We start from the raw sequence: 142,586 nt of genomic DNA, 5'->3' as shown, positions 1-142,586 counted from the left end.
TGTGTAGATACATTTGTGTTAGGTGTTGGCTTACTTGAGGTATAAGACTTAAAATGGACTTCCTAGAAGGAAGAAAATCTGGCATCGGACTTACCTACCTTTTCTTTCTGTTTGCTGGTATTAAGTGGAGCGCTGAGGAAATGTTATGTGTCTCATGGCTCACCCTTGAATTATAATGAGTTTATATCATAGTTTTATCTTCGTCTCGTTCATAATTTCTTGTTCCATTTCTCTTTCAACAGTGTCTCAGTACACTGAGTATATACCTAATAAAATGAGAGGATTTAGTTCATCAAACAGATTAGCATAGTTTTCAAAAACTTTAACCTCTAGATGTCAGTTTAATTAACATGTTTTATATATTCGTCAAGCAGATTCTTTAATAAAACATTTGTGATTGATCACTTCTCCAGTTGATGTAAATTTAAATGGCCATTTCATTTCTTGGATTTGTCTTTGTAAAGCTGATAATTGAAATAAGCATGGGAGTGCTGGTCAGTAGACTGGTGAACTTGTGAGTTTAGTTTACTCTTCTGCTGGAAGGAGGAAAGTGATCTTATTTTTGTGGAGAATCCATCACTGCAGTCTCCCCACTGTTACTTTAACAACAGTCAAGTTTATGTTTTTCTAGCATTCGTCTAAGATCGCCACATTTCTGTCATTTTCTGGTGCCTTTTAACACTGCTGTGCTTTTTTTTAGCACTACTTAAACCAGAGCTACAAATATGATCGCTCTTTCTTTTCTTGTTACTAGTCACTGATGCATCTGTTTCCCAAAGACTCCGTGAAAGTGAATGCTGTTCATAACGCTTTCTCCTCGGTAGTCGCATGTACGAGGGACTGCTAAGGTGAGGCACTTAAGTCCCCTGGTGTATCTCACATGGCTGTGTCTTCAGAGGATTGAGCATTTTCTCAATGCTCCGTGAGTTCTTACTGACAGGGTGATAGTATCTCTGTGCCTGGCTTTCCAAGTCCCTGCTACTGAAATTGCAGAAGTTTCTTCTACTAGCGTTTTGCAGGTCGTTTGGGTTGAATGTTTAGGTCCAGTGGCTGTTGCGAGCTTGTGCCTTTTTGTCCTTTCCCTTCTTTTTAAGTAAAAACCAGGCATTCTAGGGAGTGAAAGGTCCCTGGAATAAGGTCGCAGTTTATCTTTCCGTCATGGGGGTAGGGTGGAGTGTAAGTCTGGGGAGCTGGTTGGGAGAATGGGGTGGTTTGAGGCAGCAGGAGAGTCAGAGGAGTGGCGGCGGCTGCTGATGAGACCTGACAGTCCGTGGTGAGGGTAGGACGATGGGTGGGGCAGGCAGTGTGCTTAGAACAAGCTTTGTTAGGCGTGAGTCTTAGTTTGGTCAGATGTATGGCAGACTATCATTTGGATTCTGCAGCTTGACAGATAAGCAAAGGAGCCCTCATTAAATATTCTTCACGTAGACTTTTGTTTGCTTTTTTATTTTTTTATTTGCAAGATTGGTGGTTTCTAGGCTTTCATTCTTGTCCTAGAAATATATAATTTTACAATATTGCCTGTCCTAGGCTTTCTGCTAGACAACTGGAAAGGTGCAGAGTGTTATGATTTCTGATTCATATGGTTCTGGATAAACTTATGGCAGCTGGACTTAAAGTGTGATCTGTGGACCTCAGGGGCTCTGTGATGTTAGAACTATTTTTGTAGTAATACTGAGATGCTATTTGCCTTAAATTTTTTCTTTTTTTACTGTGTTGACATATGCACAAATAAAAAGAATGGTGTGTAAAACCAGTTGGCACCTTAGCACTCAGAGTAAAAAAATAATTTTTATTTGAGGGTGTCTTTGATAAAGTAATAAAAATATTAATTTTACTAACAGTCCTGAGTGCACACATTTTTAACATTCTGTGCAGCAAGACGGGAATGTACATAAAGTGCTTCTACCGCGTACCCCGAGACATGATGAGTCTCTAGCTAAAGCACTTAAGCAATTGAGTGGCAAGTTATATTCACCGCGTTTTTCATGGAGGACATCATTTTTACTTAAAAAGGGTGGGCAGACAAACTATGATTATTCAGACTTGGGTATTTGGCAAAACATTTTTCAACAAAGTGAGCCTCTCATTTCAAAGGGGGAACAAGTGATGTTTTCTTGCTGATGATAACATTTAAGCTTTCAAGCAAAAATTGGAGGTTTTGGAAAACTTGGATCTGTCACTGTGAGCTGGACAACTTCCCAATAAATACTTAAAGACTGCTGATGAGATCAGTGGGTTTAATAAGTATGATGTTTTGAAATATGTCTGCTTCTGGAAAATCTGCATGTCAGTGGACCAGTATTTTTCAAATAAGGAATGATGATGTTATAAAATCAGGCGTGGGCTGAAGATCTGTTTAAAGTGAATAGGCCGATGAACTGGAATGTAGCAGAGTAGAAGTTTATTGATACAGTTTCAGATTCCGTATTGTGGCCAATCTTTTAAGAAACTACCATTGTTTATACAAAGTAGTGGTTGTCTTGGAAAAGCACTCATGAGATTCTGCTGCAAGGTCAACTAGTCACTTTCTCATAGAACAGTTTTGGTGTAATATCAAAGCATGAGGTAAATCCACAATTACCCCAAAAGGCTGTTCAGATACTGTTTCCGTGTCTAGCTAAATATCTGTTGAGAATAGATTTTCTTCATATTCTTCAACCAAAACAGCATATTGGAGCAGATTAAAGACTGAAGCAGATCAGAGAATCCAGCTGTCTTCTATTAAGGCAGATATTGAAGAAATTGTTAAAAATGTAGAACAATGCCACTCACTGATTTTTTTTTTTAAAGGAAAAGAATTAAAAAAAATCTGTTACTTATATTAACATGTAATTGGCTTGCATTATTTTTAAGTGAGCTTTTGTTTTAATAATTTCTCAGTTTTTAATTTCTAACATGCCAAATATCGATAGATGTAGCCCAGATAAACGAAAGGGGTCCTGAGAACCAGAATGCTCATGAATGGTGTATGGTGTTTGAACTTTCTACCCATTCTGTTTGTCTGTGCGTGTAAGTGCGTGTGAGTAATGTGTCAGTCTGGATCATTAGTTTCAAATGTTTTGTCATCAAAAATAATTTCTTTTTTGGTCTCATGGGTACATCTGGCTTTTTTATTTTAATTTTTTAAATTTTTATAATTTTGGAGAGAGAGGAAGGGGGTGTTAGAGAGAGAGAGAGAGAGACATCTATCTGTCGCTCCACCCACTCATGCATTCATTGGTTGATTCCAGCACGTGCCCTGACTGGGATTGAACCTACAACCCTGGTGCATCTGGACGGGGCCACAACTGACTGAGCTACCTGGCCGTCTGGCTTTTTAATTTAGGTTATCCTTGCCATCTTTTTTCTCTATTCACACTGCCATCAACCCAGTCGGAGCCCTTATCACTTTATTCCTGAATTACTTTAGTACTTCGGTTTTTTCTAATATGTGTTTTTCAGACTCGAGTGTTGATTGGAACTTCAGGGTTGACTTGACTTTACTTTTTACAGTATGTTCCCTGAAAATGTACAGGTTTAAACTACTTATGGTAAAACCAAGGCAACGTCACAAGTTAAACACAATCAAAGCAGCACTACGTATTTATTGATGCTATTTTGTGAAACCTGAGTAGTTAACAGTAGAGCTTATAATGGAATTGCACAGCAGCCTCGGGTCCACTTTGGGCTGACCTGGTGGTTTAGTGTGATTGGACTGAGGTTATGGGTTATGAGGTTGATCGGGGACCCATGACAGTAGCAGTACTTCTCGCTGATGGTTTAACCATGATCACTGGGCCACGATGGTGTCCTCTGGTTTTTTCCATTATCTATTGTTCCTTTCCAGACTCTGCTTTGGAAGTGGCTCACTGAGTCTAGTCTACCCTCAGGTGAGGGAGTGTCCACATACACTATGTAATTGGAGTTCCCATATGGAAGATTTGTCTCTTCCCCATTTACTTAGTTATTTAATCACATATTACATCACAGACTCACGGATACTGACTGAATTTTAATAATTCAGTTTTAATATGATACCATTGTGATTTATTTTGCTGTTCAGATTCTTCCAGCTTTGGCCATGGGAAGTTCCCTGAGGATGTGGCTCTTGCCTGTGACACATCCCCTGCCTTTCATCTTCTGAGCAGTGCCTTCCTCTCTGCTGTAGGCTGTTCTTGTGTGTTCCCCGTGCCGGCCCTAGAACCAGCCATTTCTTCAGTGCCCCGGTTCTGCGTACTGGGTGATGGTGTTTAGAGAAGAAGATACGGGGACTGGGGGCTGGGTGCGCTGCCATCGCGTCTCTGCTTCTAGGCCCTCTGTGGACAAGCCATGTGTGCGCGTGTCTGTACTCCTGGGCCCGTGTGCACAGATCTTAAAATAAGCGAGTTCACGCTGATATCTCTGACTAGTCCATGCCCACCCCTCGCTTATTTGTAAGTGGCACCCCTGTGAGAACTGTAACAGCCAGAGTACAGTGTTAACGCACGGTTTTTTTTTCCTGTAGCCCTCCTCTATGCAGTCTGCCAGAGTGTCTTAAGGTGACGCAGGGAGGCTCCTCCCCCCCTTGGTCCGCGGGGCTGTCGCGTAACGTTCTCACGTGTTGGGTTATTGTGTAGTCCACGTGCCTTCCCGAGAGCCATTGACATCAGCTTTGTTTTTATTTGCACACAGTCTACAGTTCTAAACAAATGACTATTTCCACACAAGACTGCTGTCTAACTTTTTAATGTGAACGTTGTAATTCCTGATCTTATTCTTTCGCTACTCCTGTAGCTTGTAGCCAGCGCTGTGGCACTGCCCTGTGTGCCTTCCATACGTTTGCTTCTTGTAAACCCTCTGCAAGGCAGGTCCTCTCGTTAACCTCTCCCAGGAGGGGAGGGAGGCACAGGGATGTTTAGGGACTTGGCCAAGCCCACGAACTGGGGTGTGAATCCAGGGAGGCTGGGTTTGGAGTCTATGCTCTTATCTTTTGTCTAAGACTGGGTAGGGCTTAGAATTTAGTGTCGACCTGTTATTATAGTTGAACCGAGTTTGGAGGGAAGAGTGCTGCTTCCCCCACGCCCTGTCCCACATTCCCGACGGTCATCGCCAGTCATGACGGCGCTCTTCCCTCCCTGAGCTAGCCCGCTGCCAGCCTGGGGGTCACCCGGAACGAGGCCCGCCGTCTGTGAGCCCCAAGTGCAGGGCGCGGTGCGGTGGCCGCTGCTCCGCTGTTTGCCGTCCTCGCCCGCTCACCGTCGTCCCTGTGGGTCGCCTGGCGTCTACTCCATTTCCTCTGTCGCCAGAAGCCACGGGTCTGCAGGTTCCCTTTGTGTTGTCTCTGTATCTTAAACCACACAATCTGTTTACTATTAATTTACTTTGGATTTTAATGTAAAAATAAACAAAATTGTGAAATGAGACTAACAGATGCCCTCAAAGAATTTTAAACAACATACAAGCAGTATTGAAGACTGGTGATTTTCAGAACAGGCAATTTTATGACAGTCTCGTTGTGTTGCAAAAAGACATTTTAGGCAGAAAGGACATGGAGCATCTTGCAGGTGTATGCGTATATCTTGTAGGGTTCTGATCTGACCTCATTTAGCGTGGTGTTGAGTGAGGAGTCAAAGTGAGTGCTGTGGGTTCACTTGGGGAGGCTAAGTAGTGTGTGTAGTTCGTTACTTAGTTTTCTTCTGATCAGTAGAAATGGGGCTTGGCAACACGGACTGAGGTTGTTTGGCGAATCCTTTAGGAATGGAATGAAGAGCCCTTACAGCGAGGCATCAGGGGCACTGAAAAATGCGCAGGGAGCTTTAAAAAGATCCCTCGGTCATTGGCAGCTTCGTAAGGAGGGGCAGGAATGCCGTCCCAGGAAAAGGCCCTCATGAGCGGACCAGGGCTGGCCTGTCAGAGACGGTGGCTGGTTCTTGGGGCTGTGTGGCCCCGTCCCCCGGGAGTGTGTCTTGGCCACATCACTGGGGTTGTAGACACTTGGGAGGGTGGAGGAGGCTCCTTACCTGGTGGGAGCAGAGCCGCCCACACGTGTAACTGCGGCTTCACGTGGCGCTGTGGACGACGAGAGCCTGTCTGTCCCTTCAGGCGTTGTTGTGCGTATAACCTCAGTGTCAGACTGCAGCTCAGGCCCCGTGTGTATTTGTGTGGCAGAGCACCTCAGCAGAAACAGGGCTTCCTTGGCCCACACAGCAGAATAGTTCTGGAGCTGGTTTAGCAAAGCATGCCTGCCCCTCAGATGGGGTGAGGGTCCGTTTCTCGGCTTCGGGTGCTTTCTTTCTCTGTTGTTGACTCTGTCTTCACCGGCTCTTCTCTTGGGGTTGCAAGTTGGCTTCCAGCCATTCTCTGGGCAGCCTGTTTCCAGGTTTACATCTAAGTGGAAAAAGGGGCCCTCCTGGTGACTGCAGGGAGCAGTGGGCCTTGGCCAGGCCGGCAGCCCAGGCTTCCTCCTGGGGAAGTGGGAGTCCTCAGAGACGGGATGGAGGGGAGTTCCCAGCGGGTGGCAGAACCAACCCCGCGCCCGCCCCAGTGGGACAGGGCTGGGTTAGGGGGTGTGTGGTCAGGATATCTGAGTCTGGTTTGATAAACAAAATAGATTCTAGACTGTATAATTTTTCTTCTCCCTTCTTTTTTTTTTTTGAATATCCACTGAGCCACACCAGCCAGGGCTCTTTTTTTAAATTTATATTAAAAATTTTGTTTTTATTGATTCCAGAGGGAGAGGAAGAGAAACCTTGATGTGAGAGAAAGATTCGTTGGTTGCCTCCTGCATACGCCCCAACCGGGCACTGAACCTGCAACCTAGGTATGTGCTCTTACTGGGGATCGAACCCCCAGCCTAGGTATGTATGTGCCTTGACTGGGAATCAAATCCATGACCTTTCAGTGTATGGGACGATGCTCCAACCAGCTGAGCCACACAGGCCGGGCTATAAAACGTTTCTTAATTTCATTTATTTTGTAATTTTCTAAGGCTTGACTACATTGTATTAAGGTTTCGGTGATCCCCTGCTGTAATCTGGTTTGTCCTTTGAAATAATGCATAACGATTGTTTTGGCTTCACTGTATGGTATGCAGGCAGAATCTTGTTTCAGTGACTTGAGTTATACCATAATCTGTTTTGGATAAGAGAAGATGTTTTCTTGTCCTGGGTAAAAACCATACTAGTGCTATTTATTTCACTTAAGAAACAAAACAGATCTTGTGATTGAGAAATTTAAAAATTGGGTGTATTCACAAAAACCCCCCATGGAATAGTAAGTCATTTTAATAAAGGTTTCTTTCTGATAATACATGACTATTCGGAGCTATACATTAATAATTGGCTGTGGTGTAGCGGAAAACAGAATCAGAAACCTGATTTGAGTCTGACGGGAGCCTACACTTGACGGCTTGCTGCCCAGCAGGTGCAGAACTGGCTGGGGGCGGGTGACCAGCTTTGAGGGGGTGGCGCTGTCCCTGTGGTTTGAATGGAATGGTCTTAGACAATATCGGCTTCCTTAGTAGAAAGAAATTAAGGAAGCTACAGGTTTTTCCTCAGGACTCTTGATTGGTCAGGTCCTGCCGGGGGTTTCTTGGTAATGGGGCACAGCTGGTCATTTTCCATGCTCAGGCATGGTAGCCACCTGTCCTTTTCCTACCTGTGACACAGGTGGGCTTTCTGAGCGCCTCATGATTGGTGCACATTAACAAACTTTTTTTTTTTTTGTTAACACATTGCGTACGGGTGTCGAGAATCCTCGTCATTTCTAAAAGGCATTTAAATACCCCGGTACGCAACGTGTTATATCTACTCTCTGCCAAGCACACAGCCAGGCCCTAGGATTTCATAAATGAATAAAAATGGTTCTTGCTACTTAATTAAGAGGGGTGAAGTGGAGTGAAAAACACGGAAATGTGCCGTTAGTGTTATAAATGCTGTGAGAGAGGGAGAGTTTGTGTTCTCTACAGCAGCCTTCTGATGGCACTCCTGTTCTGTTCTTCATGGGCCTGCGTGTTTCTTCCTCGACTTCCAAAGATCGGTCTGGACACTTTCAGATTGACTTCTTAGGTTGTAATTTCGGTAATTCCCCCTAAATGGGGTACTCTCTTTTTCATTTCCTCTCAGTTGGGCAGTTACGGGCTCATCCTTTGGCCTGAGACCTCCCCTCGTGCTTTGGAAGAGCTTTGTGGACTTAGAAACGTGGAGATTTACCCCGTATCTACCCTCTCCCAAGAGAGATTGCTTCCAGATTCAGTTTTGAAGGGTTCTGTTGTTGATCTCACAGCTTCTTTAGTTCCGTTAAACTTCGTCAGAAAGACCTCTGCTGTGACATCCTCTTTTGTAACGAAGGTGGAAACAGCACGGAGGTGTTCCAGAACCTTAGCCCGGGAGGGCTCTAGTACAGAAACACGGGATGCTCATTCATGACACCTCTTTACCAAGACACAACGTTTGTGCACGTTAAAGAGAGTGTGAGAGTCCCCACACTGTACGTCAGTGGGAACTGAATGCCCTGGTCCTACTGTAGGTTTTATCAGGGGTGTTGCCTCCAGGGACCAAGAATTTGTCCAGGCGGCAGGTGGGACTGGTTGTGAAATAGTTTTAAGAGCTAATGAAGCAACAGATAATTACTTTTTATCAGATTTCTTTTCTTTCCAGTTTCTAGGCCTTTGTCCTGCGGAATGTCTAAAATCATTGGCATAGTGTCCTTTGAGCTCCTCTGTTAAGTAGCAGATTCGAAAGCAGTTGCCACAAAGGTGTTTTTTAAAGGAAGCTGCAGTGGCTTCCTCCCTGGGTGTCTTTTCGCCCTCCTCACCGTCTTCCTCGCTTGCCTCTTCAGGGGTTGTGTCCTCTGGTTGGGCTCAGTCTTCCGGGTTGGAGGACTGTCGCCTTTGTCCCGCTTCCACGGCCGCAGGCAGGCCGCATGTTTAACCTCTCAGGAGGAATACTCCTTCCGACCTCTGTGACCTCATTTAACTGTTTTTATCTCAGGTTCTGAAATCTCTTCGTTCTCCTCAGCTTTTCAGTCCCCGTCTTTGGAGTCCTAACCCCCTCTGGGCCCACCTTTGTTAGCAGGGGCTGCAGGCGGCTCTCTGCCTGTGCAGCTGCATCCCCAGGGGTCCGCTCATACTCGGCCTTCCTCTCCTTCCGTCTGGGCCTTGGAGCCCCCCTCAGCCTGTAAGGCTGGGCCGTCGCCTCTCCTGCTGACCCTCTGCAGTCCGGTCTGTCCGGTCCCCTCTCCCCGCCGCATGTGTACCTCATGGTGTCATTTTTTTTAGCTTCCTTAGGTAGGATACTTGCTCCAAAAGGGCAAGTTCCATGTTCCGTTCATCTCTGGTGCTCCTGCCCGGCTGTAACCGTCATCTGTGACGTGTTTCCTTGGCCCCTCTTTCAGCCCTGCATCATCCGCACTTGGCCTTTGTCCCCATTTTGGGGGCTGAGTGCGCCCCCTGAGAGTGACCCGACCTCTGGGCTCGTGCTCTGAATCTGGTCTTCGGCGGCCATTCTGTCTGTGCCTGAGGGTTTTAGGTCAGCAGGTAGGTAAAGGAACCCGTACTCAGTGATTCAAGCCAGGATCATTCCCCCACGTGTAAATCATCACCAGGTCTCTCCTGGGGAGCCCTGCGTTCCTTCCCCCCCGACCCCGTCACCAGTGTGGTGTTGCTGCTGCTGTCTGCTCCTGTCTGGGGACTGTATCGAAGTCCAGCCTGCCCCGGCCTCACCTTGCGCTCCGTCTCCCACTCGCCCTCCTGCCCCAGCGCTGCTGTCAGCTGGCCCTTCCAAGCTGGAAACCTCCCCCCGCCCTGTGACTTAAAACACCTAGTGGCTCTCCACTGCTCTTAGAGAAAGCAAAGCAGCTCTCCCTAACGTGGCCCCTTCGCCCCATCTGCCAGAGAAACGTTCTCACCTTTGGGAGATACAGGTATGGTTTTAATCGTTTGAGAAGAAAATGTTCCAGAAGAGGACACTTACTTAGACCCCAAGTGGGGCCTCTAGGATGAATGAGGTACCTGGTGCACTAGTCCCCGCAGCTGAACGTGATTGGGTCCCAGGGCCTGAAACTGACGGTGAGGCAGACTTGCATCTGCCACATTCCTCTTTTCCCCGTGCTGGCAGAGGAGCCCTCGTGTGAGCGGACGTAGCACAGGAGGCAGAGACCCAGACGTTATCCCAGCGTTTAAGGTGGGAGTCATGGTTTAAAAGTGAGAGGGGAAGTACTTTAATTTGTACATTTATTGTTTATTGTACTGTTTCTACTTTAGTGCTGTATGTAAATTTTACTTTTTCGGATGTGTCATTTTTAATTATATTCCTCAGTTTTGTCTGTAATGTAATGGTGGAAACTTACGGTGCATGTTTTTTTCGCTCCACAGTGTGGATGTCAGATTAAGTCTGGCTTGTTATATAGTACACTTAATTCCTGTAATAGGGTCACGTTTCTGTAAGATGGCTGCTCTCTAAGAGTGGGGAATCTTTGTGAATTAAAATACGTTTTAAAAGTTGTGTTAAGTAAAACTTTATAGTCCTTTGAATGAAGTGTTTTAAGGGTTTAACTGTACAGAGCAGATGAGCATCCTTCTGCACGTGTAGAGTCCAGTCAGGTCTTATTTCTCTTGCTGGTTAGTGTGCTGGGGTTGAAACCACAAGTGATCCTGTTCGGGCTGGTTAGGTTAGCGATTTTAACGTGAAACTATTGCTTTTAGAGGAACCATGGGCCAGACTGGGAAGAAGTCCGAGAAGGGCCCCGTCTGTTGGAGGAAGCGTGTGAAATCCGAGTACATGCGGCTGCGACAGCTCAAGAGGTTCAGGCGCGCCGATGAAGTGAAGGTACCGCTGCTTTGTCTTCCGTGAAAGTGCGTGTACAGTCGAAGGTGGCTTTTCCTCCCTAAAGATAACTTTTAATTTGAAAGGGTGCATTTCCAGCCCAGGCCATGTTTACATTACAATAAATGAAGACCGGGAAGCTCAGGCTCCGACCTGACTTAACATAAACATTGTGCCATGCTCCTTAGTGACAGCAGGAAGATCTTGCTCCTCCCTGGAAGGCCCTGCCTCTTTTGTACAGCTTTGCATTGCACAGGTAGACTCGGGCCCAGATGTACAGGGTTGGCGTGGTTTTATGTTGCTAAAGTCATTGTGATTTTTTTTTTAATACAAAGTTAACAAAGGATGGAAATAATTTCCTGTTCCCCTCCCATTTGCAATAAAATAATAGGTGTGGTGTTTTTGTATTATTTAAATGTGGGAAACCACAGTTTATTTAAAAAATTTATGCGTTAGAGGGAATGTTCCTGATATTTTTGAGAAATCACTGGATTTTAACCCGCAGTAGAGATATTACAAATGTTCTAACAATGAACCATTTTTTTCTCCTGTGTTTCATTTTTTAAAAGAGTATGTTTAGTTCCAATCGTCAGAAAATTGTGGAAAGAACAGAAATCTTAAACCAAGAATGGAAACAGCGAAGGATACAGCCTGTGCACATCCTGACTTCTGTGAGCTCTTTGCGCGGGACCAGGGAGGTTGGTGAACTCACGCCTGCAGCCCTTCTCAGTCATTCTGCTTTTTGCCGGCGGGACGTTGGTTGCTTTCTGGGAGACAGTCGCTGACTTCTGGGTGTCCGTCTTCGTGCTGCCCTCTCTTTTTCCTGTGCAGCTGTTGGCTGCGGCAACAGAGCGCCAGTGTTTGACATCCTTTTCACTGTTGCTAGGCAGATTCCTAGATTTTTAAAGACTGTTGTTCAAAAAAATCTTTTTAAGTTAAACATTCTTTAACGTCCTCATCAGATCACTGTTTAGAGCAAGGCTTTCTGACTCAGTTGTCTTCTTTTCCCCGTGATGAATTAGCCGTGCTGTAAGAAATGTCTCCTTTTTGGTCATATTCATACACACAATTTTCCAGGTTTTGTTTTAAGTTCTAAGGCTCTTTTAATAAGAATTTTAAAAAATTCTCACTGAGGATGATATGTTTATTGATCTCAGAGAGAGGAAGGGAGAAAGAGAGAAACATCTATCAGTTTACCTTCCATACACACCCTGACTGGGGATCTAACTGGGAACCTCCTGGTGTTCGGGATGATGCTCCAACCAGCTGACACTTGACCAGGGCTTCTATAAGAATTTTTAAATTCAGTGTTGAGAATTGGGAATGTCCTTTGCTGTAGCATTTCTGAATGAATGAGATGTTCATTACTCCAAGAAATCCTATTCTTCAAGGAAGACAATAAATCTGTGCTCAATTGTATGATTCAGTCACACAGGAAACCAAGTGGCAACGAGATGAAAGATAGTGTGGACGTTTGAACAGTATAGAACCCTGTTAAAGCCTTCCTACTTAAGGACCTGTTTTATATGGGAAGGTGGCATAGGGTGTGCTCTGCTATCTGCGGGCTCAAGGAGAGAGCGGGAAACCAGAACATCTTAACTCAACCAGCAGTTTCAACCGCTGAGCCCCAAGGAGTTTTAAAGACGTGCAGTACCCTCCCTGGCTGGCGGCTCAGTGATTTGAGTGCTGTCCTGTGATTCCCAGTCAGGGCACAGGCCTGGGCTGCGGGCCAGGACCCTGGTTGGGGCATGTGAGAGGCAGCTGATGGATATTTCTCTCCCTCTCTTTCTTCTTCCCTTCCCCTCTCTCTAAAAAATAAAGTTAAAAAAACCCAAAAACCATGCAATACCTGACTATTTAGTCAGGGACACTGACCTCTTTTCCCTTAGATCATCAAATAAAAAAATGACAGCAGCCGGTAAAAACAAAGGCTGTCCAGTACAAATGAATCAAAATTATACCTATTTTTGTTGTCGGATCAGCAAAAAATATATTTTATGGTGTGCCGCAGAATTTTAGTAGGTTGTGTGCCATGAGATGGAAAAGCTGAACATTGCTGACCTAAACTATGGAGTTTATTCTAAAATATATTTCAGCGAGGAGCCATTTTTAATATAATCTTGGGATAATCAAGCACAACTTTGCTATTGTCAGAGACCTGTGACATACACACTGGCTTCCAAGACTCGCCAGCTCTGTCCCAGCGGCCTCGTGTGCTAGGTCTGGTCCTGGCGACAGCAGCATGGCCGTGCGGTGGCTCCTGGCTCGGGGTGCTCTTAGCTATTTATGTGTTTTGTCAGCGGACTGCCCTTTACTTGTATGAACATGTATGATATGCCACGAACCCGTCTGCACCACCTGGGACGGGTCAGGGCCTCCGTGTTGGAGGTAGTGACTTTTCGTGGGTCTGCTAATGGTGAAAGGAATTTTTTCTGTGCCAATCGGGGTGGTCTTGAACGGGTTAAGCAAGGGCTTCTAAGTAATTCTTCTGGAAGTTTTGTCTGGTGACCTTCTGGAAATTTTGAGGTGAAAGGACAAAAAAACAAAAAAACACCTTTTTTTCCCCCCTTCCTGGAGGAATAAATCTTAGAAATTTGGAGAAATGAAGTAGAAACACATGGAATACTTATTTTTGCCACCCATTACAATCTGAAAATGCTATCCGAAGCCCAATTTACATTAATAATAAAAGTTAACAGCAATAATGATTTCTGGCACTGCGCAGGGCAGTCTGCACACATCATTTTATGTAATCATTTAATTTTTTGACGGTTGTATTCCGCCTTTCTTCTCAGATGAGGAAACTGAGCCTTAGAAGAGTTAAGTCAGTTTGCTCGCTCTAATGATCTGATGTGGTCCCGGAAGAGCACACTTTGCTCAGACGCACTAAGAGATTAGTGACGTCCATCGTTCATGTACACCTTCAATGGCTCCTAACGTAATTTCCGCTTTACATTTAAGAGTACAGTATAGTCAGATGAATATCTACCAGTTGAAAATTTCTTTTGAGTTTGTCAAATGGCGATAAATGTCATTGCATGTAAAGATACCTAACTTTTTACTGTGAGTTTATGTGAAAAATTACGAGAAGAAATTAGCCTTTTAATACAACTGTTTTCTAAGCCTAGTACCCCGCGCAGGTTGAGAAGCACCATTTTCACAAAATAGGAGCGAAAGGAGGGAGGTAATCCCAGCCTCAGGATTGAGTTTTTGCCGCGTGCGGCTCTGGCCGGGGCGGGCACGTCGGTGTGAGCCGCTCCTGACAGCCGCTCTGCTTCAGATCATTTTCCTTCCACTTCCTCGTCCTTGCCTCCCTTTGGACCGTCACCCCGGACTTTCGGGAATTGGGGTGTTATACAGTTTGTGATAAGCTTTTTGGTGTTATTGCAATAAATAATAAAATCTCAGAGCTGGAAAGGACCTTAATGATCTCCGATCGCCTTACCTTCCAGATAAGAATAGATATATTCTTTTTTTCCTTCAGTTTGAGCCTTTTCAGCTATGTATTGATTGCTTTCATATGCTCTGTGGAGTCTGGAGTAGGGTTAGGAGCAGGGGATAAGTAAAAGTCAGCCTGTCTGGCAGGCTTTCCTGGTGGCAGGCGTGGCGGGGCCTGGACCGCAGTGCTGACCCGCACCTGCCGCCCGTGGCTCTCGGCATGTGGAAGTGCCGCTGGGGCACTGCTCGCGGTTGTGAGCTGACCCTGCGTAAGTCCTGTCCTGTCAGATCCTTGCAGCGTGACGGTGGGTCGAGGGCGGTTTTCAGTTTTCGACTCGCGTACTTCCTTCTCTTCCGTACTTGTGGACACACGCAGGTCTGAAGGGACTGATTCCCCCCCGGGGTATGTCAGTGATGAACGTCTGGCCACGTGAGCGCTGTAGGGGCTGACTTCAGACTGGGGACTCTGCCGTGGCGCCCAGAGCAGCGCCTGTCCTGGGTTGTTTTCTTAACGTGCTTTCAGACACTCTGGTGCCTGGTGCCTGGTGTCTGGTACCTTTGGCAGTGGTACTTACAGAATGTGTGTCTGTTTTTGTGTTTCTATTAAAAAATACTTTTGACTTGAAGATAGTGACTGTGTTTTACATTTATTTATGGATTTTTTTGTTCTTTGGTTGATCTTTAAAAGGGGCTTAAACATGTCATGAAGTGATACACACATGCCTTGTTGCCATACTGTGTGGCTGTTCCTCACAATGGTTCCTCCCTGTCTCTTCTGTAAGTCTGCACGGTGGTCGTCCTGCTCTTCAGTCCGCGTCTGGTTTTCCAGTTTTAATGAAGAAAGGGGTTTAAGAATTACCTCTGAAGTTCTTACTAGTGCGTTTCTTTTTGAACATTCATCCATTTCTTGCTTAAAAACCACAAAGCACTTTGCCCTTCATTGACTCTTCATATCGGCTTTTATTACCTATGCCTGTAAGGACTGAGGGAGGCTCGCTCAAATGATGTCCGTCTTCTGGGCAAGTGGTATGATTGGTTTTGTAATTAAAAAATGCCCTGCTAAGATGCATTTTTAGGTTCCCAGGAGAATGTAATGTTCTTGCAAGAATTCTCTGTCTTGTTTACTAATGAAGACTGAGAAATTTTCGTGTGTGTTGGAACATGGGGCTTCTTGAGAATGCTTGACATATAGGCTGCATCAGGAAGGCCTCCCAGTCCTCATGTTCAGGAAGAATCCCATGTCCTTTGGGTTTTCAGTACCTATGGGTTTGCTCTTTTTATTGATATCTGAAATGATTTTAAGTTCATCATCTATCATTTGTCATTTGTAACTTTTCTTGAGAGATTTCTATCAAAGTAACATAGAATGTGTACATTCTTTAGTATGTTCGCAATTCGGACTTATTTTTTGTTGAAGGAGAAGAACATTATCTTGTTTACATGTAAACACTTGATTCATTATTTATTGATGTGGTAGGTAATACACTTTCCTAAATTAACTTTAAATAAATTTAGTTATTGGTTACAAAGAAAAAAGTAATATTAGTATACCCAATGTATAATTTTAGTGCTCTGCTTAAGTACACTCTTACACACTAACACGCTTTCTTCCCTTTGTAAGTTGCAGGGTGACAGGACAATAGGGCTAGAGCCTCCCGGGTCCTTTGAGCAGGTTGGGAGGGAGCGAGGTCACGCGTGTCACGTCTTAAAAATAAATGGGTCTCTCTTCCAAGTGTCTGCTTGGACTTTCAGCCTGAAGATACCCATCCTTTCTGGGTTCCTGAGGAACTGGTTTTTAAGTTGCTGTCTGCTGCTGTGTGCCTCTCTTAACCATTTGTTGGTATTGGCTTGGAGACTTGAGTCCTGCATTAACGCTGCTGGTCTTTCCACCCGCGCAGCTTTTCAAATCCCTGCAGCCTTCACTTCCTTTCTGGCTTTCTTTTGGCTGAAATGGAGCATTTCTTAGATGGAGCATTTCTTAAATGACCATAAAGGAAGTGTTCCTTGTCTTCTGAAAGGAAACTAATCCACTAAAAGTATTTAATTCATTTCCAAAGGGTCGTTTAACAAAAAAGAAAGATCACTTGTAATGTTTTGAGTTTATATTTTAAACTTAACATTAGCTACCTTAAGTTTAAAGTGTAAACTCTTAAAAATGTCATGTTTATTTTGTGCAACTAATAAATAGGCAGAAGTTGCATTTAATCACCTAGGGACATTTTAAAATTTTAATTTAACTTAATTTTTTAAAAGATTTTATTTATTTATTCTTAGAGGGGAAAGAGGAAAAGAGAGAAACAGCGATTGGTTGCCTCTCGCACGACCCCAACCAGGGACCTGGCCCACAACCCAGGCATGTGTCCTGACCGGGAATTGAACTAACTACCTTTCAGTTTGTGAATTGGTGCCTAATCCACTGAGCCACACCAGTCAGGGTCATTTTTTTAACTGCTTTTAGAGGGAGAGGAAGAAAGAGAGAGTAACATTGATGGGAGAGAGAAGCATCAGTTGGTTGCCTTATGCATGCGCCCTGACTGGGGATTGGGGATCGAACCCACAGTCTAGGTATGTGCCTTGACTGGGAACTGAACCCACAACCTTTGGTTATGGGACAAAGCTCCAACCAACTGAGCCACACTGACCAGGGCAAATTGCATTTAATTGATTGTTTTTCTGCTAGAGTGCTTTGTATATAGTTTGTGTTTAGAAGTTATTGTTAAATTGACTATTACAAAGATTTTTTCCAAAAACGCAAAGCCAAATTTTGACAGGTATTTTAAAAGCAGACAGAACAAGGCAAAATCAAAAGAAATGCTTATGTGGTCTGCAGAGTTAGAAAATGCTTATTGCTGTGAAAAATAAGGAAACTTCTTTAGAACTAGAACTCCACCACAATTTATTTAGCTTGGTAACGGAGATTGACTTAGATTCACTGCTCTTTGGGTTCTGTTTTCTCACTTAGATTTTCTATGAAAGAGTATCACTTATACCATTTTAGGAGTTTTGGACAGATTTCATGAGCTACCTTGGCAGCTGATGCGGCAGTTTTATACCAGCTAACGTGAATATCTGTTGGGTCAATGAAGTTCCCGTTATCTTTCCAATTAAAAGGTCATTGCAAAAGTGATAGCTAAGAATTCAGATAAAGAAATATATAAAACTTCCCAATCCCCATAACTTTTATTCTTTGAGAGTTCTTCTATATCTGATAATGTGTTAAAAATAATGACCATATCTATTCTGTTTTGAAAAGTTACTCCCAGGTGAAGTGCCTGCCATTTGGGGCCATTGCTGTACAGTCTCTTGCAGGTCTTCAGTGTCTTTAACGACGCTCAGTGCTGGGGACCATGCGGCAGCCGTGGTTTGTGGCCCTGTTGTTAATGGACGGACACTTAGGTTTTCATTTTTTACCTCTGTAATTAGTGTTTCAGTGAATATCCTTCATATGCATCTTTGCATCTTTAGAGTAATTTTGTAGGAAAAGTTTCAAGGAAAAGAATAACTAGGTTAAGAGGACATGCGTATTTAACACTTCAATAGAGATTACCAAATTGCCTCCCAGAGTTTCACCTTCATACTCTTACCAGCTACTTATGAATGTGTCTGTTTATAGTCCCAACATCAGATATTATCATCTTTCTAATCTTTGTCAGTGTGATAAATTATTCAGCGAGGTTGCCTATCTGTTGTTCATATGTCTTATGAATTGGCTTATTATGGTCTTGGATCTTTTAAAATTCGGTTGGATTTTTTTCTGAAGATTTTAAAGGACTTCTTGTACATTATAAATATTAGCATGTGATCATGTTTAGCAGATACCGCCCTCCCGTTTTGATGTTTCTGGTATATTTTGGTTTTTCAGGAGTTTTAAATGTTTATGTAATTAAATTAGAATCTCTTCTTTTGATTTCTGTATTTCTTAAAGGCTTAGAAAGTCTTGCTCCATTTCAAGATTATAAGTTTTCTGTCCATCTTTACAGTTAGGACTCTCCATTTTTATATTTTATTATCATTTAACCCATCAGGACTTACCTTTGGCATGGTAAGTGAGTGTTTGATTTTTAAATGTTTTCTACTGAGCTGTGTAGTTGTTTCAACACCACTCCTAAATGGCCAGTGAAGGGCTGCAGAGCAGGGACAAGTGCACGTGAGCAAGGACTTGGGACATCTCCTCAGACTCGGGCTGGGCGACAGTGTTGCTTCTCTACTGCTCTGTGGCCTAGCCCTGACCCTGACCCCACTCCCACAGCCGCTCGTGGAAGCAAGCCTTCCCAGCGCTTGTGCTGCCGCGGCGTATGGGAACCAAGGACTTGCATAATACGCTTTGCTCCGTTTCTTCGTTTTTGTGGGTTTTTGTTTGTTTTTCCATGACAGCAGTGGTCCTATTTTCCACTCACTGGACTATTCTGGAATTAGGCACTTGAGTTTGCATGTAACAGATGGACGTGGCTCTGTTACTTGCTTCACGTCCTTTGTTAGTGTTTTTGTAGTTTTACCAACTTATGTTGTGTCTGACCTCCAGTATTTTGGCCAAACTGCAGATTAAAGGGAGGTGATTTACCCCAACAGTCCCCCTCGGACCCAGACTGGGTGGGTTTTGACAGTTAATATGTTTAGTAGGTGTGCATATTTATGATCTCTTCCACTCGGGGTCAGGCATTGGGAGCTGGGATGCAGGGAGAGCTTTCTTTGAGTGTCGCAGCTGCCCAAGGTGGTGCTCCAGGTGCTCTGGGTTCTGGGTTCAATGCTGCGTGCGGCTGCCCCGGCCCCGGAAGTGTGAGGGCTGCCGTTTACAGGACAACGCCTTTCTATTCTGCTTACGCAGACTCGGGGGCAGGAGCCTTGTGTTGCCGGGTAGAGGTGGTCCCCCGCCCCGGTCCGGATGGCTCTGCAACCTAAATGTTTAACCACAAAATAGCAGTAATTTACAGGCAGGAGGGCACCCCACATGCCTTCATTCCTTAGCTCCATCGCCCTGACTAGCTGCTTGTATTAAATGCAGCTGTGCCAGCCAGGATTTCTTCTTTGCGTTTCTATTTCTGACGCCCTCCTGATGGAGCCCTCATCTCTGAATCACCAGCTGCTCTGCGTCCGCCTAACCTGGCAGCGGGTCACTTACTCTTGAGCTCCTTAACTTGAGCCACACTTGATAGTTCTCTCCTTACAGCCTTTTTCCAGTACTTTCTCTGCGTAAAGGCAGCCTGAGACTCAATGCTCTACGCTTACTCCACCGGTAGGGCAAGGGGGTGGGAGACTCGCTGTGTTCTCTTCACGCGGGTCTCGAAGAGGACGAGTAGCTGCAGCAATGGCGCTCGGCTCCTCTCTGGGGTGCGCGGCCGTGGCTGCTCCCTGACCGTTCTTTCTCAGCCTCGGCTGTGAGCTGGTTCCTTACTGTGTCACTTGGAAAAGCGGAAGGGTGTTAGCGGCCGCAGTGTGTCTGGCGTGAATCAAATGGACCAGCCAGTGTCCAAGAACACTTGTAATTTGTTTACCTGACTGTGTTTCCCCTGCTGCACAAAGTTGGACTTAATCCTTCCGATGGTAAAGGTTGTTCAGAGACTGGACGGCTGTGGCGCCTGGCCTTTGGGGTGTCCCACCGTACGATGGGGAGTTACCTACCTCCTAGGGTAGTGGTGAGTTTTAAAGAAGTTAACTTGGGTAAAGTCTCTAGCACAGTGCTTGGCACATAGTAGGGTGTGTTAATTTCTTTCCCTTCCCTGCAGGCCATTCACCTGCTCTTCCCTCTACGATTTTCCATAACACAGTTTTTACTTGGAACCAGCCTTCTGCCAAGAGTCTCAGTTTGGTTGTGTACTCCTACAACTCCTATTTTTGGCTTGACTTCCCTCTCCAGCTCCCAGTGGTCCAGCCACACAGTCGCCTATTGTACCAGCTGGTTGATGTAAGTCTATCCATCCTCAGAGGAACCTGGTTACTTACCAGTAAGTTGCGTTTCTCTGAAAATGTAGCATCCTTGATAATTAATGTAGTTTTTTTCTTTATTGCTGATGATGAATCATATGGTAACTTCCTTGTGGTGCTCAGGTTGGAACTAGAATTAGAGGATTTAATTTGTTGATGCAGGTGGTCTCCTAGTGAGCCCCTGAGTGCAGGACACGTGACTCTGATCAGGTAAAACGCTGTGCAGAGCCACGAGGCCAGACCCCTCCAGTGCTCTGCGTGACGGGAGGCTTAATTATGTAAACGCAAGGATGATACATTTTCAAAGAAATAAAGTTACTGGTAAGTAACTGGGATTTTTTTTTTAAGATTTTTTTTTTTATTTTTATTATTTACTTTTAGAGAGAGGGGAAGGGAGGGAGAAAGGGAGAGAAGCTTCAATGTGTGAGAGAAACATTGATCGGTTGCCTCTCTCACACCCCCAGCCTGGGGACCCAGCCTGCAACCCAGGCACGTGCCCTGACTGGGAATCGAACTGGTGACCCTTTGGTTCACAGGCTGGTGCTCAATGCACTGAGCCATACCAGCCAGGGCAGTAACTGGGAATTTTGAGTACTTTTCCTATAAGTCAATGAATAAGAATTCCCAAAGTTGTTTTTACCAACAAATGCTTTTGCATTTGAATATTATTTCATAAATGAAAGGAATATGGTTATTAGTTAAGGTTGATAGTTAAGCAGTGGGATAGGTTTCTGGAGCTACTACGTAGATCAGGAGGAGGTCGTGTAGATCTTTAGTTTTCTAATTAGATGCTCTCTTAGCTTGAACGAGAAATTCAAAGATGAAGTTCTCCAGTAGGGAGAATCAGCAAATGCAATCCGTGCATTCCAGAAACATTTTTTGAGTGCCTACTCTTTTTTGAGACACTGTGCTGAGTATCGTTGGGAAACAGAGAGGTAAAGCCACCCTCTGCCTCTGCCGCTTCTGCCCTCCAAGAGCTTGGGGACTCTCGGGTGACTGTATCGAGATGATGGCTCCCGGGAGCAGGACAGGTGTGGGTGGGGTAGTCCTGAGGGTTTAGCCCCCGCCCCCGTGTTCTGTGTTTCTTTCAGTTCTCCTGCTCACAGGAAAGCGGAGCTGGCCTCGTACCGCAGCCCGAGCGTTCTCTCCGAGGCCAGAGCAGACAGACGAGCAAAGCCAGCCCCTCCTGCTTAGTAGTTGAGTAGAGTGTTTGGCTGTCTCACCTTAGGTGCCACCTGGGGTGTGACGTTAAAGTAGTCAAATGAGCCAAGAGTTGGGGAGGCAATCCACTCCCCTGCATACACCCTGCTCCCCCTCCTGCCCCCAGGCTTTACAGAGGGCTAGTCTCCAGAGTTAAAGTCACAGAGTTAATTATTACCCCAGCCAAATTTAAAAGAAAAGTCAAAAGCTCTTAATAGTTCTGCAAGAAATGGAAATTATTCTGTACTTAAAATCACTGGACAGTGTCTATACTTGCCCCAAAGTCAGCGGTTAAGTATTCCTACATAGGAAGGAAGGAGGGAAGCCTGGGTAGTGGCAGGACTAAGAGGAGGGTGCCGGGAGGAGGCGCGGGGTGGTGCCCACTGCACAGCTGTCAGGTGGGCAAAGCGCTCGCTGTTGGCGTCAGACTGAGGCCTCCGTCCTGGCCGGGTCGTTTACTGCCTTTCTGACTAGGCCAGTGACCACACTCCTCTGACCCTCAGTCTCTTCCTTTGTGACGCTGTGAAGCTGCAGGCTGAGGTGAGTGGTGAAGATCATGTCTACAAAGGACTTAGCACAGTGCCTGCAACGTAGTACGTGCTCAATAAATGTTGATTACTGTTATTGTTGGGTGTTGGATGGATGGATGGAGAATTGCATCCGAGACTCAAGAGTAGAACTGGGGAAGATTGCGGATTCTGGAGTATTAGTAAACTGTTCACACCTTATTTATTTGAGCTATGTATGAGCTTTCTAGTATTATTATTTTTGTCTTTGCCCTTTTGGAAAGCAAATTAATGGATTAATCACTGTCACAGTTCTTCCTAACTACTCTGTCTTGAACCTTTCCTTCCACTGAGGAAGGAATTATTTTTGTGCTGCAGTGACTGTGACTGTTGCCAGGTGACCCCCTGGCCTGATGAAGTGCTAAGGGCCAGGCATGGCCTCTGTGCCAATGATATCCACTCTGATGTCACCAAATCGAGTCCTGCTAGTTTTAAGACCTCTTAAATAAAAATTAAGTGGTTAATAATTACGTGTATATAGTGTTACTATTTGCTTTATTTTACTGCTTCAGTCCTACTGCATTTTTTTGCTCTCCTTTCATTGATTATAGATTATGAATGTATGTCCAGGGCATTCTTGAGAAGGCTCTGGAGACCTGATAATTGGCTCTGGAGACCTGATAATTGGGTAAAGGTACTCACTCTTTAAGAAGAGCTGGATTCCTAGACAGGATGGAAGCGATTGTGGTTATTTTGGCACAAATTTTTACCGTATTTCATAGAATCAAAGATGCAAAGTTTTTAACATTTTAACATCTGAAACCTCATGCATTTGAGAATGTCTGTGATGAGAAAGCATTATGTTATAGTTCAACTGGAACATTATTAGTGATGCAGAAGATATTGGTACGCCTTGAAGCTGATGTCATCGTGGATTGGATGAAATACGGTCTTTGGAGGGAACAGAGGTACCTAAACTCTGTAGAGAAGTGGTGTCACGGCAAGTGTGTGCAGGGCTCGAGTCAGACTTGCTGGGTTTCAGTTCTAGCCCGATTTGTGTGACTTTGAGCCGGTCACATCCTTTCTTTACCTTTTGTTTTCTCACCTGTAAAATGGGGGCTAAGGATGGTCCCCATCTTACGGTGTTGTAATGAGGACTAAATATGATCAGACATGATAATGATGTGTCTAAGATAGTGCCTAGCACATACAAAGGGCTTAATAACCTTAGCTGTTATTATTAGTTTAGAGATTATGCTTTGCAGAATTGATTTGAATCTCTTTTCTTGTGATTGAAACTCAGATCTATTATCCTTTAGTGTTTGTGTATCACCTGATAATTCAGAACATGACATCTGGGCTTTTTAAAAGGAAAGATAAAACTGAACCTAACAAATTTCCATATTCTTTCTAAGTAAGATTTAAGTGGCGTATTTGGTATCTATATTATTAGACCATGCAGTTGAGATGTGGAAGAAATGTCAAGCCGTTAATCTGAGGCTAATAGAAATAGAATTTTTGATTGGTAAGTGTGGGAAGGGGCGGAGGGCTTTCAACACTAGCAAAAGCGGAAGCATTTTTGTCATCCTCAGTAAAGGAGAAGGAGAAAATCCTTTCTGGGTTTTATGAACTTTTACTGCCTTAGGTAAAGACAGTAATTTTTAAATTTAAAACTTTCCTTTTTAAAATTATGTAAGTAGAAAGCATCCCTTTATGATGCGACCGCTATAGCTTCAGGTTGTCTATTCTTACGAGTCGTTTTACTCTTTCTGTTCTAGTGCTCGGTGACCAGTGACTTGGATTTCCCGGCACAAGTCATCCCATTAAAGACTCTGAATGCGGTCGCCTCAGTGCCCATAATGTATTCTTGGTCTCCCCTGCAGCAGAATTTCATGGTATGTAAATAATGTCTCCTCTGCTTATCTGAGAATCGCTTTTAAATGGCAAGATAATAGGAGTAAAAAAGCTATCAAAATGATCAGAGTAGTGTTTTGAAACCGATTTTTATGTATTTTAAGCCTTTGCAGTGTTGCTCTTTTCCTAGTCCTTTCTAGTTTTAAAATGTTCTTCAAAGGAAAAGTGTTAAGCAAAAACCATACCTGGGATTAAAAACATATTTAATAGATGAAGTTCACAGTCTTAGCCTTGAAGAGGTCAGTCTGACTTTGAGGTTTTGTTCTTTGAGAACGTATTTAAAACAGTTTTAGGCAGCATGTTATTAAATGATAATGTACACCGTGGCGTACGCCCAGGGCTGTAAAACACAAGCGTTCCCACTGCCCCACTGGCCCCACTGGCCCCACTGGCTTCTGCACTGAGGTGCTAGTAAATAGTTCTCGATAGGAGGGGGACAAAGGAGGGTGGAACTAAAGAGAAGTTTGAGTGGGCAGTTTTGACTTGTATTGTTTAATAAAAATAACAGTTTTATTACTTGATATATAAAATGGTGTTATTCTTTTCCAAGCTTTCATACAATTGGTTTATTTATTATTTTTAGCAGGAAAAGAAAAAGTTACAAGATTCTTGTAATATTTTCACATTGTTAAAATTGAGCTTAGGCTATGTATGTAAGTGAATCTAAAACACAATGTTAAGATGTTCTCAAAGATACAAGAGTTGAAGCTTTCCTTACATATAACAAATTTCACAGAACAGATACTGCAGAACAAGCATAAAAATAGTTTCGTTACCTGATATATAAAATAGTAAGGGTAATAAAATGTTGATAGAAGTCCTTGAGTATTTTAGAGAATTGCTTATATTTCCATTGTCTTTAGGAATTAAACTTTTAGAAGATTTCTCCGTGGAGGGTTACAGGCAAACTTCGGACACTCTTCTGCAGCTGCGTACATTTGTGTATTGAAGCTTCATTAAAAAGCATTTAGGTTTTTTTTTTTAAAAAGATTTTATTTATTTTGAGAGGGGAGGGGAGAGAAAGAGAGGGAGAGAAACAGCAATGTGCGAGAGAGACATCAATCAGTTGCCTCCCGCACGCCCCCGGGTGGGGACCTGGCCCGCAATCTAGGCTTGTGCTCTGACTGGGAATTGAACGAGCAACCTTTAATGGGCAACCTTTAGTTTGTGGGATGATGTCCAACTGAGCCACACCAGTCAGAGCCAAAAACATTTAGCCTAAGAATCCTATCGCAGGAGCTTAAAGGAAGTTTCATATTTTCACAGATGGAAATTCTGAAAGAATATTGTGTTTAAACTTGCCAATATATACTATTTGTGAGTCATCCGTGGGTTTTGCTGGACACTGACCGAAGCAAGTGAGGCAGACTGACTTTGTTGTGCCAGGGCATGTTTTGGGGACAAGATTATATGCATATGATTGGGAAGTCAAAATAGCCATGGTCAGTTTTGTCTTGCATCCCCCAAAACGAACTTGCTTAGCTTCAGTGGGATTAGTGCAAGAGAGAGGCAGGGCAAACTGGACTCTCCAGTTGTAGATGAGCTTGAATCTGAATAGATCAGTAAATTAAGATTTAATTTTTTTTTTATACTCTAGGTACTTTTCTGCCCAGTTTTCCTTGTCTTTGTTTGTCTAAGGTATGAACTCTGCACGTGTCCTCAGTTTGTCATAGGGAGTAGGAAAACACCCCCTTTCTTCGTGTCTTCTGACTGTCACTACAGTACCCGACAGTCCGTTGTGTCTTCCGGTCCTTTCCTGGGTGTCCCTGTCGATCCAGGTCCCAGCCTGAGGCACCTCACATTTTATTACTTAAACCTCCCCTGAAGGTATAGTTTTAAATGATTTTAGAGAGACAGGAAGGGAGAGAGATACCGACGTGAATGAGACACATGGCGGGGCTACCTCCCACAGGCGCCCCAACTGAGGGCCAACCCGGAACCTAGGCGTGTGTGTGGACCGGGAACCGGACACGCAGCCTTTTGGTGTACGAGTTGACGCTCCAGCCGGCGGATCCACCTGGCCAGGGCAGGGCCCCTCACACTTTAAGTGGGTGCCATGACCTCCTGGTTCAGGTGTTAGCTTATCCTTTCTGTTTATCAGAATTATCTTCCTAAAGTGTTATTTTTAACCAGTACAGCACCCTGCTCAAAGGCCTAAGACTGAGACCTATCCTCACTCTAAATTAGTGTTCTTAAATGTGGCCTTCAGAACCCTCTAGTCTTATCTATAATTAACTCTTTTTTTATTGTTTATTGAAAATTCTCTTCCTCCCATGACTGTCAGCTTCCTGTCCCTAGTGTTTGTAAGTGCCCCGTTCTCTCTGCCCTCTTCCTTGGCTTCTCCCAGCTAAGCCAGCACCCTCCTTCCTTCACGTCTTCCGAACCTTGGTCTAGACTGGTCCTCATTTTCCTTAGCACGAGCGATTTTCATATGTTCATCTCAGTACTGAAATATGTTTTCCGATTATAGAATGTTCTTTTTTAAAAAGCAATTTGTTTATTTTAGAGAGAGGGGAAAGGAGAAAGAGAGGGAGAGAAACATCACTGTGTGGTTGCCTCTCACTCACCCTCCAGCTGGGGACCTGACGTGCAACCCAGGCATGTGCCCTGACTGGGAATCGAACCAGTGACACTTGGCTCGCAGGCCGACGCTCAATCCACTGAGCCACAGCAGCCAGGGCTAGAATGTTCTTATGTAAATGAGTAAATTAGACTTGAATGGACCATCGATACTATTGTACAACCGTAGAATTTTATTATAGTGCATGTCAATAACTAGATCAAATGAAATTTAGAAACACTTATTTTAGTGTTTTTTAAGGTATGGTTATAGTTGATTTTGAGGAACCATATTTCATCAATTGTGAGACACTGTCATTGGAAATAGGAATGGGTAGATAAAATAATGGGAAGTTTTAATGACTGATGACATGTTAGATTAGGTCAGCTTGGTAGTTTTCCATAAATTTCTCTCTCAGTTATGCTTACTGATGAATGGGCCTCCCCACTTTAAAAATATTTTTTTTTTTAATTTTTATTTTTTTTGTAACTCTCACCTGAGGATATGCTTATTGATTATAGAGAGAGGGTAAAGGAGGGAGTAGAAAAGGGAGAGAAGCACCAGTGTAAGAAAGAAACATTGATCTAATGCCTCATGTACGCGCCCCACCCAGGGACTGGAACCTGCAAACCTCGGCTCCTGCCCTGATGGACAGCAAACTCGTAACCTTTTGGACACCCAGCTGAGCCACGCCGGCCAGGGCAAGAGAGGTGTTTCATTTATGGTTTATAGAGTTTGCTGTTTATTATTTTAGGTCTAGAGAGCTGAGTAAAGACATCTGCTTATGAAGAAAATTGTTGTATTTCAGTTATCACATTGATTTTTAAAAAATTTTAATACTTGGGATAAGGGTGCTTTCTTAAAATTATTATTTTCTAACTTCTAGGTGGAAGATGAAACTGTTTTACATAATATTCCTTATATGGGGGATGAAGTTTTAGACCAAGATGGGACTTTCATTGAAGAACTGATAAAAAATTATGATGGAAAAGTACACGGGGACAGAGGTGAGCCGTGGGCTTGTTCTTTTAGAAAAGAGGGCCAAAGAATTGAGAGAGAATTTGATTCTTTTAATCATAGATATGAAAAAAAATTTTTTTAACATTAAAATTAAGTTTTATGCTGGGCTGACCTGGCTCACAAGCCTACGATTTTCATTGTTCCCCCTATTTATACATTGAAGGACCATGCTTGCCATGTAAAGCGTAGGCATGGTTGGTTATAACATAGATTATGTCAATAACATGTACCTTAGATAGAACTGTGTGAGTATATGTAGAGTTCAAGGTTCTTCAGCAGTAAAATCAGTGAGAACTCGGGCCCTGTGTGGGTGACGTGGGCTCCAGAGGGCGCGCCGCTGTCGCGGCCCTTCCCCGCCAGGCCGGTGCAGTACCTGGGCTCCTGCGGCTGGAACCCTGGCGTTGGTGTCTTGCGTCCAGGCGAGCCTGCAGACTCGCCGGGCAGGAGGGGCTGTGTGTGATGGGAGCAGCCGCCCGCATCGTTGGTGGGTGGGAAGCTGGGTCTGCAGGAACAGTGGTCTGAGAGAGGCCGAGGCCACAGCTGGGTTCTCGTGAAAGAGGTTACAGTGGAGGCGCTGGAAACTCGGGGGAGGGATGATTGAAGAGAAAATGACAGGTGTTCCTAACTTTGCCTCTGGCCAGCCCTGGAAGGGCCCTTGTCCCTCCTCATTTTAATAGCAACGCTGCAGTGCTGAGGGGCCCGGCTATTACAGGTTAGAAAGGGCACTCGTGAACGCTTGCCATCGCCGCTGGGCCCCGTGCAGCTCTGATGCCTGACTTGGTGAATTTCAGAATGCGGGTTTATAAACGATGAGATCTTCGTGGAGCTGGTGAACGCTCTTGGCCAGTACAGTGACGACGAGGACGAGGATGACGGCGATGAGCCTGACGAGAGAGAGGAGAGACAGAAGGGCTTGGAGGGGACCCGAGAGGGTATGTCCTGTAGGCCTGTGTGCGGCCACTGCAGCGGCGCCACCAAACAGGGCGGTGCAGGTGCCCCTGAACGCTTTGTTCTTTGTTTGGGGCACATCGGGGGTAGTATAATGGCAATTAGAGTATTATTGGCAACTTTTCATTCTGCACTTGAGCATCTTTATTTCCTTTGGTGCGCAAAAGAGTTTTTGTGGTTTTGGGTTTCACTGGGCAGTCATAATCAGTCGGTAACGTTTCTGTGTACAAGTCGTGTGCTAAACATTCCATATGCACCAGCTCACTCAGTCCTCAGAATGCTCCGCAAGGGGGATCTGTTTCATGGTTGAGGAGACACGTTTAATGCAGTGAAGTGACTCATTTAAGTTGACACTCTTGGGAAGGAACAGCCCAGAGCCCTGTGACGGTGACCAGCTCTGATGGTGCCTGGGCCCATGCTTTTCACCCCCACCCCCCAAACCAGGGTCCCCGGGCAGAGTTAAGTGTTGGTGGAGACTGCGCAAAGCTAATTAAGACAGTTTAGAGGGATTTGGGTGGGGGAAGCTGCAATTTCAAAGAAGCATACTTTTTTTTTTTTTTAAATCTTTTAAGATTTTACTTATTTTTAGAGAGAGAGGGAGAGAGAGAGAGAGAGAGACACATCATGTGGTTCTCTCTCTTGGGTGTGCCCAACTGGGGACCTGGCCCACAACCCAGACATGTGCCCTGACTGGGAATTGAACAGGCAACCCTTTGGTTCACAGGCTGGCGCTTCATCCCCTGAGCCACACCAGCCAGGTCAGAAACATCCATTTTTATAACAGGCCACCTTACTTGATCATGTAGTTCTGTGCCTTCGTTTACAGATGAGGAAACAGACCCAAGTGGGTCAGTGACCAGTCAAGGTCACAAAACCAGTTAGTAGTAGAGAGCTGGGATTCGAACCCACGTTTTTCGGCCTCCAAGTCTGCGTAAACCGTTTTTTTGTTTGACCTACTATCATGCCACAGATACATGTAAAGTATGTTAGACGGGAAATGCGAAGTTGATAATTTCTTAGGAGATGAGCTTTTGTTACATAGAGTTGTGTGGAGAAAAGGAGAGATTGAAAACTTGTTTACTTTCATTCTTTTTCTTCCTTTCGTATTTCCCTACTTAGATAAAGAAAGCCGCCCACCTCGGAAATTTCCTTCTGACAAAATTTTTGAAGCCATTTCCTCAATGTTTCCAGATAAGGGCACAGCGGAAGAACTAAAGGAAAAGTAAGATTTGATCTTTTGAGGCGGTCTCAGCCTGTTTGGGGTGCCACGCACCATGAGGTTTATTGGAGGTGGAACTAATGAGGCTTATGATCCACCGGCTTCATTTGTCATGTGTTTGCCAAGACGCTTGGAGTGATGCCCATCCCTGTGGTCCTGGCCTCCAGGCCTTTGGTGTTGATAGACACGCGCAGTGCGCAGTGGTGGTCCGGGGGGAAGTTTCTCTGGACGCCTGCAGAAATCTTAGTGCCGTTGGTGTTTAGCTGTAACATAGACCATTTTTCGTGGTAGGTCTGATCCTGTCTGTGAATTTGGTCCTCGATATGTCATGCATGCCATTTAATTGGCTCTTCACGAGATGGTGGCTGTGGGCCTTTTCTTTTGTGCTGTAGGCAAGATGAATGGGAATAATACACGGACTTTGTTTCGGAGCTTTATTTTTAAAACAAGGGCTTGGGCTTCCCATTGACTTACACCAGCCTTGGTCGTGCCAGGTATAAAGAACTCACTGAGCAGCAGCTCCCAGGGGCGCTTCCTCCCGAGTGTACCCCGAACATAGACGGACCGAATGCCAAGTCTGTGCAGAGGGAGCAGAGCCTGCACTCGTTCCACACGCTCTTCTGTCGGCGATGTTTCAAGTACGACTGCTTCCTGCATCGTAAGTGCGGTTCCTGCGCGCGCTCGTTCTCTGTCTTCGCCGTGCGGTTGTCTTAGGGCAGCGGGAAAGCTGTGCTCGTTCTTTACAGCTAGAATCTGTCATTTAGTCTTTCAGTTAAGATTGCAAACTGGCCCTGGCTGGTGTGGCTCAGTGGACTGAGTGCAAGCCTGTGAACCATAAGGTCACCAGTTCAGTTCCCAGTCAGGGCACATGCCTGGGTCATGGACCAGGTCCGCAGTTGGGGGCATGTGAGAGGCAACCGATTGATGTTTCCCTCTCTGTCTCTCTCCTGCCCCGCCCCTAAAAATAAATAAATAAAATCTTTATTTAAAAAAAAAAGATTGAAAACTGTTAGCACCAGGGGCTCGTTATTTTTATTATTTTTAAAATCTGTACCTGAGTGTGTATTTACTGATTTTAGAGAGGGGCGGGGGGAGAGCGAAACACCAATATAAGAGACACACATCGATTGGTTGCTTCTCGTACGCAGCCTGACTGGGCACCGAACCCACAGCCCAGGCATGTGCCCTGACTGGGGATTGAGGCTCCACCCGACGGAGCCACCTGGCCAGGGCGGTGGCTTGTTATTTCTCAGTCTGTTGCTTGAGGGTTTCTCCAGAGTCTTCGGCATGTTTTGACTTGGACTGCTGTCTCTCACTGACGTGGGACACACACAGCCCAGGTCGGTGGTTTTTCTGTAAATGCTGACTGAGCGGTTATTTCATAATAAAACTTACTGTGAACCAGCTGAGAACCAGGGCAGTACTGCAGTATTGGTATTGGTGAACACATCTCGTTGAAGAAATTGGCTAACCAGATACCTATATATATTGTTACCTATCTAATGTTCTCTTTGGTCCTTAAAAAAACAATCCTCATTTGAACATAGGTAAGCTGCTGTGAGGATTAAGTTTGTTATTGTCTGTAAAATACTTAAAATAGTACTCGGCTTGTGCTTAGCCATTGTTATTTTAAAATGGGTCATCATTCACATGACTTAAATTTCAAAATAGTATTTAAAACTGTCCAGTGAAGTCTCCTTACCTCTTCTGTATCTTTCTGTAGTTTCTTCTGGCAAATACAAATATATTTGTTTCCTGACCATCCTATTCCAGTGGTGCCATGTTGTTCAGGCTTTTTTCTTTTTTTGATTTAAGGTTGTAGGTGTTACTCCTGTCTGGACAGCTATGTAGTTTAATGCCTTAGGAGGCACTAGAACTCACGCCCTGCCCTGCAAAGGTCAGCATTTGGGTGGTTTCAAGCCTTTCCCTGTGGCAGCACTGTAGTGACCAACCTGGGAGTGCTGTGCGTCAGTTTGAGCAAAGTTCACCTGACCCATCCTTGGTATTGGATGACCTGCCACTGGGGGTGTGTCCATTTAAAGACCTACTAGCAGAGCCCTGGCTGGGTGGCTGGAGCATTGTTCCGCAGAGGGAACGGTTGCGGGTTCGATTCCTGGTCAGGGCACGGGCCCCGGTTGTGGGTTTAGTCCCTGGTCGGGACTGAAGGCAGCCAAGGGATGTTTCTTTGTCACATCGATGATTCTCTGTGAGAACAAGGGTCCCTGGGTGCGGATGAAGCAGATGCCTGAGCACCAGCAGTGAGAATGCTTGTTTCCTTGGAGGCGTGCCCACAGAACGTGTTGGAAAGCCAATTTTCACTGCCATTGATGAGTGGGAAGTGTTTTTGTTTTGTGTGTAGTTTAATTTGCCTTTTTTTCTTCCTGTATGTTTGAGATTTGTATTTTGTTTTCTTTGAACCATTTTTATCCTCTGGCTTGTTGATCTTTTTTGAAACCTGGGAGCTCTTTGTATAGTCAGGAAATTAATTTTTTTGAGATGAATTGAAATTTTCTTTCCAGTTTGTCATTTTGTAAAATTTCCATGAGCAAAGTTGACAAAAATTTTAAGGGTAGTTGAATGTATCAGCTTGCTTTCTCTACTCCAAGATTATAAAGGGTTTCCTACATTTTTTTTTCTCAGTATGTGTTAGGCTCCATTTTTTTTTTTTTTTTTTTTTTACATTAAACTCTTGGATCCATTTGGAATTCTGATAGAATTTTGGACCCCACGACCCTCCCTACCTTTAAGGTGACTTGGTTGTCTCCATACCAGTGACGGACAAGCTCCTCCCTCACTACCATGAGATCCGCCCTTGCTGCGCTCGGGTACTAGGGTGTGTTTCTGGTCTTTGTGTTCTGGTCCCTCAGCCTGTCTGTCCAGAGGGCATTATTCACAGATCTCCTGCCATTATTTATTATTTTAATATAAAGTTTAGAGTCTTTTCGTCTAACTTAAAAGTCTAGGTGGTATGTTTATTGGAATCTCATTCAATTTATGAATTACTTAAAGGAAAATTGACATTTAAAAATAAAGATTAAGTCTAATTGACAAGATTAAGTCTCCATTTGTGTCCTTCAGTGACCTCAAATGTTCTTCATATGGCTCTTGTCTTGGATTGACCAAAAAGCTCTGTGGCTATTAATGGTTTGCCTTCTTTCCAGACTTTGGAACTTTAATTTCTTTTTCTTGCCTAACTATGTTGGCTTGTATCTTCAACACACTGTTACATAATAATGGTGCTAGTGGATAAGTGGTCTCTCGTTTTGGAAAATTATCCCTTTTCCTCCAGGTTTTGAAATTTATTAGTGCAAAGTTGATTTACATGTTCTGATTCTTTTATTTTGGTGATTATTCTTTTCTTATTATATATTTTGTTTTTGTTTTCTTTTCCTTGAGATTAAATGGTTTATATATTTTCAAAGTCTGTTTTGTGTGTTTTCCCTTTGGAATCAGCTACTCTGTTAGTTTTGCTCTCTTTTCCATTGATGAGCCTGATACTTAGGCTTTCACTCTCTCCTGTTTTGGGATGTATGTTGAACGCAGTTGTCTAGAGCACTGCTCACCTTTTCTCTTAGGTTCCAGTGTTTGGTGTTATTACTGTTAGGTTTTGAGTAATTCTAAGGACTGTTTTATGTTTTCTCCTTCACTTACTGTTTAAGGAGAATGTGTACGACTTCTGGGTACAGAGGCCTTTTCGGGTGTTCGCTGTTGCTCTATGTCCGTGCTGGGGGCCTTCCTGATGTCGCGCCTTCCTTGTTTTTCAGTCGTTAGGGGCGGCTGCTGTTTCTGTCTGAGGACAAGATTGGACGTTCCGCAGCTGTGACAGCTGCTTTTCTGTGACAGGGACTTGGGTACTTGAGTGAACCCTGAAGGGTACATGGTTCTGGTCAGTGAACGAATCCCACTTTATATTCCAAGTAACTTTTAGGCCACAATCCATTTTGTAAACTGGAAACTGATTGTTCTGCAAACTTGGAATCAGTAATTTCTGTATAAGAGACCTAGCCTAGCCCTGGCCAGTGTGGCTCAGGAGTGTCGCCTGGTAACCGAAAGGTTGTGGGTTCAATTCACGGTCAGGGCACATCCGTAGGTTGCGGGTTCCATCTGATCCGGGCGCATATGATCCCAGTGTGTGGGAGGCAGCCAGTCGGTGCGTCTGGCTCGCATTAATGTGTCTCTCCCGTCCTCTCTCTAAAAGCAATGAAAAAACGTCCTTGGGGGAAGATAAAAAAATAAGTAAAAATGTAAAAAAAAGAGTGCTCCAGCCTAAAAATTACTGTCTGGTATGCCTTTGGTAATCCATTTCTGATATGGAGGAAAGGAGGGGAGGGAGGGAGGGAAACTTCGTGTGGGAAACTTAAGTGAGTTCAGTTGCACGTGTTTACATGGGACCGAAGTAGAACTTTGAATGGAATGTTTGATAAGCTGTCTGTTCTCTGAACGACCCACAGAGGAATCCATTTTAAGCATAAACCCAGTTGTATCAGTTTGTCCTTTTTGATATTATGTGAAAGTCTGTTTGAATGTTCTTTTTGGAATATGCATTAATGTTGACTGAAGAGATTTTAACATTTTAACTGGTTAGAATTTCAAAGAGGTATTCCAAGTTTATAGTTGATGGTTGACTTTTTTTAGTATTTCAGCCATGGAATGATGAAGAAAGTGCAGACATACTGGAGTTCATATTGGGTGTGTAATTATCAGAGCGACTGAAGCGCCCCAAGCCTCAGCTTGCCTCCTCTGTGAAATGGGGACGAGGATCCTAACACCTGGGGAGTTTGTGAGGCTTCAGTGAGATGTGCCTGAAGCTGCTTTGGTGGCACGTGTGGGCTTTGAGCACAGAGTCACTGCGGCTGCTGCCACCGCTTCCCTGAGCTCTGGTGTTGGCATCGGTGTCCTGTGAGGGGCTTCTCACAGAAGCCTGATATTCCTAATACACACAAAAAAATTACATGACTTCAACTGTAAGGATATTCAGTAAGAGCTTGTTCTCAACACTAAGTTCTAATTAGAACAGACAAGAGCAGCACTTTGGGCAGAAGTTAGTGTATAAAGCTGATACTTTGCACTGGCCTGGTCATTTGTCACATGAGAACCGGCTGAAGAAGTAAGCGTCTAAGAGAAGTGGGCTGCGGTCGCGATGTGTTCCCTTTGTCCGTCCGGGCGGTGCAGGCGGCTGCGGGGGCCGGCCACACTTGCTGCCCGGCCGCTGGCTCCGTGCACTACTGCCTTTGCTCCTGTTCCCTAACCTGTGAGGTCCCACTGGGAGCAGGTGGCCGCGCACCTTTGCTCCAGCCTGACCCTCGGACTCACCAGTCGTGTGTCTGAGGCCTCCCTTGTTTGGGGAGACACTGTGAGATTTTAGGGGGCTGGCTACTCAGTCTGCTTCAGTCAAGTTTTAGTGTTGCCAGTGTAATCTCAAATACAGGTGTGGAGATTAGCTGGAATCGTATATAATTTTTGCTTCTGCTTGAAAATCTTTAGATTTTTCATTCAAGATTTTATAGGTTGCTTTTGACATTAAAGGAAACAAACACCCTCAATATCCATGTTCTCTCCTTATAAAATTTAAAGGTTTCTTGGCTAATTTTCCTGATACTGGAATTTTATCTAACCTTTTCTCTGTATATTTAGCTTGAAATATATTTAAAAAAAATCCTCATTGAGGGGGGTGGGGATGTGGGGTTCGGGGGAGAGAATCGAACCTGCAGCCTTTTTGGTGTGTGGAATGATGCCCCAGCTAACTGAGCCACCTGGCTAGGGCTTAAAAGTGGTTTTTTTAAGTATAAAGAGGAGAACGGAGAACCTCAAAATACTAAAATGCACTTTCTTTGAATCATACACAATTCAAGGCCGTTAGTCAGCATCTTGCCACAGAAATATACAAGTTAGATAAAATAACTTATGAAGGAAGTGTTTGAAAGTTGAGATTCCCAAATAATGTAACAGAAAGAGTCACATCCTGTCCCCTGGTCCGCCGATGAGGTGGGCGCGCTGCGGCGACAGCGTGGGAGGCAGGACTCAGGGCCGCCAGTGTCCAGTGTGCGAGGCGGACACCAGGCCTGTCCTGCTCAGCAGCGCACACGGCGCACACTGCTTTAGTGTGGGTGAAAGCAGACGGACGCTCAGCAAACAAGGCATGTAAGAAATATGTGTGAAAGGCCGTCTTCTCGCCACAGAACTTAAGAAGGGAAATAATGATTGATGAGGGACGGAAGAAAAAAAGACAACCAAGTTGTTTTTCAAGTAGAAGTTCAAGGCTTAAATTCTTTGCAAATATATGAGTTTTTCCCCAGAGCAAGAGCCTGACACCACATGATGAATTTAGCCATGGAGTCCGTTGTGAGCTGGTGAGGGCCCCACAACACCACGGCTGTAACTGCAGGAGGCCGAGGTCGCGTGAGCCGCAAGGGATCATGCCAGTCCCGCACGAGGGTGCGTCATTACGCAGAGTTAGGGCACACACTGAGGAACACGTTTTTGGTAAAATGTGTGTTCAGTCTGTACGCCTTCTCTAGCACATGCTGTGTTGTAGATTGCTGCTCCCGCCCTGATGCGGTGAACATTGAAGGCACACATGTATCTGCAGACAGAAACACACACACAGCTCAGGTGAGGACGTGGCCTCGGCGGCCCCGAGCTGGACCAGGGAACAGTGTGCTCATTGGAAGCCGTGACTATAGTCCCCAACACAACACAAGGCTGTAAAGGAAAAATTCATAGCCTTATAATCAAAGGTACTTCAATAAATTAAAAATACCATTCTTATACCTAGATTTCCTCAGCAGAATTTCAAACAAGAAGTTTATCATTCAGAAAACTGTATATAAAGAACTTCCTCTTCTGGAAATGTCTAGAATATTTTAATTTCCAGAATACTTTTCAAATAGGCATCTTAATATTTTTATTTATTTGTTTTAAGAGAGAGGGGAAGGGAAGGAAAAAAGAGGGAGAGAAACATCGATGTGTGAGAGATACATTGATCATTTGACTTTCACACGCCCCCAACCGGGGACCTGGCCCACAACCCAGGCACGTGCCCTGATTGGGAATTGAACCAGCAACCTTTTGGTTCTTAGGCTGGCACCCAGACCACTGAGTCACACTAGCCAGGGCAGCATCTTAATATTTTTAGTAAGTTACTGAAAATATGTGAAGCTTGCCCCGGCCGGATGGCCCAGTTGATTGGAGTGTTGTCCCGTATACCAGCGAGGTTGTGAGTTTGATTCCTGGTCAGGGCACGTGCCTAGGTTTTGGATTTGATCCCCTGTCAGGACACATACAGGAAGCAACCCTTTGATGTTTCTCTCTGTCCCGTCCTCTCTAAAATCAATAAGCATTCTTGGGTGAGGTTTTTTTTAAAAATTACTTCACCTGACAGACTGATTGCTGACTTTCAGAAATAAAAAAATTGTACAAGTCAGAATTCTCTCAAAAATAGGAAATCTGATTTCATTGTAGAGCAGGTATCAGTTTCTGTGGAGATATTAATGACTCAAATAAATAGATGCTTATGATCAGAGTGCATAGTTTATGTGCATCAGTTCTACTTGGAGGAGAAAAGTAAGCACCCAGTCAACAGTCCAGAGTGCAGCCTCTGTGCTCTGGCTCGCGTCGGGCAGGAGCGTGGGCACTCGGTGAGAATTCAGTGGGAGCGCGAAGGAAAGTTCTGTGATGGGAACCACACGGTAGCCAGCCTGGAATGTATTCATTAACTTTTCCCACTGAAACTGGGGAAGAGGAAGAAGCAAATATTGTATCAAATGCCCTTTATTTTGCAGCTTTTCACGCAACCCCCAACACTTACAAGCGGAAGAACACAGAAACGGCTCTGGACAACAAGCCCTGCGGGCCCCAGTGCTACCAGCATCTGGTAAGCTGAGGGCTGCGCGGGCCCGGGCACCCTGAGCCGGGCGAGGTGTCGCCGCCAGCGCCGGCGTAAACGCTGTGGGCCGTGCGCTTCCCCCGGCCGTGAGGGCGACGGAGGGTTTCACCCAGGCCGTGTCCCTCACGGACCGCACACTCGCGTCCGTCACTGATCGTGGATTAATCTTTGTGCATCTGTGCTCATCTCATCTCTTCAGCAACAGTTCAAGGCTTTTAGGACCAAGGACTCTTGTGTCCTACCCTCCACCAAGCTCCCGCGCGCGTGCGGCATAGGCGGCCTGCCCGCACGCCAGGCCCTCGGCAGCTGCCCGCGGCGGGGCGCTGTGGGCCCTTCTCAGGGCCTCGGGCCCCAGTGCTGGAGCCGCTGAGGGGCCCCCGGAGAGGGAACAGGTCCAGGCGTAGGGAAATAGGGGGCAGAAAAGTTGTTTCTTCTTACGGGTACTATCTTATGTTTACCATTTCCCCTCTTTGAACCAAGCCACTCCTACCTAGGAACTAAGTGGGCATATATTGCCTGTTGGATTTGGGACAGAAGATCCATTCAATGGCACCTGCAGAAGGTATCCTATTTTTAAGCAATTTGGTGGTTGTAGAATGAAGTGGAAAACTGTTGGCTGCTCTCAAACTTCTCCCATCTGGTGCCACTGAAAGCTGGGTTCGTGAGCGCTGCTGGGTCACTGTGTTAGGCCCACCTGAGACGTTCCTCCGGTCCTTCTGTAGCCCACGCTCTGAGCAGTTTTTGTGCTTCTGACATGGGGTGCGGCCCTTTGTAATGCAGCACGCAGGGCCCACGGCCGTACTCCTCAACTCCTGCCGTGCCTTCCTGGGGCCGCGTGGCCCTCCCAGGAGGAGAGCAGGCTGTCTTCCTCGCAAGGCAGCAGGGGACCCGGTCACACGTGTGGCTGTGTGTGTGTCCTCACGCACTGTGACTGTGAGCTAGAGGCTCAGGGACCCCGAGCCTGGCGAGCGGGACTGCAGATGCACATTAAGTACACGGTTCTCCTCGTAAAAGGTCGCGTTTAAAGAGACCGTGCATTGTATAAAGTATATTTTATATTGTAGCTCGCTGCCCAGTGAGTGTTTCACAGACGCAGAAGGGCCTTGCCTGATTTCATGCCGCCCTAGCAACACATATGGAACCCCAGCCTGGGTTTCTGAAATTCCCAAACTGTGCAAAGGAGGCAGAGAACGCGTGCGTTTAGTGATGCAGACGCTCACCGGCGGCAAGTGGCTGTTGCGGTGAATTTCTGGGTGGATGTGCCCACGCAGGCCCGCTTTCCCCGCCCCGGAAGAGAGCCGTAGCGCGTGACCTGACGTCCCCCCGTTTCGCCCCGTAGGAGGGAGCAAAGGAGTTCGCCGCCGCCCTCACGGCCGAGCGGATCAAGACGCCGCCCAAGCGCCCGGGCGGCCGCAGACGGGGGCGGCTCCCCAACAACAGCAGCAGGCCGAGCACCCCCACCATCAACGTGCTGGAGTCCAAGGACACGGACAGCGACCGGGAGGCCGGCGCCGAGACCGGCGGCGAGAACAACGACAAGGAGGAGGAGGAGAAGAAGGACGAGACCTCCAGCTCCTCCGGTGAGGGCCCGGCAGCCCTGCCCTGCCGCCGCTGTGGGGCCGGCCGCGTCGTGGGGGGGACGCGGGGTGCAGCCCGGCGGGGGCTTCTCCCTGGCGGCTGGGCCTCAGGAGAACGGGGAGCCCGCGAGCAGGGCCCCGATCCCGCTGCGAGTTTGCCCCCTGGTCCCTGAGGGTTGATGGTGCCGTTTACGAGCAGAGTGTCACTGTGTGTCACCGGGTCTCTCTGAGTCATTAGGGCACGATGAGGCGCAGACCACTCACGTGGGTGTCCCTGACGCTGTGTGGGTCATTTCGGTGGTTTTCCTGACTGGGTTTTAGGTGTCCTCCTGTCCTGAGGCTTAGCCACGATAGCGGCAGGGCAGCCCGTTCGCCTTCGCTGTGAAAGGAGCCCAGGCTCCGGTCCCACGGCGAGGCTTGGTGGCACTCTCTAGCCTCGGGCAGCTCTCAGACAGGATTCACTCCTGCTTTTCCTGCAAGCTCACCCTGAGGGCTGCTTCTTGGTGCGCTGCCCTCAGTTGTCATTTCCTGACCAGTGCTTAACTTGGTTTGTAGAAGCGAATTCTCGGTGTCAAACGCCAATAAAGATGAAGCCGAACAGTGAGCCCCCCGAGAACGTGGAGTGGAGCGGGGCCGAGGCCTCCATGTTCCGGGTCCTCATCGGCACCTACTATGACAACTTCTGCGCCATCGCCAGGTTAATCGGGACCAAAACGTGCAGACAGGTGAGCGCGTCTGGTTACTAAAGAGCTTCAGAGGGGACACGTAGTCCTGGTCCAGACGGGAGAGTGGCCTCTGTTACCGCTAACCCGTGTGTCTCCTGGAACGTACTTTCCCCCCATTGAGGGTGAAGTGATTTCAGACTTGAGAGGTGTCAGGCAAGGTGACAGTGGGCTGAAACAGCCAGTGTGATTGGGCCTCGAAGCTCCTGGCCATGCGGAGCTACTGTCATCGCAGCTGCTGTCCCTGCGTGAGGGTCGGGGTGGCGTCACAGCAGAGACGAGTGTGTCTGCTGTGACTGAGCGGAAGGCTGGGAGGCTGCTCACCTTGACGGGCCTCACGGCTGTGACTCTGCCTCTGTCAGGTGTATGAGTTTCGGGTCAAGGAGTCCAGCATCATAGCACCGGCTCCCGCCGAGGATGTTGACACTCCTCCGAGGAAGAAGAAGAGGAAACACCGGTAAGTCTGCCCACGGCCACTCTGAAGCCACCAGGACGCTGCAGGCTGGGTGTGTCCCAGGGCGGCAGCTGAAACTTAAACTGCCTGAAACATGGACTTGTGCATCTTCCACGGGCCGTGGCTGTATTCGTTTCTGCAAGACAGCAGCAGGCTGTCTGGCTGCGACAAACGTAGTGGCTTCTGCAGTCTGGGCCGTATAGACGGTTACTGGTTACTGGGACTGGTTCGGGGTGTCTTCCTGAGCATGACGTGAGTGCTGAGCCGGTGTGTATTTGAGGGGCTGGGATTGTGCAGGTGTGGGTGTGGCACTGCTGGTCTCTGGAGCTACCTCGGGCCATGGCGGTGCTACCTGTCCTGAAGCCCGTGGCAGCGAGTGGTGAGGGGACTTGATTAGCAAGAGCTGAGCCAGTAGACAGTGGCCGGACTGTCAGCTTGAGTCCCTTCTGCCCAGTTTCTCAGAAGCAGAGGTGGGTGTTGGGTAGGGGAACCTTTACGCTTCAGAACGTGTGTGCGTGGTTACATGTATAACTTAGAATGGAAAGAACGTGGCTTTTCCTGCAGAATTGAGGCGTTAGTAGGTAATGTCCGAATGCTTTCGTTGAGTTATTTGACCCACGTAGCTGAACTGATCATTCAAAGACATCCCAATATTGTCCGCCCGAGCACAGGCCGCAGGCAGACTGTGCGCACACAGGTGCGGCGCTGCGGTCCCGGCTGGTGCGCGGCCCCGCAGTTCCTGCAGCCTGGCAGACGGAAGCTGGGGACTGGGGGACTCTTCCTGTGGTCACTTGGCTGGAAGGTCACCGCTCTCTTCGTGGCCAGAGGGACCCGCTCAAGGAGCTTCTGTGGGCTTTGTGCCGACCAGACCCCCTAGCTTCCTGGAGAAGACTTTTTCCTCTTTGTTTTGCAGGCTGTGGGCTGCACACTGCAGAAAGATACAGCTGAAAAAAGGTCAGCATCTGCATCCAGCGTCATGAACTTAAAATGTTGCTTGTCGTTTGTCTTAGAAATAGTAACGGGGTTAGGGTTTAGGATGTTTTAACATAGGGAGGATGTCTGTTGACTGTATTGCCAGTCAGTTCTCTTGTGCCACGAAGGCAAGTCACCGGTGGTTAAAGGAGCAGCACTCAGGGGACCCGAGATGTGGGGGACAGTGAGGCACTCGGCGGGGGTGGGGGGTGCTTCCAGCCACCATTGGGTAGACAGGAACGTGGGTCAGGCGGGGCAGAGCTGCCTGCGGGACTCCCAGGTAGCAGGAGAGCTGTGTCCTCGCTCACTGTGTGCGCTCCTCTCCCCTCGGACGGCCCTGCACGCGGTGCCCTGACGCAGACGGCTCCTCGAACCATGTTTACAACTACCAGCCCTGCGACCACCCGCGGCAGCCCTGTGACAGCGCGTGCCCCTGCGTGATAGCCCAGAACTTCTGCGAGAAGTTCTGCCAGTGCAGCTCCGAGTGTAAGTGCCTGTCTGTGGTGGGGGTCGGGGGGGCTTTGGCCACTGACACGGACGCGGCGCGGCAGCTCTTGCTGCTTTTCCTTCAGGAAGGCCACCCAGTCCTGGGGCCCCGGGGCCGCCCGGCGCCCAGGTCCAGCCGGCATCCTGGCTGGTGCGTGTACTGCAGACGGGTTAGGCAGAATGGAATTCAAGGGGCTGTTTTCTTTGGTGGTCTGGATTAAACATAGTGATGCTGGCACAGGACCCGGATACTTGGTGGGCACCAGCAGCTGTCCACGTAGGGTGAGCTCAGTGTTCAGAGCAGAGGGACTCGTCAGGAGGGCGGTGACTGACTGCTGAAGGAAGCGCCCGTGAAGCTTGGACCCGCACGGCATTTTTTCTCGTGTGCAGCGGGACAGGGAGGCTGCCGGGGGCCTCCACGCGGCCCCGTGATGGTAACGTTGAGAGACTGTCTGCAGGTCAGAACCGCTTCCCCGGCTGCCGCTGCAAAGCGCAGTGCAACACCAAGCAGTGCCCCTGCTACCTGGCCGTCCGCGAGTGCGACCCCGACCTGTGTCTGACGTGCGGCGCCGCTGACCACTGGGACAGCAAGAACGTGTCCTGCAAGAACTGCAGCATCCAGAGGGGCTCCAAGAAGGTGCGGCCCGGGGGCGGGGGCGGGGTGGGGCCAGCAGGCTCCCTCCGTGAGCTGGGATCACCAGGGGGGTGGTGCCACTGGCAGGGAGCCTGGCTTCTCCCTGGGGACCCGCTCTCGTCCTCCTGAGAAGCAGCCCTTACTGGTTTCAGGTTTGGAATCAGAGGTGTATTCTTCTAATTGTTTGGTAGGTGACGTGGATTTCTTACGTAGTAAATAGAATAGTCATTGATCTAGTCTCCTTCCTGCAGATAAACGGTGTTCCTACCAGACTGTAGAGACCCATTTTTTACAGTAGTAGCCAGTTTTCCTTTGTGTGGAGAACAAGAGATGGCATTTCCCACAGTAGCTTTTGCAACTGCGTCCCTTTAATAACCTTGAAAACATCACAGGCAGCAACTACAGGACCGGGAGTTGCAGGCAGGATTTTTAATTGTAGCAACTGTGACGTTTGTTACTGAGCACAGGAAACTAGCAGCGTATCCTGGGGAAGGTTAGTGTCTTCTTTAGGGTCGATGGTGCATTTCTTCAATTAATCATTTTTATAATAGCTGATGCTTATTATTTAACATGTAGCAGGCCCTGGGCTAAGTGTCCCGTGTGTAAACTCATTAGTCCTGCTAACTCCACGAGGAAGTGGCCTCCTTACCCCGTCCTTTAGGTGAGGAAACAGCGCAGTTGGAGGACTGGAGAGGAGCCGGAGCCCCAGGCCCGTTGCCTCTGCCCTGGGCCCCGGGCCGCCTGCAGCTGAGAGCCGCTGCGGTACCGCTCGCAGCCTGTCCCGTTCCGCTGGGACTCCTGTTCCTGGCAGTGACTTGCGTTTTTGCTCTGTGTCCAAGTGCATAGACAGCTTTTCTCCAGGCAGCTGATGTCCACCGAGGTCCTCCTGTCACAGGGATGCGCTGCAGTTTCTCATGGCACACGCAGGATGAGCCCTGAAAGCCCATAACGTGTCCCCCCCCCCCCCCCCGTGCTCAGCTTGCAGGATAAACTCTCCTGCGGTTTGCCCAGAACGTGGGCAGTGCTAGCCACAGGCACACCTTTTAACTCTGAAAACAGAAAACTCAGTATTTCTTACCAGCTGGGTTTCGTGTGCTTCACGGTGTTGTGTCGCTGATGTAGTTGGTGATCTGGGGGGTATTTGGGAAAGTCCCCTGAGTGGGGAGTCCCAGGCAGGACTTGGGTGGTCATGGGCCTTTGTGCAGGACACAGGACGTTTGGGGTGAGAACCACGGTGCACAGTGAGGGCTTTGTTCCAGACGTACCCTAACCAGGGCTGGCTGGGTTTGTCATCTTGGCATTTGCTGAGAAGGGAATGCTGGGCTGATGAGATATGACACCTCCTCCTGGCAGTTCTCCAGGCTGTCGTGAGGAGCTGGCTTGGGTGGGAATAAGGCAGCCAGGGGTCTGAGCAGGGAGTGGAGACGCTGGTGATAGAGGAAGTGTGGGGACGTGTGGGGATGGGTGGATCTGGTGTCCTTCTGTGAAATGCATGGGGAAAGTGGATTATGAAGGAGGTCAAAGGCTGAAGAAACAACTGGAAGTGCCAGGGCAGCTGCTGTGGGTGCCTTGCTGAAGGATGGCCATTAGTGGGCCTGGTGCCACCATGGTGAGCTGATCTTTTCTGGGAGGTAGAGTGTATGTTCTCCTTCTGCACAGAAACCCAGAGCAGCGCTCCTGCAGTTGGTCAGCTCCTTGGGCCCGAGGGGCGTGTTGGCGTCAGTGCAGGCTCTGAATTCAGGGCACTTGGTGGCTTCCTGCTGACCGACTTGGGGAGGGCTGCGGGTTCCCAGGGATCCCCCTGTGGCCGCGCCTGTCAGCAGGTCCCTTGGCTCCCCTGTGAGCAGACTCTTGTGCTTTGCTCTCCAGCACTTACTGCTGGCGCCGTCCGACGTGGCAGGCTGGGGCATCTTCATCAAAGACCCGGTGCAGAAAAACGAGTTCATCTCAGAGTACTGCGGGGAGGTAAGGCCAGCGCGGCCCGGGGCTGGGGGTCTCCCGTGCATGTCCAGTGGGTCTGATTAGAAAGGAAATGAGGCCAGACGCCGTTTTCGGCCTGGACTTCTGCCGGCGGGTGTGGTGTGCTTGGCCTGGACCGCTTCGGTCCTGGGCACAGGAGCCTTTTCTGGGGACAAGCGGGGAGCAGGAGGTTTGCGATGTAAGCGTCTGTCCTACTTACCCCGCAGCCTCACTCAGGGACCTAGAAGCGAGTGTTGTTGGCGTTGGGCGGTTGTAGTTGCCGTGTCGGGGACAAAGCGCAGGCAGCTTCGCGTGCGCCGGCCGCCCTGTCGGAAGTGTCCGCTTAGTGAGAAGAGGGCTCGTCCCGCTCTCCAGGCACGGCTACGGGGAGGGGGTGCTCCTGCGCCCACGTCCTGGGAGCCCACTGCTCTGACAGCAGCAGCGAGCAGGTGGAGTGGGGGCCCGAGGGGGCCGGTTCTGCTGAGGCGCTTGTGTGCGCGCTTCCCAGGGGTCGCACCTAAAAACACCGTCTTGTCCCTTGTCCTCAGATCATTTCTCAAGATGAAGCGGACAGAAGAGGGAAGGTGTACGATAAATACATGTGCAGCTTTCTCTTCAACCTGAACAACGGTACGCGTGAGCCGGGCGCGCGCCGTGGGGGCGGCACCGGGGCCCTCGTTCGCACTCCGTGCCGGCAGCTCTCACTCCCTGGAGAGTCTCGGGCACAGGCTGTGGCTGTCACCTGTGGAGGAACCCTCGTGGCAGAGCAGTCACGTGCGGGGAAGTGGCCTGTGAGCCACAAGGTGCTGGCTGTGGGGCATCCTGGGGCTCCCACTGCTGTGTCCTCAGGGTGGGGGGTTGCGCCAGCGGGCACACCCTCCGGGGAGGGCACTGCGTTCCGAAGCCCCGGCAACACTTACCTGTGTTCTCGCAGGACTGGGAGCTGAGGCCGAGGACACGGATGTCCCAGATGATCAAGGGCGGATTTTTATTTTATTTTGTTTTTTGTGAATGGTCTCCACAAACAGACTAAAGATTAATTTTAGCTATGAAAATGCTTATTTTCTGAGTATCGTGAAGAACATAGTCACATTCCATTTTTTGCCACGTTCTGCTCACTAACTCATACTTAGAGTTGGGTGACACCAGCATTTGGGGCAGTTGTCCTGAAGTCGCGATTAATGTTACATAGAACAGCGTTTTCTTACAAATGTCATTTCACAGTGAAGTGGGCTGCATGTCCGTGCTTTGGAAGGAAGACCCTGAGGAGCTCGAATGGGCTGTGGGCGCAGAATCGTGGTGACAGTGTGTAGAGCGATCTAACCTAACGCCGTTCCCTGCGCTGTGCTTGCTTGTTCTCTCTAGATTTTGTGGTGGACGCAACCCGCAAGGGGAACAAAATCCGTTTTGCAAATCATTCAGTCAACCCAAACTGCTATGCAAAAGGTAGGTGCCTCTGGGCTCCAGTCCCGTAGCCTGACGACAGGCCCCAGGGACGGTGACACGGACACTGGTCCCCAAGCTGCGTGTCACTGAGCCCCTTCCCTTACTGACCCGGTGTCTCTGCAGTGATGATGGTGAACGGCGACCACAGGATAGGGATCTTTGCGAAGAGAGCCATCCAGACGGGCGAAGAGCTGTTTTTTGATTACAGGTTGGTCACAGCACATTTCCCGGGTAACGTGAGGGCAATTTTTCTCCTGGGCTTGGACCCGGGGACAGAGGCTGTCTTCCTGATCTGGGCAGGGTCTTGTGTTGTTGGAGGGATTCATGTTGGGTCATTGTTGTGGGCATTGACAGGAGTTAGTTATATAATTACCATTAGACAAGCAGTGGTTACTTTAAAAATGATAGGGCGAAAGTGCAGGAGAGCCCGGGTGCGGCCTGCTGGCCCTGTGGGCGTGAGAGGCTCATCTGGCATGCCGGGGTCGTTCCTGGTGACCCTCTGGGTCCCCATCTCCATGGCAGCGTCAAGGAGCTGAGGACATGGGGCCCCTGGTGGTGGTGATGGCGTTAGGCACCGGGCCAGCCATTTCTACTGTCAGGCTGTTGAAGGACAAACTGCCAAGCTTTGTCACGCTTATTTAGATGCAGGCAGGTGTCAGTCGAGTGGAATCCCGTGGCTGAGTGCACAGCCCCTGCAGAAGCGCCATTGCCCAGTTCTGAGTTGGTGCGGACCAGGCCCATGGCGTCTCCTGACGGCATGGTCTGCGGGGGCAGGCGCGCCAGACAGCAGTGGGCGCTTTGGAAACAATAGGATGGGAAGTGCAGGGGAGCCCAGGTGTTACCCTGCTGGTTAGGAGGCGGGCGCGGCAGGAGGGTGTGGCGGCCTGTCGTGCACCCACTCAAGTACGGGGTCCCCCTCACCGGGGTGGCCTGCAGTTACGCCCATCCCCTGCCCTTGCAGATACAGCCAGGCAGACGCCCTGAAGTACGTGGGCATCGAGCGGGAGATGGAGATCCCTTGACGCCTGCTACCTCCCTCCTCCTCCTCCGGAACAGCCACCTTTAGCTTCAGGAGCCTCGCGTTCTGGGGGCGCTGCAGCGAAAGGAAGTGCAGCGTGAGACCCGGCTTCGCGAAGTGCTGTCGGGGGTAGCGCTGGGTTTCCGCGCCGGCTGTGTCGCCTTCTCACCAGCTGCCAGTGTTCGTGCCAGTGAGTTTTTGCAACGATGCAGTCTGGTACCTTTTTCAACTTGGAATAAAGAATACTTGAACTTCTTCCTGGTGTTGGCCGGCATGTATCCATCACGGGGCTTCAGCTGGGTCTGGCCAAGGACTGCGGCAGGGAAGAGCGCGAACTCCTGCCCGGAACACTCGTGGGTTTGCCTGGGGTGGGAATGTGCCTGCTGACAGCAGAGCGCAGGGGAGGGTCACAGGCGCAGTGTGAGCCGTGCGGGCTCATCTCGTGTTGGGGTGTATGAGTATTACAGCAGCTTCATAAAGCTACAGGCGTGCTGTGCCCTGGCCACGCGCAGGGAGCGCCCCCGGACAGCCCCAGCGCAGTAATCGGCCTAGGTACACACTTCACTCCCGGCACCGGCTCTGCAGGGGGCTCTGTGACGTCCAGGGCACAGCAGCCCTTGCACACGCGGCGCGTGCCTGCAGCGCTCCTATGGCGTAGTGCAAGGTGACACGGTGGGGCTTCCCTGCGCCTGTCCCCTGCCTGAGGCTGGGGGGCCAGCGAACGGCAGCACTGGCCTCGGGGGGGTCGGGGAGGCTGCCTTGCTCTTGCTTCCTTCAGCTGAGACCCGGCCCTGGGGAAATACTGCAGTGTGGTTGCGAGCCCTCCCCCACCCATGGCCTCCCTCTTCCTGAAGAGCTCTTTCCCCTCTAACCCTTCCCCAAGTGTCAGGGGACCCTCGGTCACCGAGACGGCACTCCATCCAGCACCTCCCAGGATACACGGCCCGAGCTTGTGGGGAATTCTAAACACAGCGCGAGTCAGTCCGGGTGCAGCTGTTTTTCTTTTGACAGACATGACCGATCCCTCACCTGACACTATTGACAGTTACGTTCGGTTCCAATTGTGCGACTGCTGACAAGCCTGTGGTTTCTGTCGCGTCCGTGCACAAGCCTTGGCAGTGCGCGCCCTGGCACAATTCTGCTGCCCCTGACCGCTGGCAGCAAAACCAGCTGGCCTCACGTGCTAGTCTCCTCTGGTGTCATTGACCCTTAGGTTCTGCCACGCTTGTGAGCGACTCGAACCCTGTCCCTCTCCAGCCAGGAGACACTGCCCCGTGCCTGGGCGGCCGTGGCTGGCCGAGTCCTACAGGAGAACACCCCCACCCCCCAGGCTGTGCTCCGTCCCGGTGCTCAGGACACCCACGGTGCTCAGCCCAGAGGCAGGTATGACCCAGGCTCACGCCGCCCCCAGGCGCCCCCAGCTGGGAGGACGACCTGGAGTCCAGGGGGGTTCTGCGCACTGGCTGCACCAGCCCAGACACGTGAGCGTCTGCAGGGGCAGCAGTGCTGACTGCACAGCCAGCCCCTTCTGGCCCGGCCGGAAACGCCCCTCTTCCTGACGCTGACACTCCCCCAGGCGCACTTGACACGCCCCCACTCACTCCGTCCTGTGATCTGGGCCGTCTGCACGGCAGAGCAGGTCCCCTTTAGATATCCCTTTCTGTGGGGACGTAAGGCATTCAGATACCCAGTTCACAAACAGCTCAGTTCAGTAACAGCCTGCGCCCTGCGCCCCCCTGCCCCCCCTCACTGCGGCCAGCGGCTGACAGCCTCTCCCACCGCCTGGCACGGAGACTGGCCACTGAAGTCTGCCTCACCGAAGTGCTTCTGGCCCATCGGACGAAGGTTCTGATTTCGATGCAGTCCACCTAACAGCCATTGTGCCCTCGTCCTTCCGCTTGACACCCCGAGGGAAGAGAGGTCCGCGCCCTTGATGTGACACAGCCCGCTGCCGCCCGTTTTCAACATGTCTGGCGGCGCACTGGCTGGGAGTGGCGGCTGCGGTCTGTGTTTGCTTCCCTACCAGGAACATCGAAATTGCAGGGATTTGTAATAAGGATCATATCACAGCAAAAGGGGGAGGAACAGGACACTGTTCTCTGAGGACCAGGTAGCCTGGCGGCCGGTGGCCCAGCTGGTCCCTCAGGTTTCTTCTCATTTTCATCAAGAACCTCGCGAAGACCACGGCTCTGACAACCCTGATGCAAACCTGGGCAGCACCCGGCCCGCAGACACGTCCGTACCACATCATTGTTCTGCTTCTCACAGTTCCTTTCAGTCCATTTTCTGTCATTTGCCTCTCAAAGTGCGAACGATAATCAGCTACCCAGAAACTGCTGCTCCATTCTCAACACTGTCTGGTTCCTTCGGCCTCTAGCCTCCTGGCTGCCCATTCAGTGATGCCACCTGATTCCACCTGTGCCCAGGCGTTCAGCCACGGCTCCTACGCCACAAGGCACCAAGTCGTATCATGAAGACTTGTACACAGGTCATCGAGAAAGGGTCCGAATGTGAGCTTTGAGCTCTTCCCTCTGCCCCTGGTCATCAACGACCCGTGAGGGTCTAGTACATCCCCATTCGTAAAGCGGTTTAACAAAAATCCACTCACCTGTATGGTTCAGTTACCACATGGCCACTGGATGACGGGCGGGAAAGAGATGTGGGGATGTGACCTTGAGCTACCCAGTCAGCCAGGCACCGTGGCTGCTAAAAAGAAAAGGAGCATCTTCAGAAACGGGATTCAGCTCAAATACATCCGGGCAGCACGTTTGCACCTGCATGTGGTCCAGTCTTTTTTCTGGACATTAGATACCTGTGTTCAGCATGGAGGCTGGTCATGTTATGTGATCAGTCCATAACACCAGTTCACATCCCAGGTGCTTCTTGTTCCCGTATCAACTGTCCCGCCCTTCCTGGGTACTGACTGCTTCCCCGTCAGAGGCACTACCCTGGGGCCTGGCCAGCAGCCCGAAGCTACGCTGGTGTTTGACGACAGCCCCACCCAGGACCTCTGACCTTGGTCGACTGCCAAGGGTCCTACCTCACCGGGCCTGCCCCTAACGTGAGAGGACATGGTGTCCTTAGGCCGCAGCACTCCGCCCAGACAGGGCTGGTGTCATCGGTCCCTCCTGGGGCACTTTCCAGAGGGTTTTCAGAGCACCTGGACCTTCCAAGAGATTCTGTGCGACTCAGCCTGACAGTCCGTTCTGCAGTGTCTTCTCCCATTTCTCAGCAGGGAGGCATGCAGGAGCACTGGATGCTCTGGCCTGTGCTTGGAGCCTCCTGACCATCCTTGTTAGGCCAGGATACATTTTGGGGAAAAAAGTGAAAAAACTATTGAGTTACCCCAACACCTCCATAAAACACATTTGCCTAAGGTGAGGGGGCAGGGACAGGCACGGAATCCAAGGATATGGGGTAACCACCTCGTCACCCGTCCCTGTTCCTTTGCTTCTGCTTCTGAATGTCCCGCCTTAGGCAAGGTGCTCACCACGGGTCCTGGAGCGACTCAAGGGACACCAGCAACATCTCACGGAGTTGCCACCCGTTGGGGCTCAACCCAAGTTCTGAACGTGGCTCCCAAGTGTGTGTCTCTCAGAGGCCAGGCCGGGAAAGGAACCATAGGGAGGACAGGCGCGCTCCGGTCACGGGCCCTGTACCCTCCGGATGGTAGGGGAGGTGTCCCTGGGTGGTCACCCTGCTTTTGCCTAGTTTATACACTGGGAGTCGTTTGAAAAAGATTTAAGTGTGGACGGACTTCCACTCAAGATGGAGGCGTAGGTAAACACGCTTCGCCTCCTTGTGCATCCATAGAGAGAATTACAACCAGGTCTCAAAAACAACACCCACAACTGTCAAAATACTGAGCTGTATGGAAGCCCAACCACCAAGGACTGAAAGAAGCCACAACCAGCCAGATGGGGAGCCAGGGTGGAGAGGAAACGTGGTCCGGAAAGGCAGCGGAGTGGTGGAATGGATGAAAGCGGTAACTTCAGAGCGAGCGATCCCCGCCCCAGGCCAGACCACACAGCCCAGGGTTCCAGCACCAGGAAGACAGACCCCCGTTACCTCTGGCTATAAAAGGCAGTGGCGGTTGGGGGGGTGGAAGAAACTCAAGATTTTCCCCCGTTATAGGGTCAGCACGGTCTTAGAACATACGCAGGCCCGCCCACTCTGGAACTCACCACCTGGGCAGCAGCTGGAGGGGCACCAGACTCCCATGGAAAAGGGGTGAGTACTGGGCGAACTGCCACAAGCCAGGGGGCAGGAGTGTCCCCTCTCCAAGCCCTCGCCACACAGCCACAAATTGGTGAAGTGGAACATCCCACCCTAGCAATGACCTAAGGCTCTGCCCCACATGATTTACAAGGGTGCCTTTGCTACAATAGACCACGCTACTAAGACAGGGAGTCAAAGCAGCTCTACCTAATACACAGAAACACACACAGGGAGGCCGCCAAACTGAGGAGACAAAGAAACATGGCCCAAATGAAAGACCAGACCAAAACTCCAGAAAAAAAACTAAACCAAACAGATGACCAATCTATCAGATGCAGAGCTCAAAACACTGGTTATAAGGATCCTCAAGGAACTCAGTGAGTATGGCAACAAAATGAGGAAATGAAGGATCCACTAAGTGAGATAAAGAATAATCCAGAGAATCATGGCCTCCTTATAACACTACTGTCCCTCTTCTTGAAAAATAACTCGACTTCCGGCCAAGATGGAGGCGTAGACAGACATGCTGCGTCTCCCTCCACAACTAAGTAGGAATACAACTACCTCAGAACTAGAGACAACCAGAAGTTCCAGAAAATCAAAGTGCATGGAAGTCCAGCAAACAAAGATATAAAGAAGAAATACTCATCCAGACAGGTAGGAGGGGGCACAGCCGGGGTGGAGAGGATGTGGTGTGGTGGTGGCAGGAGTGGTGGCATTGGTAGGCCGGTGGAAGGTGCAGTCACACGTTTTAAAGTCAGGAGGGACACCTGGGGAGCGCTCCCAGCTCGACTAGACCTCGCAGCTCGTGGTCCCAGCACCGGGGAAAATCAAGCCTCATTGCCTCTGTGCAAACCAGTGGGGGTTGGGGCGGAGGCAGAAACTGCTGGTCTCTCAGCAGAGTCCGCTTGTTTAAAGGGCCCCTAAGATCCTAGAACATCTGCAGACCCACCCACTGTGGGAACGATGGCCAGGACAGCAGCTAGAGGGGCGCCAGTCCTATACGAAAGTGGGAAAAGTGCCTGGAAAAGGGGCGAGTGCTGAGCAAGCGGCATTGTTCCCCCTCAGACCCCCCCCCCCTCCCCACAGCGCCACAACGTGGTGAAACAGGTCGCCCTGTACTGACGAGTCCCTACGGCTCCGCCCCTTACAACGTAACAGGTGCGACAGTTCTACCTAAGACACAGAAGCAAACACACACAGGAGCCTGCCAAGATTAGGAGACAGATGTAGGGCCCCAAAGGAGGAATGGATCAATTCCAGTGGGAGAACTAAGCAACGAGGAGATAGCCAACCTAACACGCAGAATTCCAAACCCTGGTGATAAAGATGCTCACAGGCCTGACAGATATGCTTAAGTACGGCAAACGCATAAAGGAAGAAGTGAAGGCTATGCTAAGTGAATTGAAGGAAACCGGGGTTCAAATCAATGATTTGGTACACAAGAAAGAAAAAAAGTCAACCAGTACAGAATGAAGAAACAAGAATTAAAAAAAATGGAGAAGCTTAGGAACCTCTGGGACAACTTTAAACATGCCGACATCCGAACCATAGGGGTGCCAGGAGAAGAGGAAAAGCAAGAAATTGAAGGTTTATGTGAAAAAATAATGAAAGAAAACTTACCTAATTTCATGAAGGAAATAGACATACAAGTCCAGGAAGCAGAGTGTCCCAAACAAGCTAGACCCAAAGAGGACCACACCAAGACACATCATAATTAAAATGCCAAAGGTTCAAGATAAAGAGAATCTTAAAAGCAGCAAGAGAAAAGCAGAGAGTTACCTACAAAGGGGTGCCTATAAGACTGTCAGCTGAGTTCTCAAAAGAAACTTTGCAGGCAAGAAGGGGCTGGCAAGAAATATTCAATGTGATGAAAAGCAAGGACCTACAACCAGGATTACTCTACCCAGCAAAGCTATCATTTGGAATGGAAGGGCAGATGAAGTGCTTCCCAGACAAGGTAAAGCTAAAGGAGTTCATCATCACCAAGCCATTATTTTATGAAATATCAAAGTGACTTATTTAAGAAAAAGATAAAAACTATTAACATTAAAATGACAACCTCACAACGATCAACAACAGACTCTAAAAAATAAAAGAAAATCCAACCAGAATAAGCAAACCAGAAGAGGAACAGAATCACAGGTATGGGGATCATTTGGAGGGTTATCAGCTGGGAGGGGGAAGGGGGAGAAACGGGGAAATGGTGCGGGGACTAAGAAGCATAATTGGTTGGTACAAACTAGACAAGGGGAAGTTAGTAATATAGGAAAGGGTGAAGCCAAAGAACTTACACGCACGGCCCATGGACATGAACCAAGGGGGGGATTACTGCAGGGAATGAGGGTACTGGGTGGAGAGGGACAAAGCGGGAAAAACTGGGACTACTGTAACAACATAATAAAATGTTAAAGATATAAATAAATAAGTGTGGAAACCATTACCTAAGTGCTTAGTCACATTACTATTTTTATATCCTGTAACTTAAAAAAAATCTTTTAAAAAACCTGTTACGTGACAAATGGCTCCCAAGAAACTTCAGAACTTCACTTCTGCCTGTTTCTTTGGCTGTACCTTCTACATTTATAACTTTGAGGTTCAGGAGGAACATGACCCTACAAGAGCCAAGAGCAGAGCCTGCCCGGGAGGTCTTGCTACTGTCTCCCCATTTTTCCTGTCCTCCGGCCACGAAGCAGGTGATGTGACAAGCCAACCAGGGCACTGACTGTGGACAAAGACCAAAGGCGGCATTATGGGGACACGCAGGCTAAAGCCCAGGCCCCGATGCTGGCAGTGGGTCTCCGCCTCCCGGCACGCAGCCAAGAACATGCCCACTCACCCGCAGGTGCCGAGCGCACTCAGCTTGCTGGCCGGTCTCCTGTCCCGCCACATGGGCCCCTTAGTCAGGCACGGAGGGGACGCGGGCCCCCTTGCTGGGACCCTGGGACCTTCCCCAGGAGCAGCCCCAGTTCATCTTGAACTGCACCTTTTTGCGTTTTAACAACTGGTTACAGCTGGAATGAAGGAGCCGCAGGCCCCATCGCACCTCCAGGTCCGACAGCATAGGCTCCGTGGCCTCCCAGACTTGGCTGCCCTCAGTCCTCCCAGCCCCTCCACTCCCCACCTGCAAGAAGGGGGCTTGTTGCCCAGGTCACGGGGTCAGAGGATTAACCTGTTTGTCCTTAAAAGTGACACATGAAATCAACATGTCACTGAATTACACGCCACATTGAAGCCATTGGAAGAAGTCACAGATATGAGCATCCACGTGTGGAAAAAAATTACAAGGGGGCTTAAAATGTTAAGATCTTAAAAAAAACCTCGATGTACAGCACGCACCTGTCAGACTACAGGAAGACACAGGGAGTATACATTTGCACAATCGTTATATCTTTTATTTACATATAGAAATTAGTGAAACTGAAAACAAAACCAAATGCAACTTGTACAGAAATCCTTTAATTTGCTTTATTTTCACGCATTAAAAAATGAAACACACTATACAAATGGTTTTCCGGAGCGGGTTCCACGCGGGCCCGTCCGCCTCCTGTGTGCGCGCTGCCGACGGCCGTGCGCGCGGCCCGCGAGTGGGTTCGGATGCAGCAGCATGCAGCCCTCGGCGCGGCAGTCGTGCCCTCCGTCCTTAAATTAGGTTAAATGGCGTCGGTGTCCTTATTTACAGACTTGAAATGTGTCGATCCTGAGCGGTTCTGACGGACGGCGGGCCGGCGAGGGGCGTGCGGGCCTCGGCGCCTCGGGCTCAGGCCAGGTAGCTGTAGGTGTCCTTCTCGCCGTCCACGCGCTCCAGATACTCCTTCTCGATCAGAATGTCTATGCATTTCTGGGCATCATTTGACAGAAGAGAATGGAGGGAACATGTGTTATCGGAACAGACAGGCACCCTCCCCACAGACCGGCCGCCTCGTGCGCCCCATCAGCGTGAGGCCAAGACCCCACCTCCCGCGCGGAGGCCCCTCAGCACCGGCCCCGCGGCCCCGCCGCGCCCACGGTACCTTGATGACGGGGACGCGCGGCTTGAACCGCGAGGACAGCTGCGTCAGCACCTCCCCCAGCAGCTGCTGGTGCTTCAGCACCTTCCGCATCTTCATGATCCTCACGATTGCAGCCTGCGGGCGGAGCACAGGCTCACTCACCCCAGCGCCGCGCGGGGGCAGTGCTGGCGCCCTGCGGGGGCTCCAGAGCGACTCCAGCACCTGACCCCGGCCACGGAGTGTTTCCAGAAGGAGGAAGCCCCGTCTCCCAGCCGTTACACGCCCGCCCCGCGCGCCCCTGCTCCGTGCGCTGCCACCAGCCCCCCAGAACCACCGTGGGCACGCCCATCACCTGGATCAGCAGCTTGCGGTCCTCCTCGATGTTCTTGTGTGTGGTCTCCTGCTCCTGCTTCTGCTCAGTTTTCATGGGCACATTGATGTTCACCCTTAATTTCTTACTATCAAGAAAACCACAGAGATGGTCACTGCTCTCTGAAAAGGCAGGCAGCCAAGGACCGAGGGCGGGAGGTGACCGTGCCTGGCCTCACGGGGAGCCCCCACCCTGAGCTTGGCGACCCTGCCCTCTGACCGGTCCCACTGACGCGGCCCTTCTCCGGACCCCAGCCGTGCCAGGAGGAACGACTTGGGACACGTGGACACAGAGGGCCACACTTGTAGGTGACTCACGTCAGGAGACTTGTTTGCCAAATGAAAACACCCAAAACCCAAACCAGTTACGTGGAGAAACACCAAGAACCACCCAGTGACATCCCTGCCCACCCCACCCCTCCCCCCCAGTGGCAGCAATGTGCACAGCAGATTTCCTCACTTTTTATAACCGAGATATAACTTTATTAAGGTGTCTGGCTTCAGTTCCACCTCATCAACATTTGCGTTTTCATCTTCCAGGACCTATAAGGACACGGTTGTGACTACGTAATCGCAGAAAAAGGCTCTTTCTAAACTTAACAGAAAAAGTGCACAAACATACCAATAACTTCGATTTCAATAAAATCTGTAGGACCTGCGCCAGAATGTCCTGCAACGAGAGAGGAAAGGGTAACTTGGAGACACAGCGCGGCATTCTTTGCAGCAAACACCAGCCGCAACCCCACAATCTGTTTTCCGAAGAAAAACGTTGCCCAACTGACAGCTACAGCCCGAGGACAGGATGGCGCTTTGGAGACCCTCGGATCCACTGCGTCGCCGGCACCTAAGTCCCAGTGACAACCCCTCTTCGGCCTTGATCACCCACTAGTGCCAGCTTACTGGCCTGTCCCACTGAGCGTCCGAGGCCACACATAGCCGCTTCCCTCCCTCGAACCCGCAGGAAGTGGTTCAGACTCCCGGGCAGCTCCTTGGGGACATGGTTCCAGGAGGAAGCACAACATCCGGCAGGGCCGGGGAGACCGCGATGGGGCTCGGGCAGCGACCACCGTCCACCTGCCTTTGCGGCCCTGGGGCTGCCTCTCCGTCAGCAGTGGGTGGTCAGTCCTCCCATTCTGCCCTGAGCTCCACAGCTTCGTGCTCCCAGAAATGAGAGCACTGCCAGCCCGACCCGCAGGCGACCCGGACTCTCCCCCCAGCTCCTCTCCCCACGGATGGAAGGACAGGGCCTGCCCTTGTCTTCAGGGCACCATCTGGTTGAGGGCACAGGGTTACAGCTGTCAAAGTGACAGGACTCTTGTCTAGTGACCTGCCCCGAAGCCTGGAGCAGGCGTGATAGTGTTCAAGTCATGAGCCAGATCTGACCTAGCGCCATGTTTGTCGTGGGTGGGAGGAGAGAGCAGCCTCCCCCCATCTGGGGGCTGGTGCCACCATGAACACTAGCTGAGGTCCTGGCGGAGAGCTGTGACAGAAAGCCAAGTCACCAAAGGAGTCACCCGTGCACGTGTGAGCTCGGGAGGCGGGTGCCACGGCGCAGGTGCTCTGGGTCCGGGCGGCCTCAGCCTCCACCTCGCCTCGGTGCCCTCTCGTGGAGGGGAGGAAGGAGAAGGAGAAAACACTCTTCCGTACACAGGAGCAAACTCGTTTTGTCATTAGAATTTCAAGACGTCTTCTGGGCCGCCTTGGAAGCCCAGCCCACACAGCGCTCATGAATGTAGATGCCAAGATCCTCAAGAAAGTTCCAGCACACCAAGCGCAGCGGCACAGAGCACGTATCACATGCCATGACCGTATGGGGTGTGCCCCGAGGATGCAACCGAGTTCCATGCAGGACACCAGTCAACCCCACACACAGAGCTCTCTCCACACAGCAGGAAAGGCAGCCCCCTCAGGACGAGCCCTGTGCACACTGGGGGCCGAAGGGGCGCTCTGCACCTAACACGGGCGCGTCGCTAAAGCCTAGCTCGCGGCACGCTTCCCAGTGAGAGCTGCTGAAGGGCCTCCCAAGGTCGGGGGCAAGACCAGGATGCCGCTGCTCCTCCCCGGCGCTGGAAAGTCTGCCCCGAGCCGCCGGGCAAGAGAAAGGAAAAAAGGCATCCGAACAGGAAAAGTAAGAAGCATGACTATCTGTGTTTGTAGATGACATGACTAAATGTTAAAAAAAAAAGCCCTAAAAAAGTATCACAACTAACAAATGTGCTCACCCTGGTTTCAGTACACTGAAGATCGATACGTAATAACCAACTGTATTTCTATACGCTAGCCAGACAGAAATCCCGCTAACAAGTATATCATAAAACAATAGGGAACACATTAACCACAGGCGTGTTAAGACTATTTACTGAAAACTATCGAACAGCTGAAAGCAACTAACAACAACTAGATACATGGAGAGACATCCCTGTTCACAGATCGGAGGCGCAGCAGCACCCCCCAGAGCGCCCCCAGAGCCCGCGCGGCCTTCTCCCGCAGAGCCGGGAGCTCATTCTGCAACTGATGCGGAAGCGGAAGGGACCCGGGACAGTGAGCACAGTCCCGAAGAGCACGAAGTCGGGGGGGGGGGGGGGGGTCTCAATTTCAAAACTTAGCGCAGAACAGCAACAACGGAGATGGCGTGGTGCCGGCACAGGGGCAGACACAAGGGGGGCAGGTGGGGCGGGGACAGCCCTGGGGGAAAGGTGGGACGACGGTGACAGAAACAACAACAACAAAAAAAAAGGGAAAAAAAAGACGTACAGATGGACGAGTGGAAAATCGAGAATCCAGAAAGATCCACACTGAAGGCCCGCTGATTCTGACAACATTGCCTGGGCCACCTCAGTTAATCCTTAAACGTCTGCTGACTTTCCTGTCTTCTCTCTTTCCCTCTTTTAAAGATTTAATTTATTTTTCAGACAGAGGGGAAGGGAGGGAGATAGAGGAGGAGAGAGACACTGATGTGAGACAGGAACACCCCTCGGCTGCTCCGAGCACGCGCCCCAGCTGGGGACCTGGCCGCAGCCCAGGCGCGTGCCCTGACCGGGATGGGACTGGCGACCGCTGGGATGCGGACGGCACCCAGCCGAGCCACACTGGTCAGGGCTGGTCTTTTCTTCCTCGCCACCACACCCCTGACTGAACCTGTCAGGAAAGGGCGGGCACTCCAGGGCGAGCCGAGGCTGCCGGCGCACCACGAACCGGGTCAGAAAGCCCAGGACCGCAGGCAAGAAACTGGCCCACCCGGGAAGGACCTGAGGTGGCGCCCGAAGCCCCTTCCCAGGGACCTGTGGACACACCTGACTTCACGAACGTGCTAATCATCACACCCCGGGCAGAAGCACGCAGACGCTAAACATCACGCTCCCCGGGGATTCTGAGCACACGCCGCCTTTTCTCAGAAGGCCCCACCCTGACCCCGCCCACCGCCCACCAACGCTCCCGGTCCCCCAAAGCCCCTCGAAGCCCGCTGGTCTCTGGAGCGCGCGCTCGCCCTCCTGCGCTCCCTGACCAAGGACCAAGTTTGTGCTCTGCGTACTGAATGCAGGCTCATTCTGTCGCTGAGACACACCGCAGGAGGACCTTATTCTGGAGTCCTGGACCCGTGAGGGTTGGCGACACAACCGAAAGGGAAGGGACAGTCTTTGACCTTGCATTAGATATGACACCGAAAAGACAAGCAACCGAAGGCAACATAAAGTGGGTGTCATGAAGTTAAACCTGTGTGCGGGAAAGAAACACACAGCCAGCCCACAGAGCGGGGGAAGACCTCTGTGAATCAGGGGTGTCACAAGGGCCTACGTACGGAACACGCACACGCGCCCACACACACAGAAACCTAATAACTCAACAGTAAAAAGACAGACAACCCAATTAAAACCTGGACAGAAGGTCTGCACAGACATTTCTCCGAAGAAGATACACAAACGGCCCTGAAAAGATATCCAACATCGTGAGTCATAGGAGATGCAAATCACCCCCCCAGCGAGCTGCCACTGCAAGGCCACCAGGGCGGCCGAACCGGGACACCGGGAGGGACGGGTGGGCGCCGGCGGCTGTCCGGCGGTTCCTTGGGAAGTGACCCGTAGGTTACTGGGACCCAGCAATTCCCCGTCTGGGTATACACCCAGCAGCACTGGAAATGTGTTCCCACAGGCACTGGGGCGTGGGTGTTCACAGGGAGTGTTCCGCGTAATAACCAAAAGGCAGGAACAACCCGCTCTGTCAGCAAGTGAACGGATAAACATAAAGTGGTCCATCCATATTCTGGAATGTATTTCAGCCATAAAAAAGGAATAAAATATGGGTACATGCTACATGAACAAACATGCTAAGTGAAAGAAGGCAGACACGAAAAGCCACCTGTTCCATGACAACACAGATGAAATGTCAAGCAGGCACCTGCAGAACGGGACGAGACGGGAGGCCGTCAGGGGCAGTTACTGCTGATGGGGCAACGGGCCCGGCTTCCCTTCTGGGGTAATGACAATGTCTGGGACAGAGGCGGTGGCTGTACAGCCGTGTGAAAAACTTCTCAACTGTACACTTCAAAATGTACACAATTTTATGTTATGTGAAATATATCTCAATAAAAACTGACTAATGGGAATAACATCCAGTGAAGATTTGAGCTGCACACTAAGAAAAGCTTAGCTGGGAAGAGGGTGAAGAAAGGGCTGAATGAACAGAGAAGCAGGCCGTGTATTTCTGTAAGTGTGCGTGTGTTACACTGGGCTGAAAAATACATTATAAAAGGCGCTCTATGGAGAGTAACCTCACAGGGTGACCCGATCCTACCGTCTACACAGGGCAGGTCACGGCGGGCGGTCACACTCCGGGCCGACAACTTCAGTGAACGGTCCTTGTGCACCCAGGCTAACACACCGCCGAAATGCCTGAGTAACATCCCTGGAAGCGTGTACTAACCCTCAAGAGAGCAGCACACAAGCTTGTCAACCAACCTGGAAACCAATCTCAACAATGTCCCTTCCTTAATTTCAGGTGCATAAAAGAAGCTGCAAAACTTGTTCTCCTGAGCATTTGAGATTTTGCTCCCCAGCATATTTTTGGGGCCCATTTGGATCAAATAAAAGATTTATAAAAATTAAAAAAAATTTAGTTTCAAAAAGCAGGTATTGAAATCCTGGAAGAAGAGCACACTCATAGGCCAATATCTACTTCAAGCCGAAGACCCTGCGGGCCCCCCCCCCAGCCCTCCCCCACAGCGTCTGCAGGCCTAGGGGCGGAGGGAGACGTACCATTTTGATCTGCGTGCTGTCCGTCAGCTGCTGCACGGCGTATGCGTCCTCCGTGTTGTACTGAAGCAGGATGGCCATCTGGAATGTTGATGCCTTTGCGGTCCCCCACATACAAGACAGAGGCGGAGTTAGACACGTGGAAAACACCCACTGCAGACAGAGTGCGTGATGCCACTATAACGCAGCATGTTCCTGAAAGATGTCATTTCCCACCTTTTCAAACTACAATGATTCTGAATTTGTCCATGTAAATACACACACCTGTCTGGTACATACACATTAAGCATCTATCTTCAAATTTATTTTTGCACAAATGCCAAGAAGATTGTCTTTTGCTACGTTACTGACATAAAACAACCTGCACAGTGAATTATATTTGCTTCTTTTTAATCCTAAGTACTTGCCAGTGTCAAGTCTGCTACGGTTTAAAGCAAGCTCCAATGCACTAAGGTAGCTTTCTGGAAACCGCGCGCCAGGTTCTGCTGCCTGAAGCGTGGCAGTGAATGGCCACCTGTGGGCCCGTCCCTCCCACGGAAATCCCTCTGCCCCTCTAATCTCCCATGATCCATAGCACCAAGTAAAGGCCTACGAGCAGCAAGCCTGCAGTGCCTTGGAGGGACAATGGGGCTTCTGCAGATGGGAGGAGGCCACGCAGAGAAACAGCCCACGGGAGGGCGCAGGGCTTCGCAACCTCTCCCGAGCAGGCGAGCCAGAGGCCTCTCAGCTCTCACCAGCGACCCGGGTCAGAACAAACCTCAAAGAAAAGTCCCCTAGTTTGGTGACAACCTGCCGTCATTCAAACTGCACACTTACAGCGGGTGCCTTTTGTTGTAAGTTATCTCAACAGAGTTGATATGAAATTATTTAAAGAATCAAAAAATTAATAAAAGTCAAAGAATCAGAAAAAATTGTATCTTAAATAAAAGTACAAGGGCGGGGAAGAGCAGGTTCCCATCCTGTCCTCGAGCCCGCCCTGGGCCACTGTGACCTGGCCAACACCCCCCGCTGAGCGGCCACCTGGTCAGAGGAAGGACACTGTCGTCTTAGGGGCTGAAGTATGAACCCAGGAATTCTTCTATGTGTGTTGACAGAGGACAAAGAAAACCAAATTCCAATTGCGCAGCATCTACATTCAGGCTGATGGCGCCCTCCGGGCCTGGTGTAACCACTATTACACATTTTAACTATTTTATCAGAGTAGAATTACTGAAACTCGACTGAGCAGAGTGCGTCTGCAGTTTCTTAACACTTAAAAATGGACCTGCAGTTGCTTTTGTAAGCTCACCGGTGAATTGTTCTCAGAGGCAGCAAAGCTACTAGCTGGGGGCCTGCCCTGCATGCCAGCTCGCTAGAAAGGGCCTGGGCCTTTGAGGGGAAGGACCGTCACTGACGGGTCCCGTTACTCAGCACTCAGTCCTGTTGTAAAAGCGCCCACGGTGACTGGGGGTGTGACGCTGCTCGTTGAAGGAAAAGAAGTGCTATCGCAGGTAAACACAGACAGCTCCGGCGTGTAAGCTGCCGCCTGAACAGTCAGCCAGGACCGGACCAAACGTGCATTAGTACATTATTTAATTTTCACTCCCCTTCCGAAGCAGAAGCACTGACACCCTCATCTTACGGACAAGAAAACTGATGAGGCTCAGTGTCGTCATTAAGTAACTTGTCCCTTAGCCAGAAACAATCCGAGTTCAGCTCCTCTGACTCCTAAGACCCACACCATTTCATGCCATTCTCTCGGAGCTGCACTCTAGGTTCTGTTGCACGAATCACCAGATTCTGAAACCTACAGTTCGTCTCGTCCTCACTTGGACTTTAAAACATTCCGAAATACAAAGGCGACCTCACCTGCAAAGTGTACCTGTTCTTGAAGCAGTTCGTGACCAGCTCGCCCTTGGACAGCTGGTACAGCCACGTCAGCTTCCGGCCGCTGTGCCGGCTGGCGTAGAAGGCCGTGAAGCGCTGGTAGCTGCGCTCCAGCTGGAGGACAGAGCAGCGCCCGTGAATACACGCAGCACCCCCGACCACGTGCGACCGATGAGCACACCCTTACACCCAAGTGAAATACAAATGCTGCGTGCTGGGCTCTAGGGAAGCACGGGGAGCTAAGCATTTGAGGGCACACTCAAAAGAGGTTTTCACTTTGGGCCGGCGGGGCCGGCTGTGGTGCTAGTCACAGCGCTGGCGAGGTCCTACATGCAGGAGGGAGGGAGGCGTTCTGCCAGTGGGACAGTGGCGCTGCAGGGCGGTGGTCGCCGGGCACACAGGCCTGGGCGGGCCGTGTGTCCCCTCACCTCCCGCGGCCCGGGGCGGATGACGAGGCGCGTACCTCTGACGGCAGGGCGAACGTGCAGGACTGCTGGAAGGGCCACGAGCCGGAACTCAGGACCTGGATGCTGAAGTCCACTGGGGCGGGAGCAAGTCAGGGAGACGCCTCGTTAGTCTCAGAAAGTGGGACACGCGCGTTCTTAAAGCACATTCAATATAAGTCCTGCTTCAATATAAAACTAAGGCCTTAATGCCAGTTAAGTTACTTTATTCAATTAAAACTAGTAAAAGGCAGGAGAGCCAGAAAATCTTTTCCTCCAAAGAGTGAGTTTTTGTCTCGCTTCTAACTTGCATTGAGGACGTCCCAGGCCCACTTTCTTCATTTGCTTCCGTTTTGTGCCACAAGTAACGTCAGTGCAGTCAGGCACAGACAGCAAATGGAGAGAACGGAAGCCCGCGGGCGCATGAACCCCCAGCACCCCTCACACCCGACCACAAGGCCACGGCACAAGCGTTAACGCCGACAAGGGAGCAGTTCCTCCCCTTTGGGAGAAGTCCCCGTTTTTAGAAATGACTGATGATGCCAGCACAACCCGCCACCCCACGGCTGCCGCAGACCTCACGTCGGGAGCCCAGCCTGCCCGGCCCCAACGCCAACCTGAAGCCACATGCTCTTTATCAGCTTCCCCCTGTTATCTCAATGGCCAAGTCAGTTTCATACGTTTTAAGAAAAGATTTAGAAAGGGTCCAAACTAGGGTTCATCTGAACTTTGCACAGAGTCCTGACAGCCCGTTGAAGAGACTGGGCTCAGGACCTGGAGGCCGCTCCTGGCGCAGCTGCCTGAGCTCCCCGCCAGCCGCGCTCAGCACGGGCCCCGGGATAGGCCGGCGAGCCCCACGCTGCGTCTCTGCCATCCCACAGCACTCACACAGAGCACAGGGCGCCTGGGAGGGACTTCTTGTCTGTCTGTCCTTGAATTCTTGATAAAGGACCCAGCACCCTTCTCATCTGCCCCTCTCCCATTTGCTACAACGGCACGGACCCCTCTCAGAACAGGCGTGGAGACAGCGCGTGCGCACACGTGGGTACTCACAGTCCAGGGGCTCTGAATTCGTCAGGTGCTTCTTGAACTGCTCGTTCAAGTCTTTGCTCACACCGATGTCTTGGAACATCCGCTGAAGTTTAGAGGTGTACTCAAACCCACACGCTTGCTGCAAGGAACCAGGGGACAGCCTTACTCATTTCTACAGAAACAGGAGCGCAGACGGGGATCTGAGGGAAATCACTGCACATGACACATGCTCCCGTTACCCCAGCACTGAAGCTGGGGTCACTCAACTGCAGCTCACGGCACAGACACGCCCTGCTTAGAAGGAGCACCCCACTAAGTAACAGCCACACACGGGGCAGCTGCGCCATCGTACACACAGCAGCTATCACCGGGCATCGCGGAGCAAGGACTGGCGACGCCATGCTGCAGTGCAAAGATGACATCATTTGTCTGTCCCCTAACCGCTGCTACGGAATGACCTGTGTCCCCCCAACGCCTGTGTTGAGGCCACAGCCCCCAAGGCAATGGCGGATGCAGCTGGGGCCCCAGGGGGAGCGTCAGGTTTCAACGTGGCCACACTGGTGGACCTCCACGACGGACCAGACATTCTAGGAAGACCCCAGCACATCACGCGCTCGCTGCCACATGAGGACCTTATGAGAAGGTGGCCCTCACGAGAAACTACCTCGGCTGGCACCTTGATCTTGGAACCCCCAGCCTGCAGCACTGTGAGAGAGAAACCCCTGTTTCTTAAGCTGCCCGGTCTGCGGCATTTTGTTATGGGTCCCGAGCTAAGTGAGACACCCATGTAACTATACTTCTGGGTCAGAGTGGAGTAGTTCTAAAATATTTAGCAGCACTCGACAGGCCAGCAAGCCTGGAAACAAATGCAGGCTAAGCACAGAGGCAGCCAAATAAAGAACTACTCGCCCTGGCTGGTGTGGCTCAATGGGCTGAGTACCAGCCTGCCAAGCGAAAGGTTGCTGGTTCGATCCCCAGTCAGGGCACGTGCCTGGGTTGCAGGCCAGTCCCCGGATGGGAGTGTGCAAGAGGCAACCTATCGATGCTTCTCTCCCTCCTTTCTCCTCTTTCTAAAGTAAAATCTTAAAAAAAAAATACTTATATTGCCATTAAGAAAAAATGAATGAACTTCTCAACAGGAAAGCAGCAGGACTCCCTCTGTCCTCCTGCAGTGACCCAAACCCTGAACATGACCAAACACACAACCGACCCAAAGCCGACGACCTGGGAGCACGGCCCGTGCTGTGCCATCAGACAGGTGGGGACAGAGCTGAACGCAGGTGTGAGGAAGCCAGGGGATGGCGTTCGGATGGTGGGCAGAGCCGCTGGGCCAGGGTGGGGATGGGGACATGGCCTTGTCACAGGATCCCGGCAGGTTTCCAGCAGCGGAGCACCAGTGCTCACCGGTGCCGAGTCCTTACTGTGCGCTGATGAATGGCTGCCCGACTAAGAGCGTTTCTGGGGACGCTAAGAACTTCTATAACAACTTGCAAACAGGCCGACTGTCAGGAAGGAGTAAGCTCACCTTCAGTTTGGAGATCATGCTGGCTTCCGCGTCGTCGCTCGCGCTGTTCTGGTGCACCAGCCTCTTGGCCAGCATCTTTGCGTAGAACTTCTGGAACACGTCCTTGTCCTCTATGTACTTGAAGACGACCATCTAGTAAAGCCAGTGAGAGAGCACCCTCAGCGCACCCGCAGCCTGACACGTGCCAGGGCAGCGCCGCGCCTTGTTTATCTGGCCCGGGACCGTGGCAAAACATGCTGCCCCACTGTCTGTAAATACATTCATAGTCTGAAAATACTTAAATGACATTGGTTTGGTCTGGACTTAACGTAATTTCAAAATAAAATAAACGATTCCATTACTTTTCACATTCCAGATGCCCTTATATAAAAGACCCATCAGAGAGATGGCCACTGGAAACGGATGGGACTGCTAAGCACCTTACCACTTGGTTGAGCGTATCTTCTAGTTCTGCTTCTTCTGGGTTCTTGGAACTGGAATTTAGGAAAAAGGCAGTATTTTAAAACAAATCAGCAAACGTTTCATCATCAAGCACCACTTAGCCGGAATGTGGGTCTGACCACTGACAAGACCAGTCCCCGTCAGACTGGCGCATTAAGAAGGAAGGTGACTGTCCCCCACTGAGGCCATTCGGCTACCTCACACGAAAGAGCCTGTAAACAACCTTCAGCATACCCACGATGAAAATCAACAGAAAACACTAGAAAGCTCGAAGACACATTCTGAATTAATATAATCCATTTAAATATTAAGTAAATGGTATTTACTTTCTAATTGCCTCTATAATAAGCTTTAACTTTGAAAAAATAAGAAGGCATATCGTTCCCTTTTAATGGCCTAATAATGACAGGCAATGAAAGAGTTAAACGACCACTAAAGTGCCGTTTGTGGTCACGTCTACAAGACAGACGGCTGTCCTTTAATACCTGCTTCGGTCAATGGATTCTATCAAGAAATATTAATAAAAAGGTGACTTCGGGGTAAAGGAATCTTTACAGGAGACCTTTACCAACAAAACCCCCATGAAACACAGAAGACAGCCCTGGCCCCCCACCCGCGGCCAGCTCAGAGCGCCGTGCCCCGTCCTGCACACGCAGCTCAGGGCGCGCAGCACGCTTGGCCTTGGGGCCCTCGCTGTGTGGGCTGCTTCTGTGGCCCTGACGCACACATCGTCCAACAAGCGCACCGAGGCCCCCCAAGGGCACCTCCATTTTTAAAATACTGACATTTTCCTATCACGTAGCCTAAAACATGACGTCATGCCAGAAGCAGCATTCCAATTTAAAGTCCATTTCATTCCTGAGGTGAGTACATCAGAGGACCTGCCTAGAGTCTGTAAATGATACATGCGATCAGCACTGTAATAACGAGGGAAAAACCAAATACTCCGTTCTCACTGGCCGTGGGCACACGGCTTTCTGTCAAGTTAGAAATTGTGATGAACCATTTCCCATGCCCCTCAGAAGACACAGCTGTTCACAGTGAAATGCCTCAGTTCTGCTCCTGCTGAGCCATCGTTACGTTCCAAGGAAGCTACAGTATGTCCTAGAGAATGTTCTTCAGGCCACTGAGAAATTTAGTTTGCTGACATTTCGCCTAAGATCGCACGACTCTGAGCCTTGTTTGCTGTCTTCTCCTGGTACGTGGAGGTCCTCTCGGCCTTCTTAATAATGAGGTTATGCGGCCTCAGAGAGCTGTTTGAGATACAATTCACTGCCCTGGCCGGCGGCTCAGATGGTTGGAGCGTCGTCCTGCACATCAAATGGTGGCAGCTTTGATGCTCAGTTGTAGCACGTGCAAGAGACAACCGATTGATGTTTCTCTCTCTCTCTCTCTCTCTCATCAATAAAGAATATCCTCAGGGAAGGACTAAAAAAAAAGGATCTAGTTTACTAATATCAAAACCAGCAAAATTTGGGTGCATGAAAAATGATCACAGCAGCGTCTGTTGCTACGAGGACCGGAATAGCAGAACAAGCCTTGAGCGCTCCTGCGCCGGAGGAGGCCGTCCAAGGGAAGGCAGCGCGGAGGAAAACCACACCAGAAGCCCAGCCGGAGAGGCCTGAGGAAGCTCTTCGCCTCCCTCTCTTCCCACACGACCGACAGCAGAAGTGTCGGGTGAGAACTCAGGCGGCCGAACTGCAGGCTATGAACGGTGATGACGCAAAGTCACCGAGTGAAGGTCAAGCGCAGGAACTGAAGCACTGCGGGACCCGGAGCCGTTGGACGCGCCCTCACCGGGAAGGGGAGGCCTGGCCGGCAGAAAAGAACAAGTGGGGGCAGTAGAGAAACGGCCACTTTCTGCTGCGATCGTCACCCTCGCCACAGCCAGGGTGACCCGCCCAGTGGACTTTTATTTGGCCTACAAAACGGGTCACCCTGCCGGCACGCTTTAACCACGTGTAACACACAGCACTAAGTGTCTTTTAGGAAGACAAAGAAGATTAGCTTTAAAGTATTTTTTCAAGAGGTGCAAAAATTACACTTCTGTGTATGTCAAGTGTAATACAAATTTTAATTCCTCAATGAAAGCTGCGACTTTAAATAGGTTTATGAAGAAAAACACAAAGTCACTGTACCTCTTCTTCAACAAGGAGTCACAGTATCGAGCCAGCAACTCGGGGGACTTACTGGACGACTGAGCCATCTTGGTGACCGCGTTGTTGTTTATGAAGCGTCCGCACGCCTGTGAGCACACAAACCCGGTTAGAGGGCACGGCTGGGTCTCCCCCGGGAGCGCCGCGCGCCAACGCACCCACCTTGTCTAGGGCGGCCACGAAGCCCGCGTCGTTGTTGAAGGCCGACATGACCAGGGCGTTGTACTTTTTGTGAACATCCAGCACTGTCTGGACGTACATCTTGGGGTCCTGAAGGAGGAGAAAAACAAACAGAAGGTCGTTACCGGGGATTAACTTGTGTATTCATTCATGTGCTCCTACGTACTTTTTCAGATGTTAACAAGTAAGATCAAGAAATAGTTTTGGTTCCATCATCAAAACACATAGAACATTTTGTTAACAGATGCAATACTATGTATTCCCCACACCTAAAATTCAATACAAATAATTTCAAGCTTGTAATAAAAACACTGATTTTAACAATTATTTGAAAATTCAGAGAAACCACAGGTAACAAAAGTTGTCAAAGGGATGGCTTGGCATAGCCAATTTCTGTTGTTAAGAATTCAAATTCCGGATTCCGTCCCGCTAGCCACCTGCACACAGGGGCAGGCAGTGTGGCACTGCGGCCCAGGAGGCGGACGTGGGCACAGGACAGAGCCCGGCCACAGTGAGGGCCGAGTCGCCTACCGTCCGCAGATGCCTCCGCGGACAAACAAAGGGAACCAAGAGGGGAAAGGCCAGGGCCAGGAGACCAGCAGGCCACAGGGGACCTCTGGATGAAGGACCGTAACAGCGGGAACGGGATGGTCACACAAGGGAGGCTTCTGGGATGACGCACAGACCACAGGGTGGAGGGGCACAGGGGACAGGCCCACGCGGTGGTGAGAATGAGAGCGCTGGCTGCACGCCAGCAGGTGCCACGCCCACACCTGGACCGTCACAACTGCCCCGAGGTTGGTCCTATCTGTGCGCCCATCTTACAGATGAAGAAACTGAGTCACAGTTAAGCATGTGGCTGAGAGGTTAAGTGGCGGCAGTCAGGGGGCGCCCAGGGAGCCCGGCTCCTGGGTTCAGCACCCCCCCACCCTCAGCGCTTGGACCGGCGAGGCCAGCCGACCCTGAGCCCAGCAGAGCTGCGGCTGCGCCGGGGCAGGAGGGAGCCACTTCACCAAACACAACGCGAGGCCTGAGGCGCAGGGAGCTTCAGTGGTCTGCAAATGTTTCCAATTTCTTGCCAGATATTAATCCTCAGCATTCAGGAACAAAAAACTGAAGTTCCCCAGGTTTTAAGTATTCTGCATTTTGTAACACTTGTTTCTCAATAAAAATGAGTAACCACTGAGAGTAAATCATTTTTCTCTGATAGGGTTACAAACAGTCTCACAGCTTTTCTGTTACTAACGACATTGGAAGGCTCCCTGTCACCATGAGCAAACCTGCCGTGACGAGACAATTTCAGTACGTACAGTGGCCTCTAGCTGATACGGTTACTGAGAGAGCACGTTAGAAGGGAACTTAACACAAAATAATTGCAAAATTAAAATCATTTAAGGTCCTGGAAGCTAATCCCAACGTGTGCTCACTCCTTGAACACTGTCCATCTTACGATGCGGTCACAGCAGCGCTGACGGCCGCAGCGGCTCCGCTTGCTCCCGTGTGACAATGACGATTCCGGACGGTGGAGAACGCCCTCCACGCGGCACCTCCCAGGGGGGCGCACGCCGCCGCGCTCCACGTACACTCGTTTCTTTACCAGTGACAACGGCGTGTGCTCAACTTCACTGTGGTTTTGCACTGAAATTGATAATGCTTTTCGCCAATTCAGATTTTAGACGGCTTTCCGATTTCATGTGAAATTATTTCACATACCCATTTTTCTTTTCACACTTTTCTGTCAAAGCACTGACACTGAACTTGAGCCTGCAGCAAAACCCAACACTAGGAAGTGCGGGCAAACATTACTGGGCGGTACTCGAGTGAGGGGACACTCAAGGTCACGGTCAAGACACTAAAAAAACCACAGGTCAGAATTTCCAATTTAAGGACTTGCTGGCTTCCAAAATTTGCTATTTCCTAGAACACCACTCCCACAGTCTCACAGGATTTACATAAAGTAATTATGTACATCAACGTATTAATATTTATTTGCAAGAATGACTCACCCTCAGCAGCAGAGGGGCCACACTCCCACGTTTCTAACCTGGCGTCACCTCTAAGGAGGACGGCCTGCTGCGGCCCCAGGGCCCGGGCCCCAGACGGCCGCTGTCCCCCACTGTGCGCCCCCGCGCCCGGCCCTCGCTCGGGCTGTCTGTGGACTGCTCTGAACCAGGAGTTTCTGTGCTGTTACCCTGGCAGCAGAATTACAACGCTCTCCCCTGTTTTCCTGATCAATTTCTGTCAGATTCAGGATTTTTAAAAATAAAAATATCTCACAAAATGCCAGGAAAGAATTCCCCATGGAAAGACAAATCTTCCCTAAGGGCACAGAAGTCTGCAGACTCCAATTTCAAGATTTTTTTTCCTACAGGAGAAGATGCAGCCAGGAGCCCGGCCGGTGAGCAGTTGGGACTGGCATGGAACCCACCAAGGGAACCCACTAAGGGAACCTGAGGTCCAGGGCAAAGGCACGTGCGGACCCGACAAGGGCAGAGGGAGACGGGCACCGGCTGGAACACCACCGAGGGGAGGACTCAGGGAGAGGAGCAGCCAGCAGCACCGGGCAGAGGAAGGACGCCAGGGGCGAGTGGCCAGCAGTCACAGGGTCCCCGGGTCCAGCGCGCACGCAGCGCGGCCAAGGCCAGAGCGCTGAGCAGCGGGAGGACGAGATCGGCTGCATCAGAAGCATTTTCAAGCACGTGCAGATGCGTGAATTTTTGATGTTTGGAAAAAGGAAGGGAGCAGAGTGCTGGTTTGCTCATGCCCATCCTTTGTTCAGTACACAGAGCTCTCTGCCTCTGCAGCACGACCCCCACCGCTCAGGGCCTGTCCCTGAGGATCCCCGCCCGGCTCCCCAGGATTTCCTTCAGTGGTCCTTACAGGCTCTCTCCAGACCAGACCAGAACCCTGCTGAGCTCGCACACCGACCCTCGCCAGGGGGGGGTCTCCCTGCCCTGACATTCTCCATTTCTCTCCTATCTTCCATTTTCCCCCTTTCTGGAACTTCTGTGAAGAGTTTATCTGAACCAAATTAATGACACATGCTGGGCAGAGAAATCTCAGATGCTCTGCTTTCCCTTCTGTTCTTTCAACATTTTATTGTGGAAAAAAATCAAATCTATTCAAACTCACAAAGAACAGGGAAACCTACCCCAGGGACTCACCACCCAGTGTCAGCAAGGATCGGACACCGACGCCGCCCACTGCCAAGCCGCTGGTCACCTCGAGCTCCTTCTCCTCCCTGCCCCATGTCATCCTCCACCTGAGCCTCTACACCAGCGCTTCTCAACCTGTGGATCGTGACCCCTTTGGGGGTTGAACGACCCTATCACAGGGGTTGCCTAAGACCATCGGAAAACACATGTATAATTACATATTGTTTTTGTGATTAATCGCTATGCTTTAATTACGTTGCATTTGTAACAATGAAAATGCTTCCTGCCTATCAGATATTTACATTACGATTCATAACAGCAGCAAAGTTACAATTATGAAGTAGCAACGAAAATAATGTTATGGTTGGGGGTCCCCACAGCATGAGGAGCTGTATTAAAGGGTCGCGGCATTAGGAGGGTTGAGAACCGCGGCTCTACACCAACCCAGCTAGTACGCTCACAACAACCCCTCATCCTTGCAGTCCATCTGCTACGCGGTAGTGATTTCTAAAAACAGAAAGTGGCCCTGGCCGGGCCGTTCAGTGGGTTAGTGCATGTCCTGATGCTGCGCCAAGGTTGTGGGTTCGATCTCCGCTCAGGGCACATACAAGCAGCAACCAATGACTGTTTAAAGAAGCAGAACAACAAAGCAGTGCGTTTCTCTCCCGCTCTAAAAATCAGTCAAAAAACACGCCCCCCCCGCCCCCCGAGAAATCTCATCTTGTCGGGTTCGTGCTGGTTACAACCCGGCCTGGCTCTCGGGGTTCAGTCTGCCTCGTGCCCCTTCCCTTCTCCTCGCCACCCCCGCCCTCCTGGTTCTCGGAGCGGGTGCTGGTGGCGGCGCGGAGGGCCTCTGCTGGGCAGGACCCCATTCCCTCGCCAGAGCCAGCTCCCCCCGTCCCACACGAGGCCCAACCCCCGCGGGAACACCAATCACTCCGAGACAGTGCCCAGCCACTGCCTCCGGCCACGCCAAAGTGCCCAGGGCAGTGCCCCCCGCCCCGCCATGGCCAAATAAGAAACAGAGCCATTGCGGCATCACCGCCTTCTATTCCACACGCGTCCGCGAACAGGATGCCGCCTCACAGGACTCATCTTCTACCCGATGCTGCCTTAGACGGGAGGGCACGGCCCCCGAGAGCTGCTGGGTTCAGACCTGCCTTCTGAGGACGACTGGAGACCTGCAGTAATATCCTAACCCTGCTCCAGAGGACTGTCGGGGTACAGCAGGCTCGAGGGGACACCCTCACCTGCGGAGCGTACACTGTGGCGAGGGGTCAGCTCTCCTCTTGGGGTCACCGCCGACGGCGCAGGAAGGGGACGCAGGACCCGCGTACAAGCAAGAAGTGGCGCGTGACAGATCTTTACACGCCGTAAGGGCTGAGACGGAGGTACAGTAGCTTCGGGCAGCCCCGTCCGCGGAGAGCCGTCTCAGAGAGGGGGCCCCGAGCCGCCCCAGGACTCAGGCGCCAGCAGGCAGCTGTGGGCCGGGGGCACGGGAGCCAACAGTTTCACTGAAGACGGGGCTCATCGAAACGGGGCAAATAGGGAGAGCGTTTGATTCGATTTGATGTTGCAGATCTGACTTATTCTCGTCGGGAAGAGGCTGTGCCTCGCTTTGTCTAGAACAGTGAGCGCGGAGTAAAGCTGCCAACGCGCTACGAAGCGCTTCCCGAAGGCTGAGCTGCTTGGCGCCGAGGGCTGGGCGGGAGCGGGAGGCGGGAGGCCGGTCACCAGGGTGAACTGACGGGGCCAGGCCCAGACGGCAGCCGGGACGGACGGAAAGCGCCGGAGACCCACGGCAGCGCCACGGCCGCGCTCTGCCTCCGCACAGAGGGCAGACTGGGGACAGGGGCTGCCGCTGGGGGGCGACGGGCAGGCGGTCTCCGGCCTGAGTGGATCCAGAGTCCCGGGCAGACTCGGGAGGAAATGACCCCATATTAGATCACCAACGCTGCCACAGGCCGGGGAGCAGGCAGGGGCCACACGCTGTGCAGCCGCCCCTTTGTGCGAAGAGGCGAGGGAGGAGGGGCGTGCTTAAGGTAGATGCCACCCAAATACAGTCAACGGAAGATGGGGTTCCGGGGACTCGATGCAGCTCAGAACCCGCGACACAAGTCAGCTGCAGGGACGCCCTAAACACTTGCTGAGGGAATGAGAACGAGGCTTCAGTTTCGTCTGTAGCATCTGTTGGCCACTGAGTTGCAACCCCAGCCAGCACCACGCGGCTCGCTGCTTTGGGAGGTTTGATACAGAGAGGCCCCCCCCACCCTGCATAGGGCCAGCCAGCCTGAAGGGGGTTTCAGTGTTTTAGAACAGGCGCCTGAAGGTGGGGGCTGTACTTTCAAGTTGCTCCCGAGAGTCTGCAGAGGACGGGGCGCCCCCTCCGCCTACACGCGATGCTGATGACTGTCCCCAACGCCACCAGTGACTGAACACGTTCGCAGGGCTCCGGCCTGTCTAGGCCAGCACATGACACCTTCCGCAATGTGACTTCCAGAGTTTCAAGGAAGGGTAAGAGGGGCTCATTTACGGTGCTGCCCCCCAATCACACGCGGGGCACCTTGCCTATGAAACAATACCTACAAAAAGTGATTTCACTGACTCTCTGCTCAGCTCTAAGCCAGTGGTAAGTCCCACCCGCGAACGCTGCTGCGTACAAGGCGCCTGGAGTCCTACTGGCGTCCCAGCGCAAGGCCCTGGCTCACCCTGCAGCACCTCCGTCGGCACCATCACCTCGACCGCAATGGTCCCAGAAGCTGGAGGGACCGCCCCCAAACACCCCAGAATTCTGCATGATGGGGCTGGGGGGCGGGGGTTCCATACTGCTCGGTGCTGGCGTCCTTCAGCCTGGACGCCCCTGAACTCATACGGGAGCCCCGATCCCCACCCACCTTCCTGGAGCACCGACTGGCCTGGGTGTCAGGACAGGTCCCAGAAACAACACATGTTCTGGACTTTTCAGGGACACCTCACTGAGCAGGGCGGCTGCTGGCAAAAGAAGGGGACGTCACCAAGGACTCCCCTGGGCCGGGATTCAGGGACAGCCTTTAAGCTTTAAGTTGTTTGAACTATGGAAAAAATGCCTTAAGAAAACTCTTCAGCAGGTACTGAAGTTTCTAACACTTAAATCTTATGTGAGTCACATTACTGATTTAAAACCTGTAATAATGTCAATCCAGGCCAGACTGACTAGCAGTAACACTGCCTTCTACCCAGACTGATGGTGCAGATGAAGTCACAGGGCCAGGAAATGAACTTCAGCCTTAAAGAACAGGCCAGCAGTGTGTTCCGTGGCACTTAACACGCTAACTATGATGTTCTCATACACTATGACTCAACCCAATCAGGCAAAATATTTCAAACTTTAAAAGCTGTGTTCTCAAAGTAATTAAATCCCTCCTAAGATTATGTGTAATAATTGTATTATTATATATATATATTTTTTACTAATTCAAACAATCTCTGCTGCCTTTTTCAACACCAGGGGGTTTTGGAAAACGTTCATGGCTTGGGTCACAACATATTTTCTACATTTTAGCACAGATGGGATAAAAATGAACACCTATTTAAAATGATGGCCAGGCAGCTCTACCAAGTCTTCCCCACAAGGGCGGAAGCACCTGCTGTGCGCCAGGCCGGGCCCTGGGTGCGCCGTCCCTTCTGAGGCCCGGCAGGCCTGGAGGGCTTTCCCGCCACCCGGGACGCGGGCGGCAGTGGGGCCCGGACCCGGGAGACGGAGCCGGCGGCTGCTCAGGCAGGCGGCCCTGTAACTTATGAGTTAACCTACACTTCTGAAATAAGAGGATAAAACGGAAATTCAGGAAAAAACTACTTTTGCAGAAAACAGAAGTATTTGCTTTCATAAAGAAAAATGTATTTACAAGGGAAAAAAACCAGTTTCATGAATTCAACAGAAAAATTTCTCATGGAAATAATTATAATCAATAACGTATTCGAAAAAGAAATGTCTGACTTTTGAAAAGGCAGATGCAATGCATGCTTACTAAGCTTTATATAATTATTTTTCATGAGGAAATCCTTATTTTGATTTTTTAAGTCATGTTTCTTAGTTGCTGACATTTAAGTAATAAAATTATTTAAAGGCGTACTTTCTGGTAAAACGTAACTGCTGGTAAATACGGTTCCGTTGTGCAGTTTCCTGCTGACAGATGAAGCTTCCGCAAACAGAAACACAATTTTACCCAGAAGCTGGACGTCTGCTTTAACGGGCCACGACAAAATAAACACGAGGCTCACGGCTCACGGCTCACGGCCCCGTCGGGCAGGCCGCCGACTGGCCGCAGGAGGCGGCGGCAGCGGGGCACCCGGGAGTTACAGACGGACCGCAGCGGCCCCCTCTGTATCGCGGTTCACTCATCGCGGCCTCACTGTGTTGCGGGATTTTAAAAAATATTGTATTTAATGATTTATCATGGATGTTTCGCTATATCACGGGATTTTGCGGTACCGTATACGTATGTTGTTAAAGGGACGTAGGTTTAAGAGTGTAGAATATGTTTAAGAACATAAGCAGTGTTTATACAAGTGTGGAAAAGGTTAGTAAGGGAGTGGGAAAGGTTAATAAGGACTGGGAATGGTTTATAAGTGTGTGGGAAGGGTTTATAAAGCCTTGAAAGATATATAAATACTAAAATAAATGTAAGGTTCCTACTTTGCGGATTTTCACCTATCGCGAGGGGGTCTAGAACGTAACACCTGTGATAATGGAGAGATCACTGTATTTCTCCAGTTCAGGCCTGCCCTCTGCTCTGAAAAATACATTAGAAGTGATACCCCTTCATTCTATAAAAACGAAAAAGCAAGTTGCCATATTTATTTTAAGCTAACTATATCACTTAGAACGCAGGTGCTCTGAGGCCAACCTCACGTGTCTAATATTTAACAGTTCACACGAAAAAGCAAAACCCGCTTCGTTTTTCTAAACTGCTCTAATCCGTATCCCATGAAACAACAGACTGAGCACAGCTCATTCCAAGCAAAGTTAAGTCTTTTAAAATACCAGGCTCTGCTGCCCCTACCGCTGAGGTGAGCTTTGATTTAGAAGCTGTGAAAACACCTGACATTATTGAAACAGCATCTTCACCAAGCTGGCCTCTTCTGAATGGGGGGCTGGGGGTGGGGGTGGGCTCTGTGTGTGTGTATATCAAGCCCTTTTAAAAGGAACATTGAGTTTGGAAATAATGTTGTCAAGGTGTGAGCACTTTACAAGTATTTTATTCACAGAAACTCAAAGGTAGTCACTGCTATTATTCCGTTTCTTTTCACACTGACAGGAAAAGCCGCCTGCCGAAGGGCCCAGTCAGCACTGGGAGTGGGGTGGGGGCAGGGGACCTGGGGGGCTGGGATTAGGACCCAGACAGGCGGCCCTGGGGTCAGCACGTGTGGGCTCACACCCCCATGTCTCACTGCTGTGACATCATTCTTAAACTCACACTAAAACCTGGTGTTCTTTCCACAACACCCACGGCCACGCCAGTCCCCTTCCACCTTGTAGTATAAGCTTAGTATTTTATGAACCTAAAGGGGGGAATTTACATTCATTCCTCTAGTAATTCATCGCTGTGGCAACGAGGCAGCGGCCCCCTTAGCTACAAGCAGAAAAGGAGTCTTCTGGAGCCAGACCACAGGGACATAAAGGCTTTTAAAAACGCATGAATGAAGACAATAAGGTCAAAAATAACTAAACGTGATAAAATCGGTGACCTGAGAAGCTCTCTGAGGCAGACAGACATCAGCACGAACTCCAGGCTAGAAGACTTTCCTCGCCATTCGTTCTCCCGAACAGTCAGTCAGAACGGGAGTTCACAACCGGGACAAAACTGAGGACAGCTTACCTGTCTTGGAAACATGTGACCCTCCTTTTGTAACGCAATTCCTTGAATGACAGGTCACCCAGGAGGCGTGCCCTGTGCCCCGCCCGCGGTGGGCCGAGTGGGTGGGACATGCTACGAATTTCTGGGCCTTGCCAGGGCCAACCGCCCGTGGCCCTCACCCAGAGGGCAGCCCTCGGGTGCAGGTTCCTGAAGGCACGGCCTGTGGCCTGTGAGAGCCAGGACAGAGCTCCGAGGAGGCTTTCGCCTGTTCTTCGTACACTAGCCATTCTCGTGTACAAAACGTAACAGTGACAGGATGTAAAGGAATAAATATGTAGAAGAAATGACAGCCTGAATGCCTAAAGGGTGCCAGAGAAGTTTCTGGACGTGTTTACTACACGATGCTGCAAAACCATCTTTAAAAAGCCACGCAAGGTTCCCAGGGGGTGTAGTGGAACTCGTACGGCTTATTCGGGAGCAGAGACGCTGCACACGCCTGCAGGCCACGCGTGGGCACGGACCGGCCCAACTGCCTTGTGATCGCACAGCACTTACATTTAAGGCGGCTTCTCCACACTTTTCAATCGCTGCAAGGCCCTGATTATGAATGTGTGTCTCCAGAAGTTTTTTCAATTCCCCTAGGCCGTCCTGGATTCGAGATACAAGATTATACATGCGACCCAAATCTGAAAGAAAGGGCACCTCCTTAATGCACTGACTTAAATCCCACGACATATGTGTTCATACTGAGAGGAACAATACCCTGAAATAACTGTGTTTTTAAACTTAATTACAATATTTTGTATTTAGCATATACATATTTAGCTAGCAGTAACAACGAAGTCATGCAAATAAAAGTTTTATTTTTCTCCTTACTGTGAGAATCCACTAACATAATAGAGAAAAAAATCTTTTTATCAGGAAACATCTTCCTCAGCACTGAGATAAAATTTATGCCTGGCACATAACAGGTGCTCACAAATTTATGTGAACAAAAAATTAAGGAGCTACAAACATCTGTCTCAACTATACAAGCAAATGGATCACAAAAGGGCCTCCAACTCCCCACTTGTCGTATGTGTGGCACAGGGTTTGTTTATAAGCGACAAGAAAGAAAAATCCGAAGTCCCTAAAATCCATCTTTGATTAAGGTCCTAATTCATCCCAGTAAAACTCAGATGGATAAGAAAAATACAAAGTAATTGCCTTTTCTTCTTGAATTTTCAAAAGAAAAAAATATATAAAGAAAATTAGGGGTGATATCTTAATGCCAAAGTTGTGGAATGAGTTACATTTCAAATTAAGTTGAAAAGACGCTCTTCCCCAAAGTCAAGCCCAAAAGTCCCTCCAGGGCTCTGCAGCCAACACACAACAAGGTGGACACCCATGAATCTTAGGAACTGCCTAACGTTCGTCCTGCTGTTAACTCGGCGCCAGGAACTTCGCCTTTGAACCACAGCCCGCAACGTGCACCTCCCGGTCTGGAGTCAGTGCGGCTCACCTTCGTTCTTGTCAGCGTCCAGCAAGTTCTGGAACTCTGTGTGGAAGATCTCCAGGTGCTTCTCGATGAGCACCTGCTCGCACTTCCGCGCCAGCTCGTCCTGGGTGCTCTCGTGAAGATAGACCTGCACCCTCCGCTGCTCCTCCAGCAGACGGGCCTCTGCCTGCAGGAGTGAACTCAAGTGAGGGGACTGCACTCACTTTAGAACTGTTATGTGAAAAATGGCAAATTAAACTCACAAACCTGCTCTAATAAAATACGGTTTAAGAAAAAGGGGGAAGAGGGATTCTTTGATTTTAAGATGAATGCCAGCCATATTTAAGAGATCGCTGATGTGATCGTTTTCTCTACAATATAAGTTTCCCACAGTCTCCTCTTTAACTGACTTAGTGAGGTCACAATGATCCATTTTCTCCCTTTAGCTATGCGGCCCTTCACCTCGTAAACCTCTGGTCATCTCCTCTATGCAGAACACCAGCGACCACTACTTTTGACTGAAAGCTACTTGGAGTAGAACTATAATTCCTGAAATGACCGCATGAAAATAATTATTAGTAATTAGGCTTTTAAAAATGTTAAAGAAAAACATTATGGCCAATCTCTTGCCAATCATTAAATATGCACCTCTGAAATCTAATGGATTACTTATGCATCTCGATTTCTTAAATTTCCCTTTAAGAAGAAAAAAAAAAAAAACAGACACAATTTAACAGAGCAGCAAAATTAATAAAAGTCGTATATTTTACAATACATCACACTACAAACGTGTGGTGTGCAGTATCACTGAGCAACCACTAAATATTAAAGCAAAAAGACATTTCAGTTATAATCTGAAATTGTTCAGATGATTTGGAAAAGAGATAGAAATGATATTCTTTTTATTATAAAAATGCCAATTATCTCCAAAATGATCTTTAAAATTTGGTATAATTTTGGAGAAATCTGGAAAACCTGAACTGGAAGAATAAGCATCCAACAGCCAAGAAAAAGAACCGGCCACTGTCAAGAATTAACACCAACGGGACTACTATTTAAACTACAGAAGTTAGATCCACATACACTGTAAACAGTTACCTGGGAACAATAAAATAAACTTGAAAAATATCTGTAGTAGTTATCAAAAGGTCATTATCCTTAACATATAATGATCTCTGAAAAATCAAAAAGGATAGCCAAATAAAAACATGGAAAAGGAAAAAGAAACAATTTACAAATGAATATAAAAAATGAAGTTTCCAATAAAAGCTAATTAGTTAAATGATAGCACATTTGGTTGAAGAATCACTATTTTCCAATAAAATAAACATAAAATATGTTAATAAAACAAATCAGTACGGAAAAAAACAGGTACAAAAAACCTAGAGCATTATCACAATTTGGTTTAGTACACACACTTAGTAATAGTGCCCCCGAAGCTTATTTTACTTAATTTTCCAAAAAGTCTCTAGTCAATGTGTTTTTCTTTCTGATTACAAAGTTTTTTTTAAAAACAAGAAGAAATCTTTATGTGCTTTACTTAGAGGTCCCAAGCTAAGAATCCCCCGCTCCATTATCTAACGCTTCACTGAGCCAATAGCCCAAGAGACACAGCTGCTGAAATACAGGGCGTGCAGACCCCAAAGCGCCCCTTTTTCTGTTTTACGTGAAACCATTTCCTGGAAGAGCATAATCACCTTGGGCAGCAAAAACTCATCTCTCTTAAAAACTCAAATTCTCCCCCTGCCCAGATATGGCTGATTCCCTCTGGGGGGCCTCCAGAGGAGCAGGGCGCCAGAGGCCCCTCCTGACGCAGGGAAGGTGCTGGAACTGGAACCTGTGATTACGAAAGCCTTACAGGACAGAGGGGCCTCAGGAATCACTGATCTTATAAATCAGAATGCCGAGGTGAAATTCAAAATTTAGACTAAATGAAATTAAGTAACTAAAGATGGTCTCTATTAATTCTATTAGAATCAGTTTGCAGTAAAAACAAAAAAGTAGACAAAAAGGTAAGCAAATTAATGAAGTAAGGTATATTTTATTCTTAAAGCTTTTTAAGGAACACCAGAAGCCTAGCACAGCCACACAGCTTTCTCTGGAGCTCAGACCAGCCTCAATGCACGAGACAGTAAGACACGCTAACACACGGCGTGGCTCAGGGCAGTCAGTCACTGACGCCACCTTAGGAAGAGAAGCCAAAGATGCTCAAGCGTTTCCACTTGGAGATCCCTAACAACACAGAAAAGGGAGCAGAGACCCCCAAAGAACCTGGACACCTAGCACAAGCCGGCTACCAGAGCAGAACACGTATTTCTTGATCTCAATGTTGTTCATGAGTTTTGTATTCCAGTTCCTGATAGAACACTGTAATACAAACCTAATTTCTCCGTAAGTTACTGAAGAAAAGGTGCCCCCTTTATCCCGCGGTTCTGAACACCCTCAGACATGCTGGAGGTCCTGATCCGCGTCCAGGTGTAATGCCCTGCACATCAGGCTTGCTCTTTGCCAAATATAACATGTGTATTTAGAATAGCTTATCATTCCCACTTTACAGATGAAGGATCTGAGGAACAGAAGGTTAAGGTCAACCCCGAGTAGCTGGTGCAGTGGGGATTTAAAACTAGACTCGCAGCCGGATCTGAGACGCAAGGCTGTGTTGTAGGTCAGAGCAGAACCGTTCACACGGTTAATCCCCATTTCGTGCTCACAGATTCTGTGCGTGAGGACTTCCTGAATGTGACGGACACTGTGTTTGACAGGATCCAACCGAATCCGGACCAAACCTCTAACCTCTCTAGAGAGAACCCCCCCCCCCGCACCCCCGCAAGGAAACCAGGACGCAGGAAGCGCGCTGCTCCCAGGAAGGCAGGCCCACGCTGGCTGGACAGCGTCCAGGCGGTTATGCATCTTTGCTCTTCAAGTTGCCGCCTGATGTCACAGACAGATGGCCCTGCTCTGGAGGCTTCTGCAGCGCTGGCCTGAGAAGCTGATCTCACTGCACCAGGGAACTACTCTGCTCTGCAGGGCGGCAACTGATAGGACCGTGGGCCACGACCAAGTCCACGGGAAGGACAGGTTCGCCCTTCTGGGGGGTGCGCCTTGATACATAAAAAAAGACCTCACTTTTAAAACATACACCATTTAAAAGGACCGCAAATAGCAGAGTTTAATAAGACGCTTTTAGGAAAACTACACCGCCAACCTACAATGAAGTAACAGGCAATGCTCAGATTCAAACAGATTACGTCTCAGAAGTCTACCTGTCAGGCAGCCGCCTGACACCGAGGGAGCGGGTCGGGTGCCGGGTCAGCACACAGAAGCCAGCTTAACTATAAACATGCATGAAGAACTGTTACTATCCCAAGTACAGTGCTTTTGAAGAGTTCCATTTTTGTTAGGTTTTGAGATACCAAAAATTAGTTTATCAAGGACTTCCGGCTTCTAAGGTTCCCTTACGATCACTGTCTCCTACAGGAAGTCCGCTCAGAATGCCACAAACTAGCGGGCAGACTGGATGCATGGAGAGGGGGCTGCTGCTCTTACCGAGTGGCCTCGCTAAACTATCTATCTCAGTGCGTGGGGAAGTGACTCTGCAGTCCACGTGCTCTCCCAGGAAACGGAGCACCAGGGCAAAGCTCACACAGATGCCCCGGAAATCCTGTCCGTCTCAGCTGGGCCAAACCCCGCCTGTAAGGAAGGCGCGGTCTTGTTGGAGCGCGGCCACACCCATCTGGGCAGGGGCCGCCACACCAGGTGCAGGGCTGGCCAGCTGCATGGAGGCCACAAGCTGGGCAAAGGCTACCGCTACCATACCTACTGCCTGGTCCTTCGGAGAAAGTTTGCTGACTCCTGACCTGGGTCATTCATCAGAGCAGAAGTCTAGGACCCCTGGATCCCCAAGAGAGAGCAAAGAACAGTCACACGAGAACCTCACTGCAACCGCGTTCAGAACACAGGAGGCTCTACGACCCAGACCCATGTTCATCTCCTGCAGGGTAAGGAGGGCCTCTCCTCTAACACAGACCCAAGGCTGTGCCCCAGAGGTTTAGGGGATATTTTAGAAACACAAAAGGAAAGCCGAAAGTCTGCAGATCTGAAACTATTTGTGGTGAGACTGGCTCCCACTACATGTCAAACTACGTGCCAGGAGGACAGTGCAGACCACACAAGTCATGGCTGTTACGGTTCTATTCTCAGAACACGGAAGACTACACTGAGTTGTAATGATCAAACTAATTTATAAAAGCTCCTTGTCGCATCAGAAGCATCTGCACATGCTACAGACACCTATAATAACATTGCCCAAGAAATGACTTCTGAACAGTTTCATGTAACATACTGCATAATTCCTTTGACAGCAATAACTTTTAATTGAAGTCCACTTAGAGTACTGTATTTAAGCTTACCTTTTTCATATATTCAGTAACTGGGTTCTGCTGCAAGAATTCAGTGCTCTCTCTGGTATAAAATCTCTCTGTGTCAGCCAAAAACTGAGACTCAAAGGATTCTTTATACACTGTTAACGTGGGGCCCTTTGCAAACGCATCATCTTCATTCAGCCCCAATTCCACTAGAAAGAAATATGAACTATATTTCAATTACCCTATTTTTTGGTTACATTTTTACAGAATATACTTAGGGGTATTATCCAGTTTAAGTTGTGCTTAAAAGGCAAATGTGGTCCTAGCTGGGTAGCTCAATTGGTTAGAGCGTTATCCCGACAGGCCAAGGCTGTGGGTTCGATCCCCAGCCAGGGGACATACAACAAGCAACCAATGATGCATAAATGAGTGGAACAGCAGGTCAGTGTTTCTCTCTCTCTCAAACTAAAAAAAAAAGTGAAGGTGAAATGGCAGGACATAAAGTCTGTTATTTACCAGTATTAGAGTACAGTTTCCATAAAATAAAAAAAAAATAAAAAAAAAAAAAACCCAAGACATACAAAAGCAAATAATTCTAGCCCATGGCCAGGAATGGTTCAAAGTTATCATGAAGTTTATTTAGAAAACTTTTACACTTCCTGAAAGTGGAAAAATGAGTAATCCTAAACTTAAAAAAATACAAGGCTACCTAAGTTTTTCAAACACTGTATTATTTTATTCGTTGCTCAATCTCAACTTTTCAAGATGATACAAATTTCTACTTATAAGTCAGCTCCATTAATGACACTATCATATTATATATCCAGTAATTCAGCATGAGGCCAGAAAAGAAAATAATTCGAAGGCCTACTCCATCAAAATTTCCATAAGGTACAATACAAGGATCAAACAATTGTATGATGGGTAACAGCAAAAAGAATCACAATGACTTAAAGGGAATTGTGAGCACCCTTGTCAATGCTAACAGTATTCTTGATAATACTAAAATATTTTTAAATGACTCTGTTGGAGTATTGTTATGACCGACTTTGATATAAAAAACTCTGAATAAATTAAAGGAGAACTCCTTACCGTAAGACTGTACAACTCCACTGATCAGTCTTGTATTGATGGTTTCCCCATTTCTTTCCTTTTCAATCAGTTTTAAAACGGCATTGGTTACCTTTAGAAAGGGGACACGAGAAAAAGATATGTAGATTACAGGCTACAGTATGTACCACGTTACTGCCTTTCTCTTAAACATTTAAATCCACGAAACGATGCAAGATGAGAGGTCCCCTGGAGACGCGCCAGGGGAGAAGCAGGCTCTGCCTGGGATTTCAGGAGGACGGCTGCCCACACCCACACCACGGTACCTGTTTGTTCAAGGGCCTGAACAGACAGTCTCTCCAAGTCACCAATGCGAGCTGGGGAAAAAGAAAAAAAGTATAAAATGTCTATGCTTGTACTACGTGTTTCTGGTCCTGCAGTCAGAGGAAACAGCTAGGATCCCCGATTACACTCATCAGCATTTCTAGGTTATAACTTTGTAAAGACCGATCACCACAATGAAGAGCCGCTCTCCCAACCTGACATCCTCAACAGGCACCAAAGCACAGACGCTTATCAGCTCACATTTTAGAAGCGGCACAAAAATGTGAATTTAAGGAGAATGTGCGTATCAGCTTAAAGGGCCCCAGGGCATGCAATCTACAAAATTATTCCCTGGGCCAATTTAAATTTTGACCTGACACGTGTAATGAAGAGAATTTTTACAAGTTTTAAAAACTTACACAGAGGCTCTTTCAGAAAGTTACTATAAAAAGTCTCCCCAAAAGAGAAATGTTATAACTCACGCATGACTTTTAAAGTGTTTGCTGAGAGGTACTATTCAGTTAAAATAATATTTGAATTTGTAACAATGTAATGCTCAAATACAAACTGTTGAGAAATTCATTTAAACATAAATGTGATCAGGCTTGTTTTTCCCCAAATGCAGCTGTTGAGAAAACAGGGTTTGTGTAAGATACAGCTTTCTGAATTATATAAAAATTTAACTTACATCCTGAACTGTCACTGAGTGGTATTTCCACTCGTGCACAGAACCCTGAAAACACACCCCCTTGTGCTCCTCTGTGATGTAGGAGTGATGGGGGGGGGGGCGGGCGGGCAATGCAGTGGCTGTGACCTCAGGAAAGACACACGACACCTTTAGAAATAACTCCTTCCAAACACCGTTTTCTAAATTAGGACAGCTTTAGACAGTCCCAGCATGACTCGGGACGATCTGTCACTTTGAAGGGAGAAGCAAAGAAGAGCCAGGCAAGGGACGAAGGCAGGACCAGAGGTGACCAGAGGGGCAGAGAGGAACAGCCTCTGGGGAGAAAGCCTGCAAAACCACTCATGTATCAAACATGGAGTCAATGAACGTCTGCTGGCTGACTTGAAAGGAAACCAACAACATTTTATAATTAAAAAAGGAAAGAGAATTATCGGGAAAAAAGTAAAACTATATTTTAGAACAAAGCATTCGGATTTTCTAGAGACTCTGGAAAACACAATGAGGTTATTATGTAAGAACTGCTCACTGTGTCAGCGGATACTTGAACTCTAAATGAATTAAACAGGCTCACTGGAAGAACATGAGGTCTGTCCAGGAAAAACTCCAGCCACTGTTAATATAACAAGAACAGTTTGCACAAAGCTGATGTAACCTGGCAGCCAAGGAGAGTGGACTGGAATGCACATGTGTGAACAGTGATGACTTCACTGTAATAGTCAGTGGGGGTGGCAGTCACCGTTGGGTGAGTATGTGTACTGTGTGGCCGTCACATTCAAAAAGACTGAATAAGGCCCCTGGCTGCTGTGTCTCAGTGGATTGAGCATCGGCCTGTGAACCAAGTGTCGCTGGTTCGATTCCCAGTCAGGGCACATGACTAGGTTGCATGTCAGGTCCCCAGTTGGGGTCATGTGAGAGGCAACCACACAGTGAAGTTTCTCTCCTTCTCTTTCTCCTTTCCCCTCTCTATAAATAATAAGTAAATAAATAAAATTGTAAAAAAAATGACTGAATATAACAATGAATCTGCATCAAATTTTACATTAAGCTTGAACATTCCTCCACGGAAACTACTGGATGATTCAGAGGCTGCAGCTGTGAGCAGCTGGTGATGGGCAGCTTCATCGTGAATAGTAAGAAGTGAAATGTAAGCCTAAGCTCTTCTGGTCACAGTATATGGCCTTTTTTAAAAGGCAAAAGTCTCACCAAGAGCACAACAACCAACACTTTCACACAACACAAGGTGCAGGTCTTTAACACGCGCGAAGAATTCCAGGGTCCCCTTTACGAAGGGCCTTCAGGGCTGAAAAGGGCAGTGCAGGTGGAACGTGATGGCTGGTCACGTCACGAAGAAGGAACTTTCAGTAAGCAAGCGCACAAGTGTGCGGGGCTGCATTTTACCACTGATTTACTCACCCTTTTCCCTGCTTGCCACAAACGAAGGGCTATTTATGGGTAAGTTAAAACGAGGGAAACTGGCCTACTGCTACTCTGAAAACAGCCTAACAGCTGCCTGCACCCCCCCACTGAAAAGACGACGCCTCACTCGGAGAACACGCGTCTGAAAGGTGCCCTAAGAAGTCTTACGGAGTAGATCTCATATATCCCTTTCCGGCCCTCGTCGCACTCCCGGCGAACCCAGTGTCTGTTGAGGTAGGCGCAGATCCCGTTCAGCACTTTGCTGGAGAACCGGTAATCTTCCCACTGCTGCGTGTAGAACTTCAGCACACTCTCATCCATCAGGTCCTCTCCGTCCTGAAATGAGGGAACTGCAGCTTGAAAGGCAGCTCACTGGTCACACACAGAAGTTCACTACCACAGATGGCCCGCACTGAAACACTGCTGTACGGGGTTTGAGATGGGTCCTCTAAATCAGTCTACGTGCAAAACACGCTCATCAATTCAAACCCTCACAAAATTAGAGCTTGCGCGGACTGGACTAAAGAGAGAATTTAAATAATTCTTTCATCTCAAACGGGAACTTCTGTCACGGTGCTAAATATGCACATCCACTCCTAAAAAGAACCCTGAACTTCTGTAGTATCAGGGTAACTCCTTTTTGTTAATAAACAGGAATTCATCTCAAAACTCATCCTTTTGCTGTATTTTTGTTAAAAATTAACATGTCCTGTTAACAATTCAATAGGTCAATAACATTTATTTTATAAATTTACCTCCTTCCTTCATTAGATTTAAAAATAAAAATTTAGACCTTTTTGTGGTAATCTGTTACATTTTTGAAAAAAATCGCTATAATGGTAGAACAGTTCTTCTTTAATGCAACCTCATGAGGAAAATGCGCATTAATTAAAAACATTTTTACTGAGACGTCTGTAACTTAAACCACGCATTTTCATTTGAAAGAAGCGAACTTGAAATGCTTTCCTTAGATGTTAATGACGCCCACAAAGTTCAGCCTTAACAACTGAGCACGGAAGGGCCGTCACAGAGGCTGCTGCACAGGAAACACGGCGGGGGAGCCAGAGGGAGGGGCTCCGCTGTGACCCTGAACAAAGGGCCCAGCAGACGGGACGGCTCTCAGGTGCGGGGGGCCTCACGTGAAACCGCTCATAATGCGTGGTCCATACACTCCCACAGCCATGAAACCCTGATCCTGGGACACAGCCATACTTTTGTGCACTTACATTTAAATAAGGAATAAAATGCACAGGTAAACTACTCTGGGTCACAGTGGGTGACCTTTTTTAAAAGGCAAAAAGCTCACCGATAGCATGGCTATCGATACTTTTGCACCACACAACATATGGTTCATTTAATAATTGAGAATTAATTCCAGGGTTCACTACACAAAGTGTTGTCAATAAAAGTAAGGACACAGTGGCTTCAGCAAGACATCAGGCACAGGCAGGGAGCGTGGAAAGGAAACAAAGTCACAACCTGTGGTCCACCAACGGCAGTCGGTTGGAACGTTCAAAGGGTTTCAATTAGCTTGTAAACTACATTAAGAAAAACAATTCTGGAGTATGCTGAAATTTTTGCCTGTCATATGTGTAAATCAAAAACCTTTAAAAACATGTACGCAGAGTGCCGACTCCCAGGGTGGAGAGGGGAGGTGCCCTCACTCCATGCGATGTGTGCAGCACCAGATGCAGGAGCCCCCAGCCCACCCTGGGGCTGGGGGGCGGGGGGGCCATCGCACTGCTGTGGCCACAGCGCGTGGATACTGGGGGACGAAAGGGCGCAGGTGGAGGGAGAACGCCATCGCTGCGCAAGCGAGAGGCCCGGAGCAGGAGGGACCCACACTTGAAAGCAACGGGGGTTCCGGCGAAACCCATCCTAGCCCAGGGCACACGCTCATTGTTGTTCTGGGACACGCTACGCGGGTGCGTGTAAAAGGCAAGATTCACGTTGGAAAAATGTGTTTGCCGAAGGCTGGAAAACTACGATCACTTGGACGTTTTGATTTAGAACAGCACGTTGGGTTCCAAGCATAACATAGGTAATTCGCACTCATAATTACGTGCTTCAAATGAAAAGGTTCTTCAGTTTCTAACAGCCAAACGGCAGGTGGTCGGCCATGTAAGGAAAGCGCACCACTGCAGTATAAGGGGTCAGACGCTTTGGAGTGCCCTCGTGCAGACGTCAGCGACAGAAGCCATGAACAAGTGACAGAGGTTTAGCACTGATGTTACACTTATTATTTCCCAACCCTCTTTTTTCACGTTATTAGACATGTTCAGCGTATATGTAAAACGTCTTACCTTAAGAAGATTTGTCAAGTAATTCTTCAAAAATTCTTTAAGTCGTTTGTATAATTCCAAGCCAACGAACTGAGCTCCTCCCGGCGTCTGCCCCTTTTTCGATTTGGAAGGAGGGACGCCTGCTCCCCGTGCTTGGTTTGACTGGTGAACACTTGTGCAGTAGTTATAAACGTGGCTTGGAGGGAAGTTAAGGAAATCAGCGTGCGCCGTGGATGTGAACACTTATCAACGGGGAAGCATTTTCTTATACGATATTTCAATAGCGATACCTTCCCAATGTAGGAACAAGAGCCTGCTGAACACCAGAGTGGAGAGGAGATCCCATTATTCACACCCCAGGAAAGCCACCAGCGAACCAGCCCATTCACAAGCGGGTCCGCAGGCCCTGGGAGCAGCCAGCCCGGGGGAGGAGGGCAGGCGCAGGAGGAAGGCGGTCAAGGAAACCTGGCCCCCCTGGATCACCCCCTGCGGCTTTGAGGAAATGGCCCCAAGGGCAAGAGAAGGCAACAGGCACAGAGGAAAGGTCACAGTGATCTACCTCGGTCAAGACGGACGCTCACCGCCACAGTCTGTCACGGTGTTTAGCTGTGCTTCCTGAAGCGTGTAAGTATCGAAACAACCAGAAGTTTATTTTACAATTACGTGTAAGTGAATTTAACCAGAGCTGCACTGTGAGGATGCTGGACAAAGAGCAGAAAAAACAGCCGACAACAGACCATGTCCCCTCCTTCCAACAGCAGAGTCGGGTGCCTAACACGGTGAACGGCGAGGGCAGGACACTCACACCGCTGAGGATGGCAGGACGTGAAAAAACCAGAGGGGACAGCTGGTCTGACCAGCAGTGAAGAGGGCAGGGACACGGGGACGGATGAGGCAGAGAACCATTCTTCTGTCACAGCCTTTAGACCTGGTTTAGTGCATTGGCATGAGCTTTACTTGCTGATATTGATACTCTGATTCAGACAGGAAAAAATATCAATAAAACAGAATATTCTGGTACATTTTAAGAACTTACTATATAAAGATATTTCATGCCAGTGGATAAAGACAGATTATTCAATAAATGGCATTATGGCAGGAGACGATTTCAAAAAATAATCCATATTCCAAAATATATTACAAATAGATTAAGAAAATATACAAACTGAAACCACACACAAAAAAGAAAACAGACAAGAATATTTTCCAGATCTCAGTTTGGAAATTCTGAAAATATTTTAGTAAAAAATATCTTAACTGTTACTATCTTTAATAAATTAAGGCAATTTAAAACAATATGAAAAGATTAATCTCTACAGAAACACGGGCACAGTAGTCCAACAGAAAACCCAAAAGCTAAAAGAAGTATGTATTAGTGGCTACCCCCTCCCCAAACTCCTCAACCTTAGTTGTAATCAGAGAACTAGGCCTTAAAGCAGAGTTCAAATGCATATGCATTTATGTAAATGCATAAAGCATATGATTCAAATGCAGAGAGGAGCAGAGATCAGAATACACAATGAACTCCTATTAGCGCATGACCCAATCTGGAAAAATCTTATTTCCTGGCCTTGTCTCATTTCATCCAACCCCCCGAACATTTTAGGAAATGAAGGAGTACAGATTACAACTGAGAAAACCTGAAATTACCACATGTTCCTCCCTGATCCGCTCCTCCCCACTGAACCTCGGGGCCACGATCCCCATGACTTCATAGCTATCATTCCTATGGCTCTTCTTCTGTCTTATGATTTTACGTGTTTTCAAACGTGACCCAAGTTGTAACACGTACGTTTGCTCATGCCATTTGTCTTGGTTAAGATCTGTGACAGCTACAGCAGGAGGCGGTGTACTAACTACGCAGTCCAGATTTACAACGCTTCATCCACTCTTGCTGACAGACCTTGCTAATAATCCTTGGTGGGCTCCAATTTTGGGCACGAGTCTACTTTCCTTTAAATCTAGTTTGCACACTGAGGTTTCTAATCCGCCCTGAGTCCAACTGAACACGAGGGTGAGCAGCGGGCCCCACACCGCATGTCACGTGGTCGATCCTTCCCCACGACATGTATTGCTACTTCCAGAAAACTGTCCATTTTGTTCAAGTTTTCAAGTATACTACTGTCCAACTGTTCAGTCTTAAAAAAGAAAAAATGGTCTTATTTAAAATATTTTTTGATTAATTTTGCCAGAGGCTTGTCTATTGTCTTTTTAAAGAACTGGTTTGGGATTTATTTTCAAAAGTGTATCTTTTATTTCATGTCTGTTCTTTTTAATTTACTTCTTTCTTTACGGTTGCTTTCTTTCTAGAAATCCTTGTTTTGCTTAGCTCTGTAATTTCCCTGTTTCTTTGCTTTTTAATATAAACTTGAAAACTGTAAGTGTTCTGCTCCATACGACTTTCGCTGCACCACGGGGGTCTGACAGGTATTTTCCTTATTTAGTTACATTTTCTTTTTTCCACTATTAGTTCTCTTAATTCAGTCAGAATTTTTTATATTTCCAAAGGATATTCTTTTTACCTTAAAAAACCATTAATTTCATTTTAAAATTAATCAAAATGTTATCTTTTTGGTAGTTTAAAATGTGACGAGACTTAAGAGTTGAATGTGCGGTGTCCTCTGCATGTACTTGAAAGGAATGTCCATTTTCTGATCATCTGGACCCATGAGAGCAAGCTGGTCAGTTCTTTTTCAAATCTTATATTGATAGTGATTTGTCTGTTTATTAATTACTGAACACTTTCCACTGAAATCTCCCGAACTATGGACTTGTCAACTTCTCTTATAATGCTCTATAGTATCTGTCAAATATTTTGAGGCCCTATTAACAAATATACAAATTTGAAATTATGTTTTTGGTGAATGTGAGTTGAAATGATATTCCTTTGTCCGAAGGAAGTAACAGTGTTTACAGCCCTACCTCACAACATACGTGAAATTAATGCAAGACGGATCAGAGACCCAAAGGTAAAAGTCCAAAGCATAAAGCTTTAGGAAGGAAATACAATATCTTTGTGATCTAAACAAAAGATTTTTTTATGGGCCACATAACTATAGGAGAAAATAAAACAAAGCAGGTTTTCTCAAAATAAAGAATATTTGCTCACTCAAAGACATCTGTAGGAAAAAGAACAGCAGGCCTTGGACTGGGAGGAAAGATTACTTAGCCAGACACATCTGACAAAACACCAGCACCCTAAACAAACTCCTACCACTCAATAATGGAAAGCATACTAATCTAAAAAAAGGGAAGAAAATGGCAAGACCAGAAAACTTCATAAAGAGAAGGCTTACAAATAACTACCTAGCACGGGAAAGGGGACCCAGTGTCATCAATCGTGACGGTAACGCAGGTTAAAGCCGTGAGAGGCCACCACGTGCACACGCGCACGGCTAAAACCACAGGGACGGACACACCACATGCTGGCGAAGCCGTCACACAGCCCAGACTTCCTCCAACACTGCATGTGTCCCCGCCAGGGGGTACAGCCACTTTGAAAGTCTGTCCCTTTTCTTATAAACCATTGGGTTGGCCAAGACATTCGTTTGTTTCTTTCCTTACGATGGCTCTAGCAGCGCTTAGTTGTCTTTAACTTCATTCAAGACAATCTTGTTAGACTGTATTGTGACAGCCGTCCTATCAGCGGGCATTAACAAAAATGTTCTCAAAACTGGCGAATTTTTGTGCAGCCACTTTAACACTGAAGATGGAAGAAAATACGCACCATTTTCAGCACATGATGCTTTATTATTTCAAGAAAGGTAAAAATGCAACTGAAATGCAAAAATAAAAGGGGGCGGTTGTGCAGCATGCAGAGAAGGTGCTATGATTGACTGACTGAGTCAGAAGTGGTTTGTGAATTCCGTGCTGGAGACATCTCGGTGGACGATGCTCCATGGCCGGGTAGACCACTTGAAGTTGACAGCGATCAAATTGAGACATTAATTGAGAACAATCAATGTTACACGTGGGAGACAGCCGACATACTCAAAATATCCAAATCAATAAAGTTAGTGGTGAAAATGAAAAATGTGTCTTTCACGGAAAAAACTAAACAGACTTTTATGCCCAATCCAATATTACTACACTACAAGCCAGCAATTCTCCGTCCATTTACCCAAGAGATACGAAAGCTTTATCCCCATGAAGAGAAGTGCACGTGATGTTCACAGCAGCTTTCTTCAGTGTGCCCTCAACTGGAATAAAAATATCGCTGCATTCATTCAACAGAATATAACTCAGTAATGAAAACAGAAGACCTAGCGATCCTTGCTGTAATATGGGCGAATCTCCCAAGCACCCTGACTTGAAGCAGCCTTACAGGAAGGGGTACATACGCTATTCTTTCCTCTCCGTGAAGCTGCCGTGGGGAAGGCAGACTGACTGGGAAGCAGAGGGGGAACCTCCTGTGGTGAGGACCATGCTCTCTATGGTGATACGGCTTTAGATTAATTCCACAGGCAAAAGTGCCAGTCAAAACGCAGCGAATGGAAACTGTAAGTGAATATAAAACTCTAATGATGTACATGCCGAATTATTTAGGGAGAAGAACATAAATGTCTACCACTTACTCTGAACTGCAGCAAACAACGTGGATGGACCCACAGAGGGAATCAGGACAGCTATGTCATTAAGCAAGTACAATAAATGTTAATTGTCTTCACTATAAAATTCTTTTAATTTTTCTGTATGTTTGAAATTTTTTGTAATGAAAGGTAAAAAACCCTAAGACAAAATGAAATATAACCTTCAAGCCCTGGCCGGTGTGGCTCAGTTGGGTGGAGCATTGCCCAATAACCCAAAAGGCCGTGGGTTCAAATCTGCAGATTTAGTATCTGCGGCTATCGGAAATTATTTTTATAGTCTTTATAATATTTTAAATTTTATGAATCTTCTCTCATTTTTCTCCAGAATTATTACCTAACAGTCAGATACTGGGCCTCTGGGTTACTTCTCAAATCTCCACAGCTTCTTGCCTTTTTATTTTACCTTCAAGTCTTCTTCTTGCTCTTCTACTACTTTTCTTTTCAGAGTGAGGATGAGCATTTCAGCCGTGCGTCTTCTTATCGTTCTGTCCCTAACCGATGGCTGTGTAAGAAGCTTCTCTCGTCTGACAACGGTAACCTTGACAACATCTCCTTCGGTTCCCTGAATTATCAGTGTCTTCCTTTCCCCTTTCATTCTATGTCTGTTTATTCTGTCCTTTCATACAGTTACTGCCCCTTAGTGACAAGGTGCTAGAAGACCCACTGGCAAGGCCGTTGGCCCCAGTGGGGTGGCGGCCACAGTCCGGGGTGACTCACGCATCCCAGAGCTGGCCACGCACTGCCGCATCCTCCCGCGACAATAATGGCTTTACTGCCCAGGGCCTCCCCTCTCCCCAGCACTGTTCCGTCCCCAGCATCACCGCCAGCACCTCGCTATGGAACCGGGGCCCCATCACCCTAACTGCTCACTCTCTGCCATGAGCTCGGCTGAGAGCTCCTGCTCATGCTGACCTCTGCCAGGCCTTCTGCCCCTGAATTTCTAAGATGGCCCCATTCGGTGTGTCCTCAATACCAGCAGCAATTCTGCCTGGGACCAATTCTTGGCTGCCACGTGTTCTGTACTTGGGGGCGGAAGACGGCTACCCCCCGCCCCCCCGCCCAGGCGCGGCCCAAGCTGCGGGCCCAGCGGCTGTCCTGCCCGCACCGGCTTCTCACCTTCCAGAAACAGTCGCTGCGTTCTCATCTGTGACGTGCGCTCTCCCTCTCTCCCTCTTCGTGCACTTACACGTTGCTCTCATTAGTGACGTCACAAACGGGAAAGTCAGGGCAGATCACAGCAGAAGCCCAGCACGTCGCTCCTCCTGCGCCCCGTTTCCCCGCCCCCAGCCTCGCTCACCTCACACGTCCACCTGAATCGTTCTCTCCCTGCCTCTGACCTCTTTCCGGGTGTAATCCCACCTGGCTTCCAGGTGAACCCTCCTAACATCTGTTTCCATCAAGTCATTAATTTTCAAGTCACAGCTCCATCCCAACGGACCGACGACTAAAAACAAAGAGACAAAAACGTGCACGTGATTTCCGAGGCTCACCAGCACACGGCACCCCCCGTTGGGCTGCCCAGGCCGCCTAGGTACCCTCGCCGAGCCCTTCGGGCCGCCACAGCACGTCCTCGGCGGGCGCTGCTTCCCACTGTGGGTCACCTTCTGCCCCTGCAGCTCTCCTCCTTCCCTCCGCATCTACACAGTCACCCTCTGAGCCCGCACACCCCCCGCCAGCTCATGGGACTTCCCAGCCTCGGCAGCACCAAGACTGTCCCCCTCTCAGCAGGGCCGGCTGTCACACTGACCCCCACTCTGTGAGGAAGGGAGCCCCCATCACAGGCCCCCCACGGCACACGCGCACCCCCCCCACCTCACTGGGGAGGCGTGCGATAGCTTATAAGAATGCCTGAAACATAATAGAAAAATAAAAAATACAAGCCAAAACAAATATCTACAGAACAAGGAAGTAAAACAGGATATAAAATTTCAATATCCAAGTCAGAATCCTACAATTTACTGGAAAAAATCCCAAAAACCAAAAACCGGCTCAAATATGAAATATCAGAAATAAACGTATCATGCATTTGGAGCGCTACCTGCCAGAAGTAGTTCTGGTTTCGGCCTTTCTAACAGCACGTGGGTGACAACCAGCTGTTAAGGCCACTCCTGCTTCTGGCTAAAGTACAAATACCACGCGATCAAGGAAAAATGAACTTTTCCGCGGTCTCTAGCAAAGATGCCCGTTTCTGGAGAAAGTGACATGATGTCAGGAGACTGTTTCTGTTCACTCGCAGGGACAAGTTCTCTTTCAGGATCAATGACCAGGGAACCAGTTGTATAAAAAAAACCCTACAGTTTAATTTCAACTGGGAAACTGTGTTAAAGATTATTCTAAATTACACACAAGCACCCATTTTCTGCATGCGAGTGTAGACACGTCCATGGGCGGGTGAACCCAAGTGGGCAGCGGTGGGACTGCCTGGGTGGCTGAGGCATGCGTGGCTGGATGGGAAGGGCATGCACCTTCCACTGGGTGCCCTTCTGTACTTCTAATATTTTACAACAGGATTACTTACTTGAAAAACAAAAATTACATGTTAAAAAGCCCCCAAATGAATCTACCCTTGAATTCATGCCGTTTTTCCAGAAAATAGTTTTAATCTACAGAATGGGTAGCTATCCCTGGCAGGTGTGGCTCAGTGGACTGAGTGCCGGCCCGCGAACTTAAAGGTCGCGAGTTCGATCCCCAGTCAGGGCACGTGCCTGGGTTGTGGGCTGGGTCCCCGGCTGGGGGTGCGAGAGGCAGCCAATTTATGTATCTCTCGCACGTCAATGTTTTCTCTCCCTCTTTCCCTCTCCCTTCCCCTCTAAAAAATAAATAAAGTCTTTTAAAAAAATTAAAAGAGGAAAAGTTAAATATAGAGGTTAAGAGGAAATAAGGAAACGAAAAACCACCAAGCAGTAAAAATAAACTAAAAATCTAAAAGGCAATAAAGGACCTTCATTCAGCAGACAAAGGGTTAGTTGTTTTATACTAAGGCAGCCAGAACCTGGCAAACCCACATATTTGACTTTTAAAACTTGAGGTTCTTTTCAGAAGCTGTCTCTGTAAGCAGACACTGGGGCCTCTCGAGGGTCTGCCCAGGGGCCCCTGCAGGCAGGGGGGGACGGCGTGGTGCTGGGTGGTGGTCTATGGTGAAGGGCCAGGTCTGCTTCTGCCTCGTCACCCTGGAACTGTTCAATCACTTGCCAAGGCACCCTTCTTGCATGGCTAGTAGGGACAAGTCACAGTGGAAAGGGTCACATCAGATGCAAAGAAGCCTTAGGCAAAGCCACACCCGCTCCTCTTTCCGCACACATTTCCTGAACGCGTCCCCTCCCTCGGGTGCTGGGGTCAGACAGGCCTTCCTGCTGGGGGAGCGGTCACACACCTCACTCTGGGGGACACACAGTGGCTCTGCCGGGGTCTGCACGTCTCTGTGACCCACCGCACTGGAGCCTCATCTGAAGGGGAGAGGGGAACCGACTGGAGACTGTTACTACCGAACTTCAACGATGTTCACTTTCTAAAAGTCAGTTCAACTACAAAAGCAAAACTAAACAGAACAGAACCAATTTCTGCTGCTACTTCTTACCCAGCTGGAACGTAAGGGTGGAAAGTCCAACAACGAACTTGTATTAAGATCATCTGCAAAGATCTGCACTAAAAGTAAAACTAAAAATACTTCACCCTCGCATGTCGCCGTACGACGGCCCGTACGAACCAGCCAGAGCGGCCGGCCCCCCGCCACCTGCTACAGTCCGTCTGCAAAGTTACGGGAGAACCAGGCTGTGGTCAGACAGTGTTCTGCACAGGAATGCCTGCCGTGGACCAAGCAAATCCGCTCCTACCTAACAGCAGATTCCAAAAGCGAGGACTGCTGCTAACTGCTTGTAGCTGACAGCAGGATTTGTTTACAAATACTCAAAGTGTTCTGAGTACATACACCATGAATCAAAAAAACAAAAACAAAGATGAACGAACTATATTCATACTAATAAAAAACAAAAACTCAATTCTAGAGGCAACTATGTAATATAATTATAAATTCTGTGGGTTTTCTTAAGGATAGATACAATTTCTCAATCCTAAAAGCTCCTTTAATAAAAGGACCAGCTCAGTAGTGAAAGGTGCAGACAAACTAAGACACTGCATTTTGAAATGCATGCTATATACTGAAACTCTAGAAAGCAGAGGTCATTAAAAAAAACCCATCCGTAAGCTCAATACCTACAAATCACTACTTCCAATCTTGTGCTAGATAAACTTTTTTTTTTCAAAAGCTGGGGTTTCACACTGCAATACCACTTCATATCCTGTTTTTTCTCTTACTGCAGACATTATTATATGTCAGAAAATATTCAATACATTTTTAATGGCTATTTGTGGCCCTTAAGTACCAAATCCTTCTGTTAAAGACTGAGCTGGCTTTCCACCGTTTCCTATTACTAAAGTATCCTGAATAGCCTTGCACATACAATTTGAAAGAACTATTTTCCTTAGGACAGAGTTAAAAGTAAAAAAAAAAAAAAAAACAAACCATAAAAACATCCACTGGACCAGCGCACGTTTTTATGTTTCTAAATTTCTTTCCAAAAAGATGGGAGCAAGTTAACGTTCCCGCCGGCTCCCTCAGCTCTTGCCAGCACTATCATCCTGTCTTTAAAACTCTTCAACCTGATAGGTTAAAATGCTTTTAAATTCTTCATTTCCCTGTATGCCTACTGACAAGTTACATCTCTTCTTTCTGTGACCCAGTTAAGACCCTTCAGGCCTTTTTCTGAGGGTGTCAATTCACGAGAATGGCGTCTTAACCTGGACGAAATAGGAACTGCGTCTGTATGCTCAGGTTTAGTTGATGTAGCTGTGCTCCTTAGGTGAGCAAAAAAATAAGACTCATGGAAGACCCCTGAATGAAAAGCACAAGATAAATCAATACCCAAATACATTCACCGGGCTAGATGGCTCTTGCCAAACGGACGTGACTCACCTGTACCCTACTGTGAGAACAAGATTTTATTCTTTCTGTTTGATCTGCTTTTCTGAGATTCTGAGTGTCTATAAAGGGAAGAGAATTCTGTAGCTGGAATCGTTCCCTGGGACTCCCAGCTCCTTGGAAGAGCCGGCAAGAGCAAACTCCGCCGACCTGCGAGAGGGATGGCTGCAGCCGCGACAAGAGCGGACCGCACGGTGTGGAGCTGCAGCGGGCCTGGCAGGTCCTGCACGGCGCCCCTGCGGAGCGTCCAGGCTGCCGCCAGGGCTCGGCGGGGCTGCCCTGGGTGAACAGAGCCCTGCCCGGGGACCGCGACCTGTGCCCCAGAACGCCAGGACACTGGGTAAGCGTGAATTCCGAAGATGCTGATGGGATCACTTGCTAGGAGAGGCCAATGTGGTCCTTACTGTTCTGGTTGGGGAAAAAGATTTTGAAAAAACAGGCTAGGAAAACAGAATAAACTAATTCAGCCCAAAGCACTACAAGGAGAAAAAGAGCAACTCCAAAGCTGATGGGAACGTACGCAGATGGATAGAAGAAGGAAAGGCAGCAACATGAAGTTTAAACTGACTCCAAGGGAAGCTAAAATTATGATCTGAGGTGTGTAATGATGGCAGGAGAAAGAAGAGAATGATTTTGGCCTGGAAATGAGTGCAGGCAGACCTGGGGCCTTGCAAAGGGAACCTTCCAGCAGACGGCCTGGGGTCTGGGCTGGGTGAGACTGGGTGCTGTTGGCGAGGCCATAGGGACCCCGCCTTGCGCTGCATCCCCATCCTAAGTGTCTGCTCCACGGGCAGGACCTGGGTCTGTCCTCTGAGCCAGGCATGACACCGGAAATAGAACAGAGCCCAAAAATCGTAAGAAATTTCATTTCCTATTTCAAGTTCAAAAGAAAGGGAAGCAGTCCCACTCCTACCTATGTACCCAAGAGCACTGAAAACACAGGCGCACACGGATGCTCACACACAGGACTCACACCAGCCGCGCTGTTCCCAGCAGCCTCCCCGGACACCCAGCCCCCACAGCGGGGAACAGACCAACGTGCAGCACATCCATTCCATCAGCCCCGAGGACGCAAGCGCATCAACACCGGCTGCCAAAGGGACGCGCCTGGGAACGCTGCATCCTAAGTGAAAGAGGCCAGTCCCGCAAGGCCACATACTGCGATTCCAGTTACATAAAATGTCCAGGACAGGCACATTCTGAGGGGCAGAAAGGAGGTCGGGGCTGCCAGAGGCTGGGGGAGGACAGAACAGAGAGGGACTGCTAAGAGGGACGACAGAACCGTTCTAAAATTAGGTAGGGGCTATGGCTGCACAACGGAATATACTAGAAACGACTGCATCGTACACTTTAAAAGGGTGAATTTTATGATATGTAAATGATGTTCAATAAAGCTGTTACTTTTCTAAAAAGTATTCTACAGTGTTAGTGCACATGCAAATTATGAGTATGTATACACACCCACAAAAGTTTTTAAATTTAGAGAACATATAGTTTTGTATCTAAAATAATATTAATTTTTTTAAGATTCTAAAATATTATCATAGTTGAGGGCATACTGATGTATCGCATAACCAAGACTGATGATCGCTGATACTTATTAATGATTCTAACTTAAATATTCATCGAACTAGGACTTTAAACTCCTAGAACCAGCCAATCAGCAGCAATCTGCTCTCTAGTAAGTGAGCTTAAACCTCAATTTCTTACGCCCCCAAAAGCGCTGTGGCACACAGCAGTGCCACGCACACACCACGGCTGCAAAACGACCGAGCGGAATACTTCCGTGATAGCCACATTCGTAAACAAGGCACGGAGCACACCTTCCGCTCCGCGTGGTAGCCCCTCAGCTGGGGGCGGGGAGCAAGCGTTCTCGGCTCCGGGCCCCAGACCGCTTCTGCCGCAACGACTGCGCTCTGGCCGGCAGCGGCGGCGGCCGCGGCCCCCTGAACCCCGCGTCTCCCGCCCCGGCCAGCGTGCCCACAGTGCGCTCTGCAGGAGAGGAGCAGTCTGGGACCTGCGGAGCATCCGAAACAAGGCTTCGGCGACACAGGAGCTAATTCTGACGTAACTACTTCATCTCGATGACGTCAAACGCAGGCAGCCTGCGGCCACCCTACCGAACAGCACTGCTTCCGACCACCGACTAGCCAATGTCACCTCCGTGCCAACAACTTAGAAAGAGTGAACGAGTTAATTTTTAAAGCTAAAAATGAACTCGGGATTACACCCCAGGAGGAACTGGAAAGAGAAAACGTGACGTCAACTTCTAACAATTCCCAAAGCACACCAGTACACAGACGTCTGAGCAGCTCAGTCTCAGCGTGCGCGGGAGGATACGTGTAGAGTTCCATGTATCTGGACTTGGCCATGCTCTGTCGGGTGTACACCTGCTGGATGCCAGCTCTGAGGTCGTCCCAGATCTGGTCAAGGCCAATCTGCTTGAGTCCATGGGGATTCTGACTCCTGTTCGATGACATTGTGAGCAGTATTCTGAGGTTGTCCAGTGCAGCAAGCCTTCCTCAGGGAACAGCTAATTCTCCATTAGACGAAAATATACAGTATCATTCCAAATTTATTCACAGCAGCTCAGAACGGACGTCCTTTAACTGTGGAGAACGAAATCTCATCGCAGGCAAACCTGAAGAAGAAATAAAGGGAATGGATTAATTCTTTCTCAACACCCTGGGGTGGGTATGAGGGCTCCTGTCCGACACGGGCAGAAATGCTCAGGCTGCAGGCATCAGCACTGCACTAATACAGAGACTGTTTGCACGTGGGAACACTCCTGTTGTACGATACGTGTACGGAAATATGCTTACTTAGACATTCAGTTAAAATCATTAGGACTCAGTGCCCACAGGAAAAGCTGGGTAAAACTTGCACAGGGACAACTAACGGTGCCTTTCTTCCGTCCTCTAAAAGTATCAAAACTTCAAGGCTATTACTTGACCTTTGTAACAACCAGAAAGACAAACTGAAAGGAAAACAAAATTCCCAGAATGAGAAACACAAATAGCTAATACACAGGAAAACTATTCACTCTCACTAGTTATCTGTGAATGTGAATAATTCTTCACTTAGCGGTGGGCAAAATGCAAATGCTGGAGAGGCTGAAGGTACAGGGAAATGTTCATCCCCTTCTTAGAAGGGCATGTGTTCAGACTCAGCACAATTTAAAACGGACTGGATTCAGGGAGACCTGCGTTTGAAGGTCAGCCCCACATCTACTAGGAACGTGGTCTTAGGTGACTCATTTAACCTCTTCCTTCTCCAAACCTTGATTTCCTAGTCCACAAAGCGGGGCAAATCATTCTCCTCAATAGCTGGGAAGTTTAAGTGTATGCAAAATATTTAACACACGGTAAGTGCTTAACAAATGGTAATTACTATTATTTCTAAGTGTGCAAAGCAACTGTCAAATACAATTTATGATGCTCCAGGATCTTGGATCCATAAAGGGCCTTGGCTATGCAATTCTGCATTAAGTCAGTCCTTGTCAACACACAACATTACAGACACACCTGAAGGACTGTCTATGTACACCACCTCACAATATGGAGGTTTTTCAATAAGCATTTCTAGTGTGACATTAAGAAACACTGGATTATTGTAATGGCACCAGAAAAAACGTTGTTGGGAATTAAACGGCACCCAGAACGGTAAGGACAGGCTGTCAACCTGGGGCGCAGGTCGACTGTCCCGGGCACGAGATCCCGCATCCTCTTTGTAAACTTAGTCACAGGAGGTCATGTTTACAGATTAAGTCTGAAGTACTAAAACCTAAGCTTTTGGATTTAATGTTTTATGAAACCACAAAATCATTCCAGATCATGGAAGTATTTTAAGTCATACGTTCAAATAGGTATGTTCAATGTGGAACAGAAAAATGTCGAACAAGAATCCCCTCAAGTTTTAAGGAAACAACTCAGCAAATGTTTCCTAAACATCACCCACGCTGAGCTTCCTACCACCAACCCAGGGACTATCACACCAACCCCCGCAGTCAGCCCGCGGGGTTCTGTATGGGCGGCACCCCCTGACAGCACCATCCATGTAAACCCGCACTCTCTTCTCTGGTACTACTTGATTTCCTCTTAAGGGGAAATTACCCTTAAATTCTCCAGCCCCGATTCCTCCTCTGAACGCTAGGCCTGCCTGTATGTAAGTGCCCTGGCCACATCTCTCGACATCCCAAGCCCAACAGGTCTACAGCTGAGCTCAGGCTTGGCCCCGGAACTCCACCCCCCACCAATGTCGCACGTCTCCTTAAGTGTCAAACCCACGTGTCCACGAATCAGAAACCTGTCACGTCCGCATCTATTTCTCACATGGCAGCTGAGTCTGATGAGATCGTGATCCTGATAAGAGGCTGATCCAAAGGAGCCACCCAACAAACCCAGACCACGCTGCTAGAAAGGGGCAGGACCACACCCAGTACTCGGGATTCTCAAGCCAGTACTCCCAACACTCTGGTCTGAAGTTTGGGTTCTTGCATTTTTAAGGTGTCAATAAACAGCGAAACCATAAAAAGAGCCATGGGAATAAAACCAGATCACTGATAATCTATTAATCTTAGAAACTCAAGGAGCTCTAATTTACAAAGCTGAGAGTTTGAAAGAGCTCATAAATCCATCCTAATTGTATCAACATTAGATCTATTTGAATAGTTTGAAATTTAAGAAAGCTGAATTTTTTAAAAAGCCTGACACTTTTTTAAACTCCAAGGACACTGCAAATATCAGAAGAGCCCACAGGAGTAAGTCGGGACACCACTGATCACGCCAACACCCTCCACCCCCGAATCACAGCAGTCAGTGGGTCTCCTCGACAGCCCCCCATGTCCCAGTGCAGCACCGGCCCCTACACTCCCCGCGTGCCTTCTCCCTCGCACGACACGTCTGATTCAGCTGTGAATCTTCTTCGTCAAGACTCACCGATACCCTTGAGAGATCAAATACAACCTTTTCGTGTTAAAATGTCAAGTTTTCATTGCACACACATTGTGTCCTGTTCTGTGCATGGAGATCTGGTCCCACAGCACACCTCGGTTCATGTGCAGATTCTACTTGGTTTTTTTTTTTTTAGGTTTGCATTAGAAAAAACATCTTTATTGACTTCCCTGGGGTGGCCTTGTTTAACGGGCCCACGCGGGTCTCAAGCGCACGTCTCCAGGACACAAGCCCCGTGTGTGGCGCTGTGGGCCCACCACCCAGGCACCACCTCTGTCGCCGGGCACTGACTTGGCCTGCTCCACTCCCCACCCCCGTCCCCCTGGAAACCGCCACACCGCTGTGTCCACGAGTTCACTTTTATAACCCACACGAGTGAAACCGTATGGTTCTTAGCTTTTTTAAAGGCCACATATAACACGCCCTCAGCCAATACCATAGTCAGTGGTGAAAAACTGAAAGCGCTTCCTCTACTTGGCTTTTCTGTGTTTTATTTTTTCTCTGTCCATCCACCCATTTCCATTCCTAGCTGTTCCTGCCAAGTATCCAAACTTCATACACAGTTGGTCTGAGGGTTTAAAAAATTCATGTCATTATCTTAAGACAGAAGTTTTGAGAGGATACTCTCATATTTACAATACTGCCTAGAGAGCCTCACATTTATGTCCTTAAACATTAACCACCAATATTGCAGCAAAGAAACCTGGAACTCAGTCTAAAAGCAAACCTTAAAAATAAGCACAAGAGGAAAATGTCCTACGGGGGAGATGGGTTGCACGCTGACAGGGCAGCCCGCCTGCTGTCTCGGGCTGGGCTCTCCGGAGCGGATCCCGGGACACAGTTTGGGTGGAAGGAAGATGCTCCTCGGGGGTGATGAATGGAGGAAGCAGGACAGTGCAGAGGAGGATGTGAGCTGTGACCAGCCCTTCCAACCCCCCTGCAGGACCAGGCCTTTGGCTCTCGCTCTTGGCAGCTGAGGCAGCCCTGGAGCACACCTCCATGTCTGCCAGGGTGTCCAAATGGACCCAAGAGGCTCTGGAAATGGGAATTTTCCACCTGCGGGTGTATGTGTTAACCTGCTTATGCACCTTTTCTGAAGAATTAAACTAAATGTGAAACTGCTAGGATTAATAAAACACAATACAGGTGCTCAAAGAAGACTGGCTTATCAGTCAATCGTCAATTTTCAGAAATATACCACTTTACAAATCATAAACCCTCCATTTCACAACTGGGCCATCAAAATCTGTCAAGAATCTTAAGTGACTTCATGAAAAGTCAGAAAGGTTTGAATGCTTTTTAGGTAAAAATATTTTCCCAGTAGTACAACACATTTCATAGCCAAAAGACTTAGGAAGACGAAAAAGCCAATAGATATTAAAAACAAAAAAACAAAACTAACGAAATATACGCGATCTGTTCAGAAAAAGTCCAGCCGTTGTTAATATAATGAGAACAGTTTGCATGACATGGATGTAACCTGGCAGCCAAGGAGAGTGGACTGGAATGTGCGTGTGTGAACAATGACGACTTCACTGTACTAGTCAGTGGGGTGGTAGATGCCTTTGAGTGAGCCTGTGTACTGTGTGGCTGTTTGTTAAAAATAATTGAGCGAGTAGAGCCATGAACCTGCATCAAATTTTGCACTAAGCTTGAACATTCCTCTGAGGAAGCTACTTGGATGACTCGGAAGGCCGCAGCTGTGGGCACCTGGTGATGGGCAGCTAACACGCCCACTTATGCATCTTGTTTAGTGCAGTTTTTTTGCAAAACATCAGATCACCCAGGTGACTCACCCCCTCTACAGCCCAGATTTGGTGCCCTGTAACATCTGGCTTTTCCCAAAACTAAAATCACCTTTGAAAGGGAAGAGATTTCAGTCCATCAATGAGATTCAGGAAAATATGATGGGGCAGCTGATGGTGACTGGGAGAACTGTGTGAGGTCCCAAGGCGCCTACTTTGCAGGGGACTGAGGTGTCCTTGTCTTATGTACAATGTTTCTTGTATCTTCTTCAATAAATGCCTTTATTTTCCATATTACAAGACTGGATACCTTCTGGATAGACCTCGTATACTCAGGAAATAGGCAGTTTTCAAAAGTACTCTGGTATATACAAAGAGGGACCCAAAAAGCCCCAGAACTTATTTATAAAAAATTGTGTATTTATTCTTACATTTAAACTTCAGTCAACTTCAAAGTACTCACCCCTGGACGCAAAACACCTAATTGAGATGGGTTTTCTGCTGCTCAAATTAGTTTTTGAATTTGTCGATTTTGATGCCTTTAAAAGTGCTTCTGCCATTTTTTGTTTCACCTCTTCCACATCGGCCAAAACAGTTCCCTTTGAGGACTTGTTTTATGCGGGGATACAAAAAAGTTGCTTGGGTTGATATCAGGTAAATTGGGGGGGAGGGGGCAAGGGGGTCATGGCCTTTTTGGTAAAAAACTGCCGAACACTCAGCGTGGTGTGGGAAGGTGTGCCTGTAAATCGCCCAGCGTGAAACGGACAAATGCACTGAAAGTCTTCAGAAAAACTTCACTGAAGCCAGACGCAGCCTCTCACAACAACGCCAGCTGGTAAGCTGACGCAGATGGTTCCTACCACACTCACCTTGTGGGGGAAGCCTGTACTATAAGGGGCCACCTTCCAGAAGATACTTTTGTTGTTTTTTGGGGGGGTTCTCCCTCATAGGCCCTTGGCATTAGAGAGGGTTTACTGACCGCGGTTGGGGACACTGGGAGGAACACTGGAGTTTTTGGACACAGAATCTGCATGTTTGCTAACTTCACTGCTTGGAAGGGCAGGGAACTGAGGCACAAAATGCAACCCACCGAGGGCAGCAACCAGGGGCGGGCCCAGCAGCACCTTCTGACACCAGCCACCGGCCACGAAGCCTAAATGATGAAGTGTGCGCCCCACCCCATGCCCTTCACCTTCAATTCTCCCAGGGAAGTAAGATGATGGAAGGTCACACAGGCGTCCAAGCAAGCGGGTCGAAAGGAGGAGGGCGGTTGTGTGTTCAAGGACTTCTCTCATTGAAAAGACTATTGTTTTAAACGGACACGAAAGCCAACATAATCAATAGTAAACAAACTTTCTAACAATTCAAACTGTGAACTAATCAAACAACCTGCTTTCCAAGACTAACTGTGCATAACGTTCCTTCACAGAGCAGGAGTGTGAACTCCTTAAGAATTCCGAAAAACACATCCTCTCTGATACCAGTAATTCAGAGTTCCATCAGCAACGCAAGGACTGTTTGAAAAGAGCACTGACTGGACATCATCTAACAGAACAGGAGGGAGCGGGGGAAATGTTAGCTCTAGTAAAGTTACTTTATTCTGTTTGCTCCAAGACTTTAGAGGCCTTAATAAGGGAACGTGTCTTACGAATTCCTGCCAGAAAAAGTTTAAAGCATCTCCTTCGCAAATTGACTTGGCCATGGAGCGTTTTTTTCCTGAACATATCTGAGGACTGGTTTTTCAAAGTCTTTTTCAAAAACAAACAAACAAACAAACAAACAAAACAAATAAATCCTTGTTTCAAAGAGGAACAGTTAAAAGAGAAAAATCTGTGCTGACCCTACTGATTCCTAACTCTTGGGATCAACTGCACACTTGGTCTGCAACTTTTCTCCCTTAACGACGAGACACACCTCACTTCTCAATGAAATCCACCTAACTTTCTGTGAGCGATGTAATCTTCCACGTTTCATCAAACCAGCCCCCAGCTAAAGAGCTCCTGGGTGTTTCCTTTTCAACACTCACAAGGAACACAGCAGCAAGCGACCACCGACTTCTCTCCTGCCGACCTGAGTGCGGGTGACGAATGCCAAAGGTACCTCTCAGGGGAGTGGACGACGGGGCCACCTGCTGGCACGGGGCACGCTGGAGGAGGAACGGGCGGGGGGGGGGGGGGGTTACCCCTGCACGTGGGGATTCTGCGGTGCTTGTGCCCATCTCTGAGAGGCACTACTTGAGTCTGGAACCAGAGCAAATCAGAGAAATTACAGGAAGACGAGCCCAAACGGAGTCCTGAGGAACAAACACTCGGAAACTGACTAGATGATGGGGAAGCCACAGACTCTGTGTTTGCAAAGTCAGGGCTACCGGCCAAGCTCTCTCACCACGTGTCTAACCAGGTGAGCTTTGCACACACTCCTCATGGCGTCCCCCTGACCACTCCCACATACGGAACAGACAGGAATATAAGTCCTTCAGATCTCGTATTTCCCACCCACCACCTTCTATGCAGGGTACAAATACATCACTGCAACTTATGTTCATAATTCAAAAATCAAGACATCCTTTCACCACTTCCAGCTATAAGGAGAGCAGTCAATGGAGGAAGCACCATGAAGAAAAAAATCATAGAATCTTATCACAGTAACTCCTGCAAACTCGAGTTCCATAATACTGTGAGCACAAACGTAAGATATCAGGTCAGGGGAAAAAGCTTAGCAAAAACTGGCAAACCATGAGTTCTTATGACCTTCATGACCTTAACTGCATTTCTACTCCAGGGGAGGAGCTCGCACATTTTAAAGCAATGAGCGACGCCCTGGCTGGTGTGGCTCAGTTGGTTGGAGCATCCTTCTGTAAAGTGAAAGGCTGCAGGTCTGATCCCAGGTCAGGGCACATACGAGAACCAACCAATGAACAAATAAGTAGAACAACAAACTGAGGCTTCTCCCCCAACTCTACTCCCAGAATAAATAAGCATGTCCTCGGGTGAGGATTAAATAACTAAATACTAACTAAAGAAGTCAAACGCAGTTTAGCTTTTCTAGTTGTGTGACATTGTAAATCTGGTTAAACTGCAAATGACCCTGCGCACGGTTCTGTAAGGCCTGATCGGAAGCACGCACACCACCGGCAGAGCAAGCGGTCTGGATGGACCCTCAGGAACTGTGTGCGCGCACACCAGGAGACACGCAGACACGGGCCTCTGCCCAGACTGGGAGGCCACCTGCATGCCAGCCGCCAGCACTCACAGACAGTGGCAGGAGAGTCACACAACAGGCCACCAGGTGAGTCACCCTCACACCCACACTTCAACACGGAGGACTGCAGAGAGGGTCCCGAGTGAGGGAGCGACAGAAACATCATACAGCATGATACCATTTTTAGATGAGGATTTGAAGGAAAAAAACAGAGGGTACTTCCATGAGGGGAGAGGCTAGCAATCCCACCGACAAGACGGGAGGACGCGGCAGTGATCACGCAGGGCAGATCTGGTGAGGCGCCGGCCGCCTCGGCTTTACGACACACTCTCGCGTGCGCAGCGCTACGCAGGCTGGGCTCTCTCGCCTGGTCACTACCAAGTCTCTGCCCTCCGACCCAGCCTCCGCGCTGCTGCCAGGTCAGCTCCTAGAAGGCACACAGCTACTCACGCCACTGAACGCACGGACTCCAGGGCCACCTTCCACACTCCAGCCCACACATGCACGCCCACGCCCGCCCCTGGGTGGCGTGTGGCTGCCTCCCACGCATGCTCTGGCCAGGACCAAATGCTCATTATTCTTACATTTTACTTTTTTAATCAAGAAGGAATCTAAACTTAAAGATCTTGTGACTGTAGGCCACTTATCCGTGCATGCAACGATTAAGCGCTCTGTTGTACGTCTACTAGGAAGGGCATTTACCTTAGAGAAGCCTACACAACTTCATTAAGAAATTAAAGGTTTGCAAAATTTATACTTACTTATAAAATGTAAATATATCATCCCATCTCTATACAGAAGAGAATAATTACAATTAAGTTCAGATAATTACAGATTACAAGTATTAAAAAATTCCCATTCCTACCTTAACAGACAGCTTTTTAGAGACAAGAGCTGAGATTGGTTTTGACTTAATGCCACTCAGAACCTTTAAATCCATGGCTATAAAGTGAGAGAAGCAACAGAAACACACTCCCAAATTGGAAATGGATTCTGTTATTTCTCAAACAACTACGAAGCCAAATTCCAAAGACCTAAACGTGTAAGAATCACTCAAATTGCCTTGTTTATGCCTTTCCTCGAAGTTACTAATTAAACATTTGGGGCATTAAAAGAGCAGATTCCGTTAACATAAATTTACCACATGACCCATCAATTCCACTCCTAGGTCTCTACCGTTCCAAACAACACGTATGTCCACCCAAAGACCTGTACACATATGTCCACAGCCCCGTCCTTAGAACGGCCAAAAAGAGGTACCACCCAATGTCCGTGGGTGGGTGACTGGGGCGGCAGCAGGTCAGAGTCCTACAAAAGAATCCTATCCAGCCATGACCCCTGCAGTGCCGACACACGCGACAGCACGGTGACCCTCCAGGGCACGGTGCTAGGGAAAGGCACATGCGGATGCCACGCGTGACACGACGCCTGCTACGGGAAATCTACAGACAGGCAAACGACAGAGCTCGGAGGCAGAGCGGTGCTTCCCTGGGTGGGACTGGGCCGAGGCTGCACACAGACCCCAGGGGCCTGCGGGGCTAGGGGGGCTGGGGTGGGGGGATGGGGGCGCGGGGCTGCGGTGACGGCTGCACAAACTCAAACATCACTGAAGACCCTGAGCCATGTATTTAAAGCCAGTAAATTTTATGTATGTGGATTATACACCAATAAAGCACTTAAGAAAAAAACCAGCTTTAAAGCACACTAGCTATAAACCTTTATGGGCCAAATGCAGTTCATTCACGGAAGGACACGTCCCTACGAGATGCCTAGGCTCTGTCTACGTGGGGTCCACAGCAGGGAAGGCAGTCACGTCCAGCGTCCTGCTGGAAAGAAACACGAAGACCCGCTACTTCAGGTGGGGGGAGGGGGGCTCACGTCCTCCTGCAGCACCGTATGTAAACAAGTGACAGGTAACGCAGAAGACTCAGCAGAAGCCACCAGAGCTGCCAGGTGGCAAACATGACCTCCTGCCACAGTAAAGGTACACACGAAACTGCAACACAAGTTCAGAGGGTCTGAGAGAAACCGTCCCAGGCCACAAAGACCAGGGTGGCTTGGGGACATCTGTCCAGAGCCCTGTGGAACTGGGATGACAGAGGAAACGGGTTGGGAGGCTCTCAGGGTGGAGATGTGGCCCAACTCAGACACACAGCTTAAACCACACCCGGCGGGAAGTGCGGTGAGGGAGGCCCGGGGACACGCCGGCACAGGCGGGGCCACACAGGGATGACAGGGGCTGCCCCCCAAACCTGCACGTTCCCACCTCCAAAAATTTCCCTCTGGGTTCCCGAATTTCACAGGCAGTATATCAGAAACACAATGCAACGTAACGGCTGCGGGTGGGCGTGCTCAACGACAAGCAGTCGCTGGGCTGCGTCTGAGGACATTATACGCGCAGTCACCCTCTGACCCGGTCATCTCACTGCCAAGTCTCTCCCCAAAGCAAGCTGGCCCCAGACCACAGATTATAAGCTCAAGCTGAGTCACTGCACAGACTGGAAATCAACCCAAGAGCCATCAAGAGGGGACGGAGGGCTGACTTAGGCGAGTCCCAGCAATGAAGCGCCGCGCGGCTATAAAAAGGAGTAAAACGAGCCCCACTTGCTGATAACAGTGATACAGTGGCTCCTTAGCAGACACGTTACCTGCAGACAGCAGCGTTTCTTCGTATGTGAGGGTGGGGAGGGCAAATCCTAACACATAGGTGTAGCTACATTTCAAGAAGAACAAAATGGGAGGACAATCTGAAAACTAAAAATGGTTACCTCTGAGGGGGGGAAGAAACAGGTGGAGGAGCCGGATCCTAGTGAGACCCCAGGGGGGCCCATGGACAGAACTCTGGGGCCTGGGAATGTAGATGGGGAAAAATGAACATACTATGTCTCACTGCCCTCTCACTGAAAAGACCATCCCTCCAATCATGAGCGGGGGCAGCCGCACAGGCGTCCCACGTCCCAGCAGCACTTGGCTGCCACCACGCAAGCAGAGACCTGTGTCACTCCGTGGACGGCCATTACCAGCATCACCTACGCTTAGCAATACGGTGACAGTACAGTCAATACAAAACCCACCCTAGATCTTAAGTAGGTAATATGTTAAATGTGCTAACGTGTAATTCTCGGAGGTGGACATGCTTGCAATACTCTATTTGACATGTTATATGGTTAAAAAAAAAGCTAAAAGTTACACTGTAAAAATTATAAAAACACGTGAGCCATATCTGGCAAACAGGATCTCAACCAGTTAATTGTACCCTCTGCTTTAGTAACACCTGACAACACTATAATTGTAAATAAATATGAACTCACAAGCAAAATTTCAAGGGTATTTTTAGGTTAAATGATGATCATCCAGAGATTCCTAAATCTGTCTGTATGAAATCTTTGTATCAATAAATTGAACACTCTTAAAAAATTCTCATGCTGGAAAATCCCAGGGGTAAAGGGAATTAAAGATAAAGAACCCAAAAGAGAAAGGCGATGTTATTAAGAGAATTTCTTTATAATAGTAAGTTATGTGAAGAAGCCTAAATCTAGAGGAAGATGAAGAGCTTAATTTTAATATTAAATGTCAAGTGACTTTTAAAACAACACCAAAATGAAATGTCTAAGCGGGCAGTTTAGAATTGTAGCCCCCCAAAAATCACACGTAAAGAAATAAATTTAGTAACGTGGAAAAGGCAAAAATTGTTCCCATTAATGCAAATAAGATCCTCAAAGCACAGAGAATTTAGTAGAGGACCGAAGTTTATACTTACACCGGCAAATGCGTCCCTATCTCCCTCCTGCCCCCAGGAGAGGCCGGGGGTGGGGGTGGCCTAGAGACAGAGAGCTCACAGGCAGCAGTGCTGGGGGGGCCAGGAAACAGCAGCGGGGGGTGGGGGGAGACGGTTTTATGAAACCTCTAGGCTTCGGGAGAGCCCTCGGTCTGCAGAGAGTCAAAGAGAAGGCCCACTCTAAAAAAGTCGCTGACAACAGTGGGTGCCGAGACAGTGGCCTTGGAGAGGGTGGCTCCCACGGGGTGGACGCCGGCCACAAGCCTGTGGGAGTGGCCTCCTGAGAATGATTAGAGAATGTGCTGGACTTGTCACTGATGAAAACCAACAGAAACCTGTTCTGGTGCCTGGCTAGGATAATGCGGAGACTTACCGTTCCCATTTGCCATCATGCAATGAAAAGTATGAGCGAGACTGGAATTTTCCTTTTAAATTCCAAAGCTTCCAGAAGCATAACTATTATAATCTTATAATTAAAGCAAGACAACGATGATGCTCCGACTTCCAAAACACACCCCACTCAAAACCAAGCACAACCGCGATGACGCACAGAGGCAGTCTCGTAATAAACCCCGGGCTGCCTCACAGGCGAACGGTGTGACCCTGAGTGCCGAGTCTGATCCAGAGTTGATCGTGTTCTGCCTGTGTTCACGCTTCCCACTGCCCTCTGACAGGGGGAACTCATCAAGATGACTTCCGACACAGATCACCCCCAGTGGGAGCCAGGAAATACTGTGCCCGGCACTGCGGAAGAGACACCACCTGGGCACTGCAAGTCCGTCTGCCCAGGACACGGCACTGGGCACAGAACTTTCAGGGCCGTGGCACGTTCCGTATGATACCGCGATGATGAACACACATCACTGTACACATGTCCAAACGCACAGAATGTACAGCACCAAGAGCGAACCCTAATGTGAACTGTGGACTCTGGGTGGTGATGATGTGCCCCATGTCCCACTCTGGTGAGGGGGGAGGCTGTGCATATCTGGGTGCAGGGGGTCTATGGGAAATCTCTGCACCTTCCTCTTAATTTTGCTGTGAACCTACAATTAAAAAAATCAAGTCTTTAAAAAAATCAAAACAAAAACCAAAAAATTAAAGAGGCTTACTTTTGGTTTTTATATTTGCTTCATGAAATACACTTGCATAATCTAGAAAATGTGAGTATACAAAAAACAAGTATCAAATATCAAATAATGTATTTGCTTATTTTTTCTTAATTCAAATTAGGTTGTTTTGCTAATTACTGCTATTTGAATAATCAATGTTTTTTTAATAAGTGGATTTTGCATGTATACCTTTTACTATAAAAAAGGAAACGTTATCAATAATTAAAGGTTCTCTGTAAACAGAACATCTGGCTCTGGGACTTTCAGATTGAGGAGAAACAATACTTCTAGCTTGTGGACTCTTCTGTGGCTGGGGCAGGGACCTAATTCAGAGTTGATTCCTCAGCACCGAACAGTGCATTGGCACACTTCAGGGGCTCCAGAAATATCGGTCAATTTACTGCTCCAAATATTTGGGGACATACCTAAATCTGATGATACTCAAAAAAAAGGAAAAGGGAAAAAAAACCCCGCTCAGCCCATCAGCATATGGGAACATGTTGGAACATAGTTAATTAATTACAAGTCATTTTATTTCTACCAGCATAGAAACAGCACTGAGAAAAATGGGAGAGGATAACACATTTACATCATGTATGAAATCTGAGAGAAATAAAATTATTCAAACAAGCCATAAAACTATAAAACTTATGGCTTTAAAAAATTAAGAAAGAAGGCCAGGAACCTCCATTCTGGGGTAGGATAAGAGCAAATGTATTTAAAGCTTCATGGTTTAGTTCTCTTTATGCATCTCCTACTTTCTAAAATCCAGCAGAGCTTTGAAATTAGTAGGCCCTCAAACTTAAATTGAATAAATTAATGCACTGCCTTTCTTTCACTGGAGATCAATCTTTATCCTAATCATATAATACAGAATCACGCTGATTCAACTCATTCCCCCAAAGACACACCATTTTATAATTATGAGAAATTTCACATGTCATTAGTACGGAATGTTCTATGAACATCTTAGTATTAGGAAACTATTTTCATTCTCTTAGACCTGGTACTCGAACAATCAATAGAAGAGGGCCGCTTCAATTTCTAAAATCCAGATACAAGCACTCGGTGCCTTAGTGCCGTTCAGTTCGGCCCGCATATAAATCCTTCCTGCTTTAATTACCGCGTGACCTCCGTGGAGCGCACGTGAGCATCACCTGCACGTCCTGCTTTAGAAACTTGACAACCTGCAGACGGCCACGGCCACTTAACGTCACAGGCGCTCTCCATGCTTTATCCGGACCAAGCGTCAGGTCTCCGGTTCAGCACGATGCTTTAACGACACATTCGTTCAGTGACGCAGCTTGGTGCTCACGTCATTTCGTTACCGAGCCCTCGCATTCAGGGTAAAACAGGGCAAGGTGGAGTTAGGTCTGATTCTGATCGTGGACACTATGTGTGTTTTCCAAATTGGGAAGTGGGAGCCATCGTGTGCGAGCCATGACAGCGACCCAGTAAATGGCAATGCAGCTTTTCAAACAGTGAGACAGAGGGAGCTCTGGAACCCAGGGGAAGCGTCCCTCAGTGATCTCCGCCGCCCCTTGCGTGCGCGCGTGTCCGGCCATCAGACAAGGCGCACTTCTGACTGCACACAGTTCGAGCACGGAGCCGCGGTTCGCAGTGACATGGCCTTTACAAAGCCACGGGGACGTCTGTGCGACGTCAGAGTCCCGGCTCTGCAGCTCACGGGCCTCCTCCCCGCGCCCCCGTCCCTCCGTGGTGGGGCTGACACCAGCACCTGTCTCCCGAGGACAGACGGGTGAGGGCCATAAAACGTTTGGAGGAGCACCTGGCACGCGGCAAGCGCCGGCTGCTATTCACATAACACGCTTACAAGGCCTTGCAGATGTCCTGGGAATTGCCAGCGTGGTACTTAAATAAAAAACTTCAGGGGAAAAACGTCAGAACAAGCATGCTTTTTAAGTCAAAATGAAATAAATTAACGTCGCCTAAAACATCACAATACCCTTGATAACTGACAACTCCGGGGCAGCACGTGCCCCGACTCCCACCCAGTGGCACCTCCGGGATCGGGAAGGGGAGCTTGGTGTTGATGGACTTGGGGGTCCAGCCGGGAGCACCTGCTGAAAGTTCCAATTTTCTTTGACGTCTCCTTCTTTCTTAAAATTCATCTGAGTCTGTCGTTCTACCACCAAAGGCGGCTGTTCTAACAGACCGCTTTAAAATGCCTGCCTGGAACGTTCCCCACCGAGCCTCTCGTTGGCGGGGAGCCGCCTCGGGGGACCCGCGCGCCCGGAGAACCCCCGGCGGAGGAGCTCCGGCTGCTCACCGGCCACAGCGCCCTCTCCAGGCCCAGACGGGCAAACGCAGAGCGCAGGCTGTCCTTGCCTCCTGAGGCGACAGGATGCGGGCGACACAGGGCACACCTCGGGGCCACGGGGGGGGGGGGGGGGGGGCAGACGCGGACCTGCAGCGGGGGGCGCGCTCACACGTCCCGCGCAGGGGGCAGGCCTGGCCGCGGCCGGCGGGCACGCGCACGCGCACGGGGCCGCCGTCCCCACCACAGATGCCGGCGCGCGCGCTCCTACGCGCCGAGCCTCAGCCCCGCGTTCCCACAATCCTGTTCTGCGCGCTCCCACTTCCGCGTGCGGTGAGCCCGCCCGGCCCCGCCCGCAGCAGCCGGAGAGCGCAGCCCCGAGGCGGTGTGTGCCGGCGGGGGGACCCGGGAAGCCAGCGCGTCTCTGCGGCGACAACGAGGGGCTCGCCCAGCGCGCGTCCCAAGCCGTTTCATCCCTCTCACGCCTACAAATTAACCGCGGCTCAGACACCGCGATCAGCACGCAGTGGCCTCTGAGACCCTCATTTCACGAAGCCCGGTGTAAAGGGACATCGTCCTCCCCTCCCCGCGCTCCTTCTCGGGTCCGGAACTTGCACGTTTCGGTTTGTTCCGAGTACCAGTTACCGATTCACCCTCCCCGCTGCAGGCAGGGGGGACCACGCGGCGCCGGGCAGCGGCCCTGGGCTCGGGGTCGCGATGAGCGTGCTGCCCGCCACTGCGCGCCCCCGGGGCCCCCGCCGGGGCCGGGCGCTCCTTTCCGGCCGCACGCGACAGAAAGCTCTTCCTGTCTGTCCACCGCGCAGTGCGGGCGAGGTCAGCGCTTCCAGGCAGCAGGAGCGCCGGGGGGCGGCAGGGCACCCCGGGCTCGGACCGACGGAGAGGCCGTCGGTTCCGCCTCTCCCTGCGAGCGCCCCTTGGACTCCGGAAAACACGCCACCCGGTAACTTCCAGGCAGAGCGTTTTCTGGGGGCAGGACGCCCCACTCTGCCTCCGAAGGGCCCGGCCGTATCTAGAACCAGGGAGAAAACCTGACGGACGCCGGCCCCACCTTAGAAGGCGATGCCACCACGCGCCCCGGCACCCGCGGTTTTCACGGGGGCTCTGCCTGCACAGCTCCGAGTCAGGACCCGTCACCGCGTGCGTTTCCCCAGGCAGGGCTTTCAAGCTTGCGTTTCAAATTGCTTATTCTGAAAACTACCGAACTATGTTCACCATTGGAAATGCACTTAATACATTTTTAAAACAACCGCAGAATCGCAAAATCCAGATTTTTCCTAGTTTTATATCAGTAACACATAAAAAAGGGAAACTCCAGAGAACGTGGGCTCCCAAATATGATTCGGTTTTCTAAAATAAAATTTACACCCCAAAACTTTGCAAATAAATCGACTTCTGCAAAGTATAAATGCAATAAACCATACAGAGAAGTACATTAGAGGCCTTTTTTTTCCCTTTTTCAGATCACACACACTGAGTAGGCGCCTGGTCTACACCAGACTGTGGACAAAACAAACTAATCCTCTGCATTGTGAAAAAAAAAGAAATCTCATTTTAATGTAAAAACCGCAGTTCTTGATTCACTGCTGCCAAGGGCGGCATCAGAACGGGCTCCGAACCATGTTTCCGCACGGCCGTTAAGGGTCCCCGCCCCGGCCTCCCACGCGCGCGCGCACCCACGCACACAGCCTCGCTCACCTGTAGCGCCACCATGAAAAGCAGAGTGGACGCTCACGAACGCCACACCCACCCCTGCAGGAGACGTCAGTGGGACCCGCGGTTTGCCGGTCGCAGTCTGTGGGTACTTCAGTCACAGACGTTCTCCATAGATCAGCTACCAGACGAAACGTCTGCACGTGTCACTTCCCGGGGGTCAGTAAAACCCCGAAGCCTCCGGAGCTTCCCGGACTGGTCTGCTGTACCGAAACCCTCACTCACACCCCGGCGCGGAGAGCCGCCACGCAGACGAGCCGGGCCTACACGCGCGGCCCGCCGCCACGCAGTTCTCAGTCTACGGGGATGAGGGCGGTCGCGCGGCAAAGGACCCACAAGGGCTGGGAGCGGAGCCCGCTCTTACCAGGTCCCGGTGCCTCGGATGCCCGCTGGCGACAGGCTTCGTAGTCAGGGAGCCACGGCAAATCCTGAACACAGGGACACGAGGATAGAAGGGCCAGATGAACCGGATGAAGTGGAAAAACCCACAAGAAAGAAGACTAGAGCAGAGAATCAAGTCAGAGAGAGAGCGCCTGCGTGTCCATTCACAGAAGGAAAGAGAACGGAAGAGCGACGTGTTCCCCGCAGAAGCCAATGCGAGAGACCATTCGAGAAGAAGGGTCACCTGACCCGGAAGTTTGGAAAATGCTGCCCATCACAGCGCCCTCCTTAGGCAGCCAGAATGCTCCAGAAAACAGACCTGGCGCCATTCCCCAAACAAATGTCACCTCCCGCGTCACGTGAAGTGTTCCCACTCTGGAAACCAGCGGGCTAGAAAGACGGTATCAGGACAGAAATAAGAGGGCCTTTGCGAGGAGAAGGGACGTCTGCGTTTCAACAGACTGAAAGGCTTTTCAAACCCGGGCAGTTCAGGCTTTTGAAGAAAAACAATAGAAACAGTCTCTGTAGCCAAAGCGCCAAAGCGGCCTTTTCCTGGCTTCGGAAGGGCACCTGCCCGCGACACCGCCAGGAAGGCGCGGACGCGCGAGCTCCGATCCAGCCGCTGCTGCCCCCGCGGCCCGGTCAACGCCGACCCGTGTGCTTTGAATTTGTTTTAGGTCCTTCCTGCAACAGCATTTATGGCTTAGATTTCAACAAGGAAGCGAAGCGTTTCTTTTCTAGCCAACGACGCCTAACACCCTGCCCATTAGGATCTCACACTCCCAGAGCACACTAGTGTTTCAAGATGCTCACCAGTACCCCACCAAAGCCGGGAGAAATGAACAGGTTTACTAGACGTTTCTACTGCAAGTCACCTAACTGTTCAGGTCCTGTGATTCCAAAATCAGTATGTGCTCGACAAAACAAGATCCATTCTTTCGTATGGGAATAGGGTTTTCTTCCCTCAAAGGCTGTTATTAAATACCCATTCACAGTCACGCCCCGTACACACATACATTCTGTAAGATACAGATCTCCCTACAAGAGCAGGGAGATACATCTGTGTACAATAACATATGGAAAGGTCCTCGACCTAGCCTTTCCTAAACTTGTTCACAGATCTCCCCTCCCACTCCCACGCCTTACACGTCACAGAACACAGAAGGGCAAACCGCTCTACGCAGATAAATAAAAACCAAGAATGCAGTGACGCATGAAGCGCCACAGCTGAGCTCCTTTCTTAGTCAAGGGACGCAGACATGCCTCCCAGGACGTGCACTTCGGCACGTGCACTTCGAGCTGAAGGCCAGGCAGATCTTGTGGCTCACAAGGAACTCCTACGTCACTGTTAAACAATCTAAGTTTAGGGCCTTGTCCATAACAAGAGTTCTCACCACGCCTTTTTATGACCTATCAATAGGGCAGGGCCAGCTTCTGCGTAATTATGGAAGATCTGCCCTGATCACCCTGTAAATGACCCGCCTCCCTGCGGAAGCCCAGGGCGCCTACCTCGCCCTTTGCTCAAAGTGCCAGACAGCTCATGTTGACTATCTTGCCTCTGAACCTCTCACGCACTGAGGTCTCTGACTCTCTCATGCATGTGGGGTTCCCATACATAGGTAATTCAATTTGCTTATTTTTCTCGTTAATTGGTCTCATGTCAATTTTTAAAAATTTAAATTGATTTGAGAGAGGAAAGGGGAGCGGGGGGCGGCGGGGAGGCGGCACGGGAGAGAAACATTGATTTTGTTGTTCCATGTATTTATGTAGTCATTGGTTGATTACTGTATGTGCCATATGGGGGATCGAACCTGCACGTCTGACTTACCAGGACGATGCTCTAACTGAGCTACCCAGCAAGGGCTCCTGTCGATTTAATTAGGGTAGAGGTAAAATATCTTCTTCCCCTACATTATGAAAATAATAGTAACCATCCCGGCTGGGTGGCTCAATGGATTGAACACTGGCCTGCAAACCAAAAAATTACTGGTTCAATTCCCGGTCAGGGCACATGCCTGGGTTGTGGGCCAGGTTCCAGTCGGGGCACATGTGAGAGGCAACCAACTGATGTTTCTCTCTCACATGGGTGTTTCTCTTCCTCTCTTTCTCCCTCCTTTCCCCTCTCTCTAAAAATACATAAAGTCTTTAAGAAAAATAGTAGTGATCAAAACAAACACACACACACTTTATAACGTCCAAAGTGACTGCAGGCATAATATGCTTCAGTAGCTTTGCCCCCACTAAACCAAAGCACCCCCACCCCACCCAGGGCAGTCACCACACGCCTTCACAAAGGTGCCAGCTGCCTCCGGGCACAACTGCTCCACAGATTTAGTGTCTTCCGCATCCCTAACCTGACCCTTCCCTCAAACAGAAGACCCTCTGATTTTGGGGGTCCCCACCCGAGGACCTAATACAACATCCCCACACCGTGTGCTAAGTGAGGCCCTGGCAAGAAGCAAGCTGAGGGGAGCAGCTCCGAAGTCACCGTCACGAGTTCAGCCTGGTCTGTGGCACATCCTAAGTGGTGGTATCACATGCAGGACGAGCCTGTAAGACAATCCTGCACGATCGCAAATCTGTAAGCTGCGAGAAGCCAGAGGAAACCACACTCGGACGTCTTCATCGCCACCCTCCCCCAAACCGAACATCTCCCAGTTCCCCAACGTGAGTGTGGGGCTCGGGGAGGGAGGACCGGGCCTGCCGCTCTGCTCCTGGGTTCCACTTGGGGCTGACAAGTCTGCGGGCCGGCTGGCCTGTCACCCCAGCCTGGACTTCAGACCTCCCCTGCGAGTCTGCGCGGCAGGCCGCTTCCACCCTGCAGGGAGCGGGGAGCTCTCTGGCCTGGCTCCGGGTCCTGACTGCTGATGTCTCCCAGGCACCCGGAACCATCTGAGTTAGCACAGACTTAAGTAACTTCTCCGTAGTAAAGGCATTTCCCGCCCATTGCCCCCCGCCCCCGGGCATCTGGTGACACATTTCTGTGCATCTGCTCTCATAATTTCGACAGTATCACTAATTTGTGTCATTTAGAAGACACTGACCTTTCCATTTTACAAGCTACAGCACAAACTACGCCAAAAGAATTTATTTTTCCTAATTCTTAAAGCAAATTTATGTTCTTAAGCATAATGACAACAGGTTTAAACATTCACTGTAAAAATACATGTGCTATCATTAAAAGCTGTAAATAGCAAAAGGGGATCGAAAGTTCACACCACCACCAAGACAAGGAAACTTCCACACCAGGACAGTTACCAGCACATAATCTAGTATCACATTTAACAGAATACCCAAACGTCAGTGTTTCATGAGACTAAGGCAGTTTCATGGAGGGTATGAAACCTGAGGGCACCGGAAGTATTAGAAGGATTAAGATACGGGGGAAAGAGGGGGAAGATGAGACCAGGGAAGGAGACACCAACCCAGAAGTCAGAGATTCACCCCCGTGGGGGAAGGGCAGGCCTGGAAAGGGACCTGCAAGGGAAGTGGACCCCACGGGACCTCAGCATTAAACTGAGTGAAAACATCTCACTCCCAAGCTTCTATTACCTTTTTCTTTAGGGGCAGGGGGGGGGGCGCTTATAAATTAATTCATTGTATTACAAATACACATGCATTGTAAAAAATTGGGAGGAAAAAGAGAATAAATTAAAAACCACCCATGATCCCATGGCTCAGAGATAATCACTATTAATATTTTGGTTTATTATCTTTTTCAAATGCATTTACTCACACCAAAAAATGTTTTATACGTTGTATGTGTGTTGTAGAGCTTGTCTTTGTCATCTAATATTCACTGGATAGTCGTTACATACGGTATTAAGAGAAATGCAAAGCTTTACCTAAACAACGCTGAAGCCATCGTTCGTACCAGCAAAACCCTGAAAACGGTAGCTCAGTAAGAGGGCATTCGTCAAACAGTGTCCCACGACAGAATATTAATCTGCCTGTCATTTTTTATATTTTCTTAAGACTAAATCCTTAGAAGTAGATTAGCTATTCCAAAGTGCATGCATATTTTATAAGCCTTTGTTACATATTTCTCAGAAAAATCAGACAAAATTATACTCCTTCTAGCAACGTATAAGTAGGCTCATTTCTCTGCACCCTCACCAGAAGGGCTGAGTTTCTAATGTACGCCAAAGTTTTAAAAAGAGTCTCTCACTGATTTGCATTTCTAGGCGGCCTGCTGGCGGGGCTGCAGTTGCGTCATGCTTCCTGCTCCTCCTTTTATGAGCCCCGTACAGCAAGGAAAGTAAGCTTGCTTGTAAGCTACGCTATGTTTCTCACTTTGCCTCTGCCTTTGAATTCTATTTATGGCATTTTAACGTACAGAAGTTCAGTTACTTTAAAGTAAGCACACAAGTCATTTCTCTCACAGATCCTCCTTAGGGTGCGATGCTCTGAGAGGCTATCTCCATCCTGAGATTATCTGCATTCTCTTTCAGGTCTTAAATTTTTTTGAAAAATATTTTAAAAGCACGAAGTTCACCACCCTGGAATTACAACCATTCTTACAACTTAAAATGTGCTCACCCCTGCATACACACTTTGCGCGCGCCCACTTTAAAGGCTGCACGCACACATTTCATACAATGTTTTTCACAACATGTTCTGAGATGAGCCTTTTTAAAACCTGCAGCTTGTGCGAGCCGAACGCTTACATGGTTTTACAAACTTCACACCCAACTCAGCAGCAGTCCCAACGTTTCAAAACTGCGCACTCCTACCCCATCAGTGCCCAGTTAACTCTCCTTCAATGCCTGCCAGTCACTAAAAGACCAAGGAGAAGAATAAGCTCATTCTCAGGGGTTGACCAAGCGCTGACCACTGCTCAGATAGCAATCCTTAGAGCATTTTCATGTTGCTCCTTCCCCTCTTCCACCTTCACGCAAACCCCAGGTGTAGGGAGAGCCTGGCCCCCCTGCAGTGCAGGCCTTGCCACCTGCTGGGCTGGACCTGAACCCCTCAAAGCCTGTTTCCGACCCGCACGCGGTAAGGTGGACCCAACACTGGTCCCCACACTCCACGGGCCTGGGGACGGTTTCCAGCCGGAGGGTGTTCGTGAACAAAGTGGCAGCCACGTACATGAATGTTGATGCGGGCAGTGTGTTAAGGCACCGGGACAGACACGCACCACACGGTCCCTGACTGAAAAGGAGGTCTGTCTAGTGGGAGAAGTCACCAAGTCCCGTTGAAGGGTTAAGTGCCCCAGGGAAAAAATTTCAGTTAACTGTCAATCGTGGGCTTCACGACTCTGCTTTTCAAACAGGGATAAGATCACGCTTCAGAGGACAGTCTTCCAAGTGCTGTTACTGGTAAAGCTATGCCATCCCCATGGAACCCATATGCTTTGAGGCCTAGGAAGAAATCTTCAAGAGTGTCAATTAAGAATCATCTCATTTTACAAATGCTGAAATGAACATCCAGCAAAATTAAGCTCCAACTAGATCCCACATCTCCTCAAAGCAAAATGGTCTCTGCCTAAGCAAAAATAACACACAGCCTTTTCAGAAGCCAGAAAATGTGTGAATAAAAACTTCACAAAAACATAGCAATACGTGTTATAACCATCTTGTTTATAGTGTGTATTCAATGTATATGTTATAAACAGGGAGCTTAAAGTCCTTAGTAATAGAGTAAACTTAAGGTTTTATTTAAATTTGATTTATTCTTCACGCAAACAAAAACACACCTTACCGAGAAACTTCCAGGTATCAAAAAAGCAAGGTAAATTTCAAATCAGTCCTTGAAAATGGCACCGTCTGCTCCAGACATATCTAAAATTCCAGACGGGTCCCCAGCGGCCTCGGCGCCGAGGCTCTGGGCCTGCGGGGCAGGACCGGACAGAACACGTTTCACTGAAGGACAGCCCAGCAGCCCCCCAGAGGAAAGCACATGAACCAGGACTCCCCTCGCTGAAAGAGGGCGCCTGGGAGTGGCCTCTGGACCCCAGGACGGGGTCTCCTGGGAGGGATGCCACCGCTGCTGGGTTTGCTCTCCAGCAGCAAGAGCTTGGGCCACCCAGGATTTCCCCACAAAGGCAAGGCTGTCACACTTAACCGCTGAAGAGACCCCAATCTCCTTCCAAAAAAAAATGAAATAATATCTACACCTTAAAGCAAGTTTTGAAGGGAGAAAAAGCAAAGTTTCACAATTTGTTTTCTTGGCATTTTCCTGGATTGCCATTGCTGAAGACAACCTGGGCACCTGTCTATTGCTGCCTGCACTGGATATAGGGTGCTGTCTGAGCCACCCAGTCAGGACTGCAACAGGGATGGGGTGCTGTCTGAGCCTCCCAGTCAGGCCTGTAGCAGGGATGGGGTGCTGTCTGAGCACCCCCGTCAGGCCTGTAGCAGGGATGGGGTGCTGTCTGAGCCTCCCAGTCAGGACTGCAACAGGGATGGGGTGCTGTCTGAGCACCCCCGTCAAGCCTGTAGCAGGGATGGGGTGCTGTCTGAGCACCCCCGTCAGGCCTGTAGCAGGGATGGGGTGCTGTCTGAGCCCCCCAGTCAGGCCTGTAGCAGGGATGGGGTGCTGTCTGAGCCACCCAGTCAGGCCTGTAGCAGGGATGGGGTGCTGTCTGAGCACCCCCGTCAAGCCTGTAGCAGGGATGGGGTGCTGTCTGAGCACCCCCGTCAAGCCTGTAGCAGGGATGGGGTGCTGTCTGAGCCTCCCAGTCAGGACTGCAACAGGGATGGGGTGCTGTCTGAGAACCCCCGTCAAGCCTGTAGCAGGGATGGGGTGCTGTCTGAGCACCCCCGTCAGGCCTGTAGCAGGGATGGGGTGCTGTCTGAGCCCCCCAGTCAGGCCTGTAGCAGGGATGGGGTGCTGTCTGAGCCCCCCAGTCAGGCCTGTAGCAGGGATGGGGTGCTGTCTGAGCACCCCCGTCAGGCCTGTAGCAGGGATGGGGTGCTGTCTGAGCCTCCCAGTCAGGACTGCAACAGGGATGGGGTGCTGTCTGAGCACCCCCGTCAAGCCTGTAGCAGGGATGGGGTGCTGTCTGAGCCCCCCAGTCAGGCCTGCAGCAGGGACGGGGTGCTGTTGGAGCCCCCCAGTCAGACCTGCACCCTCGCCCAGTGTAAGTGCAGCGACTTTTCTGCAGCTGAAACCAGAACTGGTCAAACACTAGGTCAGAATTCTTCCAGAAGGTTAATCCTTTAAAAAAAACAGCCGACGCACTCAGGGTAAGGCTGCTGTACTGCCAACCAATACCAAGTCTAACACGTAGGACGCTCACCAGGAAGAGGAAGAGGAAGAGGCCGAGGAGTCTCGGCCGGCTCAGGGACTCCTCTGCCCCCCCCCCCCCGGGTTCTCTCGGTAACACACGAGAAATGGGGGGCAGGCCACGCTGGGGACCTGAGCGTGCGGCGGGTGATTCCATAAACTGGTGAAAAGTCCTAACAGGATATTTAAAGTTGTTCCCCACCCTTTGGCAAAACAGTTTTTAGAAGACGACACCAACAAGGAAATAAGAAAGTTCAACATTTTCAGGAATAAGTTCGGCCACACCTCCCAGGTTAATGAGCGCTTTCCTTCCGGAAACGTCCAGGAAGGGGCATAACCGACTTCGAGCGAGCCAGCCTGCTGCCTGCAGCTCCAAATTTAAACCGCGAAAGCAGCTGGAGCCGATCACCCCGGGACGCTTCACACCTAACTCTCAAGTATCTTCCTCGTACCCAAGAACTTTAAAAAAACACACACGCACACAATTCTCATATCCGATTGTTTTCTCCAACACAATAACCCCGACCTGACCCCTCTCCAGGCCCTCAGCGCATCAGCCCGATAGGGCGGCCACAAAATGGAGGGTTAAACGCGCAACGGCCCCCATCTGCGGGGAGCTCAGGTGCGTTTAGGTCCCAGAAGTCGGGGCCTCAAGGAAAAGCGCCTTCGGTCCCCCTTCCGCCACCCCAGCGAGCGCCGTCCCAAAGCTGCGCGGCCGCCCGCCCCCCTCCCCGCTGGGGCTGCCGCGATGCCATCGCGGGGCGAACACATTCCGGCGGGCGGCGCGACTCCGTACTTGCACGCTCATCACTAACCTCCACCACGAACCAGCGGCGACAGCCGCGCTCCAATCGCAGCAGAGGATCCTATTTTTGGCAGCGGGCGCGCTACCGAGACACAGACCCGACTTGGGGGATCCGTCTCCAGGAAGGCTCCCAAAGCCGTCCGCTCGCTCGGCCGCCACCCCCGCCCGCCCGTCCGGCGATGTCCCAGGTGGCGGCGACAGGCGCCCGAGGCCGCGCGCGGCTACCTGCGGGGTCAGCGCGCGCTCCCGCCGGGCGCGGGGCCGGGGACGCCGAGGCCGCGGCGGCGCAGGCCCGACCCGACTCGCGGGAGCCCGGGGCTCCGACCCGTCCCGCCGGCGCGCTCGCATCCCTGACGCCTCCCCGGCCCGCGCCCCCGAGGGAACCCAGCCGAAGGGCAACTGTTACCCAATAATAGCGACCTGCGCCGTCGCAACAATGCGGGCGGGGACCCGGAAGGCAGGGCGGGCGGGTGGCCGGCGCCGCGGGCCCCGTGCTCGCTGGAGAGCACGAGTCCCGGAGGGGCGCCCCGAGGGGCCGGGGGAAGGGCACGGGGAAGGGCACGGGGCCGGGTGCGCGCGGCGGGGGTCGCCGCACGAGGGGCGAGGCGCGCGCGCGGCCGAACTACCTCAGCTCGGTCGCCACCAGGCCGCCGCCCCGGGCGCGATGAATCGGGCTTTTTCCCGGTGCGTGGCCCAGGCCCTTCGCCCCGAGCCCGAGCCCCCCGTCCGCGGCGGCCGAGACCCGGCCCCGCTCGCTCCGCTCCCGCCCGCGGCGCCCTCCGCCCACGAGTCCCCGGCCCCGCCGCCATTCCGCCCGGCCGCGGCTCGCCGGCTCAGGCCTCGCCCGGCGCCTGCGCTCGGCCGCCGCGGGCCCGTCACTGCGACACCGCGGCTCCGGGCCGGGCCTGTGCCGCCGCACTCACCCGCATTTCCCTGCGGCCGAAATGGCTCCTGCGACGTCTCCGCTCGGTCGCTGGGCCTGGGCCCCGGTTAAATCCCCGTCCCGCCAAGGTCTGGCTGCGTCTCTCAGCCGCCGGGGCCGCCCCGCCTGGAGCTGCGTGCGACACGGCCCCCGCCTCCTCCTCCTCCTCCTCCCCCCCCTCCGCCCCCCGCCGGCCGGACCTCCTCCCGCCGCCGCCCGCACCGCGCAACCTCCGCCCTCTCGTCTTTGCTCCGCCGCCCCCCGCCCTCCCGGCCTCACCGGCTCCGGCGCCCGCGGGGGAGAGGCGCGTGGGGGAGGGTCGGAACGCCCCGCCGGCGGCGTCGGGGGTGGGGGAGCCGGGAAACCGCCGCCGCCCCCGCCCCCCCCTGCCGGAGCGCGGGGGTGGGGGGCCCCCCGAAACCTCCCGCCGCCGCCGCCCGTGCCCCCGCGGCCCCCGCTGCTCTCCGGGCTGATTTCTACCTGAAGGCCGGGCCCTGACCCGCGCGCCGTCCCGGGCCGGGCGCTCCGAATCCTCTTCCAGGTTTTACCGCCTCCCTCGCCTCCGGGCCGCTTCCCCAAACCCGGCTTCCCGCCACTTCGGACCCCACGAGGAGGGGCGGGTCACCTTTGGGGTTGGGGGCACCAGCCTCGGGAGAAAGTGCCCTCGAACAGCGAAGGAGGGGGTCCTACCGCCCCTCCTGCCCCACGCGGGCGCGCACACCCTACCTGCAGCCTGAGCCCACCGGGAACACGCGGACACCCAATCACCGCGCCTCCCGGCCGGGGCAGTCGCCAAGGCAGTGGCCCCGGCTGGCTGATGGGACGGGCGGAGGTGCGCCAGCGCCCTGGCACTGAGCCAGGCGCAGACCTCGGAGAGGCGCGCGTCCCTCCGAGCGCCCGGCCACCTGCAGGCCTCGGCCACCAGCCCCTGGGAGCCTGCGCTTCCCTGAGCCTCTTGCTCTATTGAAAATCGGTGCTAAAATAAGACGAGCCTGGGCTTCCCGCTTCCAACAGGAACCAACTCTTAAAAAAAAAAAAAACTTCTTATTGAATTTTTTCCATGACCATTTATCCCCCTTAGACCCTCTTTCCACTTCCACCCCTCTCCCCTGCTTATTATTATTTTTGCAACTATTGACATCGAATCACTTTACCATTAATGTGAAGACGAATCAAGAATAGCATGGAAGGACTTACGTATTTGGGTGGTAGGAGGAGTGACTAAGACTATTGTTTTCAGGTGTCGGCTGAAGTAGTTAATCGCATTCATCTGAAATCGTACTGTCCCGTTGCGGGACGGGAAATACTCTAAATACACCTTTTTGGCAGCACAAGTAGCCACCTGGCTTGCTATGGTGACAGAGTCTGGAGAAGTCACGGACTTGGAGGGGCTCCCGCTTTCCTGCCGTGGTGCCTGCACAGCATACCAGAGAGCCAGCTAATTTCATTAAAAAGCAAGGAGGGACTTCAGATGATCCTGTCTGGGCAAAAGACACGCTGGATGTCACTCCCTGTTTTGCTCCAAACCCAAACAGCACAGAGATTCTGGTACCGCCTTGGGGTAGAAATCCTAGGCCCCCAGAGTCCACTCTGTTTCCTGAGCCACATGGGTTTCTCTTAGAAGACTTATCCCACTGATATATGTGGTTCCTCATATTAAAATGTGGTCTTTTGTCAACACCTTTTAAGCATCTTTAGCAGGATTGCATTTGTGTGATACTTGTCACCCAAGTATGTCATCTCAGTCTGTGCAAGGGTTTCAAGTTCTTGGTTTATGCCCCGTACATCTAAATAACAGTCAAAAGAAAATTGAGATGCACATCATAACTTTTTGTGGGCGCAGGGTAAGAGTCAAGGTAAAAATGGAAGGCCTGTCCCTGCGGACGAGGGCTTTTTTTATACCCTCATTTCTTTCCTTCACGGAGCCTGTGCTTTCTTCGGACAACTCACCGTGGGTCTTCTCCAGGCTCATCATTCCACGTGGTCTCCTCGTCTGTGACTTCCCACAGGGGACACGGGATGCGAGTGTTTGTTCCCTCCACTATTTTTTGGGGGGGGTCACTGGAAGTAGTTAGGCCACTGGTACCACTGTCTGCGCTTCTTGCTGTCTTGGTTCTTGCTTCTTAACTTCCTTCTGCCCATGACCCTCCACACATCTGCTCCTCTGTCCTCAGTAGTTAGACTGTTGCATTGACGTTCACGCCCACTTCACAACCAGGTTGCTTCGGCAACACTTGGACTCACCTGGCCTCCTACCTAACAGATCATAGTCATTTACTCCAAAACAGTCTTCCCCCAGCTCTCTCCCCAATCTCAGCAAAACTGATGTCCCCCTTTCAGTTGACCTAGAGTTTGGAGGGGTAATTAACTTGATAGGTATCAGGATCAACGTTCAAAATTGTCTCCAACTAGAATATCAGGCCCAAACTAATGATATAGAATATAACTATACACCCTGACTGCTGTGGCTCAGTTGGTTGGGCATCATTCCCCAAAGCGAATGAATGATCGCCGGTTCGATTCCCGGTCAGGGCACATGCCTGGGTTGTGGGCCTGTTCCCAGGATGGAGGCATGTGAGAGGCAACCGATTGACGTTTCTCTTGCACATTGATGTTTCTCTCCTCCTCTTTCTCCTTCCCTTCCCCTCTCTCTAGAAATAAATAAAAATCTTTAAAAAATATATATAACTTTATAAGTCCAGAATAATATGGTGAAGTTCAAAAAGCCAAGCTTTAGATTTAGGCAGATGGTAGTTTATATTCTGACTCCAATTCCTCTCTTTTGCTCTAGTTAAGTCAACCGTTAAATTGGAATAAAAAGATCTACTTCATAAGTGAAGGGTAATTCCTTTATAATTCCAGCATTTCTGAAACACTCCTCATCAGTTCCATTGCTTTCCTGTCTGTATAAAGTGGAGGTCCACAGCCTCCCCTATTGCTGTTGATAGCACTAACACTTTCTAAGTCATATGGGCCTGAAAACTCAATATCCTGATCCATGACCTGGCCTCCCACAGCTAGCCCCGCTCCTGGAGAAACCTTCTGTTTATTTCGGTCAGTCTGTAGAGGTTACCACCTCACACCCACATCCCAGTGAGAAAACCTAAGACTCAGAGATGTTAGACAGCTTGGCCCAAGTCACTCAGCGGGGCCGGTGGCATGCCCTGACTCCCAAATCGGCATATACCCGCCACTTTACTATGATACCTTCCCACGCCTGTATCGTTTCCTTAATCTTCTCATTGGTTTTCCTGGCTCTGATCGCTGTCCTTCCCGCCTGTGCAATGACTGAAGACAGATGGTTCTTTCCAAACTGAGACCTTCAACATGGTACCTTTGTCCTTTCAAACCTTTCCCATGGCTTCCCATTGTTTACCAGTTTAGTCCAAACTCTGACCTGACACTTGAGGTTTCCCATAATCTTGTCCTAACTGACTTTAACAAATTTATTTCCAGGCACATCCCAAAAATACCTCTCAGCTTTATCCAGTCCTGTTGGGCCTATGATGGACCCACGAATACCGTCCTGGGGTCACCATTTATGAATGCTTGCTGCCTTCGTTTCCCTTAACAGAAATGGTTCCCTCCACCTTTCCTGCGTTTGCAAATCAAACTCCTTTTTCTGAGATCCAGCTCACAACTCACCCCCACCCCCACAAAGCCTACTTTATACCTTCGGCCAGGCTTTTGTGATGGCTCCCTGACTGCTCGGTCACATGTGGCTTTAAACCTGATGATCTGGGTGGCGGGTTAGGCACTATTTCCTAAACTTCACCAGGCCCTTCGGCATTGTGCCCAAAGAACACTGAAGAGTGTTTGAATGTGTTTGTTTACTAGTCAAATGAAAGGGTACGTGTCACTGGACTAGCCATAGGAGCTATTATTTCTAAGACATGAGTAAGGAACTAGCCATCCAGTCCTGTCCCACCTCAAACCTGTCTTTGCTTCAGAATCACCTGGGGACTTGAAATCTGATTTCAGGGCCCATTTCAGATCAACTGAGTCAAAACTGGGTAGAAAGGGGCAGGGAGGAAATTTGAACTTGCCAAAGTTTACTACTTATTATCTGGGTAACTTTGAGCAAGTTACTTTGGCTCTCTGTGTCTCATTTCTTCACCCCATTAAAATGGGGATGATAATAGTATCTCATCTAATGTTGTAAATTCAATACTTAATAAACATCACCTATGAAGAAGAAGAAGATGATGATGGTGGTGGTGGTGGTGGTGATGGTAACCCAGGGTTAGTCTGGTGACCTGAGTTTGGGAACCATTGATTTAATGAACTATTTCCTCCATTAAAGTTTTCAATGCTATGACCTTCAAGTTTCTGGTATTGACATTACAACATATTACAACAAGTCTTATTTGTTTTGAAATAGTGTATGTTAGGGAAGAGGGTCCAAGTAAAAAGATTGTTTGTTTATCTACTCCAAATCATGAAATCCACATTACCCGTTATTTTTTGAAAAACCAGTTCCCTTTAGAAAAATAACTACACATGTGCTATAACCATACAGAGTAATTCAGCCAGTTAGTATTCAAATGATACAGGAAAGAGAGAAAATAACATCATGATTTCTTCCACTCAGGACAATGAGTCATTAATCTTTTTTGAATAGGTTTTTAAATCCTCTATTTTAGTTCATTAGAAAAAACAAACAAACTCTTTAGCTCATTTTGGTTCATCAAATTTAAAACAACATTTTAATGATGTTAAATGTAACTAGATATAAAATAGGAAGCAGAACTTTACTTCCCAAAATCACAGACTAAATATGTCTGAATGGGGAAGATAGACCGGGCAGCCCCACCTTCTGAACTCTTGACTTATAAATGGCCTATACAAACTGATATACAAAGGCCTTGTTTTTACTGGATGACTTCCACTAAAGAGTCCTAGTATTTTCTCTTAAAAACCCAAATAGCTCTGGGAGGGTAACAGAGCTTGAGAGTCATTCACACACCAGCATTAGCTCCATCAGGTTGCCTGCTTTCTAACACAAGTCAGTAGCAAGAATGATGTGTTTGGAAGAAACGCTGAGCACCTCTGGGCAAGCTGAAGGCCTTGGGTGAGAGGTTCTTAGGAGCAGATCAGTCAGCAAAAGAAAGGAATGAGGAAAGGAGATAAAGTCTTTAAAAATCGAATCTGTCCAATTTTAGATTTTTCATATTGAGAAGTTGTAGGCCTCTTGGGAACCCATGTGACAGAAAATACTGTTGTAAGGTAGTCCTGATTAGTATTTACTTATTTATTATTTTGTATTATTTGCACCCAAGGACATGTTTTCATTGCTTTTTTGGACAGAGAAAGGGAGAGAGAAAAACATCGATGGGAGACAGAAGCACTGATTGCTTGCCTTCTGGACGCACCCAGACCGGGAATCAAACTCACAACCTTTTGGTTACAGTACAACCAGCCAGCTGAGTCACAGCAGACAGGGCCTGAATTCAGCGTTTGAGGTCTGGCCTGGGGCCCCTGAACACCACTGTAACATTCTATTAGGCTGCACCCCGTGAAATTGAAACTCATTTTCAAATGATTCAACCTGAAAATTACTAAAGTTCCAGAAAACTATCTTAAAGTCCCCTTTTCCAGAAAGCTTGTCTGACCTTCCCCACCTCCCCCAGCCCTTACCCACGTGTGGATTAGATGCCCTTCTTTTACAGCATGTACTTACTCTTTTTTTTTTTTTAACTTTAAAAAAAAGATTTTATTATTTTAGAGAGAAGGAAGCAGGGTAGGTGGGGGGCATGAGAAAGACAGGAAGAGAAACATTGACGCGTGAGAGAAACATTCATCAGTTGGTTCCACAACCAAGCATGTGTGCCCCAGCTGGGAATCCTTCTCTTTACCAGAGGACGCCCCAACTACGTGAGCCACACCCGTCAGGGCAGTTTATTTACTTTTCAGTAATTAAGTCCTTGAGGGGTACAGCATCCCACGGATTCAGCATCCAAAGGCCTTAGCGGGAGGCTGCTTCAGAACTGAGCACGAACCATCCGCTGTTTCCATGGGCATGGGTTACCCTTCCCCAGGTCACCTTTGCCACCATGAGCCACTGTGTCGTTCTTTGCTTTGTACACAGAAGCACATCTCTTGACTCGATAGAATTCAGTTTCATCTCCAGCATAAGCCTCACCTTCAATTATTATTATTATTATTTTAAATCTTGGTCAACAAAACTATTAACAACTGGTCTTATTAGTTTTATGCAAAGAAACTTCTGTCATTACTTACTTCTTCAGAATGCCAAATTCTAGAGAGATCAGGGAAGGAGAAGAACATACAGTGTGAAGGAAAATCCTTGTCCTTCTAATACTCACTGAACTGGCATTTCCATTCTTTATATTTCTTTTGTTCACTTTCCTACATGTGAGGTATTTTTTTGGGGGGGGGGATTGCCTGGCTCACTTTTTAACTTATTTTGCTTTAATTTTTCTTCCCCCACTAAAAATCTTTGTGCGCTTTTCTATTATAGCTGTCCCACTTTTTCCCCTATTGCTTCCGCACACCCTGCCCACCCCTTCTCCCACAGCCAGTCCCCACCCAGTTGTTCATGTCTATGGGTCGTTTATACATGTTCTTAGCACCTTCAATTTCAAGAAGAGCTGTGTGCTCGCTCTGCTTCCGGAGACCCCGTGTACAGCCGGCAACGATGGCCTTGGACCACAGCCTCCCAGATGTGTTAGCCGTTGCGTAAGTCCTGTTCCCGCAGGCTCCGCAGGCGCCAGGAGGGCGGACAAAGGAAGGCGACTTGTATGTGTTCTTATTAATTGGCTTATCAGTACTACCTTCTAATTGTCCCGTCTCTGTCTCCCACTCCCTCACAGATGGCGAGCTCCCTTCTTATGGTTTCGACGGTGCTGATCACAGTGCCTGGCTCACTGTAGGCTGAGGGAATGCTGAGAGCCCAACCGCACATTAGTTGGCATTGTTTGTATCGTGAAACCCAGTCATGCTACTTCCCGGCTCAAAGACCTTTAGGAATTCCCTGTCTCTCACCAAAATAACGACGACAACTTTGTTCCTAATGCTGAAATGCCCTCTCTACTTTGGCTTCCATGGGTCCATCCATTCTTGTCTCCCTCTGGTTTCTTATATAGTAAATTCTTGCTTGTCCTTGTCCACAGGGTCTTGGAAACTGCAATTTTACCATTGGGTAATTAACAAGAGTTAAGTCCCTGTGGCATATTTCTGGTCACAAGATCATCAACTTCTAAATAAAAGACTCCAAACACTTCTAATCTTAAACATTGCAATAAATGCGGGCTGTCCACACATTTAAGAACGATTAATAAAACCAAGATAATTATTTTCCACCCCACTTATTCCAGTTCAGGGTCAAGGGCGGCTGGAGCCTATCCTGCAAGTGCAGGGCACAGGGAGGACTCAACCCTGGACAGGGTGACCTTATATTATGGGGTCACTCACACACCCACACTCCTAAGATGGGGACAATGTAGACATGCAAGTCACCTATTCAGGTTATCTCTGGAATGTAGGAGGAACCCAGAGAAAACCCATGCAGACATGGGGAAGATGTGCCAACTCCACACACAGTGGCCCCAACTTGGAATTCAGTTTTTTCCTGGTCAGCATTACAATCAAATGACCTTGAATGAAATGAAGTTATTCAAGGACCTGCTGGATATACCCAGCCCGGCTAAATCCCAGCCGGACTCTTGTGAATGTCTTAAAGGGCTCCGTATGTTTCCTCATCCAGCCACGCCTTCCATATCAATTGCTTTTCCTCAATTACTGCTTACCCAACACAATCCATCCCTTGTGGCCCAGCCTGAACTCAGTCTCTCTAGTGAAACCTCTTGTGCTGCCCTGTTTGATGTGAGTTCTACCCCTCCCCTCACACTGGGTAAGCCTCTCGAGGACATGCTTAAACAGTTTGTGTCCCTACGGAACTCTAGATCTAGATATCAATATTGAACACAGAGATTTTACAGAATTGGCTTATGTGATTTTGGAGGCTAGCAAGTCCAGACTCTGCAGGGTGGGCCAGCAGGAAAGAGCTGATGCCGTGGATCAAGTCCGAAGGCCACCCGTTGGCTGAATGGCCTCTTGCTTGGGGAAGGTCAGTCGTGAGTGTAGCCAGGCCTTCCACTGATTGGATGAGGCCCACCCACATTACGGAGGGCAATCTGCTCTACTCCAAGTCCACTGACGTACGTGTTAGTATCATTCAAAAAACACTCTTACAGAAACATCTGAACTGATGGTTGACCAAATATCAGGGCACTGTGGCCCAACCAAGTTGACACATACAATGAATATTTGCAAGCCGTGAGCCGGATAGCCTGGTCACGGCAAATGGTACTCTACTTCTTTTATTTATTTTTTGACTCTATTGTTTATCGTGATGCTCTCCTTCTTTTAAAAGTCGCCCACACTCGTTGCCTCAAGTTCCTTACCACCTAGGGTTTCCTTAGCTCATGTCTATCAGCCTGCCAAGTTCAGCAGTTTCTCTTCCGCGTTTGGCACTCCTACTGCCTTCTTCCGATCCCAAAACTAGTTACCCTTTGGCTCCCAGACTCCTGCGCGCCAGGGCTTTTCTAGCCTACGTGATAACTTAGTCTTCACCTGGCTCTCTTCCACCCGCCAATCAAATGCGGATTCCTGAAGGCTGTGTTCTCGGCAATCTTTTCTTGCTACATTCTGTTTTTGTGCCGTCCTGTCATTTCTATGGCTTCGGTCATTAATTATATCAAATTACTACCTCTAACACAATCCAGGGAATCAGGTAAGTTTCGTGGTACCTGATACTTAGACAATTTGGGGTGAGGGTGTTCTTTAAGAAAATTTCTATACTATTAGGATGACTACCAATAACTGAACTACGCATGGAAACCACAGATGTAGCTCATTAACCCCACACTGTATTGTGTCCCTAAATCATCTTCCCCTTAAACAGGTTCCTCCAAATGCCTGGAGCAGCCAATGCCACTGGGTCTGAGGGGAAGGTCAGCAAGAGGAAGTTGGGGTGGAAAGAGGTCACAGTCATTGTCATTATCAATCTCAGCTATGACAATCTACCTTTGGGGAAAAAAAAAAAAGATTTTATTTATTTATTTTTAGAATGGAGGGAGAAAGAGAGGGAGACAAACATTGATGTACACCAGAAACAATTGGTTGTCTCTCACATGCCCCCAGCTGCGGGACCTGGCCCTCAACCCAGGCAGGTGCCCTGAGCAAGAATCGAACCAGTGACCTTTTGGTTCACAGGCTGGCATTCTGTCCACTGAGCCACACCAGCCAGGGCTGAGACTTTTACCAACACTTACATCAACATCCCTATATACGCGGGGCCACACCTCCATCCCCCTCACCCCCTACCCCACCCACCCAACCCCCTGCCAGGAGCTTGGAAGGGCTCCTGCATGCGAGGAGCTCTGAAGCTAAAGCTTCATGACCTTCAAGAGTATCCACCTGCACCCTGGCCAGGTGGTTCAGTTGGTTGGTGGGTCATCCCATACACCAAAAGGTTGTAGGTTCGATTCCCGGTCAGGGCACCTACCTGGGTTATGGGTTTGATTCCTGGTTGGGGCACGTACAGGAGGCAAGTGATTGATGTTTCTCTCTCCCTCTCTCTCTCCTCTCCCCACTTCCTCTCTCTCTAAAATCAATGAACATATCCTTGCGTGAAGTTTAAAAAAAAAAAAAAGAGTATCTATCTCCATGTATGTCTTCAGTCTTGACCTCTCCCGCACTCCAGATCTGATTTTCTACCAGTTTGCAGATTCCCCCTACTTGAACGTCCTTTATAGTGCAAATCATTTGGCCTCAAACAAAGCCCACTATTCTTTCTTCTCCAACGGATCCATCCTACATCTTGTCCTTTATTTTCCGTCTCTGATATCGGCAGCACATTCCGCCAGGAGACACTCAATAATGACCTTCCCCGCGTGACCTCCGTCTCCCTTCCCGGTTCCCGTTCCCGGACCTAATGCTGCTGTCCCGTCTGACAACCAGGCGGATCTCCCTGGAAGTGTGGGGACTCCCGGTCGTGTCCTTCACTGGGAATGTCCTCTTTCCTTTTTCTTTCCCTGAAGAAATCAGAATCATTCCCCAGGTCCCTGATCCCATTCACCTTCTCCGGGAAGTTTCTTCAGCCTCTTCTCCCGCCTCTCTCTGTCCTGATGCGTCTGCACACATGCGGCCGGAGCCCTCTGAGAAATGGCCTCTTCCCCTCGCCTTGCTCTCCTCATTACCAAACACGGGGTCTCAGCTTCTCAGCCACGCCTCCTGTATGCTCGTGTGTAATGTAGCACGGGTAAAGTATATCTTGGATTATCCCCAGTTTTTATTGGCATACACTGGAGAGAACATTCTAGTCATGAATGATGAAGTGTGTTTTCTAGGTCATACCACAGTTGGGCCAGGAAAAACTTTATAGCCTATCAAACCATTTGTTTATATGATATAGTTGAAAGAACAGCTGTAGTATTTAGACAATGTGAACAGAGAATTTTAGAAATTCCAATGACCTTTGAGCGTGGTTTTTTGGTCTGTAAGGTCGGTTGCTTTTTTGACTCAATATTCACTTTGAGGATTTAAAAAAAAAAAAAAAAAAAAAAAGGAAAACGCACTAAAGGGGCCTGTCGGCTGGAGTTCTCAATGAATAGATACTACCGTTTTATGGGGGAAATGCCACTGTTCTCCTCGCATTAATTTTTTTTCTGTGGGACGGCAAGTGAAGAGACCTCTTTTGAACTTGAGCAGTTTTCCTGACTGGGTTTTAGAACATGTGTTTAACCCAGACTTGGCAGCTGGGCAGGGAGCTCCTGGCTGGCTTTGCTGGCAGAGCACGTTCAGAAACCAGACTCTCCGTTGGACAGTGAGGACTGCATTTCATTTTTGCTGATAATGTCCCAGAAACTTAGGTCAATGTCAACAGCCGCTACTTCATCTCAGCAGGGACAAGGCCAGTGGCAGGTTTTTGGCTTTCCTAAGGACGCCGTCCGCGTTCAGGTGTGCTTCTGTGCGCTTCAGCAGTTAGGCAAGGGGGGAATACCAGGGTGGGAACAGGAATTACAAACACCCCTGAATAATCTGGAGGGGGGAGGGCGAGACATACAAGACAGGGAGGAAATCAGCAGCTACTTGTCCAAAATAAACACTCAATCTTTCCTCTCATTTGGAGCCCCGTCCATGTTTCCCACATAGCTGTCCACGATACTTTGCTTTCATTTCTCCCGACCTCCTTCCTGCCAGAACCCTAACCTTCTACTACAAGACGAGGCCTAGGTAAATACCGGGCAAGCCAGTTCCCGACTGGTGGAAGATTGCCGACCTAATTGCCTTTAAGTTAGGAACTGCTACTTGAATAGCGCCAAGGGACTTAAATTCTGAAGGTGCCGGCAAAGCCATCTGGAAGAAACGGGCCATGGAAGAAAACTTACTTTGTGCCCCAGACACTTACATGTTCCTGAGTAGACGTCGAGTGGATGTAAAACTCTGATGGTCAAAATAAAGTGATTTTTTTTTTTTTTTGTTATCCTAGGGTATCTATAGTTTTGGTAAATAGACTGAAGAATTTACCGCTTGCCCACGGACCTACTCTCCCCCCAACCTCCCAAACGCCGCACGTGTTTAGACACGGGGAAGTAGGTGTGGCTCTTACCTTGCACAGAGTAGGACCAATGCCACCGGAAGGGCTCCCGGTGAAATTGTTTAAGGGCCGCCCTCAGTCGGAGAAAGACTGTGGGGAGCAGCCAGGAAGGCGCCCCCGTGGGAAACCAGCAGCCACGCGCTGCGGCCTGCACCTAGGATAGAGCGCAGAAGCGGGACGCGCAGAGGAGAGGGCGCACAGCTGTCCCTCCTGCCGCCAGCCCCGCCCCCGGCAGTGCCGCCCGGAGCAGGTGGGCAGATGGGCGAATAATCGCCTTCTCCTGGGGGCCCGGAGCTCACGCCTGCCCGCGTTCTCTGTGCCTCTTACCGCACTGCACATTTTCTAGCCGTGAGCTGTGTGGGAGCAGGACTGCATCCGCCGCCCTCGGTCGCGCGCGTCGTCCCCAGCCCACCTTGCCAGGTTCAGGCCCCTTCTCCCACCCACCGTTCTCGGCGCTGCGCTACTCACCGCCTGAACATCCCGGCGCTTTCCTGCAGTGGAACTTTCGCTAATTCTTCCTTGGACGCTCTTCTTACTCTTGGGACCAGATGTTGCAATCCGACTTGTCTTTCAAATCCCGGTTCAGTTACCACCTCTCAGGCTTCCCAGAGTCCCCTGGCTGATCCCGTTCTTCTTTGTATTCTCCCAGGATTTCACTTGGGCTGTGACCACAGAGGTGATCTTGTTGCTTGTATTTCTGCTGCCCTAGACTCTACGCTGCTTGCCTCTTTATCCTCTTAATCTGGTCTTTCTCAGAGCAAAGGCTTTCCTTTCTTTTTTTAGAAAAAATAAAAACTTCTTTGTTTATTTTTTAGAGAGAGGGGAAGGGAGGGAGAAAGAAACGGAGAGAAACATTAACGGGAGAGAGAGACGTCTGTCAGTTGCCTCTCGCACGTGACCTGACTGGGAATCAAACCGGTGACCATACGCTTTGCAGGACAATGTCCATCCAGCTGAGCCACACTGGTCGGGGTGCAGAGGCTTAACTTTGACTGCTGCCCAATTTCTTGTTTTCTTCCTCTTGTGCATCACGCTTTTGGTATCATGTCCGAGAGCCCTCACCTGGCCTCGGGTCCTGAAGATTTTCTCCTCTTTTTTTTTCTAAACATTTTATAGTTTTATGTTTTACATTGAACTCTGGGATCCGTTTTGAGTTAATTTTTGTATGAAGTGTGAGGTTTAAGTTGAAAGTTTTTTGTTTTTGTTTTTGGCCTGAGTCTATCCAGCTGCTTCAGCTCCATTTGTTGCAAAAGCAATCCTTCCTCCACTGAGTTGTTTTCGTAACTTTGTCAAAAATTAGTTGAGCTATTTGTGTGCTCACGTTTCTGGTTCTCCATTCTGTTCCATGGATCTGTGTCTAGATTTAAGGTACCTTGAGGGCCAGATAGATACCTTTGGTCTATTGCCTTGCAAATAACAACATCTAACTCTGCACCTGGCACATAATAGATATTCAATACATTTTTGTTGAAAGAAAGAGTCAATAATAAGTGCTATATAAATGTGAGCTAAATTATTGCTGAATTAAATCTTAAAATTCTGAGAGACAGACTCCTGTGTTCCTGCAGTCTCAGCCTGGCAACAGCCTTCCCACAAGCCTCTTGGCACCGTAACTCAAGTCTTGCCACCCTCCGAAGGCCTCCTGCCCATGCCAGCACCTGGACCCCCTCTGACTGTATGCCCACTCCTGCTCCGCCCCATGCTTCCTGCACACAGCTGTCTGTGGCCTGGGGGTCACACACTTAGCGACACTTCCTTCAACTAGCCTTCCAACCCCTGACACACACACACACACACACACACACACACACACACACACAACTTGTACCCTAAGGCCTTCTGCCCCTCCCTGCGGGCGCCCAAACTCTCACTCCGGGCCTACACCTGCTCATCACCTGCTCCCCGCTCCCCACCTGCTGGCCCGGCAGCTCTAGACCAGACCAGCCTGGCCAAACCACTGAACCTCTCTGCTGTCTGGGGCCGCTGAAGGGAGATCGGAGCCCCTCCCAGTGTGTCCTTCCATGGGTGCTCTCCCTCACCCACACAGTTTCCTTCTGTCGCATAATCTCCCTTTTGTCATCTTTAATAATTCTTCATATGCAGCTTCCCCATATAATCTACAGCACGGCTTCTGCCTCCTGAGGAGATCCAGGCTGCCATGTTTGATCAGCCCCGAGCCGCACCCCTCAGAGTCCCTGTGATATGCAGTCTCTCTCTGACAGCCACCCGGAAATGGGAGCTGGGACTCACATACCAGGGGAGTTACGTCAGCCTGTGATAGCGGGAAGGTCCAGGACTTTGGAGTGAAAAGCCCAGAGTTGAAGTCTGGCTACTACTATTTACTAATTGAGTGATATGCAAGGTGACGTGGGCCATCTTGATCAAGTCACCCCCTTCATTATACCTTAAAAGGAGAATGATTGCGATGGCGATTGATCTGTCACAACTCTGATGTGCTCATCAAATGGGGTAACGCATGGAATATGTTTGGTTCATTACGTTCCAGATTAATAGCAATCATTTTCATTTTACCTGGAGGCAAACGATGGAATGAAAGACCGTGACTCCCGCTGAGTACATTTCAAACACAGGAACAGTAGCAGTTTCTTCTGAACTTATACCACAGAGGCAACCGCCCGGCGCAACCCTGGGCGCAGGTATAGCAATCTAAAATGGCTTCCTCTGCCCAACACAGCCTACCAGGTACTTTCCCAATAACAGGTAAACTAATGATTCTCAACTTTATGTCAAAGAGAAGGGAAAGAAAGTTCAATATAATGGACATATTGTTGGAGGAAAATCCGCTGTGTTCACATTATGGGATTAGGATTTCTTGCTATTTGGAAAGATGAAATAGTTAAGGATACACACATCTGGAAGAAAAGGGGCAAGTGTCTGTAGCTGAAACATTTCAGTAGAGAACAATTATTGTAAGAAAAGCATGATGTCAAATCAGATCTCAGCAAGAAATCTTTAGAACCAATGATTGAAGCAGGAGTCGAAAAAGAACACGGACACACAAAAATTATGTCAGAAAGTACTTCTCAAGAATTTCTGAGTTTCTGAGGCAGCTTCAGCCTGGGTTTAAAGTTCTCAATGCTTGCATTTTACATGCATGCTTAATAGGGAGGGAGTTCGACGTGCTAATAAATAATGTAAGAAGAAAACTCCAAATTGCAACTATAATTAGGATATTCAGTATGTTAGAATGCGTTTTTTAATAAAAATATTTTTCAATTTTAAGTTTTGATTTTAGAGAGGGGAGGGGAAAGACAAAGAGAGGGAGAGATACACCGATCAGTTGCCTTCTGCACGCCCCCAACTGGGGACCGAACCTGCACCCCAGACCAGTGCCCTGACTTGGAATCAAACCAGTGACCTTTCAGTTCATGGGACAGCACTCAACCCACTGAGCCACACGGGCTGGGCAAGAATGCTTTTTATAAATCACTGCATAGGGTATATGGTAATTATTTTCAGTAGCATTATTCAGCAGAATTGTACACTTGAAGCCTCTATAATTTTATCAACCAATGTCACCCCAATAAATTTAATTAAAAAAATAGGGTCATCTGAAAATAGTATGTTGTTGAGAGATAAACTTTTTGAATATATCAATTTTCCATTCTGACTAGCATTCCCAAAGAACATAATAAGAATGCAGAGTTTTGCTTATCTGTCTAATTTTAAAGCCAGCCATGATGTGGGTCCTACTGAAATCAGCTGTCATGTTCTAAAACACCTTATTTGAATAGGTAAAATTTCATATTTTATCTACTCAATGTCATTTCCCTCCACCCAGAGAGATCTCAACCTCTGAAATGTAGCAGTTCTCATAGTCAATGCTCTTTTAAAATTTCTTTAAATTAAAAATTTTTATGTTTTGATGGTAGCTTTAATATACCCACTAAGTGTTTTATACTCTCTCCTCCAGGGGGCGGAGCCAAACTCCCCTCCGCATGAGGGTGTGGTGACTTCTCACTCACTCACCTGGGTCGCTTGTTCTGGGGAAGCAGGAGGCAGGTCGGGAGGGGAAACCCGAGTGTGAGGAGCTGGGGCCTCTCGCCAATAGCTCTGCGTGTGAGTGACGTCCCAAGTGCGTCCTCCGGCCCCAGCCAACCTTTCAGATGAGTGTGGCCCCAAGTGACCTCCGGATTGACGCCTCATGGGAGAGCCTGAGCCAGAACCACTCAGCTAAGTCACTTCCAAATTCCTGACCCACGGAAAATAGGAGGTGTAAAGATCAATTGGTCAGTGGGATTTATCCCGGGAATTTCAGAGTGGTTCAACATGCAAAAATCAGTCACTGTAATACACCACATTAACAGAAAACAGAAACCAAAAATATCATGATCGCCTCATGTACATCATGACATCATCTACACGTGATGTAGAAAAGGTACTCGACAGAATCCAATACCTGTTCATGATGAGAACACCCAATAATAGAAACAGACACAGACAGGAGCTTCTTCCACACGACAAAGGCCAAACATAAAAAGCCCACAGCTAACATCGTATTTAATGGCAAGA

At 49.1% G+C, this 142,586-nt stretch overlaps 2 protein-coding genes across 10 annotated transcripts in view; one reads left to right on the top strand and one right to left on the bottom strand.

Annotated features, from left to right (window-relative positions):
* The window catches only part of EZH2 (enhancer of zeste 2 polycomb repressive complex 2 subunit), a 64,435-nt gene extending 17,516 nt beyond the window's left edge, over positions 1-46,919 (top strand). The window contains exons 2-22 of one of the 7 annotated variants that reach the window (XM_090287636.1): positions 6,692-6,781; positions 10,664-10,787; positions 11,354-11,482; positions 20,077-20,124; positions 23,629-23,745; positions 27,211-27,331; positions 28,136-28,276; positions 29,412-29,514; positions 30,006-30,169; positions 37,293-37,384; positions 38,736-38,976; positions 39,529-39,698; positions 40,058-40,152; positions 41,063-41,103; positions 41,482-41,607; positions 42,066-42,244; positions 44,111-44,206; positions 44,749-44,830; positions 45,566-45,646; positions 45,770-45,854; positions 46,608-46,919. In XM_090287636.1, coding sequence (XP_090143762.1) covers positions 10,671-10,787; positions 11,354-11,482; positions 20,077-20,124; positions 23,629-23,745; positions 27,211-27,331; positions 28,136-28,276; positions 29,412-29,514; positions 30,006-30,169; positions 37,293-37,384; positions 38,736-38,976; positions 39,529-39,698; positions 40,058-40,152; positions 41,063-41,103; positions 41,482-41,607; positions 42,066-42,244; positions 44,111-44,206; positions 44,749-44,830; positions 45,566-45,646; positions 45,770-45,854; positions 46,608-46,668 — 2,289 coding nt within the window. In that variant the 5' untranslated portion in view covers positions 6,692-6,781; positions 10,664-10,670 and the 3' untranslated portion in view covers positions 46,669-46,919. Of the gene's footprint in view, positions 1-6,691; positions 6,782-9,295; positions 10,143-10,663; positions 10,788-11,353; positions 11,483-19,945; positions 20,125-23,628; positions 23,746-27,210; positions 27,332-28,135; positions 28,277-29,411; positions 29,515-30,005; positions 30,170-37,292; positions 37,385-38,735; positions 38,977-39,528; positions 39,699-40,057; positions 40,153-41,062; positions 41,104-41,481; positions 41,608-42,065; positions 42,245-44,110; positions 44,207-44,748; positions 44,831-45,565; positions 45,647-45,769; positions 45,855-46,607 lie in introns of those variants that run through there. The other 6 variants (XM_090287634.1, XM_090287631.1, XM_090287632.1 and 3 more) reach the window with 6 other exon arrangements.
* A 7,402-nt stretch (positions 46,920-54,321) lies between these two features.
* Positions 54,322-127,181, bottom strand: CUL1 (cullin 1). Of its 3 annotated transcripts, none has more exons than XM_090287629.1 (22): positions 127,157-127,181; positions 100,636-100,936; positions 88,750-88,924; positions 86,615-86,782; positions 84,345-84,395; positions 84,061-84,151; positions 83,014-83,177; positions 78,629-78,791; positions 77,683-77,813; positions 68,118-68,225; positions 67,938-68,044; positions 65,783-65,831; positions 65,359-65,490; positions 63,855-63,972; positions 62,822-62,898; positions 62,341-62,472; positions 60,496-60,588; positions 55,866-55,913; positions 55,704-55,786; positions 55,227-55,332; positions 54,896-55,009; positions 54,322-54,723 (listed from the first exon to the last, which is right to left on the bottom strand). In XM_090287629.1, the coding sequence occupies exons 2-22, from the start codon at positions 100,773-100,775 to the stop codon at positions 54,643-54,645; spliced, it is 2,331 nt and encodes a 776-aa protein (XP_090143755.1). In that variant the 5' UTR covers positions 100,776-100,936; positions 127,157-127,181; the 3' UTR covers positions 54,322-54,642. The 3 variants fall into 3 exon arrangements, with proteins under 3 accessions (XP_090143755.1, XP_090143753.1, XP_090143754.1); XM_090287627.1 differs by lacking the exon at positions 127,157-127,181 and adding an exon at positions 126,432-126,576; XM_090287628.1 differs by lacking the exon at positions 127,157-127,181 and adding an exon at positions 125,519-125,543.
* Between the last annotated feature and the right edge of the window lie 15,405 nt (positions 127,182-142,586).

Source organism: Furipterus horrens, unplaced genomic scaffold (assembly GCF_987537825.1).
Source record: "Furipterus horrens unplaced genomic scaffold, mFurHor1.1.pri manual_scaffold_9, whole genome shotgun sequence".
NCBI classification, from domain to species: domain Eukaryota; kingdom Metazoa; phylum Chordata; class Mammalia; order Chiroptera; family Furipteridae; genus Furipterus; species Furipterus horrens.
The sequence above is the reverse complement of the archived record's forward strand: the minus strand, read 5'-3'. Positions and strand labels throughout refer to the sequence as shown.

What these genes read in the sequence shown, in the direction of transcription:
- CUL1 (XM_090287629.1), bottom strand. Translation starts at nt 100,775, where the DNA reads ATGTCATCGAACAGGAGTCAGAATCCCCATGGACTCAAGCAGATTGGC. An exon ending in AGATACATGGAACTCTACAC is followed by an intron (nt 88,925 to 100,635) that starts GTATCCTCCCGC and finishes CTTCCCTCCAAG; the next exon opens with CCACGTTTATAACTACTGCA. An exon ending in ACCGCAAGCTGCTGATCCAG is followed by an intron (nt 55,010 to 55,226) that starts GTGATGGGCGTG and finishes CTCCGCCCGCAG; the next exon opens with GCTGCAATCGTGAGGATCAT.